General features: G+C 42.9%; 4 protein-coding genes across 8 annotated transcripts; 1 reads left to right on the forward strand and 3 right to left on the reverse strand.

Annotated features, from left to right (window-relative positions):
• Nucleotides 1–58,691: 58,691 nt before the first annotated feature.
• On the reverse strand, nt 58,692–59,936 carry LOC124012269 (loricrin-like). Its single transcript, XM_046325736.1, has one exon. The coding sequence runs from the start codon at nt 59,934–59,936 to the stop codon at nt 58,692–58,694; it is 1,245 nt and encodes a 414-aa protein (XP_046181692.1).
• Nucleotides 59,937–63,963: 4,027 nt separating this feature from the next.
• On the reverse strand, nt 63,964–85,634 carry LOC124013028 (TBC1 domain family member 20-like). 3 transcript variants are annotated; one of them, XM_046327136.1, is made up of 8 exons: nt 85,389–85,634; nt 84,513–84,698; nt 84,042–84,122; nt 82,372–82,558; nt 81,665–81,766; nt 75,240–75,381; nt 72,463–72,647; nt 63,964–65,037 (listed from the first exon to the last, which is right to left on the reverse strand). In XM_046327136.1, exons 1-8 carry the CDS (start codon nt 85,480–85,482, stop codon nt 64,761–64,763), a joined length of 1,254 nt encoding a protein of 417 aa, XP_046183092.1. In that variant the 5' UTR covers nt 85,483–85,634; the 3' UTR covers nt 63,964–64,760. The 3 variants fall into 3 exon arrangements, with proteins under 3 accessions (XP_046183092.1, XP_046183094.1, XP_046183093.1); XM_046327138.1 differs by lacking the exon at nt 63,964–65,037 and adding an exon at nt 65,698–67,932; XM_046327137.1 differs by lacking the exon at nt 63,964–65,037 and adding an exon at nt 67,940–68,552.
• A 329-nt stretch (nt 85,635–85,963) lies between these two features.
• LOC124012270 (diacylglycerol O-acyltransferase 1-like) lies at nt 85,964–108,663 on the forward strand (the record flags this gene model as incomplete). Its single annotated transcript, XM_046325737.1, has 17 exons — nt 85,964–86,430; nt 86,843–86,930; nt 98,168–98,208; nt 98,433–98,518; nt 98,788–98,840; nt 99,338–99,443; nt 99,608–99,736; nt 103,162–103,236; nt 103,399–103,502; nt 103,919–103,957; nt 104,142–104,183; nt 104,285–104,329; nt 105,514–105,626; nt 105,867–105,932; nt 106,143–106,230; nt 106,345–106,407; nt 106,540–108,663. Coding segments are annotated over 17 exons (1,752 nt in total), but the record flags the coding sequence as incomplete, so codon positions are not given.
• An 85-nt stretch (nt 108,664–108,748) lies between these two features.
• Nucleotides 108,749–112,565, reverse strand: LOC124012306 (cilia- and flagella-associated protein 20). 3 transcript variants are annotated; one of them, XM_046325785.1, is made up of 6 exons: nt 112,055–112,564; nt 111,512–111,591; nt 111,320–111,431; nt 110,824–111,012; nt 109,967–110,077; nt 108,749–108,890 (listed from the first exon to the last, which is right to left on the reverse strand). In XM_046325785.1, the coding sequence occupies exons 1-6, from the start codon at nt 112,136–112,138 to the stop codon at nt 108,888–108,890; spliced, it is 579 nt and encodes a 192-aa protein (XP_046181741.1). In that variant the 5' UTR covers nt 112,139–112,564; the 3' UTR covers nt 108,749–108,887. The 3 variants fall into 3 exon arrangements, with proteins under 3 accessions (XP_046181741.1, XP_046181740.1, XP_046181739.1); XM_046325784.1 differs by having other exon boundaries at nt 108,749–108,893; nt 112,055–112,563; XM_046325783.1 differs by having other exon boundaries at nt 108,749–110,077; nt 112,055–112,565.
• Between the last annotated feature and the right edge of the window lie 31,614 nt (nt 112,566–144,179).

Below are 144,179 nucleotides of genomic sequence, written 5' to 3' on the forward strand. Positions count from 1 at the left end.
AAAGCACAGTGTGTGATATGGTGTGGTGATACTGACACCAAAAGTGAGGCTTTTTCTTCACTATTGAACAACAAGCCAAATTCCCGGAATGATAATTAAAGTTTAAAGAAAATTACCATCAATATCTCATCTGTCTATCTCTCAGGAGATGAACAGGCAGCTTTGAAGCTGAGGAGCTTGTCAATAGTCAACAACAATAATTAATGGAGGGGCTTCAGAAAACTATCAAATAGGAGCAGAGGGATATTCTGGGGGAAAAGCGACCTTAAAGCGTTCTAACCTCATTCTTCCGAGCTTCGGTGTGCACGATGGTGTTGGTGGAAGTCCCAATCCTCCTTCCCTCCCTACCTACCCGTTCCTCCCCACTTCTATTCCTCCCCCCTCCTTCCCTCCCTCCCTATCTCCTCTCTCACCCCTCCCTTACTGCACCTGTGGCGGCACCGTCTCGTCTCACTGGCTCGATCTCTCACTAACTTCACTCCCCCATGGCGATGCACCAGACCACTGAGGCTGCTAGTGCTTATAAAGATGTTTGAAGGGTTTTATTGCATATTTACTGTACACCTTTTACAGAATAACTTTATCCTTCACATCTCTGGCTACAGCACTGAATGTCACTTCTACAGAACACTAAGTTCAAGACTTTTTCAGTCTCGCCCTCTTTCTCACCTCTCTCTCTATCTCTCTCTCTCTCTCTCTCTCTCTCTCTCTCTCTCTCTCTCTCTCTCTCTCTCTCTCTCTCTCTCTCTCTCTCTCTCTCTCTCTCTCTCTCTCTCTCTCTCTCTCTCTCTCTCTCTCTCTATACCTCTCCCTCTACCTCTCTCTCTCTCTCTCAAATTCAAATTCAAGCTGCTTTATTGGCATGAAAAACATTGTGTCAATATTGCCAAAGCAACAATGTATACAATATAGATTGTAACAAAATTATAAACGATAGCAAATAATAATATAAAATGGTAGTAAATAATAATACAAAATTAAATACAAAAATAATAACAATAAAATGGTAACAGTCAATAGTAGAAATGTAATAAATATAAAATCAAATCTCTCTGTCATGCCTTGGTCATTGTATTTTGTGTTTTTGTTATATGTTTGGGTAGGCCAGGGTGTGACTGGGGTTTGTAGTATTTGGGATCGCGGTTAATTAGGGGTGTTGTATAGGCTTGGCTGCCTGAGGCGATTCTCAATCAGAGTCAGGTGATCCTCGTTGTCTCTGATTGGGAACCGTATTTAGGGAGCCATAGTTTCGCTTTGTATTTCGTGGGTGTTTGTACCTGTCTCTGTGTTGTAGTCACCAGATAGGCTGTAATTAGTTTCACGTTCCGTTCTGTTGTTTTTGTATTTAGTTTCAGTTATTTCACGTACCGCGCTCTTTCATTAAAGTCATGAGTAACCAACACGCTGCATTTCGGTCCGACTCTCTTCTTTCAACAGACGAACGCCGTTACACTCTCTCTCTCTCTCTCTCTCTCTCTCTCTCTCTCTCTCTCTCTCTCTCTCTCTCTCTCTCTCTCTCTCTCTCTCTCTCTCTCTCTCTCTACCTCTCTCTCTCTCTCTCTCTCTCTCTCTCTCTCTCTCTCTCTCTCTCTCTCTACCTCTCTCTCTCTCTCTCTCTACTCTCTCTCTCTCTCTCTCTCTCTCTCTCTCTCTCTCTCTCCCCTTCTCTCTCTTGAGAATGGGGAGGAGGAGAAGAAGAGGAGGGGGAGATAGAGGGCGAGGAGGAGTGGAGTAGGAGGAAGAGTGGGGAGGAGGGGAGGAGCGTGAGGAGGGGGTTAAAGAGGGGGAGGTAGAGAGGATGAGGAATGGGAGAAAGAGAGGGAGGGGGAGGAGGAGGAGGTGGAGATAGAGGAGGTGGAGAAAGAGGGGAGGAGGAGGACGAGGAGGTGGAGAAAGAGGGGAGGAGGAGGACGAGGGGGAGATGGAGGAGGAGGAGGGGGAGGAGGAGGAATAGGGGGAGAAAGAGTGGGTGGAAGAGGAGGATGAAGAGTGTCTGTCCTATAGGACAGTCATCCCTCTAAGTCCTCATGCTTAGAATTGGGTTCCCCACTATCAGAGATATAGTCAGGAATAGGGAATAGGTCAGGGAAATCATTCATATACAGTGAACCCTCTCTATCTACACTGTCCAGTGAGAATATTTCACTGTGTTCACCTGATTGTTGTCCATCAATCTCAGATTCCTCATCTTCACCTACTTCATTTGCAAGCAAGGGCATAGTAAGAACAACATCAACCACTTTATTAAACGAATTTCTTCACACAAATGATAATTAGCAACAGAGCAATCAGTAATATTAGACCATAGATGAACCAGTGGAAAATGGTCGCAGCCCAAGCACCAAACACTGACTGAACCCATCCTAACGGATTCCAGTTGATGTCAGGCTGGTGTTCCCTTTAGAACACCCCTAAGCTCTTTCAAATGTTCCACTACAATAGTCAAACTGTCATCTCCCTGGGGTATAAATGTACAACAGTGATCTCCTATAATTTGACACACCCCTCCTTCACGTGCTAGCAACATGTCAAGTGCCACCCTATTTTGTGTTGCCATGAGTTGAGTGGCTTGTAATTCTGGTCTTATCATAGAAAACCCTGCAGTGGTCAAATTTACCAGGGATTCCAAATGATATCCTAGCCTATCCAACTCATGTACATTCTCCGATGCCCAATACCAGGGGATTAAACCACGCCAGAACTTTTCCAATTTCGAGGATCGTCGAGAGTCACTAGGTACATTATTGTATTGCGAGATGTCCCTCTTAATTAGTCTTAACCTGCTTGGAATAGAGGAATTAGTTTTATGCATTACCACAAGGGAGATGTTTAGTTTACCAAAAATACAGCACCCTGTCCAATTTGTGGGTAGGTAGAGATAAGCTTTATCACCACAAATCCAATAATGATCAGTAAATGTTGCCGAGCCAAATTGATGAGGAGAACGACTGTCAGTTTCAGCATCAATAATGGTGTGTCCCACCCTCAGTCTAATGGGGTATCCAGAGCTGCATGTTCCCTTCTTCCAGCTACATCCTATTGGAAAAACACTATAATTGACACATGTTGACATTCCCAGATAGGATTCATTCAATTGTGGAAATATTGCTTGGATTTGTGACAATGACAGGTCCTAAATGGAGTTCGCCGGGGTTGGACTTGAATAGGTTCTGGTACACGGGATCTAGGTTCTAAGATTATTCTACTACACCAATGTCAACAATCAAATCCCCCCCGTAAATCTTTTGTTGATGACAAATTACCATTAATGCATTTATCCCTCAGTGTTCTACCTAGTGAAGGTTGACCCCATGTGTTCCCATTGGACAAGAGCGCCTCTAGTGCACATATAGTGTCTTTAATGCTGACCTCTACTGAATACTGTAAGAATGGGGAGATCGCTGAATGTGGAAACAAGCTACATACATAACAATTTTAACATATGCCAGACCCTGTTGTTACCTCATTTCCCAGCGATAAGACCTTGCATTATGCCTGGAACAAAATACTTACATTTGCTTTAACTATTGGCTCAACTTACCCCATGGCCATTGGCTCAACTTACCCCATGGCCATTGGCTCAACTTACCCCATGGCCATTGGCTCAACTTACCCCATGGCCATTGGCTCAACTTACCCCATGGCCATTGGCTCAACTGGCCATTGGCTCAACTCACCCCATGGCCATAGGCTCAACCCCCATGGCCATTGGCTCAACTTACCCCATGGCCATTGGCTCAACTTACCCCATGGCCATTGGCTCAACATACCCCATGGCCATTGGCTCAACTTACCCCATGGCCATTGGCTCAACTTACCCCATGGCCATTGGCTCAACTTACCCCATGGCCATAGGCTCAACTTACCACATGGCCATTGGCTCAACATACCCCATGGCCATTGGCTCAACTTACCCCATGGCCACTGGCTCAACTTACCCCATGGCCAATGGCTCAACTTACCCCATGGCCATTGGCTCAACTTACCCCATGGCCATTGGCTCAACTTACCCCATGGCCACTGGCTCAACTTACCCCAAGGCAAACATTTTGACTATATTAGCCCACACAGCTGCAAGGATGAGTTTTCATGTTAGGTTTAGGACCTCATATTGAAGCTTAAAGAGACTGAAGTATAGAAAAATCTTAAAATGATCTATTTTGGTTTAGATACAAGCATCATGAAACCTTTAACACAATAAATTAATTAGACTTGATGAAAATCTTATTTTTTTTGCTTACTACTTTTTCCATGTGGTTTCTTCCTTCACAGAAAGGATGGACTCTTCCTAAATATTCGGTCAAGTTATAAATGTTATGTTTACTAAGGTACCTCAACCTACCCCACTCTCCCCTTCTGTGAATCATTTTACTGCAGTTGATGGCTGTAATTGAGTCGCAGACAGTCCAAGTCCGATGTTCTAGAGACACAACAAACCTGGCTGCCGCTATCCATCTTCCTAAAGGCCATATTTGTTGTTACAGATGGAGCCTTGGCCTTTAAGAGATGGAGGGATGTCTGGATGTTGGTGCACTAATATAGTACACGCACACACACACGCACACACACAAATGCATCTTTCTGACACAATATGTATCACAGCTAATTACATGGATAGGTGACTCCCATTAACATGGGTTGATCAATGTCAGCCAGGATGATTTGATTATTAAATCAATTTTAACAATCAGTACCACTTAATGAATGGCAGCAGCACTAAAATGTATCTTTGTGATCATCTAGGGATTGTTGATGTCCTTTCGTTGAATGGAGGTGAAGCTGGACGAGGATGTTGTACACATCTAGATTGTCACCCCCTTAAAAAACTGAGTTTAGCTGACCTCCTAGAGTGACATTGGAATATTAGAAGTGGGTTTCAGTATTAGTCTGTTTCTATTTGTCTAAAGGTTGCTTGTGTTTCAGTCAGAAAGAGCCCAGTAAGAAAAATTATGTTGAAAATATGTATTTAGAGGTCTTTTCCCAATATTAAAGTTAGGTTCCTTTTAGGTTCGAAGACGTCTAAAATGTGTATTTTCCATTTTTTCATTTTAGGTTCTGAATGAGAGGTGAAAAGATGTCTAAAATTAGAATTTTCCAGACGTTGAAAATATGTATTTTCAAGTTATTAAAATCAGGTTCATTCATGGTTCTAAATGAAAGTTGAAAATATGTTATTTACAGACGTTGAAATACTTGATTCTATGGCCACATTTCTCAATGAAGTAAGCATTATATCTCAATAATACTTATTTATCCATTTAATATATGGTAGAAATATATATTATTGCTCCATCTGTCACATATGCACTTATGTTAGCTTTTTCAAAAGCTTTCAAACTGCCAGCCATGACGTTCAAAGTTGTCCAACCTACAGAATAAACCAACAGACCACTTCAACTACAATAACATTCATACGTTTACAGAAGAAAATATTTTTCTAGCTATCACTGTGATATGAATTGTTTAACTGACTTAGTTACTGGCTGTAGTTTGGTCTTACAGCACAATGGTCCCGTGTTAGTGGAGACACATTCATTCACGGTAAAAGCTGCATATGTTGCCTCAATCGGAAATGACCTTGTGCATTCTGCTTCAGAGAGAAATCGCTCTTGAGTTCAATTCAGTAGAGTACAGTGCAGTTCAGTTTAGCACATTAGAGTAAGGTAGGGTACAATGCAGTACATTATACTGTACTAAACTCTACTGTGCTCTATTGTATTTTATCTGTACTGTACTTTATTGTATTGTATCTGTACTGTACTGTACTCTATTGTATTGTATCTGTACTGTACTGTACTGTACTCTACTGTTTTGTATCTGTACTGTACCCTACTGTAATTTTCAGTACCGTACTGTCAAAACTTGTAAATCATAGACCTTTATGTTTGGGCCAAATCAACACCGGTCCTTACCGGGCAAAATCCTGATATCGAAATAAATCATGAAACACAAATAAGAATCTTGTATGGCAGAAGAAGATTATTTGTACAAAAATCTAATAAGTGATCTTATTTTGTATGTGTTTCCTTATATGTCAGTAGTGTATTTGTATATGTGTTAAGTTACATGCCTTATATTCCTTACATAACATACATCATTGATTGCATGATTGTGTATCATTTCCTGCACAGATATGGTATGACAAGATATATGAATTCTATGAGTCATCTATAATATTATAAGAAAAGTGAATTTTCTGACAATTGAATCTCTACAAAATAAATGCTTTCCTTGTAGGTTTCACGTTAAACAAAATACAATATTTGTATTTTCAGGTATGAGTCTCCATGGTTAAGACTGGGCAGCACCTACTACCAGACAGTTGATTTATCTACAGCTATGCCTTTAGTCTCCTATCCAGGGTTTTAACCAAGCCCAACCCAGCTTAGTATTCATATTTTGTCACTGACTACTACCAATGTGCCAGCGTGGGAATGTTTATTGAGGGAGCTCCACTTTCCATAATGGCACCGGAGGGGATGGCTGCCGTCTTATCGGCTCTTAACCAACCATGCTATTTTGTTTGTATTTTCACCTTGTTCGTAACTTGTTTTGTACATAATGTTGCTGCCGTCTCTTATGACCGAAAAGAGATTCTGGACATCAGAACTGCAATTACCCACCTCAGATTAGACAAAGAGTTTTTCTTCAATGAGTCGGAGGGGAGGGATATACTACAGACACCCGACCAGGCCCAGATCTGCGTCATTCGCTGGAGAAAGAAACTGAGATTTTGCGGAAAAAGATTGGGGTGTCTTGTGAGGATCAGGCGACGAGTGGCTAATCTGCCTCTGTCTTCCATCCTGCTCTCATTTTCAATCACTGTTAAATAAATGGGACGAACTGAAAGCACGTATATCCTACCAATGGGACATTAAGAACTGCAATATCTTCTGTTTCACCGAGTCGTGGCTGAACGACGACATTAAGAACATACAGAGAGCGGGTTATGCACTCTATCGGCCGGATAGAACAGCAGCCTCTGGTAAGATACAGGGTGGGGGCCTGTGCATATACCTTTGTAAATATTTTTGTAAATAACAGATGGTGCACGATATATAAGGAAGTCTCGAGGCTTTGCTCACCTGAGGTAGAGTATCTCATGATAAGATGTAGACCACACTATCTACCTAGAGAGTTTTCAACTGTATTTTTCGTAGCTGTCTACAAATCACTACAGACTGATGCTGGCACTAAAAACGCCCTCAATGAGCTGTATGTGGCCATAAGCAAACAGGAGAATGTACATCCAGAAGCGGCGCTCCTAGTGGCTGGGACTTTAATGCAGGGAAACTTAAATCAGTTTTACCTCATTTCTATCAGCATGATAAATGTGCAACCATAGGGGAAACTATTCAAGAGCACCTTTACTACACACAGGGATGTGTACAAAGATCTCCCCTGCCCTCCATTTGGCAAATCTGAACACAATATATCCTCCTGATTCCTGCTTACAAGCGAAAATTTAAGCAGGAAGCACCAGTGACTCGGTCTATAAAAAAGTGGTCAGATGAAGCAGATGCTAAACTACAGGACTGCTTTGCTATCACAGACTGGAACATGTTCCGGGATTCTTCCGATGGCATTGAGGAGTACACCACATCAGTCACTGGCTTTATCAATAAGTGCATCGAGGATGTCGTCCCCACAGTGACTGTATATTAATATTCCTCAAACAGTCGACCTCCTCAACGTTAGTTTAAACCAACAAAAACCTTTCTACAATGTCTTTCTATCTTTCAAGGTAACGCAAATGTGCATACCTGAACCAGAAGCCATGGATTACAGACAACATTCGCACTGAGCTATAGGGTTGAGACCCCACTTTCAAGGTTTGGGACTCTAACCCGGAAGCTTATAAGAAATCCTGCTATGCCCTTCGACGAACCATCAAACAGGCAAAGTGTCAATAAAGGACTAAAACCGATGTGATGTGGCAGGGCTTGCAAACTATGACAGACTACAAAGAGAAGCACATCTGAGAGCTGCCCAGTGACATGAGCCTACCAGACGATCTACATAACTTCTATGCTCGCTTCGAGGCAAGTAACACTGAAACATGCATTCCGGCAGCCGATGTGAGTAAAACCTTTAAACAGGTCATCATTCCTAAGGTCACAGGGCCAGAAGGATTACCAGTATGTGTACTCAAAGCATGCGCTGACCAACTGGCAAGTGTTTTCACTGACATTTTCAACCTCTCCCTGTCTGAGTCTGTAATACCAAAATGTTTCAAGCAGACCACCAGAGCCCCTATGCCCAAGAACACTAAGGTAACCTGCCTAAATGACTTCCGACCCGTAGCACTCACATCTGTAGCCATGAAATGCTTTGAAAGGCTGGTCAAGGCTCACATCAACACCATTATCCCAGAAACCCTAGACCCACTCTAATTTGCATACCGTACCAACAGATCCACAGATGATGCAATCTCTATTGCACTCCACACTGCCCTTTTATGTGAGAATGCTATTCAATGACTACAGCTCAGCGTTCAACACCATAGTGCCCTCCAAGCTCATCACTAAGCTAATGACCCTGGGACTAAACACCTCCCTCTGCAACTGGATCCTGGACTTCCTAACTGAGTGCTTGGGACAGAGAAATGTAGCTTGTGTACTAGGCCTGCTAGCTAGCTAGCTGAGTGCTGGGGACAGAGAAATGTAGCTTGTGTACTAGGCCTGCTAGCTAGCTAGCTGAGTGCTGGGGACAGAGAAATGTAGCTTGTGTACTAGGCCTGCTAGCTAGCTAGCTGAGTGCTGGGGACAGAGAAGTGAGTAGTAGTGAGCACCTCAGTGGTGCTGCTGGAAGCTGATAGCCTCTCTCACATGCACGTACACACACACACTCTCCCTGCATCGCGTTTATATGCAAGCTGAAATGCAGAGGATAAACGAGGTTGCGCGGCAGAGCCAGGAAACCATGACTAAGCTCTGAAATGCTGATTAAAGAGTATTTTTGAAGAAGTACAACTTTTGGAGGAGAGGAAGGGGTCACGTGAACCACAGACTACCCACCGTACCTCACACACACACACTCCAACCCCCACTCCACTCACTCACACAACACCACCAGCACCCATCATTCAAACTCCAAACCCCCACCAGACAGCACCTGCATCCATCCATCTGGACAGTCCCCTCTGTTGGCCGGTACTTCAGGTAGCCAGGCAGGCAGCTAGAGGATGCAGTTATGATATTATGCAGTATGCAGAGTGTATATAGAACACAGATGAGCTATATCTGCATGTTTCCTTTGCCCTCCACAGAGAGGGGGCAGACGCGCCATTGCTAGGCGAGTTAAAGACACAGTTAATTAGTTTAGAATTGGTAGTGGTAACTTTAGTTTAGTTTTATTGGTGGTAACTTTAGTTTAGTTTTATTGGTGGTAACTTTAGTTTAGTTTTATTGGTGGTAACTTTAGTTTAGTTTTATTGGTGGAAACTTTAGTTTAGTTTTATTGGTGGAAACTTTAGTTTAGCTTTATTGGTGGAAACTTTAGTTTAGTTTTATTGGTGGTAACTTTAGTTTAGCTTTATTGGTGGTAACTTTAGTTTAGCTTTATTGGTGGAAACTTTAGTTTAGCTTTAGAAACTTCCACAGTCTTTTTCTCTCTCTCTCTCTCTCTCTCTCTCTCTCTCTCTCTCTCTCTCTCTCTCTCTCTCTCTCTTTCTCTCTCTCTTTCTCTCTCTCTCTCTCTCTCTCTCTCTCTCTCTCTCTCTCTCTCTCTCTCTCTCTCTCTCTCTCTCTCTTTCTCTCTCTCTCTCTCTCTCTCTCTCTCTCTCTCTCTCTCTCTCTCTCTCTCTCTCTCTCTCTCTCTCTCTCTCTCTCTCTCCCTCTTTCTCTCTCTCGCTCTCTCTCCCTCTCTCTCGCTCTCTTCGATCCTCAACCCCCAAAATGAGTTGAGGGAGGGTGTAAAGAGTATCAGTAGCGTTTTAAGGATTTGTTTAGTCAAACTGGCTAAAGTTTCCACCCCTTCATTCTCACGTCTTCTGCTCACCATCTTCTCTTATTTTTTCCCCTCTCATCTGCTTTCTTCTTCTCTCTCCTCCTCACACATCTCATATTATCCTACCAGAATGGAGCTGGAGGGAATAGTAGGCTGTTTTACAGACTCCTGACCAATTGTGCAATTTTTTTTATACATAATGTGAGCTTCTGGACATCAGAACATCTATCACTAACCTCGATTTGGACGAGGACTTGTACTTCAATGAGTCAGAGGCGAAATACATTGATTATTCTGTACCAGGGCCCAAATCCCTGACACTCGAAGAAGGAGGAGACAGTGCAATAGAGGCCGGCGTGTGGGATACCTGACGAGACTACGATGGAGAGTGGATAAACTGCCTCTACCCTCTGTTCTATTGGACAACGTGCAATCACTGGAGAATAAACTGGATGAGCTCCGTTCGATGCAATCCTATCAACGTAATCTGAAGAACTGAAATATCCTATGTTTCTCTGTGTTGTGGCTGAACAAGAACGTGATAAATATAAATCTAGCTGTTTTTTCTATAAATTGGCAGAACAAAACAGTGGCGCCGGGGAAGCTCAAGGGAGGGTGTGTGTGTTTCTTTGTTATAAACAGCTAGTGCACAATCTCTAATATTAAGGAAGTCTCGAGGTTCTGCTTGCCTGAGTTAGAATACCTCATGATAAACTGTAAACCATACTATTTACCAAGATTTTTCATCTATATTTTTCGTAGCTGTCTCTTTACCACAACAAAATGATGCTGGGACTAAAACCTCACTCAACAAACTGTATAGAGCCATAACTAAACAATAAAATGCTCTCACCCAGAGGTGCCGCTCCTAGTGGCCGGTGAATTTAATGCAGGAAAACTTACATCTGTTTTACCTCATTTCCACCATCATGTCACCTGTACAACTATCGGCAGAAAAACTCTAGATGACCTTTCCTCCACAGACAGAGACACATACAAAGCTCTCCCTCACCCTCCATTTGGCAAATCTGACCATAACTCTATCCTCCTGATTATTGTTTACAAGGAAAAACTCAAAGAGGAAGTACCAGTGGTCCAATGTGGTCCAATGAAGCAGATGCTAAGCTAGAGACTGTTCCGCTAGCACAGACTGGAATATGTTCAGGGACTCCTCCAATGGCATTGAGGAGTTTACCACATTGGTCACCAACATCACTAATAAGTACATCATCCCAACAGTGGCTGTATGTACATATCCCAACCAGAAACCATGGATTATAGGCAACATCTGCACCGAGCTAAAGGCTAGAGCTGCCGCATTCAACGAGTGGGACACTAATCTGGACACTTATAATAAGAAATCACGCTCGTCTTTCAACGAACCATCAAACAGGTGATACATTAAAAAGGTTATATTTTTTAGATGAATCTATACAAATGATATTCACGTCACCGAATAATTAATTAAAACACACTGTTTTGCAATTGAGGTATACAGTAGCCTCAACAGCACTCTCTAGGTTAGCACCATGGTGTAGCCGGACAACAACTAGTTTCCATCCTCCTCTGGGTACATTGACTTAAATACAAAACCTAGGAGGCTCATGGATCTCATTCCATAGACTTACACAGTAATTATTATAACTTCCAGAGGACGTCCTCCAACCTATCAAAGCTCTTGTAGCGTGAACTGAAATGTTGTCCACCCAATCAAATAACCAGAGAATGAATCTAGTACTGAAAGCATAAGCTACAGCTAGCTAGCACTTCAGCGCATAAAATGTGGTGATCAGTTGACTCAAAGAGAGAGAAAGACAATAGTTGAACCGTTTTTAACAAATTCATTATAGGACCAAGATCGAATCCTACAACACCAGCTCTGATGCTCGTCAGATGTGACAGGGCTTGCAAAATATCACATGTTTGTTTTCATGTTGATCTCTCATTGTTGTCATGTTGATCTCTCATTGTTGTCATGTTGATCTCTCATTGTTGTCATGTTGATCTCTCATTGTTGTCATGTTGATCTCTCATTGTTTTCATGTTGATCTCTCATTGTTGTCATGTTGATCTCTCATTGTTGTCATGTTGATCTCTCATTGTTGTTATGTTGATCTATCATTGTTTTCATGTTGATCTCTCATTGTTGTCATTCTGATCTCTTATTGTTGTCATGTTGATCTCTCATTGTTGTCATGCTGATCTATCATTGTTGTCATGCTGAGTGAAGTGAGCAGTCATCTGATAATGACATAAATAAGAGTATATGCAGCATTTCTGACATGTGAGTATTTGATCTCTATGGTGACACACAGAGCTGGGAGATTCTCATGAAGAGGGCCTGATTTCCCAGCGAGGAAAAGTGCTGTGTGTGTGTGTGTGTGTGTGTGTGTGTGTGTGTGTGTGTGTGTGTGTGTGTGTGTGTGTGTGTGTGTGTGTGTGTGTGTGTGTGTGTGTGTGTGTGTGTGTGTGTGTGTGTGTGTGTGTGTGTGTGTGTGTGTGTGTGTGTGTGTGTGTGTGTGTGTGTGTGTGTGTGCATATAGGATCAGGGAGGCGAAACACACTGCTAATTGCTATCTAGGCCACAGACTGGTAACAGCAGGATACGTCTGCACACTGTGACCGAGGGGATAAATACACAAACAGAGAGATTCACCCGAGGACCAGAGATACAAAAACAACAACCTGAGAGCAAAGAAGATTAATCAAACCTGTGTGTGGAGCTTTTGTGAATACTGAAGGTAGTATTCTTTGTGTGCGTGTGTGTTTGCTTTGGCTAAGCAGAATGAATGCTATGTTCTTTGCTATGTCAAATCATGTGTGTTCCCATCCATGATCACTCCATTAATGTTTGTACATTATACACAGTATTTATGACAATGTTTGGGGTGAGAGACAATAATGACCAGATTTTGATGACACCCAGTTTTTGCTCTGTGTACTGTATTGCTGGTTCTATAATTGCACAGTTGCTGTGGATGAGTAGTTGTAGGTCAAACAGATACCGCCTGACTGGACTCAGAAGATATTTACCTCATTGAGTCACCTTTAACAAGAGCATCTGCTAAAGCAAAATAATAATTTGCCAGAGTGCAGGCATTTTTCTCTCGTTCGCTCATTCTCTCTTTCTCTCACTCTCTCTCTCCCCCATCCCTCTCTCTCTCGCTCTCCTTCTCTCCCTCTGTTTCTCTCTCTATCCCCCATCCCCCTCCCTCCCTCCCTCCATCCCTCCCTCCCTCCCTCCCGCCCTCTGTTTCTCTCTCTCTCCCCCATCCCTCTCTCTCTCCTTCTCTCCCTCTGTTTCTCTCTCTCCCCCATCCCTCTCTCTCTCTCCTTCTCTCCCTCTGTTTCTCTCTCTTTCTGTATTGTACTGATTTGGCTGAACATGTCGGTATGCTACTATAGCTGAATCCGATCATGCTGAAAGCCGGGGTGCTTATTGTTCTAGCCTGGGTACTTATTGTTCTAGCCTGGGTACTCAGTCAGTCTTTGTAAGGGGAGCTCAACAGCTCCAAAACCTGGTGCCCCCCGCCTCCCCTAACTGAAAAGGCTGAGGATGCTGCTCCCACTACAGATACAAGGTGAAACCAGACTCTGGAGAGGCTGAGGACGCTGCCCCCACTACAGATACAAGGTGAAACCAGACTCTGGAGAGGCTGAGGTGAAACCAGACTGCTCCCACTACAGATACAAGGTGAAACCAGACTCTGGAGAGGCTGAGGACGCTGCCCCCACTACAGATACAAGGTGAAACCAGACTCTGGAGAGGCTGAGGACGCTGCTCCCACTACAGATACAAGGTGAAACCAGACTCTGGAGAGGCTGTGGACGCTGCTCCCACTACAGATACAAGGTGAAACCAGACTCTGGAGAGGCTGAGGATGCTGCTCCCACTACAGATACAGGGTGAAACCAGTCTCTGGAGAGGCTGAGGATGCTGCTCCCACTACAGATACAGGGTGAAACCAGACTCTGGAGAGGCTGAGGATGCTGCTCCCACTACAGATACAGGGTGAAACCAGACTCTGGAGAGGCTGAGGACGCTGCTCCCACTAAAGATACAAGGTGAAACCAGACTCTGGAGAGGCTGTGGACGCTGCTCCCACTACAGATACAAGGTGAAACCAGACTCTGGAGAGGCTGAGGACGCTGCTCCCACTACAGATACAAGGTGAAACCAGACTCTGGAGAGGCTGAGGACGCTGCTCCCACTAAAGATACAAGGTGAAACCAGACTCTGGAGAGGCTGAGGACGCTGCTCCCACTACAGATACAAGGTGAAACCAGACTCTGGAGAGGCTGAGGATGCTGCTCCCACTACAGATACAGGGTGAAACCAGACTCTGGAGAGGCTGAGGATGCTGCTCCCACTACAGATACAGGGTGAAACCAGACTCTGGAGAGGCTGAGGATGCTGCTCTCACTACAGATACAGGGTGAACCCAGACTCTGGAGAGGAGGAGGAGTGTGGAGAGATAAGGAAGCGAAGGGGGGAGAGAGGGTGAGAGGGAAGAGAGGGGAAGAGAGAGAGAGGGAGAGAACCATGAAAGATGCAGCAATTGTAATATATATTGTCATTCATTACATATATCCGAGAAGATCCGATCCAGCTATCAAACCTCTTCACCCCTATTGAGACGGACCTACCAGCCCCGGGAGTCAGCACGGCAGCCCAGTAGCACCCTTCCCCACGGCCACCATGCTTCAGCTGGTCACTTCCCTATCGGATTTCATCACAACCACCATCGTTGTGGGCAGCTCAATGGTAAGAGATGTTGGCTTGCCTACGATCTGTGGACTGATGAAGGTTCACTGTCTCCCAGGAGCCCGTGTCCATGACATCAACTCCCTGTTGCCCACGTTTCTGGCCAACTACTCCAATATTGACACCATCATCATTCATGTAGGTTTTAACGACCTTCGTTTTAGGCGATCTGAGGAACTGAGGGAGACCCTCGCTAGCACAGAGAAGAGAATAAATATCTCTGGCCCCCCTCCCGTTCTACTGAAGTGGTTCTGAATGTTTCAGCCGACTCTTTGCCCCAAATGAGTACTTGAAGAAACTTTGCAACGACAGGAATGTCTCTTTTTGTGACAACTTTGATTTGCTGTGGGAGCAACCAGCACTTTTTTAAAAGAGACGGGATTCACCCTAACCGCAGGGGTTCCAGGATTATTTCCAGCAACATCGCAAACTGTTTTAGAGACTGACAGACAGGGTCTGGTAGTGCTCCAGTTCTCCCTGTCAGAATAAGCAACAGAGGACTTGGAAAGCATATCAGCTCCTGTAGAAATGGCACTATAGTTATTGTGAGTAACCTAATTTATGTTCCTTTAACTCCGCCGTCTAGTGAGTTTATACAAACTGTCATCTCCTACCATTCTGATAGATTGGAGACTGTCAGAAAATGTGGTTTGTCACAATCATTTGATTGTTATTGCATTGGTTATCACGAGCGGCCCACACTCATTGAACATGGCTTTTAAATGTTAGTGCAATCAGTGGTGAAACCTCTCTCGTTAATGACCTCATTACTGAGTGCAGTTGATTGCATGTTCCTCAATGAAATATGGCTGTCTTCAGACTGTAGTGCCGCTCTTAGTCTTTCAAACGACTTTGGGAATTTTGAGCATCATGCTATATACTGTGTAAATGTCAGCCACCAGTGTTGGCTATAACCCTGTATAGAGCAGTAAAGCACTGCCTCACTTTCTTTACTGATTGATCTGAGCTATTGTCTATTGTCCTTGAGAACTATGATACAATCATTGTGTTGTGCAGTTTTAATATTCATGTTGACATCAAGGCAAAGGGTGGCTACTTTGAAGAATCTCAAATAAAAAATATATTTTGATTTGTAAAACTCTTTTTCTTTTGGTTACTACATGATTCCATGTGTGTTAGTTTTGATGTCTTCACTACTAGTTTTGATGTCTTCACTATTATTCTACAACATAGAAAATATATTTTTTAAATAAAGAAAAACCCTTGAATGAGTAAGTGTGTCCAAACGTTTAACTGGTACTGTGTAACAAGCCAGACGGGCTCATTTTTCTAACTTAATCACTAATAATCAGAATAAGTTGAGAGTGCTCATCTCGGCCATTGATGGCCATTGATGGCCTGATAAATCCTATCCCCGCAAAACCTATGAGAACGTTTGTGCACATCTAAATGTGATGAGTTTGCGGCATATTTCAAAGATAAGATAACAGGTTAACATCCCTAACACCCAGACAGATGTCAAGAAGTTGGGAACCTCCCAGCCACCAGGAACATGATCTTGTTCTTGGAGTTTATTCACAAGGTCAGATAGAAATAGAGCCACACATGTTATTCTATATCATGCAGAATCGTAGCTAAGCTTATAACTTGGGAAGCTCATTCATTAATACAGACATGGGTGATTTCTGTCCCAGGGGATTAATTAAAATCGTTCAAGTTTTTTGCTCAATGTAGAGCACAATTAGTTGAAACCTGTACACTCATTGTGTAAAGAAGCTATGGCTGTCATGACTTCAATTGACTAAATACAGATACCATTTTCTTTTGTTAATCTATGCAGGTTTGTCATGTGATTTCCAGGCACTTGGTGGAGATAAATACAACGATAATCCAAGGCAGGCATTCAGGTGGAGCCCTGCTTCCATAAAGGAACATAGAGCACTCCGTGTCAGTAAGTCATGCCTTTTTCACAAAAGTATGTATAGCTAATGCTCCACTCATATGAGGAGTGGAGAAGCCCTGTGCACCATAAACCTGTCTACTCCTGGAGTAACTCCCTGTCAGAGATACTGGGATTAGAGGGTTTTGCAGGAGGTCCTGGGCCAATTGGTGGTCAGGGGTGAAGATACAACTTGAACCTCAGAGTAAGGCTACCTCCAAACCAAAATGCATGAAATGGATGTCCACCAAGGCTGTTTGGTAGGGGGATAAACACTGTTTTACATGTTTTAATTGGTTGATGGATAGTCTTTGCAACGTTTCTGTCGGACAGCACAACACTGAAAACCATTCAGTTGCTGCGTCTATTACACATCCATTTGTCTAATTGGACCCTTATAGTCCTCCATCAACAATGTAAATGTTAACTCTTGCTTTCTCTTTCAAGATCATTTAGTACCTTTATCCGTCTCTCTACAGGTGCTACAGAGACATAATATTCAAATGTCCTCCAGAGCTCTCAGACAAACTACCTGAGATCTCTTCAGGGCACAGAGAAGTACACTATGTAAACCTCCTTCACTATGGCGGTCTGTGTGATGACATATAGCACATTATAAACTGGGTGGTTCGAGCACTGAACACCGATTGGCTGACACCCGTGGTATATCAGACCATATACCACGAGTATGACAAAACACTTATTTGTAGTGCTCTAATTATGTTGGTAACCAATTTATTATAGCAATACCGTGTTACGGTTTTCTTCCTGGGAAGGAGAGGCGTACCAAAATGCAGCGTGGTTATTTATAAACATCTTTAATGAAAGATGAAACCGTGAACACTATACAAAATAAGAAACCGTGGGCAACCCAAAACAGTCCTAACTGGTGCAAAACACAGAGACAGGAACACACCCACAAAATACCCAAAGAATATGGCTGCCTAAATATGGTTCCCAATCAGAGACAACGATAACCACCTGCCTCTGATTGAGAACCACTCCAGGCAACCATAGACTTACCTAGAATACTACACTGAACACAACCCCATCAATCTACAAAAACCCTAGACAAGACAAACACATAATCACCCATGTCACACCCTGGCCTAACCACAATAATAAAGAAAACACAGAATACTAAGGCCAGGGCATGACATACGGTACCTCGGGTTTGTGGTATACGGCCAATATACCACGGCTGAGGGCTGTTCTTACGCAAGACACCACACATAGTGCCTGGATATATACCACACCCCCTTGGGACTTATTGCTTAATTATCCAGGGCCACTGGTTGGATTGGATTTACTGTGCTCACTGACACTCAGGCACTCTCCTCCCTAAATCTCTCAGACTTTTATAAAAACGGACGTGTCCATCCTTCTATTCCCAGGTGAGTCTGCTGAGTCATGGAACTCTAGAGCAGCTCATCAAAACACCTGCCACCCTGTTGTCAGCTATCAGCAGACAGTTGACAACAGGGTGGATGGATGCAACTATCAAGGCTTTAAAATGGTGAAATGTGGGGGATGACCACCAAATGCAATAACGTTTGGTAGAACCTACTCATGTTCATTGTTTTGTAGGTTACAACACAAAACTTTATTAGTCTGTTCTTATTTCTTAGTTCTTATTTTTAATAACTACTCTGGTAACTTAAACATCTGACAACATGAAGACTTTTTCCATCATGACAACACTTGTGATTTTTTTTTGTAATTAATCAATGAAAGTATCATATCCAGGGTGAATACTGTACTTTTGTATTCAGGTATATAAGATATCACACAGCCAACTAAAATATATATCCCAGACAAGACTGAAGAATAGGACATATAGGTTGCATTTGGACAAGCAGCCCAAGTCTGATCTTTTTTTCCCCTAGTTGGTCTTTTGACCAATCAGATCAGCTCTGAAAAACCAATGTGATTGGTCTAAAATATCAGAATGTTGCTGCGAGTCTAAACATAGCCAGAGAAAAGTGAATATGAGTCAGGTGTTGTGTTCATAGCAGTTTCTATGAATGTGAGTTGTTACATGCACTACGTGTTAAATGGCTATGAGACAGAGATAAGGAGACTCTTGCTGTAATCAAAGGGAAGGTACCATTGAAGGCCCCAGTATTCAGGCAGGCAGCTTGAAGCAGATGTGTCACCATCCAGGCCCTTTTCACAGAACGCAGTGGCCTGATAGAGAGATGACACATTTATTATGTACCTTTCATCACTAAAGCCCTGTTAACATTTACAGCACACATTTCTGAACAATCCAACCATTTTGTTGGTATTATTGATCTAAAATGGGCAATTCAATATCCAATTCACAAGCATTGAGTAATACCTCTAGGGTCCTGTGGTGGTCTGGTAGCATGCTGGTAGCATGTGATCTTACTTCCTCTCCACCATAACAAAAACATGAATAACAATACGCCTAGTCAGTCAGTAACTAGGCTAATTAAACACAACAAATAAATGTGTACATGAACCAAGTTTTATTCCTGTTGCACTCCATGTCTGAAATGTGCTGTATAAATAAAGCTTGATTTGATAAAGATATACTGTATCATTCACATAAGATATGTGGAAATGGGTAAATGTAAATAGATATATCCTCTAATAAATTTAATCTCAAACAAGGAAATTGTCCCTCTGCCTAACAACATTGTCACCTACACTAAGCTCATTTAACATTATTTTCTCAGCTAGGCTATATAACATTCTACAGTAAAAAAAAAAAAAATACATTTTTATCCCAATAAACCACCCCCCCTACAAATGTGTGTCCAAAATAGCATCCTATTACCTATGTAATGGTTAAAAGTAGTGCACTACATAGGGAATAGGGTTCCATTTGGGATGCGAACAAAGAGAAAACGAAAGAGAACTCCCAGCCGTGCTCTGCTGTAGAGATGAGTAATGCCAGGATGTTGAGCATAGAAGGGACAATGGCATAGCCAAGCAACGCAATACCACCTGAATTACAGGGATTACTGGCTAAAATGCCTGTTTGTTTAGCAACTTATAATACGGACGACTGTATAGCAGCAGTTCAGCTGCTCTTCCCCTGAATCACGGTAAACTGTGTGGTACACTGAACAGTCTTTAACAACAGTACCATAAATAGACCAGAAGGGCTGTATTTATGATTTATTTATTTTATTTAACCTTTATTTAACCAGGAAAAGCCCAATGACACCCGGAGTCTCTTTTTCAAGGGAGACCTGGCCGAGAAGGCAGCAACAATCAATGCATTACATAATTAAAACATACAACACTACAATTCAATTCAACAACATGATCCAGCCTAAAAAAAAGCATTTACACTCCTCTGATCGGGTGCTAAATGTACTGTATTCTGTATTCTACTAAATCTTACTCCAGTACAGTTTACTCATCATACTTACACTGCAGAATCCTCTCAGTCATACACAATGCACTGAGTAGGTTTGTGTTAATGATGACCAGCGATTATGACACGGCCAGTATAGCATCCAAATGTTTAATAGCTAATAAAGACTTCTAACACAGATCTGCTAGTTTGACTCATCCAGGAATAAACAGTAGGAACAACACCGTGTATGGTGTCCATATTAAGACAGCCTCAATCTCGGCAGGACTTTGGCTCTTCTAATATGGACACCGTAACCATGAACTGAGCCCGTGTAAAATAGACAACAACAGTCAATAAATAAAAAAAGTACACATGTATTTTTTTCCGGTTTAAGCTAATTGATTTACATATGTAACATGTTTGTATTGTGTGTTAATGAAACAGACAGTATGCAGGCTCCCATCACATTCCTGAAGCTGCTTGGCATTTTGTAGAAGAGGAACTTAACAAAACACACCACATCACAGAGCAGAGGCCTACAGCCTGTCTAGCAATCTGTTGAAATGATTATTCAATTTATGTCCTTGGAGAATCATTTAGCTCATCCTCTCTTCGTACAGTGATATTTTGGGAGTCAAAGGCCCTCATTCTGACAACATGCTATTTGCCCAAAAGAACGAGTGAACTCTCACCATCCATTACCACCCATCCCTTTCTCCTCCCTCTCTCCTCCCTTCCACCCTGGCTACGTCTGAGATCATCACAGGGCTGTCATATCAGACAGCCCCAGTCAACAGATGCATATCGTACTGAATAGAACTCATTAACACTTACAACCACACCAGATGTCACACAAAACCTATTTTTATATAAATGCCAGCTAATTAATTCGCAAAACCCTGCTATTTCTTAAAGGGATGGAAAGAAAGAAAAATCACATCATGATTTGTACAAATTAAAACCACATCGCTTCTTAAAGACGAGCGGGAGCATTGATAATCTGGTTTGTTGGGTTTAGTAAATCTCCATCTCAATGAGGTGTTGGTGAGGACTTTTTTTCCAGAGACTTGTGAAATGTTAAAGAAAGAAGGGAGAATGGGGACGGGGAGCTTCGACTTGAAAGACAACAGACATAGAGGACGTATTTCATCTGATAATAAATAGTTTCTAACGATTGTTTTTGAGGCCGGTGGGTATGTTGTGTTAAGGCATAAGTGTAGATTCAGGTGCGTGTGGTGTAAGTGATATCACTAGCAGTGGGGGAGATCTCCATGGAAATGTGGGTGGGTGTGAGCTTCAGATTATCATTTTATTGCAGGGCAGTTGTAACTACAGTACGGTTACTGGTATGCAGGGGAATCATCCTGGGAACATGCAGAGACCGTGTTAAATCGGAGAAAATGCTGAATAGATTTACCAATATCAAATTAAATGCAATGCTCAACAACAATTAATTGACTTTTTCTTCACGTTCAGAGAAACAGAGTACAGGGGGAATATCAATCCAACCGTGCTTGTTCTGCTGAATGTATTATTGAAATACATGTTCAAATATTTTAGGTTTTTGTTTGCATTAAAGGACTCACTAGTTAGTTGACTCAGTAGTTGGAAAGGAAACAGCAGCATCCCTGTAGTCATTGGTTCTCAATCTTGGTCCTGGGGACCCAAAATCAAATCAAATCAAATGTTATTAGTCAGATGCGACAAATACAACAGGTGTAGACCTTATCGGGAAATATAACAGGTGTAGACCTTATCGGGAAATACAACAGGTGTAGACCTTATCGGGAAATACAACAGGTGTAGACCTTATCGGGAAATATAACAGGTGTAGACCTTATCGGGAAATGCTTACTTACGAGCCCTTTTATTTTTTTTTACATTTATTTATTTCACCTTTATGTAACCAGGTAGGCTAGTTGAGAACAAGTTCTCATTTGCAACTGCGACCTGACCAAGATAAAGCGTAGCAATTCGACACATACAACAACACAGAGTTACACATGGAATAAACAGAACATACAGTCAATAATACAATAGAAGAAAGAAAACAAAAAGTCTATATACAGTGAGTGCAAATGAGGTAAGTTAAGGAAATAAATAGGCCATGGTGGCGAAGTAATTACAATATAGCAATTAAACACTGGAATGGTAGATCGGCAGAAGATGAATATGCAGGTAGAGATACTGGGGTGCAAAGGAGCAAAATAAATAAATAAATACCAGTATGGGGATGAGGTACAGATGGGCTATGTACAGGTGCAGTGATATGTACTGTAAGCTGCTCTGACAGCTGGTGAGGGAGATGTGAGTCTCCAGCTTCAGAGATTTTTGCAATTTGTTCCAGTCATGGGCAGCAGAGAACTGGAAGGAAAGATGACCAAAGGAGGAATTGGCTTTGGGGGTGACCAGAGAGATATACCCGCTGGAGCGTGTGCTGCGAGTGGGTGCTGCTATGGTGACCAGTGAGCTGAGATAAGTCGGGGCTTTACCTAGCAGAGACTGGTAGATAACCTGTAGCCAGTGGCGACGAGTATGAAGCGAGGGCCAGCCAACGAGAGTGTACAGGTCGCAATGGTGGGTAGTGTATGGGGCTTTGGTGACAAAATGGATGGCACTATGATAGACTGCATCCAGTTTGTTGAGTAGAGTGTTGGAGGCTATTTTATAGATGACATCACCGAAGTCGAGGATCGGTAGGATGGTCAGTTTTACGAGGGTATGTTTGGTAGCATGAGTGAAGGATGCTTTGTTGCGATATAGGAAGCCGATTCTAAATTTAATTTTTGATTGGAGATGCTTAATGTGAGTCTGGAAGGAGAGTTTACAGTCTAACCAGACACCCAGGTATTCTAACTCAGAGCCGTCTAGAGTAGTGATGCTGGACGGGCGAGCAGGTGCGGGCAGTGATCGATTGAGTAGCATGCATTTAGTTTTACTTGCGTTTAAGAGCAGTTGGAGGACACGGAAGGAGAGTTGTATGCCATTGAAGCTCGTCTGGAGGTTAGTTAACTCAGTGTTCAATGAGGGGCCAGAAGTATACAGAATGGTGTCGTTATAATTGAAATTCTCAATTATAGTGGATTTATCGGTGGTGACAGTGTTTCCTAGCCTCAAAGCAGTGGGCAGCTGGGAGGAGGTGCTCTTATTCTCCATGGACTTTACAGTGTCCCGGGATTTTTTTGAGTTAGTACTACAGGATGCAAATTTCTGTTTGAAAAAGCTTGCCTTGGCTTATCTAACTGCCTGTGTATATTTGTTCCTAACTTCCCTGAAAAGTTGCATATCACGGGGGCTATTCGATGCTAATGCAGAACGCCACAGGATGTTTTTGTGCTGGTCAAGGGCAGTTAGGTCCGGAGTGAACCAAGGACTGTATCTATTCCTAATTCTAACTTTTTTGAGAGGGGCATGCTTATTTAAGATGGTGAGGAAGGCACTTTTAAAGAATAGCCAGGCATCATCTACTGATGAGATGAGGTCAATGGCATTCCAGGATACCCCGGCCAGGTCGAATAGAAAGGCCTGCTCGCAGAAGTGTTTCAGGGAGCGTTTGACAGTGATGAGGGGTGGTCGTTTGGTCACAGACCCATTACGGATGCAGGCAATGAGGCAGTGATCGCTGAGATCTTGATTGAAAACAGCAGAGGTGTATTTGGAGGGTGAGTTAGTTAGGATGACATCTATGAGGGTGCCCATGTTTACTGATTTGTGGTTGTACCTGGTAGGTTCATTGATAACTTGTGTGATATTGAGGGCATCAAGCTTAGATTGTAGGATGGCCGGGGTGTTAAGCATGTCCCAGTTTAGGTCACCTAGTAGCACGAGTTCAGAAGATAGATGGTGGGCAATCAATTCACTTATGGTTTTGAGGGGAAAAAACTATCTGTTGGGGGCACATAAAATGTCTGCTTTCTTCTCCGACGCCATCTTATAGAAAAAACTATGCACATTTTGGTTTTTGACTACACAGCTTCTTAAAATGATCAAGTCTTCATTCAGCTTTGATGATTGAAATAAAATAAAATCACATTTTATTGGTCACATACACATATTTATCAGATGTTATTGCGGGTGTAGCGAAATGTGTAAAAATGCTAAGATGTGTGGTGCTAAGGCAAAAACTAAAATGTGAACAACTTTGGCACTCATAGCCTACAGAAGACTAGCCTGACTACCCTTCCACAGCGCTCCGGCCAAACGCCACGCCCACTAGCATTTCTTCTCCACCATGTGTCTGGATTTGCTTTCGTCTAACGACCTCTTCTAGTATCCAAACACATTCTGACCGTTCTGATTAGTCCCAGAAAAACGATGGGTTGGGCCAGAGCCGGCCTACACAAATCATGAATCACATTATTGGCTTTGATACTCTGATTGGTTAGATACTATCCAATCGCTGATTAATTTGTTCTGTACAACGCCCCTTACCTTTACATCAGCACAAACTACTTCTAGGATGGCAGTTTCAGACTGAATGTATGGAGCGAACATAGAGCAGCGGGATTTTCAGGATAAGTCGTCAGGCAAACAGTAAACAGCTATAATGAATATTCAGCTTGTTGTCTGTCAAAATCATGTTTCAAATATTGATACGTAATCATTGATGACCTGAAGGAGTTACTCATATCTCTGTCGCTGAACCATGATGTCACAGAAACTGTATTTAACCCAGCATGAGCCACATATAACCCAGCATGAGCCACATATGACCCAGTATGAGTACATGACCCAGTATGAGCACATATGCTCAACCATCTTTGTTCTTGTTTGCAGTACACTAGATCTGTTTGTCTCAGCCTCAGTCCTGCTGAATCCCCAATACGCCAGTGCTAGAGGCAAAATGGGGGCGAATCGATTTAGAAAATAATGAACTACACACTGAGCAATATCAGGAGGCCTTGGCCTCAGTTATATCTGCTTATTTTTCAAATATTATCTGCAGCAGTATGGTGGACAGCCTGAAGAGAGAGAACCTGTTTCACACCTGCCCCTTCTCACCTCGGGGTGATGAAAACACATCATCACCTTTTATTTTCTAGAGCAGTCGATTAAAAACACAGCAATGTATGCATCTGATCACACAATATTGTCCAAAATGAAGAGAATAGACACCAACACAGAGGCTTCAGAGGTTTTTAAGGATGTATTGCACAAACACTCACAATGGTCTTTTCGCTTAAAACCAGGAGCCAAGTCCATTTCTATCCGATTAGATTCACAATGGGAAAGTAGCCATGGAAAACGTGTACACAATAACTAGAAATGCAGGTAACCTAGCTGTTAAGAGAGTTTGGCCAGTAACCGAGTGTGCTGGTTCAAATATCCAAGCTGAATATCTTCCTGGGTGAAACATCTGTTGATGTGTCCTTGGGCAAGGCTCTTAACCCTAGTTGCTTGGGACAAGAGCATCTGCTAAATGACAATATATATACTGTATATGACAGTAGTAATTCAATCTAGAAAATCTTTTTAAGGTCCACTGGAACTCCTAATAATTTTCCAACGAAAATGTAATGAGAAAAAATCAATGGCCATTGGTGCAGAGGTCATTTTTCTTTATGGTGAATGTAGTGGAAACAGCCATGAGGGTCTCCTGACCATTCGATCTCGTGTCATCTGACACAGCCTGGTTCCAAAGAGCCTTCGCCACATTTGTCATGGACTCTCCCAGAATTTATGTCGATGAACACACACACACACACACACACACACACACACACACACACACACACACACACACACACACACACACACACACACACACACACACACACACACACACACACACACACACACACACACACACACACACACACACACACACACACACACACACACACACACACACACACCTCCCTACTCAGCCAACCACAGAGTAGGATTAGACATTCATTTCCATGTTTTATGATTTCTCATTATGTTTCATGATGCCGTAAGCCACTAGATACTGTATGTTACAAGCACAAAGAAACCATAAATTATTAAAAGAAATGACAGTTTCACAAGTGGAGTTGTCAACAACGTTTCTGCTAGATTTTTTCATGTGGAGATGATCCAGCTTCGAACTACAATCCCATGTGTTATCCACATACCAGCCCCAAAATATGCCGTGTTTCTACATACGTACATGTATAGGGATATTCCCTCCCATATCCTATATTTTTATTTTATTGTAGAAATCATAGGTCAGATAAGGGTAATGATAAAAACACAGATATTTGTAGTTATCAAGGCGCAAGGAGAAACCCAGATGCAGACCCAGGAGGCAGATGGTTGGAGTCTTACAATGTTTATTAATTCATAGGGGCAAGAGAATGGTCGTGGACAGGCAAAAAGGTCAAAACCAGATCAGAGTCCAATAGGTACCGAAGGGCAGGCAGAGTCAAGGTCAGGGCAGGCAGGATGATCAGGCAGGCAGGGGTCAGAACCGGGAGGACTATCAAAAAGAGAATAGAAAAGGAGTACGGGGAAAAACACGCTGGTTGACTTGACTAAACATACAAGACGAATTGGCACAGAGAGACAGGAAACACAGGGATAAATACACTGGGGAAAATAAGCGACACCTGGAGGGGGTGGAGACAATCACAGGAACAGGAGAAACAGATCAGGGTGTGACAGTAGTAGAATGTCAATGTACATTATAAATTAAGAGCTCCATTGCAAAATGCAATATACTGTGCATTCGAAAAGTATTCAGACCACTTGACCTTTCCACATTTTGTTGCTTTTCCGGCCTTATTCTAAATTAAATTGTTTTTTTCCCCCTCATCAATCTACACATAATACTGGATAATGACAAAGCAAAAACTGTTTTTTAGAAACGGAAATATATCATTTATATAAATATTCAGACCCTTTACTCAGTACTTTGTTGAAGCACATTTGGCAGCGATTACAGCATCGAGTCTTCTTGGGTATGACGCTACAAACTTGGCACACATGTATTTGGAGAGTTTCTCCTATTCTTCTCTGCAGCTCCTCTCAAGCTCTATCAGGTTGTGTGGGGAGTGTCGCTGCACAGCTATTGTCAGGTCTCTCCAGAGATGTTTGATCGGGTTCAAGTCTGGGCTCTGGCTGGGCCACTCAAGGACATTTAGAGACTTGGCTGTGTGCTTAGGGTCATTGTCCTGTTGGAAGGTAAACCTTTGCCCCAGTCTGAGGTCATGAGCTCTGGAGCAGGATTTAGTCATGGGTCTCTCTGTACTTTGCTCCGTTCATATTTCCCTCGATCCTGACTAGTCTCCCAATCCCTACCGCTGAAAAACATCCCTAGAGCATGATGCTGCCACCACCATGCTTTACCATAGGGATGGTGCCAGGTTTCTTCCAGAAGTGGTGCTTGGCATTCATGCCAAAGAGTTCAACCCTGTTTTCATCAGGCCAGAGAACCTTTTCCTGAGGAGTGGCTTCCGTCTGGCCACTCTACCATTGAGGCCTTACTGGTGGAGTTCTGCAGAGATGGTTGTCCTTCAGGAAGGTTCTCCCATCTCCACAGATGAACTCTGGAGCTCTGTCAGAGTGACCATCAAGTTCTTGGTCACCTCCCTGACCAAGGCCCCTCGCCCCCGATTGCTCAGTTAGGCCGGGCAGCCAGCTCTAGGAAGAGTCTTGGTGGTTCCAAACTTCTTCCATTTAAGAATGATGGAGGCCACTTTGTGCTTGGGGACCTTCAGTGCTGGAGACATTTTTTAGTAACCTTCCCCAGATCTGTGCCTCGACACAATTCTGTCACTGAGCTCTACTGACAATTCTTTCACCCTCATAGCTTAGTTTTTGCTCTGACATGCACTGTCAACTGTGGGACCTTATATAGACAGGTGTGTGCCTTTTGATGAGCGAAGAAAAATAATTAATCAATTTTAGAATAAGGCTGTACCCTAACAAACTATGGAAAAAGTCAAGGGGTCTGAATACTTTCCAAATGCACTGTATCCATTTTCAGAAATGTTGGTAGATTAGCTTTTATTGTTGGGAAAGAGATTGTTTTGTTTTCACTAACTAATTATGGTATGGGGTTGTTCAATGAAAGACATGTATTTGTATAAAATCGATCATTTGATGGTTTCATTTCAGAGAAACAAAAAATCACGTTAAATATCTGCCACACTCTCAGAGAATTAAGTAGCACTGCTAAATTCTACACAGTCAAATATGAAAAATAACTACTTTTTTTAATGAAGAACTTTACAAATGATTTTACATTAATGACATCAATACTTTAAAAAAATGTTTAAACTTTTTTCAATACAGTAATATGAGATTGTTATGTAAAACACTTATATTTCACATTTTAGTCATTTATCAGATGCTCTTATCCAGAGTGACTTACAGTAAGTACCTTCATCTTAAGATCGCTAGGTGAGACACTCACAAATCACAGTCAAATATACAGGATATGAATATATCTTTCCAGTTAACAAAAGATATATAGCATTTAGCAAAAAAAACATTTTCATACACATGTAAAATCTATGAATTAAAACACACATATTTTACAGACACATGAACGTACCCATAAGGAATCATTTCTGATGAAAAAACACAATGTTGAAAAATGGGTGGATATAGCGTTTTGGAAATAAACTATTAAAATGGTCCATTACATTAGACCTTCCCACCACTCTCTCTCTCTCTCTCTCTCTCTCTCTCTCTCTCTCTCTCTGCAGGTAGAAAAATGCAGACGCACCTGCAACTCATAAAGGCTAAAGGCAAACAGAGAGGTTCACAAGGATTATATGAGCAGGCTCTCATACGGAGTACAGAGAGATATCTATCACTATCTATCGTTTCTCCAGATGCCATTAGCTCTCATAGCTGTAGGCAAACACAGTGTAGCACTGCTTAACACTCATTACCAATCTCACCAGGCAGATAGATACCTAGTGCTGTACTGTACTGCAGCCGGGACTGCCTGCAGCCTGGCTGGCTCTGGCTACACAACGCTGGAAAACACTGTGTGTGTGTGTACATGTTTGTGTGTGTGTCTCATTCTGTCTGGCTCACTAAACTTCCAATACCCCCATAGCATAGCGGCCAAGCCAGCATTTAACATCGACACCAACCTTAATGTGCTCTAAGAATGCCTTCCTGCCTCCCTTAGCTCCATCACTGCTGCCTTCCTGCCTTCCTTAGCTCCATCACTGCTGCCTTCCTGCCTTCCTTAGCTCCATCACTGCTGCCTTCCTGCCTTCCTTAGCTCCAACACTGCTGCCTTCCTTAGCTCCATCACTGCTGCCTTCCTTAGCTCCATCACTGCTGCCTTCCTTAGCTCCATCACTGCTGCCTTCCTTAGCTCCAACACTGCTGCCTTCCTTAGCTCCATCACTGCTGCCTTCCTGCCTTTCTTAGCTCCATCACTGCTGCCTTCCTGCCTTCTTTAGCTTTAACACTGCTACCTTCCTGTCTTCCATAGCTCCATCAATGCTGCCTTCCTTAGCTCCATCACTTCTCTTCCTGCCTTCCTTCGCTCCATCCCTGCTGCCTTCCTGCCTTCCTTAGGTCCATCACTGCTGCCTTCCTGCTTTCCTTAGCTCCATCACTGCTGCCATCTTTAGCTCCATTACTGCTGCCTTCCTTAACTCCATCACTGCTTCCTTCCTGCCTTCCTTAGCTCCATCACTGCTGCCTTCCTGCCTTCCTTAGCTCCATCACTGCTACCTTCCTGTCTTCCTTAGCTCCATCACTGCTGCCTTCCTTAGCGCCATCAATGCTGCCTTCCTGCCTTCCTTAGCTCCATCACTGCTGCCTTCCTTAGCTCCATCACTGCTGCCTTTCTGCCTTCCTTAGCTCCATCACTGCTGCCTTCCTGCCTTCCTTAGCTCCATCACTGCTGCCTTCCTGCCTTCCTTTGCTCCATCACTGCAACCTTCCTGCCTTCCTTTGCTCCATCACTGCCTTCTTACCTTCCTTAGCTCCATCACTGCTGCCTTCCTGCCTTCCTTAGCTACATCACTGCTACTTCCTGCCTTCCTTAGCTCCATCACTGCTGCCTTCCTGCCTTCCTTAGCTACATCACTGCTACTTCCTGCCTTCCTTAGCTCCATCACTGCTGCCTACTTGCCTTCCTTAGCTCCATCACTACAGCCTTCCTTAGCTTCATCACTGCTACCTTCCTGCCTTCCTTAGCTCCATCACTGCTACCTTCATGCCTTCCTTAGCTCCATCACTGCTACCTTCCAGTCTTCCTTAGCTCCATCACTACAGCCTTCCTTAGCTACATCACTACAGCCTTCCTGAGCTCCATCACTACAGCCTTCCTGAGCTCCATCACTACAGCCTTCCTGAGCTCCATCACTACAGCCTTCCTTAGCTACATCACTACAGCCTTCCTTAGCTACATCACTACAGCCTTCCTGAGCTCCATCACTGCTGCCTTCCTTAGCTCCATTACTGCTACCTTCCTGCCTTCCTTAGCTCCATCACTACAGCCTTCCTTAGCTCCATCACTGCTGCCTTCCTGCCTTTCTTAGCTCCATCACTACAGCCTTCGTTAGCTACATCACTACAGCCTTCCTGAGCTCCATCACTGCTGCCTTCCTTAGCTCCATTACTGCTACCTTTATGCCTTCCTTAGCTCCATCACTACAGCCTTCCTTAGCTCCATCACTTCTGTCTTCCTGCCTTCCTTAGCTCCATCACTGCTGTCTTCCTGCCTTCCTTAGCTCCATCATCGCTGTCTTCCTGCCTTCCTTAGCTCCATCACTGCTGTCTTCCTGCCTTCCTTAGCTCCATCATCGCTGTCTTCCTGCATTCCTTAGCTCCATCATCGCTGTCTTCCTGCCTTCCTTAGCTCCATCATCGCTGTCTTCCTGCATTCCTTAGCTCCATCATCGCTGTCTTCCTGCCTTCCTTAGCTCCATCATCGCTGTCTTCCTGCATTCCTTAGCTCCATCATCGCTGTCTTCCTGCATTCCTTAGCTCCATCATCGCTGTCTTCCTGCCTTCCTTAGCTCCATCATCGCTGTCTTCCTGCCTTCCTTAGCTCCATCATCGCTGTCTTCCTGCATTCCTTAGCTCCATCATCGCTGTCTTCCTGCCTTCCTTAGCTCCATCATCGCTGTCTTCCTGCCTTCCTTAGCTCCATCATCGCTGTCTTCCTGCCTTCCTTAGCTCCATCATCGCTGTCTTCCTGCCTTCCTTAGGTCCATCATCGCTGTCTTCCTGCATTCCTTAGCTCCATCACGGCTGCAGCAGCTAAAGTGAATGGAGATGGAGAAGAGGAATGGAAAAACACATTAAAACTCACCTCTGGCTAATTTGTGTAATTTCTAGCAAATGAGCTCCTTTGCCTCTGGAGCGTCTTTAAGGTGGGATGGATTGTGTTATTATTTAACGCCGCATCTCCCAGCCTCCGGCAGCACCTCGTGGTGTGAGGTAGAGGAAGAACTGTACAAAACAATAAGTTAGCAAGCTGGATCATTAGGCCCATATGGTTTATCTGTATCGGGGCCTAAAGAATGGCAGTGCCGTTAAAACCCAGGCTGGTTGAGTTAGTTAGTAAGCTGGATCAGTGTGGTTTCTGTATTAGGGCCCACAGTATGAATGAGTGGGCTGTCTATTGCTGTGCCTCTCGTCTCCGCTGTGCCATGGGGTAATGGTGCTGGACAGGTGGTGGTGGTGGTGGTGAGGCATCTCATACTGATGAAGTGAAACATTCTCCACCATGGATCTATCTTGCTCTCAGTCTCTCTACCCCCATCCCTCTCTCTCTCTACCACTCTCTCTGTTTCTCTCTCTCTTTCTCCCTCTCCCTCCCTATCTATCTCGCTCCCCCCCTCTTTCTCTCCCTTCCCTCTCTCTCTCTTGCTCCCTCTCTCCCACCCGCTCTCCTTCTCTCTCTCTATCTCCCTCCCCCCCGCTCCCTCTCACCCTCTTTCTTGCTCACTGTCTCTCTCTCCCTCTCTCCTTTGCCCTCTCTCTCTCTCTCTCTCGCTCCCTCTTTCTCTCTCTCCCTCTTTCATCTGTCACTCTTTGATCTTCTGGGCCCATCTGTGTCAGTAAGCCTGTATCTGTCAGTTAGACTGAGTACAGTACAGTCCTGTGCTACACCAGCAGCAGCTGGCTCTGACCTGGCCTGATAGTTGACCTGGCTCTGACCTGGCCTGATAGCTGATCTGGCTCTGACCTGGCCTGATAGTTGACCTGGCCTGATAGCTGTCCTGGCTCTGACCTGGCTTGATAGCTGACCTGGCTCTGACCTGGCCTGATAGCTGACCTGGCCTGATAGTTGACCTGGCTCTGATAGCAGACCTGGCCTGATAGTTGACCTGGCCTGATAGCTGTCCTGGCTCTGACCTGGCTTGATAGCTGACCTGGCTCTGACCTGGCCTGATAGCTGACCTGGCTTGATAGTTGACCTGGCTCTGATAGCGGACCTGGCCTGATAGTTGACCTGGCCTGATACTTGACCTGGCTCTGACCTGGCCTGATACTTGACCTGGCCTGATAGCTGACCTAGTTCTGACCTGGCCTGATAGTTGACCTGACCTGGCTCTGATAGCTGACCTGGCTCTGATAGCTGACCTGGCTCTGATAGCTGACCTGGCCTGATAGCTGACCTGGCCTGATAGCTGACCTGGCTCTGATAGCTGACCTGGCCCTGATAGCTGACCTGGTTCTGACCTGGCCTGATAGTTGACCTGGCCTGATAGCTGACCTGGTTCTGACCTGGCCTGATAGCTGACCTGGTTCTGACCTGGCCTGATAGCTGATCTGGCTCTGATAGCTGACCTAGTTCTGACCTGGCCTGATAGCAGACCTGGTTCTGACCTGGCTCTGATAGCTGACCTGGCCCTGATAGCTGACCTGGCCTGATAGTTGACCTGGCTGTGACCTGGCCTGATAGCTGACCTGGTTCTGACCTGGTCTGATAGCTGACCTGGTTCTGACCTGGCCTGATAGCTGACCTGGCCTGATAGTTAACCTGGCTCTGACCTGGCCTGTCATTGATAACCTGACATCCGTTTGTCAATGACAGTATTTTCTTAAATAAATAAAATACCTGGCCATACTATAATACCTCTACTACCATGGCTATGTCTCCCTTTCCACATGTTAGGATCCATATCGGTAGTCAGTCAAATGTAAAATAAGAACAATATCAGTTTTTACATCATTAATGATTATTTCTCTATTCATTGCATGGTACTGGCACATATGAAAAAAAACATAACCATGTCATAAATGGTCATAACCATGTCATAAATGGTCATAACCATGTCATAAATGGTCATAACCATGTCATAAATGGTCATAACCATGTCATAAATGGTCATAACCATGTCATAAATGGTCATAACCATGTCATAAATGGTCATAACCATGTCATAAATGGTCATAACCATGTCATAATATGTCATAACAGCACTATAACCTGCCATAATATGGCCATAACACTGGCATGACGCAATATATATTGCATTAATTTATGGCTGGTTATGATACATAAGAGTGTCAAAACATACCACACAAGGCAAAATATTCCATTACACCATAACCTACTTGTCAATAGTATTTGTATGTTATATAACGTTTTCTGAAATTGACCATATTAAATGATAATTGTAGTTGCGTACACATTGATGCCAGAGATGTACCTACCTCAATGCTCTGTTGCTGATGACTGGGATGAATACAGGAGCAGATTTCAGGAGCAGGACAAGACACCCTCTTTGTGACTGATGACTGATATAAGGGCATGTACATGATAGGTTTATCTGGCTGATATGATTAGGATGGTCATAATGATTCCTGACAAGTGCCATAAAGTGTATTTTCTTAGTTCAAGTAAAGTGACACAGGATGGTCATAATGCTTCATAAAGTGTCTTTTCTTAGTCCAAGTAAAGTGAGACAGGATGGTCATAATGCTTCATAAAGTGTATTTTCTTAGTCCAAGTAAAGTGACACAGGATGGTCATAATGCTTCATAAAGTGTCTTTTCTTAGTCCAAGTAAAGTGAGACAGGATGGTCATAATGCTTCATGACAGTGTCATGTGACGAAACAAAAGGAAACTTCTTTGAATGTGGGTTTTGACACTCTTGTGCAAGTGCCATAACAAGCCATAAAATAACACAATATGTGTCACGACAAGTTATGTCAGCTGTTGTTAAGACATACTATGAATCGGTTATGACCATGTTATAATGTGTTATGACGCTAGGTGTCAAGTAAAGTGTTACCAAAATGGTATGACGCACAGTCATATGCACAGTATACTCCATCTGTCTCTCTCTCTCTCTCTCTCTCTCTCTCTCTCTCTCTCTCTCTCTCTCTCTCTCTCTCTCTCTCTCTCTCTCTCTCTCTCTCTCTCTCTCTCTCTCTCTCTCTCTCTCTCTCTCTCTCTCTCTCTCTCTCTCTCTCTCTCTCTCTCTCTCTCTCTCTCTCTCTCTCTCTCTCTCTCTCTCGTCAAATGGCTATCACCTCCTATCTGGGTTCTGGGTGAAAAAACTTTAGAGATTTAACATGACACATGGTGCCACACTGTCTCTCTACATGACCTTATAAGGAGCTGAGGCAGCTCTACTCTGCCCAGTGGAGGTGGACACCCTCTAATAGATCTGACCCGTTCACTGTCATGTAGTGCGACAGATACACAAGAGTTGTGATGTGATATAGGCCATAAAGAGGATCCGGTGTCATTCCTGCTGTCTCTTTAAGCCACTAAGAGACATGTGATGTCCAGGCCTATTAAAGTCCTGAACCATGGACGATGTTATAGCTTTATACGTTAGCCTGGTTAGATGCCCTTAGGGAAGTGATTAATACAAATTACTGCATTGTCTCTATACCATTATTATGTATGATATTTATATTAAAAGGTTAAAATCCGATAAAACGTTGTAAGTATCGGGAAAATCAGTCCCAGGAAATGGATGTTGGATTAATTCCTGTCCGATGACATATGGTATCGTAATAAATGTTTTTTTTTAAAGATATGTAATTTAACGCTGCCCTGATAGGACATTCTCTATTACTGGCCCAGAGTGTGAGATTGAATGTGGCGCAATGTGACTTCATAGGCCTTGACGATCAAGGTGCTGATCCTTGATCAGGGTGCCAGAAATGGCACCCTATTCCCTATAGATAGTACACTACATTTACACCAAGATTCATAGCGGTCTGGTCAAAAGTAGTGCACTATATAGGGAATAGGGTGCCATTTCTGGGACGCGGCCTAATGTTGCCCCTCTAGTCATTTCCTAAGGCACAGTGGCTGTATAAGACATCCATTACCTCATTCACCTTCAGTCACACTACATTTACATTTGAGGGACTAACAGTTAGTTAGTTCATTCATCTTTAGATAGCTAGGAGGGACAACCACACATCACGGTCATAGTAAATATCAGTAAAGTCAGGAAAAGAGTCAAGTGCCATTGTTAGTTCACAAATGGCTCATTTGTTGTCCTAGCTTCAGGGGAAGCTGGTTCCATTACTGGAGTGTCAGGAAAGAGAAGAGCTTGGAATGGGCTGACTACTACTCGGTTTGGGGTGTAGGGTTTGAGCAGAGCCTGAAGGTAGAGAGGGGCAGTTCCTCTTGCTGCTCCGTTGGCAAGCATCATGATCTCGTAGTGGATGTGAGCTTCAACTGGAAGCCAGTGGAGTGTGTGGATGAGCGGTGTGATATGGGAGAATTTGGGAAAGTGAAACACCAGGCAGGATGCAGTGTTCTGGATAAGTAGCAGGGGTTTGATGGCAAAAGCGGGGAGCCCATCCAACAGAGAGTTGCAGTACTGCAGACAGAAGATAACAAGGGCCTGGATTAGGAGTTGTCAACCGTAATGGAGAGGTCTTGGAGCGGACAGGCCTTAGACAGAAAGAAGAGCAGCTCCGTTTTGTAGAGGTGGAGGTTGAGGTGGTGGGACGACATCCAAGGTAAAATATCTGCCAGACACGAAAAGATGCATGTCGCCACCTGGGTGTCAGAAGGGGGGAAGGAGAAAAGTAGTTGAGTGTCATCCACATAGCAATGTTAGGAGACACCATGCTAGGATATCATGGAGCCGAGTGACTGGGTGTATAGAGAGAAGAGGGCCTATAACTAAGCCCTGAGGGACACCATTAGTGAGGTCTGGTCAGAGTAGTGAGCATCTCTCTGCTACCTCACTCCCTTTATGCAAGAGCATAAACAAGTACGCACGTGCACACGTCATAACGACTGTTGATGATTAGCGACTGTGTTGATGTTTATCGACTGTGTTGATGTTGAACGGCTGTGTTGATGTTGAACGGCTGTATTGATGTTTATCGACTGTGTTGATGTTGAACGGCTGTGTTGATGTTGAACGGCTGTATTGATGTTTATCGACTGTATTGATGTTTATCCACTGGGTTGATGTTTAATGACTGTGTTGATGTTTAACGACTGTATTGATGTTTATCAACTGTGTTGACGTTGAACGAATGTGATGTTTATCGAATGTGTTGATGTTTAATGACTGTGTTGACGTTTAACGACTGTGTTGGTGTTGAATGACTGCATTGATGTTTACGAACTGTTCTGATTTTGCACGACTGTATTGATGTTTATCGAATGTGATGTTGAACGACTGTGTTGATGTTGAACGACTGTGTTGATGTTTGAACGGCTGTGTTGATGTTGAACGACTGCTGATGTTGAACGACTGTGTTGATGTTTATCAACTGTGTTGATGTTTATCGACTGTGTTGATGTTGAAAGGCTGTGTTGATGTTGAACGGCTGTGTTGACGTTGAACGACTGTGTTGATGTTGAACGACTATGTTGATGTTTATTGACTGTATTGATGTTTATCGACTGTATTGATGTTTAATGACTGTGTTGATCTTTATTGACTGTGTTGATGTTTAAGGACTGTGTTGACGTTTAACGACTGTGTTGATGTTTAACGACTGTGTTGACGTTTATCGACTGTGTTGATGTTTATCGAATGTGATGTTGAACGACTGTGTTGATGTTGAACGACTGTGTTGATGTTGAACGGCTGTGTTGATGTTGAACGACTGTGTTGATGTTGAACGACTGCTGATGTTTATCGACTGTATTGATGTTTAATGACTGTGTTGATGTTTATTGACTGTGTTGATGTTTAAGGACTGTGTTGATATTAAACGACTGTGTTGATGTTGAATGACTGTATTGATGTTTAATGACTGTGTTGATTTTTATTGACTGTGTTGATGTTTAAGGACTGTGTTGATGTTGAACGACTGTATGATGTTTAACGTCTGGATTTATATTTAACGACTTTATGGATGTCTATCGACTGTATTGATGTTTAGCGATGGTATTGATGTGTATCGACTGTATTGACATTTTACCATTCACAAAGATGTGTGATTCTTACTGTAGTTCCAAATGTCTGGAGAATAGAACAAACAGAGTGGGCTTCAGAAACACATCCAGTTGAATCTCTCTCTTCAGGAACATTCCATCATCTCAACACCACGTGCCCAGATTGTCAACACTTCCTTCAAACCTTATTGAGCTGTGATGGAATTTATAGTACTCTGCATTATAGCTAAGCTGTCATGATTAAAACATGCAATTCCAGTCCTCTCTACAGTCTACCACTTCCAAAACTTAAATTTTATACGAGAGTGGTGGTCTAAAGCTCTAAAGCTCTATGTTTGACTTATGAAGGGCATTAGTAGTAATGATCTTGGCTTGTTCCTCCACCCTCTTCCTAGAGAGAGCAGCAATGAGCTGTTTTATTGGATTGGTGGAATTCTATGTAGCCAGTGTTCTATCTAGAACCTAAAAGGGTTCTTCGGCTGTCCTCATAGAACCTTTCGAAGAATCCTTTTTGGTTCATGGTAGAATCCTTTTTGGTTCATGGTAGAACCCTTTTTGGTTCCAGGTGGAACCTGAATGTAAAACCCTTTCCCAGAAGGGTTGTACCTGGAACCAAAAAGGGTTCTTCAAAAGGTTCTATGGGGACAGCCGAATAACCCTTTTGGAACCCTTTTTTTAAGAGGGTATAGTGTTATAGCAGCTGCAGGTAGCCTAGTGGTCAGAGTGCTGGGCCAGTAACTGAAAGGTTGCTGGTTTGAATACTCAAGCTGACAAGGCTCATTTGATGTGCCCTTGAGCAAGGCACTTAACCCTAGTAGCTCGTGTAAATTTCTCTGGATAAGAGTGTCTGCTAAATGACGTGAAACATGTTTTGTTACAGTACGTGTTATGATCCCCATCCCTTTCACGAGTAACCAATCACAAATCTCCTTATTGCAGATATATCTGTATAATGTCCATATTAAGACAATGTCAGTCTCAAAAGGACATGTTTCAGTCTCTTATCAGTCAAAGCTTCATACATAAATGTAGGGGGATGTAATCTGAGTCAGATTGGATTGTACCCTGTCGAACCCTCCGGCATGCAGGGCAGGTTCAGAGGGTTGAGGTGATGGAGATGATCGCATGGTGGGGTTTGTTCTTACCGTCCTTTTGTTGCAGTGTCGCTTAGCTTATTGACTGGCCTCAGGCTGAACACACACTGGTTACCATGAAGGTGACTTCTCATGTGCCATATCATTATAATGTAATGAAACCTTTGGTACGCTGTCTAATGTAGCCATTATTGATTTTTGTTGAATGAGCAAGTAGGAGTGTCTGGTGAATATGTGTCGAAATTGTCATGTCTATTTTTACTGATGTTAAATTAAAAAGCATCCCATAATTACCTCTCATAAGAAACTCCACCAGTTCTGACAGATCAATCAAAAGTTAAATGAAATAAACAGTCAGCTACATGATCTATGTTATTGGTCGCGTACACATATTTTACAGATGTTGTCACAGGTGCAGGGAAATGCTTGTGTTTCTAGCTTCAACGGTGCAGTAATACCTAGCTAAATGCTTGTGTTTCTAGCTTCAACAGTGCAGTAATACCTAGCTAAATGCTTGTGTTTCTAGCTTCAACAGTGCAGTAATACCTAGCTAAATGCTTGTGTTTCTAGCTTCAACGGTGCAGTAATACCTAGCTAAATGCTTGTGTTTCTCCCTCCAACAGTGCAGTAATACCTAGCTAAATGCTTGTGTTTCTAGCTTCAACGGTGCAGTAATACCTAGCTAAATGCTTGTGTTTCTAGCTCAACGGTGCAGTAAACCTAGCTAAATGCTTGTGTTTCTAGCTTCAACAGTGCAGTAATACCTAGCTAAATGCTTGTGTTTCTAGCTTCCACAGTGCAGTAATACCTAGCTAAATGCTTGTGTTTCTAGCTTCAACAGTGCAGTAATACCTAGCTAAATGCTTGTGTTTCTAGCTTCAACGGTGCAGTAATACCTAGCTAAATGCTTGTGTTTCTAGCTTCCACAGTGCAGTAATACCTTGCTAAATGCTTGTGTTTCTAGCTTCAACGGTGCAGTAATACCTAACAATACACACAAATCTCCTCAGAACGAACCACATCAGAGTCCAGAATATAAATATATATGTATATGATGGTGTGTAGACAGTATTGGCAGTATATAAGAATAGAAAAGGTGTGTACAGCAGTAGTTATATAGGATGAGCCTTGACTAGAATACCGTATATACATATGAAGACGATAAAACTGTACATAAACATTATTAAAGTGACCCATGTTCAATGACTATGTACATAGGGCAACAGTCAGTAGGGTGCAGGATAGAGTGCTAGTAACAGTGACTGGACGGAGGTCGACTTTTGCGTCCATGCTTTCTTGATACCTCTACATCTGCATAGTTAGTCTGGAATGTCACACATGCTGTGAATTATTATTTGGATAATTCTGATATTTATTTTACCTTTATTTAACTAGGAAAGTCAGTTAAGAACAAATTCTTATTTTCAATGACGGCCTATGAACAGTGGGTTAACTGCCTTGTTCAGGGGCAGAACGACAGATTTGTACCTTGTCAGCTCAGGGATTTGAACTTGCAACCTTTTCGGTTATTAGCCCAACACTCTAACCACTAGGCTACCCTGCCGTCCCAAGTAACTACGCTACACCCCTTATTAAAAATCACTCAATGCTCCATATAGAGTGCACTACGTTTTACCAGATTCCTATGGACCCTAGTCAGAAGTAGTGCACTAGAGGATAGGGTGCCATTTCAGATGCAGCCCTACACAGTGATCTTCAGAAAACCGCTGTTATTTTAGTTCTGATCTGGGAACAGGGAAACCATCAGTATTCCTGCTGCAGACGGATTGTTCACCTCTGGGAGTTACTGACTTCAGATTGCCTGTTCCTCTGCCCCCCCAGCCCATTCCTCCCTCCATCCGTCTGTCACTATCAGTAAGTCTCTGAGAGTTCCGCTTGATCCTGGTCTCTCTGTCTCTGCTGCTGTCACTCCATGGACACACACACACACACACACACACACACACACACACACACAAATACCCACAGACTCATGCACGCACACACACACGTTGCGGTTGGCCACCGATTCCCCTGCTTTGGGCTCCTTGCTCCGCAGCTCTGCCTCTGACGCATATGGTAAGCTAGCTGTATGCATCACGATGTTGGAGCATCGTTCTTTCCACTGCTCTGACCTTTCTTTGCATGTCTCCTTTTTTGGGAATCCTGAGGAGAAGACTTCTGCAACAGTTGACATATAGGTTTGAATTCCATAATAGAACCTGACATACAGGTACATAATCAGAGATTATCTATTAATATATTAATATATAATAATATAATCATCTCACAAACACAACATCTAGTCAATGTTGAGAATAGAATGATCACGTGGACCAAACTGGTTGATATGATGTCAATATGATGTTATCTGAACTAGTTTTGCCTGCTAAGATAAATTAAGTGAAGTATTGTGTAAAAGGTCATCCTAGGTTTTGGTTAGAGGGCTTTGAGAAAATTATCTGAATTCAGGACCCCCATTATATATATATATATATATATATATATATATATATATATATATATATATATATATATATATATATATATATATATATATATATATATATATACATACACAGACGACACAGACACACTACATATACAAAAGTATCTGGACACCTCTTCAAACTAGTGGATTTGGCTATTGCAGCCACACACGTTGCTGACTGGTTTATAAAATCGAGCACACAGCCATGCAATCTCCATGGACAAACATTGGCAGTAGAATGGCCTTACTGAAGAGCTCAGTGACTTTCAACGTGGTACCGTTGTAGGATGCCACCTTCACAACAAGGCAGTTGGTCAAATTTCTGCCCTGTTAGAGCTGCCCCGTTCAACTGTAAGTGTTATTATTATGAAGTGGAAACATCTAAGAGCAACAAGGGCTCAGCCACAATTGGTAAGCCACACAAGCTCACAGAACGGGACCGCCGAGTGCTGAACCGCGTAGCACAAAAAAATGATCTGTCCTCGGTTGCAACACTCACTACCGAGTTCCATGACAATGCTCCCATGTACAAAGCGAGGTCCATACAGAAATGGTTTGTCAAGATCGGTGTGGAAGAACTTGACATGCCTGCACAGAGCCCTGACCTCAACCCCATTGAACACCTTTGGGATGAATGTTCAGTTTCTTGGTAAAATGAAATTTTTTGTTTTATTCTATAAACTAGTGACAACATTTCTCCCAAATTACACATTTATTTGCAGAAAATGACAACTGGTCAAAATAACAAAAAGATGCAGTGTTGTCAGACCTCAAATAATAATAAGAAAATAAGTTTTAAAATATTTTTTTAACTTAGGAAGAGTTCAGAAATCAATATTTGGTGCAATAACCCTGATTTTCAATCACAGCTTTCATGCATCTTGGCATGCTCTCCACCAGTCTTTCACATTGATGTTGGGTGACTTTATGCCTCTCCTGGTGCAAACATACAAGCAGCTATGCTTTGTTTGATGGCTTGTGACCATCCATCTTCCTCTTGATCACATTCCAGAGGTTTTCAATGGGGTTCAGGTCTGGAGATTGGGCTGGTCATGACAGGGGCTTGATCTGGAGATTTTCAATGGGGTTCAGGTCTGGAGATTGGGCTGGCTATGACAGGGTCTTGATCTGGTGGTCCTCCATCCACACCTTGATTGACCTGGCTGTGTGGCATGGAGCATTGTCCTGCTGGAAAAACCAATCCTCAGAGTTGGGGAATGTTGTCAGAGCAGAAGGAAGCAAGTTTTCTTTCTTTTCTTCCAGGACAACCTTGTACGTGGCTTGATTCATGTGTCCTTCACAAAGACAAATCTGCCCGATTCCAGACTTGCTGAAGCACCCCCAGATCATCAGCGATCCCTCTCCAAATTTCACAGCGGGTGCGCAACCTAGAGAGGCCTACAAGCCACAGTGTCTCGCACCCACTAGCTATACTAGAATAAAATCAACAATTTACATTTTACTCAAACACAGACCTATAAATAGTACAACCAGAGAAACTGATACCTTTGCAGTGGTCTCTTCATTTTTTCCAGAGCTGTATATATATGTATATGTGTATATATATGTATATGTATATATATATGTATATGTATATATATATGTATATATATATGTACGTGTCCATACCTGTGTGTGAAGCCGGAAGACATGGCGTTGTGCCAGAACCTGTGCTAAGCTGGTATCGTGGAAGGTTGCTGTGCTGGGTGAGTGAAATCAAAACATTGCTTTACCTCCAACCCCAGGAGATAAAGTATGTGTGTGTGTGTGGCTATGTCCAACAAGCTCTCACAGTCTCACTGCAAAATGTGATGTTTATCCACATTTCTCGAATGGTCAAATTTCAATGTTGTTCCAAACGACACATTTTAAGGTTCAGGTTTTGGATAGGGTTAAAAACATTATGTTTAGGGACTCATTCTGAATGGTTCAGGTTTTGGATAGGGTTAAAAACATTATGTTTAGGGACTCATTCTGAATGGTTCAGGTTTTGGATAAGGTTAAAAACATTATGTTTAGGGACTCGTTTTGGATAGGGTTAAAAACATTATGTTTAGGGACTCATTCTGAATGGTTCAGGTTTTGGATAGGGACTCATTCTGAATGGTTCAGGTTTTGGATAGGGACTCATTCTGAATGGTTCAGGTTTTGGATAGGGACTCATTCTGAATGGTTCAGGTTTTGGATAGGGACTCATTCTGAATGGTTCAGGTTTTGGATAGGGACTCATTCTGAATGGTTCAGGTTTTGGATAGGGTTAAAAACATTATGTTTAGGGACTCATTCTGAATGGTTCAGGTTTTGGATAGGGTTAAAAACATTATGTTTAGGGACTCATTCTGAATGGTTCAGGTTTTGGATAGGGACTCATTCTGAATGGTTCAGGTTTTGGATAAGGTTCAAACGTAAAAATAAAAACAAAATGTCCACCACTGGGATCAGACACACAACCTTATGATCCATTGTCATGGGATTACACCCCTCCACCACCTCTGGCCTCAACAAAACCCAAGACTACTTGATGGTAATAGCGCTCAAATCAAATCAAGTTTTATTTGTCACATACACATGGTTAGCAGATGTTAATACGAGTGTAGCGAAATGCTTGTGGTTCTAGTTCCGACAATGCAGTAATAACCAACGAGTAATCTAACCTAACAATTCCAAAACTACTACCTTATACACACAAGTGTGAAGGGATAAAGAATATGTATATAAAGATATATGAATGAGTGATGTTGCCCCTAGTGGCTTGTTTTTCAGGCATTTCCTGACATCCTCAGGACATGGATAGATGTCCAATTTCGAAATCACTCTTGAGAGATCTGCCTGGCTATGTCAGTGTGCAAGTTCTTATGTGCTGTATATGTGTGAGAGAAGAGCCTAACATCAGTAACAGGCAGACCTCTCCTCTCCTCTTAGGGGTTAGCCTACCCGTGGGTGTCATTAAGTGTCTGGTGGGAGAGCAGAGCTGCTCCATGTTTAAAACAGCAGCCAGGCAGGTGTCTGACTGAGCCAGTCTGTGGTATGTCATTACGGAAACAGCAGTACTCTGAAAGGGCCAGATTTATCAAAGGTCCCCCTCACAGGGGAGCACTTCCACTACAGTCACCCTGCTACGTTAGCCAGTTCCACTTTTTTTTGTATTTTACACACCGCTGTGTTTTCAGGGAGGAAGATATGCCACAGAGAGAAACCAGAAGGACACGCATACACGCAGGCACACAAACACAAACACACACACAGATGACATGTTATGGCTCGTTGTATACCAGTGTGGTCCTCGATCCTCATTGTTGCTGATCAGAAGGGTTTAATGCTATACTTTTGTAACTCCTAAGGAATTATTCCTTACATGCATGGCTAATAAGCTGGAATCGATGTTGATTAAAAAGTGGAAGATGGGATATTGATATTGGAAAGGAGTGGTATTACATTTCTATTTGTTGTGGTTTTCAATTGGTGTGAGAGTCGATGACCACGTCGGTGCTAAACTGTAGTGCTTATCTGGTCACAGGTCACAGGGTCGCATTTTCAATTTGTGTTCGTGTTTGATCCAGAAGTTTGTTTGATTTGTGAGTGACTTCTAACTCTTTGAAACAAAGTCTGTAAATGTTATTCGATACAATCTATTTGATCATTACAATTATTTTAGATGCCCGACATAAAATGTTTAACTATCATATCAGACCAATCTTTTATAGGCTACTTTCTTGAAAAACAAACCCCAGATCCTAAGATCTGCAGAAATGTGGCGGTGAGTAATTTGTTATATTCTGACATGGCTTGTATCCCAAATGGCACCCTATTCCCTATAAATATATACATAAGTATACATATAATAATAACAGGCCCAATGAGCCTTCTTAATGATATCTGTTTAAGTTACTCTGTGAAGGGAGCCTGAAATCTGAGGGTGGGGGGGGGGGACAACATACAGAGTAAAAAATAAAATGCCTTAAAATGAACACCCTACAAGTACCTTTGGAGATCATAGACTCTATATATAAACACACACAAGTATGTGGACACCCCTTCAAATGAGTGGATTTGGCTATTTCAGCCACAACGTTGCTGACAAGTGTATAAAATCCGAGCACACGGCCATGCAATCTCCATAGACAAACATTCACAGTAGAATGGCCTTACTGAAGAGCTCTGCGACTTTTGAACATCATATTTTAGCCCTTGATGTACAGTACCAGTCAAAAGTTTGGACACACCTACTCAGTCAAGGGTTTTTCTTTATTTTTACTATTTTCTACATTGTATAATAATAGTGAAGATATCAAAACAATGAAATAACACATATGGAATCATGTAGTAACCAAAAAAGTGTTATAAATATCAAAATATATTTTATATTCTTCAAAGTAGCCACCTTGATAACAGCTTTGCACATTCTTGGCTTTCTTTCAACCAGCTTCATGAGACAGTCACCTGGAATGCATTTCAATTAACTGGTGTGCCTTGTTAGAAGTTATTTTGTGGAATTTATTTCCTTCTTAATGCATTTGAGCCAATCAGTTGTGCTGTGACAAGGTAGGGGGTTATACAGAAGATAGCCTATTTGGTAAAAGACCAAGTCCATATTATGGCAACACCAGATCAAATAAGCAAAGAAAAACGACAGTCCATCATTACTTTAAGACATGAAGGTCAGTCAATCTGGAAAATTCCCAGAATTTTGAAAGTTTCTTTAAGTGCAGGTCGCAAAAACCATCAAGCGCTACGATGAAACTGGCTGTAATGAGGACTGCCACAGGAAAGGAAGACCCAGAGTTACCTCTGCTACAGAGGATAAGTTCATTAGAGTTACCAGCCTCAGAAATTGCAGCCCAAATAAATGCTTCACAGAGTTCAAGTAAAAGACAACTGTTCAGATATGACATGAATCGGGCCTTTATGGTCGAATTGATGCAAAGAAACCACAACGAAAGGACACCAATAAGAAGAAGAAACTTGTGTGGGCTAAGAAACACGAGCAATAGACATTAGACCGATGGAAATCTGTCCTTAGGTCTGATGAGTCGATATTTGAGATTTTTGGTTTCACCCGCCGTGTCTTTGTGAGACACAGAGCAGTATGATCGCCGCATGAGTGGTTCCCACCGTGAAGCATGGAGGAGGAGGTGTGATGGTGCTTTGATGGTGACACTGTATGTCATTTATTTAGAATTCAAAGCACACTTAACCAGCATGGCTACAACAACATTCTGCAGCGATATGCCATCCCATCTGGTTCACGCTTAGTGGCACTATCATTTGTTTTTCAACAGGACAATGACCAAACACACCTCCAGGCTGTGTAAGGGCTATTTGACTAATAAGGAGTGCTGTATCAGATGACCTGGCTTTTTTTTGCTTTGTTGTTTTCTTTTTTCTTATGAGTTCATTTGCTAGGTTGTTGGTGCATGGGGGGGGGCTTGGGGGTGGGGAATGGTAGGGTCTCAGATGGTTGAGGGACAGCTATGTTGGTAGGGTCTCAGATGGTTGAGGGACAGCTATGGGGAACTGTGGGGAGGATCTTGGAGGGTTTGCGTCGCTGTTTTTTTGGGAGATCCGTCGACGTGCCCTTGAGCGGGGCGTTGACCCTTCGATGCTTCTGTGTGTCGCTCTGAATGGGAGTCTGTTGGATGACCGGTGTGGTGTAGTTGTTGAGCAGCATCACTGCAAGTATATTGTATGATTGGGATATAACAAAAATATATATAATAATACAAAATAAAAGACTGTTGGAAAAGCATTTCAGGTGAAGCTGGTTGAGAGAATGCCAAGAGTGTGCAAAGCTGTCATCAAGGCAAAGGATGGCTACTTTGAAGAATATAAAACATATTTTGATATTTATAACACTTTTGTGGTTACTACATGATTCCGTGTGTTATTTCGCAGGTTTGATGTCTTCACTATTACTCTACAATGTAGAAAATAGTAAAAATAAAGAAAATCCTTGAATGAGTAGGCGTCCAAACTTTTGACTGGTCCTGTACAGTATATAATGTAATGTAATCAATGGAGAAAGTCATAACATCATAACTTGATACAAAACCTGCTTGGCTCACAACATGTTTCTCTCTGTACTGTTTCCAAGCCTGCTTCCCTGGAGCCTGCTTCCCCATGCCAAGAATACTTGGCTCATCCTAGCACTAGCTGCCTTCCCAGCAGCCGAGGCCAAGGCTCCACTCAGGAGGTCCGCCCAGAGGAAAGGTGTGATGAATGGACTACAGCTGGACCTGGCCAGGCTGGCCTACATGAAAAAGCAGAGGTCCACATGTGTGTATGTGTGTGTGAGTGATGCATAACACATTGTAAACTCACCAGAACGGACCTATTAGAGGTGAATCTAATGGAACTGTGCTGATTAACAATCTCAGGGAGCAGCTCGACCATATGCCAATCTCCTCTCATACCCGCCACAGAGAGAACACACCAGGAAGAGAGGCTAGGGCATCCTGGCATCGCGCCCACAGACCGGGAACAAGTATAATCACTACGTCAAATGGACAGATGACTCGCTTAGGCAAATACTTATTTTCCACCATAATTTGGAAATAAATTCATTAAAAATCCTACAATGTGATTTTCTGGATTTTTTTCCTCATTTTGTCTGTCAGTTTAAATGTACCTATGATGAAAATTACAGGCCTCTCAGAGAACTTGCACAATTGGTGGCTGACTAAATACTTTTTTTGTCCCACTGTAGGACTCGTTTTACTGTGGATATAGTTACTTTTGTATCTGTTTCTTCCAGCATCTTCACAGGGTCCTTTCCTGTTGTTCTGGGATTGATTTGCACTTTTTGCACCAAAGTACGTTCATCGGTATGACGGCTGCATGGTCCCATGGTGTTTATACTTGCATACTATTGTTTGTACAGATAAACGTGGTACCTTCTGGTGTTAAGAAATTAAACCAGACTCATGGAGGTCTACAATTTGTTTTCTGAGGTCTTGGCTGATTTCTTTTGATTTTCCCATGTCAAGCAAAGAGGAAGTTTGAAGGTAGGCCTTAAAATACATCCACAGGTACACCTCAAAGTGAAACAATCTGTCCGTAAACAATTGTTGTAAAAATGACTTGTGTCATGCACAAAGTAGATGTCTGAACCGACTTGCCAAAACTATAGTTTGTTAACAAGAAATTTGTGGAGTGGTTGAAAAACAAGTTTTAATGACTCCAGCCTAAATGTATGTAAACTTCCGACTTAAATTGTACTAAAGGTGCACGTAAAGTCTTACAGTATAACCCTTCTGGAAAACATGCATTTCACCTGATCACATGTGAAGTGTTCCACAAAACACGTGTTTTTATGTGAAGTTAATGTGATAACATGTGACATGTAAAGCAACATGTGTAAAGCAACATGGGATCGGCCGGTGTAGGCCATCGATGTAAATAAAAGAAACATTCTTAACTGACTTGCCAAGTTAAATAAAAGGTTAAAATAACAAAACCACACGTGTGAATATGTGATCACATGAAGTGTTCCAAAAACACATGTTTTCTACATGTAAAATCATGCAGATACATATTGTAAGGGAATGTACATACATGTTGAATGTTTCTGAAACATGAAAAGAGTCCTATCCACTTTGGCTACAACAGTAAAGTGAAGTGGAATCCTTGCTGGATTGACTCTATCATACTTAATTATGCACGCATGCTTACACTCACACACCATCAAACGCACACGCCATCAAACACACAGCTCACCTAGCCTGAAGTACCCAAGAACCCCCACCCCCTCCACCCAGAGAACCCCTGATCCTCCAATCAGACATGGGCCAGATGGTCACACATGTTGGGCCTCACCCCTATCACCCCCACGGTCATGTTGCTGGATCGACCCTGGTTAGAGCAGCACTGGCCTGGCAAAGACACTCTGCTACTGAGCCTGCTGGCTGGCTTCTGTGGCCTGCCTGTCTGGCCTGCCTACGGTCGGCCTTAGGCCCACCCAGGCCTGGCCTGAATGCCAATGAACTGGAAGTAGTGTCGCTGCTGGGCTGAGTGTTCGTGTGGTCTCTCTCCTCTGTATGGAGTAGCTGGAGGAGTGTGTGTGGTCTCTCTCTCCTCTGTATGGAGTAGCTGGAGGAGTGTGTGTGGTCTCTCTCTCTCTCTTTCCTCTGTGTGGAGTAGCTGGAGGAGTGTGTGGTCTCTCTCTGTATGGAGTAGCTGGAGGAGTGTGTGGTCTCTCTCTGTATGGAGTAGCTGGAGGAGTGTGTGTGGTCTCTCTCGCTCTCCTCTGTATGGAGTAGTTGGAGGAGTGTGTGGTCTCTCCTCTGTATGGAGTAGTTGGAGGAGTGTGTGTGGTCTCTCTCTCTCCTCTGTATGGAGTAGCTGGAGGAGTGTGTGTGGTCTCTCTCTCTCTCCTCTGTATGGAGTAGCTGGAGGAGTGTGTGTGGTCTCTCTCTCTCTCCTCTGTATGGAGTAGCTGGAGGAGTGTGTGTGGTCTCTCTCTCTCTCCTCTGTATGGAGTAGCTGGAGGAGTGTGTGTGGTCTCTCTCTCTCTCCGCTGTATGGAGTAGCTGGAGGAGTGTGTGTGGTCTCTCTCTCTTTCCTCTGTATGGAGTAGTTGGAGGGTGTGTGTGGTCTCTCTCTCTCTCCTCTGTATGGAGTAGCTGGAGGAGTGTGTGGTCTCTTCTCTGTACGGAGTAGCTGGAGGAGTGTGTGGTCTTTCTCTCCTCTGTACGCAGTAGCTGGAGGAGTAGTGAAGGGGAAATATTTTGCTAGGAGCAATAACGATGAGGACTGATTATTAATCAATTAGGGCCACTTTGCCCGGGGCTTGGCGTTGGAGAAGTGGGGAAGAGTAATTCTATTATCAGTGATGTCTCGATAATGGATTTGATGTGTGTGTGTGCATATTATCAGTTTTCTTCCCCCTCTCTCTCTCCCTCTGGTTCCTACGACTCTCTCTCTCTCTGGTTATTGAAAGCTGGGAATATCATCTTGTTAGTGGAATTCTAAATTCCTATATGTTTTGTAGCCAAAACCAAATTCGCACTCTTTCTATTTCATTAATGAGTTGTAAGTTTATTAATTATGCATGAAGAAGATCAAGACCAGTCTTAAAAGCCAGGTAACAGCGTTTAATTCAAGAGAGTACTAACACATACACATTTTTCTACAGGTTCTAAACTGAAAATGAGGTCAGCGTTTTCTTAACGTTCTCTCTTCATAGAGGCCCTATAGTTTCTCCAGCCTGAAGTCAAGGTCAGTCAGTATAAATCATCATTCTAGACAGTCTGGAGATAGTCTGTTCCTGCCACCTGGAGATTGTACAAATGAATGAACTAAGGAACAGACCTTCATTGTTACTAAACTCCTGACTACATTATATACAATATATATACAATATACATTATATAGAAGGAGGGATGGAGAGGGGGAGAAGAATGCATGGAGGGGGAGGGATGGAGAGGGGGAGGTGGAGAGATGGAGAGGGGGAGGGATGGAGAGGGGGGAGGAGGGATGGAGAGGGGGAGGAGGAGGGATGGAGAGGGGGAGAAGAATGCATGGAGGGGGAGGGATGGAGAGGGGGGAGGAGGGATGGAGAGGGGGAGGAGGGAGGGAACATGGAATCAGCCTAAATTCTGCAGTGGTCAGTCTCGCTCTTTCTCACACTTCAAGCAGAACATGCAAAATGACTGTGCATGTTCTGTGTTCCAGGGAGAGATCATGTCAGGGAGAGATCATGTTCTGTGTTCCATGTCAGGGAGAGAGCATGTTCTGTGTCCCATGTCAGGGAGAGAGCATGTTCTGTGTTCCATGTCAGAGAGAGAGCATGTTCTGTGTTCCATGTCAGGGAGAGAGCATGTTCTGTGTCCCATGTCAGGGAGAGAGCATGTTCTGTGTTCCATGTCAGGGAGAGAGCATGTTCTGTGTCCCATGTCAGGGAGAGAGTCAGGGAGAGAGCATGTTCTGTGTCCCATGTCAGGGAGAGAGCATGTTCTGTGTCCCATGTCAGGGAGAGAGCATGTTCTGTGTCCCATGTCAGGGAGAGAGCATGTTCTGTGTCCCATGTCAGGGAGAGAGCATGTTCTGTGTCCCATGTCAGGGAGAGAGCATGTTCTGTGTTCCATGTCAGGGAGAGAGCATGTTCTGTGTCCCATGTCAGGGAGAGAGCATGTTCTGTGTCCCATGTCAGGGAGAGAGCATGTTCTGTGTTCCATGTCAGGGAGAGAGCATGTTCTGTGTTCCATGTCAGGGAGAGAGCATGTTCTGTGTCCCATGTCAGGGAGAGAGCATGTTCTGTGTCCCATGTCAGGGAGAGAGCATGTTCTGTGTCCCATGTCAGGGAGAGAGCATGTTCTGTGTCCCATGTCAGGGAGAGAGCATGTTCTGTGTCCCATGTCAGGGAGAGAGCATCTTCTGTGTTCCATGTCAGGGAGAGAGCATGTTCTGTGTTCCATGTCAGGGAGAGAGCATGTTCTGTGTTCCATGTCAGGGAGAGAGCATGTTCTGTGTGTAGTGGTTTATGACCTTCTGTTTCATTTCCACTCATACATAAATGCATGCAGCGAGATATGGGACACGTGTAAAATGGCACGAGGTGTCTAAGGTTTTTGATTAGATTCATTAGGATCCCCATGACGACAACTCGTCTTCATAACGTCCCACTATTACCTATGCAGTGTGTTACTTTTGCCCAGGGACTCATAGTTATGCACTATATATAGGGAACAGGGTGCCATTTGGGAGTGTGTGGTTGGTTGCACTTTTAAAGAAATTTATAATGACGTTAAACATGTGCCTAACGCATGCATGTCTCTCTCCCTCTCTCTCTCTCTCTCTCTCTCTCTCTCTCTCTCTCTCTCTCTCTCTCTCTCTCTCATCACAATGCATCATTCCCTGTGCTCTCTCTCTCAACACTGACAACACAATGCATCATTCCCTCCACATCTACTGACAACACAATGCATCATTCCCTGTGCCGTGCCACATCTACCCAACACTGACAACACAATGCATCATTCCCTGTGCCGTGCCACATCTACCCAACACTGACAACACAATGCATCATTCCCTGTGATGTGCCACATCTACCCAACACTGACAACACAATGCATCATTCCCTGTGCTGTGCCACATCTACCCAACACTGACAACACAATGCATCATTCCTTGTGCTGTGCCACATCTAACCAACACTGACAACACTGCATCATTCCCTGTGCTGTGCCACATCTACCCAACACTGACAACACAATGCATCATTCCCTGTGCTGTGCCACATCTACCCAACACTGACAACACAATGCATCATTCCCTGTGCTGTGCCACATCTGACAACACAATGCATCATTCCCTGTGCTGTGCCCAACACTGACAACACAATGCATCATTCCCTGTGCTGTGCCACATCTACCCAACACTGACAACACAATGCATCATTCCCTGTGCTGTGCCACATCTACCCAACACTGACAACACAATGCATCATTCCCTGTGCTGTGCCACATCTACCCAACACTGACAACACAATGCATCATTCCCTGTGCTGTGCCACATCTACCCAACACTGACAACACAATGCATCATTCCCTGTGCTGTGCCACATCTACCCAACACTGACAACACAATGCATCATTCCCTGTGCTGTGCCACATCTACCCAACACTGACAACACAATGCATCATTCCCTGTGCTGTGCCACATCTACCCAACACTGACAACACAATGCATCATTCCCTGTGCTGTGCCACATCTACCCAACACTGACAACACAATGCATCATTCCCTGTGCTGTGCCACATCTACCCAACACTGACAACACAATGCATCATTCCCTGTGCTGTGCCACATCTACCCAACACTGACAACACAATGCATCATTCCCTGTGCTGTGCCACATCTACCCAACACTGACAACACAATGCATCATTCCCTGTGCTGTGCCACATCTACCCAACACTGACAACACAATGCATCATTCCCTGTGCTGTGCCACATCTACCCAACACTGACAACCCAATGCATCATTCCCTGTGCTGTGCCACATCTACCCAACACTGACAACACAATGCATCATTCCCTGTGCTGTGCCACATCTACCCAACACTGACAACCCAATGCATCATTCCCTGTGCTGTGCCACATCTACCCAACACTGACAACCCAATGCATCATTCCCTGTGCTGTGCCACATCTACCCAACACTGACAACCCAATGCACCATTCCCTGTGCTGTGCCACATCTACCCAACACTGACAACCCAATGCATCATTCCCTGTGCTGTGCCACATCTACCCAACACTGACAACACAATGCATCATTCCCTGTGCTGTGCCACATCTACCCAACACTGACAACCCAATGCATCATTCCCTGTGCTGTGCCACATCTACCCAACACTGACAACCCAATGCATCATTCCCTGTGCTGTGCCACATCTACCCAACACTGACAACCCAATGCATCATTCCCTGTGCTGTGCCACATCTACCCAACACTGGCAACACAATGCATCATTCCCTGTGCTGTGCCACATCTACCCAACACTGGCAACACAATGCATCATTCCCTGTGCTGTGCCACATCTACCCAACACTGGCAACACAATGCATCATTCCCTGTGCTGTGCCACATCTACCCAACACTGACAACACAATGCATCATTCCCTGTGCTGTGCCACATCTACCCAACACTGACAACACAATGCATCATTCCCTGTGCTGTGCCACATCTACCCAACACTGACAACACAATGCATCATTCCCTGTGCTGTGCCACATCTACCCAACACTGACAACACAATGCATCATTCCCTGTGCTGTGCCACATCTACCCAACACTGACAACACAATGCATGGCATGTCGCATTGATCATGTTGCTCACATTAAAAATAGACCTGTTCTCACAATATAAGAACAAGTGTTACCACAACTTGAAGGGTTCCGTACTACATAAAGACTCTATAACACATTCATAACACATACATACTGCCTTCCTAAACCATACATAACACATACATACTGCCTTCCTAAAGCATACTTAACACAATCATAACACATACAAACTGCCTTCCTAAACCATACATAACACATACAAACTGCCTTCCTAAACCATACATAACACATACAAATTGCCTTCCTAAACCATACATAACAACATACATATTCCCTGTGCTTCCTAAAGCATACTTAACACAATCATAACACATACAAACTGCCTTCCTAAACCATACATAACACATACAAACTGCCTTCCTAAACCATACATAACACATACAAACTGCCTTCCTAAACCATACATAACACATACAAACTGCCTTCCTAAACCATACATAACACATACAAACTGCCTTCCTAAACCATACATAACACATACATACTGCCTTCCTAAACCATACATAACACATACAAACTGCCTTCCTAAACCATACATAACACATACAAACTGCCTTCCTAAACCATACATAACACATACATACTGCCTTCCTAAACCATACATAACACATACAAACTGCCTTCCTAAACCATACATAACACATACAAACTGCCTTCCTAAACCATACATAACACATACATACTGCCTTCCTAAACCATACATAACACATACATACTGCCTTCCTAAACCATGCATAACACATTCACACTGCCTTCCTAAACCATACATAACACATACATACTGCCTTCCTAAACCATACATAACATATTCACACTGCCTTCCTAAAGCATACTTAACACAATCATAACACATACATACTGCCTTCCTAAACCATAAATAACACATACATACTGTCTTCCTAAACCATACATAACACATACATACTGTCTTCCTAAACCATACATAACACATACATACTGCCTTCCTAAACCATACATAACACATACAAACTGCCTTCCTAAACCATACATAACACATACAAACTGCCTTCCTAAACCATACATAACACATACAAACTGCCTTCCTAAACCATACATAACACATACAAACTGCCTTCCTAAACCATACATAATGCCTCCCTAAACCATACATAATACATTCACAACACATCCATACTGCCTTCCTAAACCATACATAACACATACATACTGCCTTCCTAAACCATACATAATGCCTCCCTAAACCATACATAATACATTCACAACACATTCATACTGCCTTCCTAAACCATACATAACACATTCATTCTGCCTTCCTAAACCATACATACTGCCTTCCTAAACCATACATAACACATTCATACTGCCTTCCTAAACCATTCATACTGCCTTCCTAAACCATACATAACACATTCATACTGCCTTCCTAAACCATGCATAACACATACAAACTGCCTTCCTAAACCATACATAACATATACAAACTGCCTTCCTAAACCATTCATACTGCCTTCCTAAACCATACATACTGCCTTCCTAAACCATACATAACACATTCATACTGCCTTCCTAAACCATTCATACTGCCTTCCTAAACCATACATACTGCCTTCCTAAACCATACATAACACATTCATACTGCCTTCCTAAACCATTCATACTGCCTTCCTAAACCATACATAACACATTCATACTGCCTTCCTAAACCATACATACTGCCTTCCTAAACCATACATAACACATTCATACTGCCTTCCTAAACCATACATAACACATTCATACTGCCTTCCTAAACCATTCATACTGCCTTCCTAAACCATACATAACACATTCATACTGCCTTCCTAAACCATACATAACACATTCATACTGCCTTCCTAAACCATTCATACTGCCTTCCTAAACCATACATAACACATTCATACTGCCTTCCTAAACCATACATAACACATTCATACTGCCTTCCTAAACCATACATAACACATTCATACTGCCTTCCTAAACCATTCATACTGCCTTCCTAAACCATACATAACACATTCATACTGCCTTCCTAAACCATACATAACACATTCATACTGCCTTCCTAAACCATACATAACACATTCATACTGCCTTCCTAAACCATTCATACTGCCTTCCTAAACCATACATAACACATTCATACTGCCTTCCTAAACCACACATAACACATTCATACTGCCTTCCTAAACCATACATAACACATTCATACTGCCTTCCTAAACCATACATAACACATTCATAAACAGTACATAAGCATTTCAGTGCAGTGTTTTTAACCTCAAAATCAAAATCAAACGGATTACTTGTTTTCAGTCGGGTTTTTCACCGGTTCATTTTCCCAGTTATCATCATTACCATTACTGAGAAACTGTGGTCCATGGTCCACTCTGGTGGTGTAGTGAGGGACTGTCTCTGGCCCTGTGTCATCCATCCATGGTCCACTCTGGTGGTGTAGTGAGGGACTGTCTCTGGCCCTGTGTCATCCATCCATGGTCCACTCTGGTGGTGTAGTGAGGGACTGTCTCTGGCCCTGTGTCATCCATCCATGGTCCACTCTGGTGGTGTAGTGAGGGACTGTCTCTGGCCCTGTGTCATCCATCCATGGTCCACTCTGGTGGTGTAGTGAGGGACTGTCTCTGGCCCTGTGTCATCCATCCATGGTCCACTCTGGTGGTGTAGTGAGGGACTGTCTCTGGCCCTGTGTCATCCATCCATGGTCCACTCTGGTGGTGTAGTGAGGGACTGTCTCTGGCCCTGTGTCATCCATCCATGGTCCACTCTGGTGGTGTAGTGAGGGACTGTCTCTGGCCCTGTGTCATCCATCCATGGTCCACTCTGGTGGTGTAGTGAGGGACCATCCATGGTCCACTCTGGCCCTGTGTCATCCATCCATGGTCCACTCTGGTGGTGTAGTGAGGGACTGTCTCTGGCCCTGTGTCATCCATCCATGGTCCACTCTGGTGGTGTAGTGAGGGACTATCTCTGGCCCTGTGTCATCCATCCATGGTCCACTCTGGTGGTGTAGTGAGGGACTGTCTCTGGCCCTGTGTCATCCATCCATGGTCCACTCTGGTGGTGTAGTGAGGGACTGTCTCTGGCCCTGTGTCATCCATCCATGGTCCACTCTGGTGGTGTAGTGAGGGACTGTCTCTGGCCCTGTGTCATCCATCCATGGTCCACTCTGGTGGTGTAGTGAGGGACTGGCTCTGGCCCTGTGACAGTCAGCCAGTCAGCACACACAGAGAAGACCGGGAAGAGAAGAAGCTCATTACACAGGTTAAAGATCTCTGGGGCCTAATTAAGAGCAGCTCATTTCCTACCTGCACAAGGAAACACTGGCCCAGTCATTTTTCCTTATTAATACTTTAAACACTGGCTGACCGACAGCCAGCCTTGACGGAGGGATTCTCAGGCCCATCAATTAACCCCCGTCCTGGGTTGCTGCCGTGGCAAGATGGTCCACCGGGGGGAGGCTATGGGGGAGGGGTGGGGTGTAGCTCGGACATATGAATATTAATCTCTTTGCCTTTATCATTTTGTGACTGGGGGGGAGGGAGGGGGGGGGGCTGAGAAGGGAATGAAGGGGGAAACGGGACAGAAGGGCCGGTGGCTCTAAGGACAAGCGATGCCCTCTCTTCGTGAGTGACCTTTACCATCTCTCTGTGTGTCTCACACTCACTCAACTTCTCTCTCCACATCTCCTTTGGAACCCTGGGAGGAATATGAGGATCTCTGGGATTTTAAACTGTGTTTAGGTCCTTAGGATCTGTGTGTAGTGGAATCATCCATCAAGTCTGTCTTGGAGTGGTTACAGTGTAATGGTTGAACTGGCAAACAGATGAGGAGAGAGCAAGGAGAAAGGTGTAATTGTGAGCTATATCCTTTATCTGCTTTAATATCATCCAATTCTTAAACTGTACTGGGGCCATGCCCGTATCAAGCCTTTTAGAGTAGAAGTGCTGATTTAGGATGAGTTTTTCCTTTTAAATCACAATGAATAAGATTACATGAACAGGAGGGACTGATCCTAGATCAGTACTTCTACTCTGAGACACTTTATACATAAGCTGCAGCTCTGAACATTCTAAGATATAGATATAGATATATATATATATCCTATAGCCTAAGTTCACCATGCGCAATGCCAAGCGTCAACTGGAGTGGTGCAAAGCTCGCCGCCATTGGCCTCTGGAACAGTGGAAACGTGTTCTCTGGCGTGATGAATCACGCTTCACCATCTGGCAGTCCGACGGATGAATCTGGGTTTGGTGGATGCCAGGAGAATGCTACCTGCCTGAATGAGTAATGCCAACTGTACATTTTGTTGGAGCATGACAATGCCCCCTTGCACAAAGCGAGGTCCATACAGAAATGGAGATCGGTGTGGAAGAACTTCACATTCCTGCACAGAGCCCTGACCAACCCCAGCGAACACCTTTGGGATGAATTGAAACGCCGACTGCAAGCCAGGACTATGATCGTGGCTGAATGGAAGCAAGTCCCCGTAGCAGTGTTCTAACATCTAGTGGAAAACCTTCCCAGAAGAGTGGACGGAGGCTGTTATAGCAGCAAAGAGGGGACTACCTCCATATTAATGCCCATGATTTTGGAATTAGACGTTTGACAGTTGTGTCCACATTCACTACGTGACAAAAAGTAACATTGCATTCTGGACATGGAGATATTGATTAATACAGCAGAGTTTCTCATCTAAAAACCGATTTGAGGGAACACAAAAAGCACACTTTAAATCATGGCACTATGCATAAAACATGACATCAACAGAAAGTATGGAATATTTTTCCTCCATGACTGCTCCTCCTCCTGTAGTTTCCATTTCCTCCTGTCCCTGGGAGTCAGGATGCAGCAACAGAGACTCCGGCTAATCCCAAATGGCTCCCTATTCCCTCTATAGTGCACTACTTTTGACCATGGCCCTGGTCAAGAATGAACTGTAAAGGGAATAGGGTGCCATTTGGGATGCAAAAACAGTGGTCGGGCTACCGCTCTCCCTGACTCGCCCCCCCTACCGCTCTCCCTGACTCGCCCCCACCACCGCTCTCCCTGACTCGCCCCCACCACCGCTCTCCCTGACTCGCCCCCACCACCGCTCTCCCTGACTCGCCCCCACCACCGCTCTCCCTGACTCGCCCCCACCACCGCTCTCCCTGACTCGCCCCCACCACCGCTCTCCCTGACTCGCCCCCACCACCGCTCTCCCTGACTCGCCCCCTACCGCTCTCCCTGACTCGCCCCCCACCACCGCTCTCCCTGACTCGCCCCCACCACCGCTCTCCCTGACTCGCCCCCACCACCGCTCTCCCTGACTCGCCCCCACCACCGCTCTCCCTGACTCGCCCCCCACCGCTCTCCCTGACTCGCCCCCACCACCGCTCTCCCTGACTACCGCCCCCCCCACCACCGCTCTCCCTGACTCGCCCCCACCACCGCTCTCCTGACTGCCCCCACCACCGCTCTCCCTGACTCGCCCCCTACCGCTCTCCCTGACTCGCCCCCACCACCGCTCTCCCTGACTCGCCCCCACCACCGCTCTCCCTGACTCGCCCCCACCACCGCTCTCCCTGACTCGCCCCCACCACCGCTCTCCCTGACTCGCCCCCACCACCGCTCTCCCTGACTCGCCCCCTACCGCTCTCCCTGACTCGCCCCCACCACCGCTCTCCCTGACTCGCCCCCACCACCGCTCTCCCTGACTCGCCCCCACCACCGCTCCCCTGACTCGCCCCCACCACCGCTCTCCCTGACTCGCCCCCACCACCGCTCTCCCTGACTCGCCCCCACCACCGCTCTCCCTGACTCGCCCCCACCACCGCTCTCCCTGACTCGCCCCCACCACCGCTCTCCCTGACTCGCCCCCACCACCGCTCTCCTGACTCGCCCCCACCACCGCTCTCCCTGACTCGCCCCCACCACCGCTCTCCTGACTCGCCCCCACCACCGCTCTCCCTGACTCGCCCCCACCACCGCTCTCCCTGACTCCCACCACCGCTCTCCCTGACTCGCCCCCTACCGCTCTCCCTGACTCGCCCCCACCACCGCTCTCCCTGACTCGCCCACACCACCGCTCTCCCTGACTCGCCCCCACCACCGCTCTCCCTGACTCGCCCCCCCTACCGCTTCCACTGAATGATTCCACTAGTGCCCAATGGGTCCAGTATCTCTGTAATGTATATGAAATAAAACATGGGCAACCATGTTGTGATCTGCACCCGCTGAGGCACCTGCGGTCCAACAGTGACCAGTGTACCATGGCGCCGGAGCAGAGGGCAGACGTTTTACGTGCAACCAAGCGATTGTTTTTTTGTTTGTGTGTTTATCTGCGTTGTTTGGAACTTATTTTTGAACTCTTTTTGAAGATAATGTTGCCGCTACCATATCTTATGACCAAATATAACTTCTAGACATCAGAACTGCCATTACTCACCACGGACTAGCAGAATCCTTTTTCTTCTTTCACGACTCTAACGAGCCCGAGGCAGAGGATATATGGCTCCCTCGGGAACAGGCCCCAAGCCCCATGATCTGCGTGAAGAGGAGGCGGAGAAAGAGGGGCCGGAGAGCGGGCTTCCTGCTGAGAAGTCGGAGGCAATCGAATAAACCCCCACTTCTCTCAATTCTGCTAGCAAACATGCAATCTTTGGACAATAAATGGGCGAGTTATTGGGAAGACTAAACTGCCAACAGGACATTAAAAACTGGAACATCTTATGCATCACGGAGTCGTGGCTGAACAACGACAATACCAACATACAGCTGGCAGGTTATACGATGTAGCGGCAGGATAGAACAGTGGTGTCTGGTAAGACAAGGGGCGGAGGTCTATGTATTTTTGTAAACAACAGCTGGTGCACAATATCTAAGAAAGTCTCGAGCTATTGCTTGCCTGAGGTAGAGTTTCTCATGATAAGCTGCAGACCACATTACCTACTGAGAGAGTTTTCATCTATATTCGTTGTAGCTGTTTACTACATACCACCACAGTCAGAGAGCGGCACTAAGATAGCATTGAATGAGCTGTATTCTGCCATAAGCAAACAAGAAAAACGCTTTTAGTGCTGTATCTCATATAACATATACATTATAAAAACATTGTTATTTCCTTGGCGCTCTGTCTGGTACCAAGGTTGGTGATGTCTGTGTCCTCTGGGCTACCAAGGTAGATGGACTGGTGATGTCTGTGTCCTCCGGGTCTCTGTGGACTCACGATCCTCCTGGTCTCTGTGGACTCACGATCCTCCTGGTCTCTGTGGACTCACGATCCTCCTGGTCTCTGTGGACTCACGGTCCTCCTGAACTCTGTGGACTCACGGTAGTGTAGATTGTGTGGTTCATTCCAGATAGCGATCTAGACCACCCCCATGAGTCAAAGCTACAGAAAAAATATATATAGGACAAAACACCACATCACGACAATAGAGACACCACAACACTACTTTAAGAGAGACCTAAGACAACACAGCATGGCAGCAACACATGACAACACAGCATGGCAGCAACACATGACAACAGAGCATGGTAGCAACACATGACAACACAGCATGGTAGCAACACATGACAACACAGCATGGTAGCAACACATGACAACACAGCATGGTAGAAACACATGACAACACAGCATGGTAGAAACACATGACAACACAGCATGGCAGCAACACATGACAACACAGCATGGCAGCAACACATGACAACACAGCATGGCAGCAACACATGACAACACAGCATGGTAGCAACACATGACAACACAGCATGGTAGCAAAACAACATGGCTGCAGCACAAAATATGGTACAAACATTATTGGGCACAGACAACAGCACAAAGGGCAAGAAGGTAGAGACAACAATACACGAGACAAAGCAATGAAAACTAGAATGTTTTTTCCCCCATGTCTTTATTGATGTGGTTTTCCCTACCGAAAGACAAACATTGTTCTCTAACCAAGAATATAATAACAGACAGAATAACAGAATATAATAACAGACAGAATAACAGAATATAATAACACCAGACCTGAATGAAAGAACACGATCAATATTGCCATAGTCATAACAGCATGTGCAAAGACTCTGTAATATGTAGAAATGTCACCTTTAAACTGCATCCTACTATACCGCTAATGAATGTAAACCATTTCACGCGTGTGCACTGTGCATCAAATTCAAACCAAAGAAAAGATCATACATTGGGGTAATCTATTTCAACATAACACTTTTGTGTGAGCACACAGTGTACCGGCACATGAACGGACCGACACTGTTCTTGCTTACAAGCAATAAAAAGCCTTACACCTTTCGATTGGTGGCAAGACTTGAACACTCGCCTCTGTGAGCGTTTCCCAACCGGCACCCTTATTATTCCCTAGATAGTACACTACTTTTGAGTAGGAATAGGGCACCGTTTGAGAAGCATACCTGTACCATGGCTACTGCCAGATACCCATTCAGAATGGGCTTTCTCTGTGAAGTATAGTCTAGTGTACCAAGTTTGGAAAAGTTAATCAGACAATTGCCCCACAGTCTCTGGGGGTAAACATGAGTTCAGTGGAAAACTCCAGGATCAAGACAGACAGGGTAAACCAAAAGACCAGTATTCACGCTAACCTGTTTCAACTGGACAGGATTTAGAAGAGCGGCGCCAACTAGACCGCCGTTAGACACACACACGCACACACACACACAGAGAGACCGAGAGAGAGCGGGAGAGAGACTGAGCCAATAAACTAACTGTCTAGTGTCTCCCATCAAACTAGATAATCTTCCAGAAAGGCCAGTAACCGGAATCAGAGGTTTTGTTGAACTTCTATCTGTGCCAAGTTCATTTTAAGTAAATATTTATAATGTTACATTCCTTGTAAAGGATGCAAAAAACAAATCTTAAAATCTAGCAAAAGAATCATTAACAAATCAATGAATAAATCATAAGAAATGACTTGATAATCATTTCAAAACTATACTATACAAAACTAAGGATACTTCCAAGATTTTTCAAGATCTACTTCCTCAGCATCAGATGACCTGGTGGACACCATGTTCTATGTCTCTGTGTCTAGTATGACTCTGGTTAAATAGATAAAAGGGCCTCATTGCCAAAGTCCAGAAACATCCCTCTAAAAACAACCTATGACAATTTAAAATATACAAGTGTCATACATGTCAAACATGTTGTCAAATTTGAGCAATTTAAAAAATGAGGCCGGACTTTGCTTTGTTAGTTTCATTAGTTGAATGGATTCCAGTGATACACCAGTGATTGGGCCAAAGCCAAAAGCCAGGGGCTGAAATTAAACTCACATTAAATACAAAATACGGCCTGTGTATTTCTAGCTTGTCTTGGCACACAAACATACGTTTTTACAGAACCAAACATGTTAACTTCCTGGCAGTCATTAATGTCGTAATGATTGAAAAGCAACAGCTGTCCATTGGTTGCCACATCCATGGTACACAGATCACCAAAGACAAATTAAAACAATTCAGGGGGTGCACACAGACAGCATCCTATTCAGGGGAGCACACAGACAGCATTCAATTCAGGGGGTGCACACAGACAGCATCCTATTCAGGGGGTGCACACAGACAGCATCCTATTCAGGGGGTACACACAGACAGCATCCTATTCAGGGGGTGCACACAGACAGCATCCTATTCAGGGGGTGCACACAGACAGCATCCTATTCAGGGGGTGCACACAGACAGCATTCAATTCAGGGGGTGCACACAGACAGCATTCACTTCAGGGGGTGCACACAGACAGCATCCTATTCACACACACACATATATATATACATACACACACACACATATATATATATAAATATACATATATATATATATATATATCACACACACACATATATATGTATGTATGTGTATATATATATGTATGTGTATATATATACATATAGATATACACACATAGATATATATATACATACACACACACACACACGCACGCGCACACATATATTATATATATATATATATATATATATATATATATATATATACTCACACACACACACACACACACACACACACACACACACACACACACACACACACACACACACACACACACACACACACACACACACACACACACACACACACACACACACACACACACACACACAAATATATGTGTACATACATACATACATACATACATACATACATACATACATACATACATACATACATACATACATACATACATACATACATACATACATACATACATACATACATACATACATACATACATACATACATACATACATACATACATACATACATACATACATACATACAACTACGTTTTACCAGAGCCCAGCCCTGGTCAAAAGTAGTGCACTAGAAAAGGGAATAGGGAGCCATTTGGGATGCAGCCTCCCTTTTAAAGTGCAGTATCCAACTCCGGGTAGGGTTTGAGTGTTATATGTACTGCATACATCCTCATTCACCATGGACTAAGTGAACCCAGTTACTTTAAAGTGGCATTTTAAAGCTGAAATGTAGTTCTCTGTCTCTCTCTCTGTAGAGTCAACCTCTCTAAATAACCCCCTAATGAACTGCTCCCGTCGCTCACAACCCAAGGCATTCAGCAGGGGGAAAAAAACGTATTTTTAATAATTTGTGTGCCTGCTGCTGTGAATTAGCTACCGGTGCGTTTTCCTCTCCAGACATACTTGCTGACGGCACACAGGCTGGCACTCAAAAATGCTTATCATTACAAAAACTCATCTACTGGCTACCTTTCATTCCCCAATATTAGCACAAGTAAAATACATAAATAAAAACACTACTGAATAAATAAATGCTTTTTTTCTCCCCTTTGTTTGAAATGGAACTCATTTTGGCACACAAGGTTTTTTGAGGTGCCAACCCCCCCTCCGCCCCCCTCGCCCGCTCTCCTCAGCTGGTGGTCTACATATGTGTGAGTGACACAACCTGTTCGGCACTAGCTCCTCCCTCCCTCCTTTCCCTAGCTTAACATTCCCCCTACTCATTAAGCGGAGGAGTTTAGAGTTTCCCCGTTCTCCCCCCTGCTCCTTAACAGCAGGCTGCAGGACATCCATCAGAAGAGCTGCATGAAGAAGTCAGGAGCCCAGTCCAGGGCGGTCTGGGCCACAGCCAGAGCAGCCGCCCCCAAGGTGGCCGAGATGCCCCACACGGCCATCTTGACGAGCTGGTTGGCAGCCTGGTTGGGCTGCGTGTCCCTGGACAGGACCAGCTGGGAGTCTGGGCCTCCGAGGCCTCGGGCCCGGCCTTGGAGGAGCTGCCGACGTAGGACCGAGTCTGGCCGCTGCTGCTGAGTGGCCGCCTGGAAAGCCTTGAAACAGTTGATGGTGATGCTGGAAACAGACAGAAGTAGATACTGTCTGAAACACTTTCTCATAACAGTTATTCATCTCTGCCGAGTTAGTTATGGCTTACGAGTTAGTTATGGCTTACGAGTTAGTTATGGCTTACGAGTTAGTTATGGCTTACGAGTTAGTTATGGCTTACGAGTTAGTTATGGCTTACAAGAATGCTGAAACGGTAGACAAATATATACGTCAATAAGAAAGACCAAAGGGAAAGACACAGATGAAAAAAAGTAAACACCATATGGGAGGGAGGGAGAGAGGGAGGGAGGGAGGGAGGGAGGGAGAGAGGGAGGGAGGGAGAGAGGGAGGGAAGAGGGGGGGAGGGAGGGAGGGAGGGAAGAGGGGAGGGAGGGAGGGAGGGAAGAGGGGAGGGAGGGGGAAAAGAAGGGAGGGAGGGAGGGAGGGAAAGAAGGGAGGGAGGGAGGGAGGGAGGGAGGGAGGGAGGGAGGGGAGGGAGGGAGGGAGGGAGGGAGGGAGGGAAGAGGGGAGGGAGGGAGGGAGGAAAGAAGGGAGGGAGGGAGGGGGAAAAGAAGGGAGGAAGGGAGGGAGGGAGGGAGGGAGGGAGGGAGGGAGGGAGGGAGGGAGGGAGGAAGGGAGGGAGGGAGGGAGGGAGGGAGGGAGGGAGGGAGGGAGGGAGGGAGGGAGGGAAAAGAAGGAGGAAGGGAAGGGGGGGGGGGGAACAGTGCCCTATGGCCTTAACAAAGACACTTCATATGGCTACAGCTTTTTCTCAATTACATTAGCAACACAACACCAGAAGCACCAGCTAGTGCTGATGGGTAAGACCACAGCAACACACATTTTCCTCAACAGTTCGGAGAAAAACATCATTAAAAAATCATAAAATATTCACTTCCATTTCATTATCATCCCTCTGGAAGTAATAGTAAACATGGCACTGCAATACCAAATGCAAATGCCTTTTTTCCTGATTATGAACCTGGCAAAAAAACACACAAAAAACAGGGCGGTTAATGGCAGAAAAGCGCCTTTGGGAAAATGGTACCCTGAGCGTTCATGCCTGGGCTGAGGGGCTCAATGTCTAAGTCTTTCACTCTCCTCTTTTAAAGAGGGCTTTTAGAGTGTCCCTTTCTCCAATCTCTCTCTCTCTCTCATTAGTATAATTTGCTACTGCTCCCAGGATGAAAATAGCTGACAGGTAACAGCAGAGCAATTAACTTTTAAACTTTCACTTTAAACAGCTTAACACCCCAGAGGGCCAGGTTGTTCTGATGAACCTCCTGTAGTGTACATACTGTAGTGGTACACCAGTGACTCATATCACTTACTCCTCTCCTACGGCGTTCCAAATGACACCCTATTCCCTATATAGTGCACCACTATTGACCAGAGCTCTATGTGCCCTGGTCAAAAGTAGTGCACTAAATAGGGAATAGGGTGTCATTTGGAATACACTCTCTGTATGACAGTGACAGTGACGGTGTACTGTGCAGTCAGTGGCTGGCTTAGCCCATGTTCTCTCCTCTCATTTCTCCTCCTGTTGAAAGGGACTAGGACCTCGTCAATGACCGTGACACTGAGTCTTTGAATACAGCTGACAGGATAGTGAGCTGATGACTGTGATCAAAGCAGCTCATTCTAAACCTTGAGGGAGTTGGGGGAAATATTTTGTCAGGTAGAGGTGGCTTTGCTGGTGTCTTAACTTAGAAATGAAGTATGTTGTCATTTCAGGGATAGAGGGCCATTTCAAAATGAATTTGGCTATTGGCCTTGTGAGCCTTCCATCCTGTGCCCATCTGTCATTCTCTGTGACCGTGGCACACTGTAGCCAGTGTTCCTGTGCCGCAATAGTTGTGTATTCATGTTTTAATTCATGTTTAGCATTACTACACCAGCGATGCGTCCCAAATGGCACCCTATTCCCTAGGCCGAAGTAAAGTAGGGACACAAGAGAGGTCAGACGGGTGAGTCGGCATGCAGCTGTCCTCGTGACCCAGAAGAAGCAGAGGATGTTCAGTGTGGTTGAGTCGTCACCGACAGGCCCTGTTCTGTTTGTCGTGGTGCCACCGGGAGCTGCTCTCTCAGCCGTGCAGTGTGACGCAACACAACCCCCCTGCTCGCGCTCTCCCTCTTTACTTTTGAGTCCCTCTCTACCGCTTTCCTTTGCCCTCCCCCCTATACACAGAATAAGTGGGTCACTAGTTCTAACACTTGACCTCACACGTCATGTCATTCACCACTCTACTACTGAGCAAGGGGAGGGGACACGAGGTCATATGTTACTCTACATTGGGTCAAAGTTAAACAAACACAGACATGACCTTCCTTAACAGAGCTAATGCCAAGTCTCGAATAGGAGACCCACACAGCCCACTCTCAGTCTTCCGAGCTCTGCTAGGTCAAATTCATTAGACACTAAAACGGAAGGAAACGGACTGAAACAGGGAGAATTCTACCTGAAATGTCCAATAAGTAATGCTCATTTTCCTTTGCAAAACATTGTTTGAATTAATGATTGTGACCCTGTCTTCCAGATGTCGCCTCCTCTCTCTACCCGATGTTACCTGTTGCCTGCTGACTGACTGACTGCCTGACCTTACTACAGGAAGGAAGCAACCAGAAACCAGCCATCCAGAGAGCGTGGCACTGGCAGTGTCACTACATTGCCTGTCAGGCAGACATTTGTATCCGGCTGTCACTCAAGGCCTCTTGTCAGCAATGTCATTTACACCCGGAGAGGAATGACTGTAGCGCTGGTGGAAGGATACGGACCGAGGCATGACTGTAGCGCTGGTGGAAGGATACGGACCGAGGGATGACTGCAGCGCTGGTGGAAGGATACGGACCGAGGGATGACTGCAGCGCTGGTGGAAGGATACGGACCGAGGGATGACTGCAGCGCTGGTGGAAGGATACGGACTACGGAGAGGGAAAGTGAAGGAGGGAGGTAGGGGGTATGTAGATGTCACGGTCACCTGTGAATTGGTATGGTAAACACTCATAACCAAACACACAAAAAAAATCAGCATCATATCACACAACGTCATGACCTTCAAGATGTTAACACACAGACTTGTTTACAATCATACGTTGCCTTTGCGTATGAAACCCACATTTTTAGACTGAGTATGAGAGAGAGGAAGGAAAAATGAATGCAGCGGTAATTGTTCGCTTTTCGTTGGAGGGAGCTCTGTCAGAGGTGATTGTGCACAAGGTCTAACTGGCTAATCCGTTTCCAACGCCTCTGTGCTTCCCAGCATGCTCGCTGTCGCTGCGCAGGAACCACTGCCGTGCCAGCCCCCACTCCATCCCCTCCTCAACCCCCCACCGCCTGGCTCAGAGATGTGCCGGAGGTGATATCACTGTCCCCCAGTGCAGCCTCAGTGGAGGCCAAGCCGGCTACATCACAGTCCTGCTGGGCCAGCCGCTTCTCACAGTAAATCCAGAAGGCCGTGAGGGGAGGCCCCTCAACCAAACAGCCAACCAACCAACTGCTGCTGGAGGAGCTGATGCACTGGGTGGGGTACAGCTGGCAGCTTCTGCAGGAAAGAAGTGGTAGGCTAAATTCTGTTGATTTGATTGTGATAAATCACAATGTTTCTTAATCATCAGAAAATTGTCACTGAAGAGGCCTGAAAAAAGCTATTGAGGAAGAACTCTACATCACCACATCCTCCCCATTGCAGCCCATTCTAACCACATCCTCCCCATAGCAGCCCAATCTAATCACATCCTCCCCATCGCAGCCCATTCTAACCACATCATCCCCATAGCAGCCCAATCTAATCACATCCTCCCCATCGCAGCCCATTCTAACCACATCCTCCCCATCGCAGCCCATTCTAACCACATCCTCCCCATCGCAGCCTATTCTAACCACATCCTCCCCATTGCAGCCCATTCTAACCACATCCTCCCCATAGCAGCCCAATCTAATCACATCCTCCCCATCGCAGCCTATTCTAACCACATCCTCCCCATTGCAGCCCATTCTAACCACATCCTCCCAATTTCATCACATTCTAACCACATCCTCCCCCCTTGCAGACCATTCTAACCACATCCTCCCCCCTTGCAGACCATTCTAACCACATCCTCCCCATCGCAGCCCATTCTAACATCATCCTCCCCATTGTAGCCCATTCTAAATATATCCTCCCCATTGCAGCCCATTCTAACCACATCCTCCCCATCGCAGCCCATTCTAACCACATCATCCCCCTTGCAACCACATCCTCCCCATTGCAGCCCATTCTAACCACATCCTCCCCATTGCAGCCCATTCTAACCACATCCTCCCCATTGCAGCCCATTGCAACCACATCCTCCCCATCGCAGACCATTCTAACCACATCCTCCCCATTGCAGCCCATTCTAACCACATCCTCCCCATTGCAGCCCATTCTAACCACATCCTCCCAATTTCATCACATTCTAACCACATCCTCCCCCCTTGCAGACCATTCTAACCACATCCTCCCCCCTTGCAGACCATTCTAACCACATCCTCCCCATCGCAGCCCATTCTAACCTCATCCTCCCCATTGTAGCCCATTCTAAATATATCCTCCCCATTGCAGCCCATTCTAACCACATCCTCCCCATAGCAGCCCAATCTAATCACATCCTCCCCATCGCAGCCCATTCTAACCACATCATCCCCCTTGCAACCACATCCTCCCCATTGCAGCCCATTGCAACCACATCCTCCCCCCTTGCAGACCATTCTAACCACATCCTCCCCATTCTAACCACATCCTCCCCATTGCAGCCTATTCTAACCACATCCTCCCCATTCTAACCATATCCACCCCATTGCAGCCTATTCTAACCACATCCTCCCCATTCTAACCATATCCACCCCATTGCAGCCTATTCTAACCACATCCTCCCCATTGCAGCCCATTCTAACCACATCCTCCCAATTGCAGCCTATTCTAACCACATCCTCCCATTGCAGCCTATTCTAACCACATCCTCCCCATTGTAGCCCATTCTAACCACATCCTCCCCATTCTAACCACATCCTCCCATTGCAGCCTATTCTAACCACATCCTCCCCATCGCAGACCATTCTAACCACATCCTCCCCATTCTAACCACATCCTCCCCATTGCAGCCCATTGCAACCACATCCTCCCCATTCTAACCACATCCTCCCCATTGCAGCCCATTCTAACCACATCCTCCCCATTGTAGACCATTGCAACCACATCCTCCCCATCGCAGCCCATTCTAACCACATCCTCCCCATTCTAACCACATCCTCCCCATTGCAGCCCATTCTAACCACATCCTCCCCATTGAAACCACATCCTCCCCATTGCAGCCCATTCTAACCACATCCTCCCATTGCAGCCTATTCTAACCACATCCTCCCCATTGTAGCCCATTCTAACCACATCCTCCCCATTGAAACCACATCCTCCCCATTGCAGCCCATTCTAACCACATCCTCCCCATTGAAACCACATCCTCCCCATTGCAGCCCATTCTAACCACATCCACCCCATTGCAGCCCATTCTAACCACATCCACCCCATTGCAACCTATTCTAACCACATCCTCCCCATTGTAGCCTATTCTATTGCAGCCTATTCTAACCACATCCACCCCATTGCAGCCCATTCTAACCACATCCTCCCATTGCAGCCCATTCTAACCACATCCTCACCATTGAAACCACATCCTCCCCATTGCAGCCTATTCTAACCACATCCTCCCCGTTGCAGCCCATTCTAACCACATCCACCCCATTCTAACCACATCCACCCCATTCTAACCACATCCTCCCCATTGCAACCACAGCCTCCCCATTGCAACCACAGCCTCCCCATTGCAACCACAGCCTCCCCATTGCAGCCACATCCTCCCCATTGCGGCCCATTGTAAAGTCAGTCAGACAAATAGAGCCAGAAACCAGGGGTTGGAGTGCGGTGAAAGCTACTAATTTAATCTCCGCCCCAAGAACAATATTGGGGCATGTACCACACAACGCAGCCTTCCCAAATTACCCACTCCCCCACTCCCCCCCCCCCCTGATGGAGATGGGGGTTTTCATGCTAAATAAGACAGCCCCATAATTACCTAGGGACTAGGCTTATTTATTGGATAGCTGGCATCTGCACAAGCCCCCCACACCCCCCCACCCACCCACCCTTCTCTCTCTGTGGTGTGACGAGTGCGACGTTGAAAAAAGAAGAGAATACATCCCAAACCCAGACAACTAACCCTCCCATCCTTCTCCACAACCTTTTCTGACAAGAGGCAGGTTTTCTCTCTCGCTGCCTGTCAGATCTAAAGTCAACCACATTGCTGTCACTGGATCCAAAACACTGTTTAGAAGACATTTCTGTCCACCAGGGACACATGAATAGAGGGAGAACAACATTGCTCTTGCGGGCATGCTAAAGGTATTCATTAGCTCCCGCTGGTGTTGATACCATCATAAAAGTGAGACTAGCAACCTACCTGTGGGGGGAAAAGGAGAAACGTGCAGGGATCTACAGGCTCAATCTCACAGACTGACACATAACGTTAGCATACAAAGGACTGGGATGCAGACAGGCCTGAACATCAGTCACATCACAAAAGACACTAAGGAGGAAGAGGATCAGCTCCAGCATCATGAGGAGAATAGTCTGTGGTGTGGGCTGGGGGACTTTGTGCTCAACAACACCACCTGCTGGACATGTGGAAAAACCACAGAGAGCTCTACTCTACTCGCAGTCAGTTAGATCTACTGCGAATACTACACAGGGGATCTCCCCGCACGTTCCCCATGTTTCAGGCCAGTTCAGACTAAAACATGATTGTTGGATATGTAAATATTGTAAGTCTAGAGTGTGGTACGTTCAGCCCAACACACTATTGGGAGCACACTGCCTGCCCTCCAGGCCACCTACAACACCAAGTGTCAAAGGAAGGCCAAGAAGATCATCAAGGACCTCAGCCACGGCCTGTTCTCCCATCCCTCAGACGCGGAAGTATAGGAGCATCATGGCTAAAACTGACAGACTGGCCAATAGCTTCTACCCCCAGACAACGGAACAGCCACCACTAGTCAGCTTTGAGGTCCAGACCTGAATTTGAGGGGTCTAGAGGATCCACACCAGGCCTGAACAGTAAAACCCCATCGGTTGCAGCAGACAGACATCCACAAGTCTGCAGGTTGGATGGAATCCCCTGCTGGGTCTACACTGCAGTTCATTTTCCACCGTCTACAAGCTCAATCTGACTGCTACATTTGGTTCCAAGTAATGTCTCCTCCGTTACCAAGTGACTGGCAGGATCCACATCTCCATTAATTCCTAAGCCGGATGTAGCCTCTGCTCTGTTCTTTAGATCATAGATCCTGACAACAGTAGTCATAACACTGGACTACTAGTTGGTAGAAGCAGTCTCCTCCCCTGTACTGTAAGTTATAGAGAGAGACCCTGACACACCCACCTATTGCGGGACTGCAGAGCAGCACGCTTGGCCAGCAGGGAGGGCGGGTAGCGGGTAAAGAGGCAGTGGGCCTGGGTGATGAGCTCCTCGTAGGGCAGGTCCTGGGGGATCTTAGACAGGAGTTGGTGCACCATGGCCATGTCACACTCGGTTTGCTTCACCTCCTTCTCCCTGTGCAGGACGATCTACAAAGGAGACAGAATATTAGCATGCTCTGTCCGATTCAACCAATCAGTAGAGAGTGGTGACAATTCGTCTAGCTACATTCTGTTAAAACCCAATTAATACGTTTCAAATCAACATTAATAGTAGATCAACGTCTACCATGTACATCAGACTTATACACCAGACTGTGTTCTGATCCGGGAGATGTGCGGTGAGTAATGATTTTGGGTTTTGGCCGGGCACAAAGTCAAAGGGTTAAGCCCCCCCCCCCCGTACCTAGTAACCTGAGGAGGCAGGACGAACTACTGTGCCTAGTAACATGAGGAGGCAGGACGAACTACTGTGCCTAGTAACCTGAGGAGGCAGGACAAACTACTGTGCCTAGTAACCTGAGGAGGCAGGACGAACTACTGTGCCTAGTAACCTGAGGAGGCAGGACAAACTACCGTGCCTAGTAACATGAGGAGGCAGGACGAACTACTGTGCCTAGTAACATGAGGAGGCAGGACAAACTACTGTGCCTAGTAACCTCAGGAGGTAGGACAAACTACCGTGCCTAGTAACATGAGGAGTCAGGACAAACTACTGTGCCTAGTAACCTGAGGAGGTAGGACAAACTACCGTGCCTAGTAACATGAGGAGGCAGGACGAACTACCGTGCCTAGTAACATGAGGAGGCAGGACGAACTACTGTGCCTAGTAACCTGAGGAGTCAGGACGAACTACTGTGCCTAGTAACCTGAGGAGGCAGGACAAACTACTGTGCCTAGTAACATGAGGAGGCAGGACGAACTACTGTGCCTAGTAACCTGAGGAGGCAGGACAAACTACTGTGCCTAGTAACATGAGGAGGCAGGACGAACTACTGTGCCTAGTAACATGAGGAGGCAGGACGAACTACTGTGCCTAGTAACCTGAGGAGGCAGGACGAACTACCGTGCCTAGTAACCTGAGGAGGCAGGACGAACTACCGTGCCTAGTAACCTGAGGAGTCAGGACGAACTACTGTGCCTAGTAACATGAGGAGGTAGGACGAACTACTGTGCCTAGTAACCTGAGGAGTCAGGACGAACTACTGTGCCTAGTAACCTGAGGAGTCAGGACGAACTACTGTGCCTAGTAACATGAGGAGGCAGGACGAACAACATTTCCTGACTGCTTTGTATCCCGACTTCAAAAGGCCTCAGGCCCCTTTGGTTTGCATGCAGCTCCAATATCTAGCAGGGGATAGGCTTATGGAAGGAGAAGAAAGGGGCCATTTAAAGCAATCTGGCACAAACACAACTAGTCCTCCACACCAAACCTCTGGTGAGTTCATTACAGTTGTTTAATTAACTGGTCTAGCTACAACAAAGTGCCCTGGATTCCTGTGCTTGCTTGTGTGTGTGTGTGTGTGTGTGTGTGTGTGTGTGTGTGTGTGTGTGTGTGTGTGTGTGTGTGTGTGTGTGTGTGTGTGTGTGTGTGTGTGTGTGTGTGTGTGTGTGTGTGTGTGTGTGTGTGTGTGTGTGTGTGTGTGTGTGTGTGTGAGTGTGTGTGTGTGAGTGTGTGTGAGTGAGTGTGTGTGTGTGAGTGTGTGAGAGTGTGTGAGAGTGTGTGTGAGTGTGTGAGAGTGTGTGTGAGTGTGTGAGTGAGTGAGTGAGTGAGTGAGTGAGTGAGTGAGTGAGTGAGTGAGTGAGTGAGTGTGAGTGTGTATGAGTGAGTGTGTGTGTAAAAAGATAAATCCTTGCCTTTTCTTTTTGAAAAACGTGTTTGCTTTTGCTGCTGACATGTAGCCATAAAACAACTCCATTTACAAAGCGCAGAGCGAGAAAGACACATTTGAAGTTTGGCGAGATATCACTTCCTCAATACCATATAATGAGAGCGTGTGTGGACTATTTTTATTTTATTTTTTATCCATTAGTGACCACTGTCCTATACACTGACAGGACAAAACATTAAGAACACCTGCTCTTTCCATGACAGACTCACCAGGTGTATCCATGTGAAAGAGATTATCCCTTACAGATGTCACTTGTTAAATCCACTTCAAATCAGTATAGATGAAGGGGATGAGACAGGTTAAAGAAGGATTTTTAAGCATTGAGGGTGAATGGGCAAGACAAATTACGTGCCTTTGAACAGGGTATGGTAGTAGGTGCCAGGCACACCGGTTGGAGTGTGTCAAGAACTGCAAAGCTGTTGGGTTTTTCACACACAACAGTTTCCCATGTGTATCAAAAATGATCCACCATCCAAACAACATCTAGCCAACTTGACACAACATGGGCCAGCATCCCTGTGAAACGCTTTGTAGAGTCCATGCCCTGACGAATTGAGGCTGTTCAGAGGACAAAGGGGGGTGCAACTCAATGTTTTGTATACTCAGTGTAAATAAGAGTGCATCTTCGAATTCACCTCAGATAGTATTTTGTGCATGGTATAGTCACTTACAGAAAATACACACGGCCCCAAAAATATGTTCAGCAGACAACTTGGAAGCACACAGGTGCAGGTACAGAGTAAGGTAGAAGAAACATGTCCATTCCTCACAAAAATGCACAACAACATATCCATTCTATAGTATTCTATTACTATAAAACAAAGGTCACAGTTAAAATGGTGGTTCTTACCACGGCAGCGAAGTAGATGGCCATCAGGGGGTGTGAAGCCAGGAAGAAGTCATAGAGCCTGAGAACGTGACGGAACTCAGACAGGACGTGGCCGTACCATGTGATGAGCCAGCTCAGAGCAAAGATGGTGCCCACCTCGGCCCTGCAGCAAAACACATGAGGCAGTTATACAGTTATACATTTTTTGATAATGTGACAGGCCAGAGGTACGCTATACATACACACAAACATACGTGGACACCCCTTCAAATTAGTGGATTTGGCTATTTCAGCCGCACCCATTGCTGACTGGTGTATAAAATCGAGCACCCAGTCATGCAATCTCCATAGACAAACATTGGCAGTAGAATGGCCTTACTGAAGAACTTTCAACGTGGCACCGTCATAGGGTGCCACCTTTCCAACAAGTCAGTTCGTCAAATTTCTGCCCTGCTAGAGCTACCCCAGTCAATTGTAAGGGCTGTCATTGTAAAGTGGAACCGTCTAACCCAGTGCTGAAGCGTGTAGCACGTAAAAAACGTCTGTCCTTGGTTGCAACACTCACTACCAAGTTCCAAACTACCTCTGGAAGCAACGTCAGCACAAGAACTGTTCGTCGGGAGCTTCCTGAAATGGGTTTCCATGGCCGAGCAGCCGCACACAAGCCTAAGATCACCATGCGCAATGCCAAGCGTCGGCTGGAGTGATGTAAAGCTCGCTGCCATTGGACTCTGGAGCGGAAACACATTCTCTGGAGTGATGCATCATACTTCACCATCTGGCAGTCCGACGGACAAATCTGTGTTTGGCGGATGCCAGGAGAACACTATCTGCCCCAATGCATAGTGCCGACTGTAAAGTTTGGTGGAGGAGGATTAATGGTCTGGGGCTGTTTTTCATGGTTTGAGCCTCTTAGTTCTACAGCATACAATGACATTCTAGATGATTATGTGCTTCCAACATTGTGCCAACAGTTTGGGGAAGGCCCTTTCCTGTTTCAGCATGACATTGCCCTGTTAACAAAGCGAGGTCCATACACAGAAATGGCTTGTCGAGATCAGTGTGGAAGAACTTCACTGGGCTGCAGAGCCCTGACCTCAACCCCATCCCTGCAGCAATGTTCCAACATCTAGTGGAAAGCCTTCCCAGAAGAGTGGAGGCTGTTATAGCAGCAAAAGGAGGGTCCAACTCCATATTAATGCCCATGACTTTGGAATTAGATGTTTGAGGAGCAGGTGTCCACATACTTTTTTGGTCATGTAGTGTGGTCATGTAGTGTAGTCAAAGGTAGAGGAAAGATGGAGGAGAGAGTGTGCTGAAATAGCAGTGGGCTGAATTCCAACCCATGCTGCAGTGATATTTCCCGGAGGCAGCAGCTTCGAATGCCAGACCAGCCTAGGCCATGTGAACAAGTCAAGCGAATTCAAAAGTGCATCGTCACAGAGTCTCAATACACTTTACAAGAGTGAATAAACATCAACAACATCGCTCAACCTCTCATTATGAAAAGCAACATCGACAGCTAATTTGTACACTGGCTAATTAAAAAACACCAGTTGGAAGTCTCACTAGCTGATGTCACAGGAGGTTGGGGATGATGGGTTCGTGGTTAATGGCTGGAGTGGAATTACTGGAATGGTATTGATTACTTTCCATGTGTTTGATGCCATCACATATGTTCTGTTCCAGCCATTATTATGAGTTGTCCTCCCCTCAGCAGCCTCCACTGGTTGATGCACAGAAAAATCCAATCTCCTCCTCCTGCTGGGGAGTGGGGGGGGCAGCCCAGCACTTATCCTGTATTTGCCTCCAAAGTGGGGATGGATGACTTAGTGAAATGTGTAAATGAAACAAAGGCTCTGGTCAAAAGTAGCACTATATAGGAAATGGTTTCCATGGAAATAGGGTGCCATTTGAGACGCACCGATGCCAGCTTCTGTGAGGGAACGGTCACACACTGATGATGTAATTATAGACTACAGAGAGCCCAGTCCTAAAGGCAAGGCATTAGGCATGGTTCACTACAGAAGCCCTTTGGACTGCACTTCTTAATGCAGCTCTATTTTAGGAGCCAAAAATGGCTCTGGGGTGATTGCACGCCAGCGGGAGATGAAAAATATTTTGGTATCTCAGATTGTTCTGGCAATTCGCACATAGGAACTTCATGCTTTTTACGTTTTAATGTCTTAAAATGAACGAATTCACACACAAAAAGGTTAGATATATTTGTAATGTTGAATAAATGTGTGATATGTTTTATTTCAGAATCTAGACATACTCCATATTGTATGGCACACTATAAGGAGGATAATGACAGCAAGATGTACGGTTCATCATGTACGGTTCACAGATCATAGGGTCTTACATAACACATCTAAAAAAAGGCTTAAAATGTCTGCTTTCATCAGATTTCTCTCAGAAATGGTTGGTGATACAAAATGTAAAAAGCATTTCAAAACATCCTTCCCTCTCAATGAAGTTTATTATGTGAAAATTGCCAGAACAAATCGGAGATACCCCCCAAAAACATTCTGCTGGCGTGGAACGATCCTTTTCCAAATGGTTATTTCTGGGCTTGGCAGGAGAACTCATTGTTGAGTGCGGCTCATTTAAATCCCCTGTGTCTAACATCCATAAGCAGCCTTATAGCCAACTTAACATTTAGGATGGAAACCACAACAGCAACAATCATGACGTTGTCAAATGTCTTGCCTCTATAAACCTTTCATTTAGTTCAAATTAAGTAATGCCTACTTATAAAAACTAGGCTAAAGAACTGTTCTAGCATCAAATACTTCTTTGGGTAGCCTAAAAGCAGTGGCAGCAGGGCCAGACAGAGCACACCAAACCTGTGGGCTTCTGTCTCAAATAGTAACTTATTTTCTAGGTAGGGCACTAGCCTACCGTACTTTTGACCAGGACCCATAGAGCTCTGGTCAAAAGTAGTACACTATATAGGGAGATAGGGTGCAATCTAGGGTGCAATGTGGGATGCAGCCTTCTGCTCGTGGCCCTACGCTACGCTAGGCTACAGTGACCAGAACAGAGACAGTAGGCTAGAAACCTCCCTCCCGCCAGCCCGTGTCCCAAGATGCACTCATATTCAATATTTATCACCAGATCCTCCTATTCTCTACATTTTACAAGGGGCCACTATCAAAAATAACTTTATTTTCTATCAGGGCCTGGGGAAGCTCTGCACGCAACAGAGAAAGAGGGAGTGGGGAGTGAGTGAGTGAGTGAGTGAGTGAGTGAGTGAGTGAGTGAGTGAGTGAGTGAGTGAGTGAGTGAGTGAAAAACTCAACACTAGAGGTTTATGTGATACAGGTTACCCCATAAAAATCCAACACAACACCCAGGACACAAATAAGATGAGGACAATATCAAGTACTGTGGTAGTGTGTGTTAGTACACCACACACTGGGGTTTTAAGAGGGTTACAGGCACACTTTGACTAGCATTAAAAAAAAAAAACACAGCTTCAGGTTTTGAGTCAAAACATTGATCCTTGTCTGGCGCCTTTACATTTCCTCTGAGCTGGATGAAAAACATGTCTAGCGTGCGAAAACAGAAGTCCTCAACCACAGCTCATTGCGACTTGCCAGCACAACAATCATATTGACGCTGAAAAAACCTTAAGATGGTTGACAATCAAAGACGTGACATTGACAGAACACAGTGACAGCACAGGGGAAGGCGGTGGAATCCTTTGACTGGCTGACAGCTAGCTGTGGAGACAGGAAACCAGGGCCCGTTCTTAACTCAGTCTTCCCAATTAAATCCCACTGTGCTACACGTGCTTGTCAGACCATCAATTATACAAACACATCAAATAAATAAGAAATCCAGTCTTTTCTCATTCTCTAGCCCTCTGTTCTGATGTCTCATAATAACTACACACACTGATGGCAAGGCAGGTAGAGACGGATTGATTTTACTCTATCCTATTGATTACTTCTATCTCTCTCAGTTTGACTCGATTGTAATTAATATCCTGGCTGCGACAACCTGCCTTTCCAAGACAAAATGTGCACTCTACTGCCCCCTTCAGGATAGAAGAGTGGGAAGCATGGCCGGTATTATCTTAAAGCATCTCAGAGTATGAATGCTGATCTAGGATAGGTTTTGCTTTTTGGATAATAATGAATACAATTACATGAACATGGGAGAACTGATCCTAGATCAGTATTCTACTTTGAGAGCCTTCATGAATATGGGCGCCGATCATTAGGTCGCAACTGCAAATATAAAAACAAATTTTGCTGACAGAAAATATATTTTCACAAGGCAATAAGGTAAAACATCTGACAGATTGTTCTTTAACACATAATAAAACAAAATACATTCCACTGGTAGCAACTGAAAAAAACGTCAAAACTTTAGCTCATGAATCCAAGTTTGAAGTTGGGGAAAACTGGTAGAATTACTTCAAAGTGAAGGCGTATTCCTTGCAGCCTTGCCTAGCTTGTCATATACCATTCAAACCTGCTATCTGATCTTTTCTCAAAAAATCTGGAAAACTGGATTTACAATTTCCCTAAAGGACACAAGTAAACACATACACACATTTTTTAAATAAATAAATAAAAATATATATACAGTCAAAAGTTTTAGAACACCTATTCATTCAAGGGTTTTTCTTCATTTTTACTATTTTCTACATTGTAGAATAATAGTGAAGACATCAAAACTATGAAATATCACATTTGGAATCCTGTAGTAACCAAAAAAAGTGTTAAACAAATCAAAATATATTTTATATTTGAGATTCTTAAATAGCCACACTTTGCCTTGATGACAGCTTTTCACACTCTTGGCATTCTTTCAACCAGCTTCACCTGGAATGCTTTTCCAACAGTCTTGAAGGAGTTCCCATATATGCTGAGCACTTGTTGGCTGCTCTTCCTTCACTCTGCGGTCCGACTCATTCCAAACCATCTCAATGTAGTATAGGTAAGGGGGGTCGTGGAGGCCAGGTCATTTGCTAGAGCACTCCATCACTTTCCTTCTTGGTAAAATAGTCCTTACACAGCCTGGAGGTGTGTTGGGTCATTGTTCTGTTGAAAAATAAATGATAGTCCCACTAAGCACAAACCAGATGGGATGACGTATCGCTGCAGAATGCTGTGGTAGCCATGCTGGTTAAGTGTGCCTTGAATTCTAAATAAATCACAGACAGTGTCACCAGCAAAGCACCATCACATTATAACACCTCCTCCTCCATGCTTCACGGTGGGAAATACACATGTGGAGATTATCCGTTCACCCACACAGCGTCTCAGAAAAGACATGGAAAAAATCTCCAATTTGGACTCATCAGAGCAAAGGACAAATTTCCACCAGTCTAATGTCCAATGCAAAGGTTTCTTGGCCCAAACAAGTCTTTTCTTCTAATTGGTGTCCTTTAGTAGTGGTTTCTTTGCAGCAATTCAACCATGAAGGCCTGATTCACGCCAAGATCAGTGACAGGCAGCTGAGTGTGCAAAGTTTTGCCAACGCCAAGATCAGTGACAGGCAGCTGAGTGTGCAAAGCTTTGCCAACGGCAAGATCAGTGACAGGCAGCTGAGTGTGCAAAGCTTTGCCAACGGCAAGATCAGTGACAGGCAGCTGAGTGTGCAAAGCTTTGCCAACGCCAAGATCAGTGACAGGCAGCTGAGTGTGCAAAGCTTTGCCAACGCCAAGATCAGTGACAGGCAGCTGAGTGTGCAAAGCTTTGCCAACACCAAGATCAGTGACAGGCAGCTGAGTGTGCAAAGCTTTGCCAACACCAAGATCAGTGACAGGCAGCTGAGTGTGCAAAGCTGTCATCCAGGCAAAGGGTGGTTACTTTGAAGAATCTCAAATATAAAATATATTTTGATATGTTTAACACTTTTTTGGTTACTACATGATTCCATACGTGTTATTTCATAGTTTTGACATCTTCACTATTATTCTACAATGTAGAAAATAGTAAAAATAAAGAAAAACCCTTGAAAGAGTAGGTGTTGTAAAACTTGTGACCGGTATATATATATATATTTTACTGTCACATACACCAGATAGGTTTCACCCAACCTCTGATGTGTGGATATTTATGTATTTGTATTGATTTATTTAACCTTTATTTAACTAGGCAAGTCAGTTATGAACAAATTCTTATTAACAATGACGGCCTACCAAAAGGCAAAAGGCCTTCTGCAGGGACGGGAGGTGGGATTAAAAATACAATTAAAAAATAAATTAAATATAAATACAGGACAAAACACACATCACGACAAGAGAGACAACACTACATAAAGAGATACCTAAGACAACAACAAAGCAAGGCAGTAACTCATGACCTGAACCACCTACTGAGATGTGCCTTTTGTTTAGTAAATCAGATGATACTATGAGGTGCTAGGGAGGCTGGATTGGGTCTTTAACTCTGTAACAAATCCACACAAAAAAAACTAAGAATTACCTCAGCATGAATTCATGTAGCTGTGGATCAACTTGCTCCAGTATTGGCATTAGGTAGTTCAGTATGTGCTTGGTGCTGTCCATGGTAGGATCCATGAAATCCCTGCAGGAGCATGTGGCCATGATGGACACAGAGAAGGGAAGCCATCTTTGTTGTGTTAAAATGTTAAAACAAGGGGTATAATACGAGAACAGGGTCGCAATATTATTTTGAAATCTTTCCAATACTTGTCAAATAAAAATAAAATAATGTTTCATGCGTCTGATTGAGCTTGCCTGGCGCAATGAAACCAATGGAATAGTCAGAAAATTGCCACGCCCACCCATCTGGCAATGCAGTCAGGCTCAAGCAAAATCTCACAGTAGTTGAAAGATTTCAAATACTATTTCAACTCAGGCCTGGGCTGTTATTTATTTATAAAGAGTCTCATAGTAAGTGTCCTAATATAGGATCAGATTTACCTTTAATAATGAATAACATTATACTGTATATGGGCAGGGGGGGGACCTGATCCTAGATCAGTAACAACAGCAATAACCCTCATAATGAATAACAGTATACTGTATTATTGTCAGGGGGGGCCAGATCCGATCCTAGATCAGTAACAGCCATAACCCTCATAATGTATAAGATTATATACAGTATGGGCAGGTGGGGACCAGATCTGATCCTAGATCAGTAACAACAGCAATAACCCTCATATCTACCTGAGGTGGTGATTGGAAAGAGTCTCCACCATGGCAATGGCCATGCGCTCTCCAACCACCAGTAGGAAGGTGACCACGATGTCATGGTAACCCTGGTAGTAGTGTAACGCAGGGTTCTTCTGTAGGACAACCAGGATGATGTCGATCAGCTGTTCCTGTAGTACCTGCCTCTCGTCCACACGCATGCCTGGGGAGAGAAAAATAAAACATGGCTGTATCTCAATACTGACTGGGGAGAGGAAAAGAAAACATGGCTGTATCTCAATACTGACTGGGGAGAGGAAAAGAAAACATGGCTGTATCTCAATACTGACTGGGGAGAGGAAAAGAAAACATGGCTGTATCTCAATACTGACTGGGGAGAGGAAAAGAAAACATGGCTGTATCTCAATACTGACTGGGGAGAGGAAAAGAAAACATGGCTGTATCTCAATACCGACTGGGGAGAGGCGAATAAAACATGGCTGTATCTCAATACTTCAGAAAAAAAGGGGTAGGCGCAAACTCTATCGCTTTGATTCAATCCAGATATTAACAACCAACGTCTAGGCAGCAAACTGCAATCACTAGAGCTTCAGATACTTGTCTCAACCTCAGTGTCTCCATGCCTGTCAACAGTTTGCTTTCATCATTTAATTAACTTCAAGAACACTAGACACTGATACAAGCAGCCCATCTCTGGTATACACAAGGACTGGATTGAAATCTGTTTCCATCATATTGGTTTTAGTTTTATTAATCAAGTCTCCTTCAATCAGTGGTCATGATGAAGAAAAGGAAATAAGGAAATGCTTAAGGAAGCCACTGAACAACAGTATTGAGTTGCGCCCCAGTAAGGCACTGAGTTAACTAACATTGGTCTGGAGGAGACCATGAAGTATCAGCTGACCCCTGATCAGATCAAATGCACATACAGTGAGTGAGTAACTTCCATTCTATTTTATTCAATGGCAGCGAGTGAGTTGCCTCTAACCTAATATAATGTATTATATTCTATTGTATTCTATGACAGGCACAGTGAGTGAGTTACCTCTAACCTAATATAATGTATTATATTCTATTGTATTCTATGACAGGCACAGTGAGTGAGTTACCTCTAACCTAATATAATGTATTATATTCTATTGTATTCTATGACAGGCACAGTGAGTAAGTTGCCTCTAACCTAATATAATGTATTATATTCTATTGTATTCTATGACAGGCACAGTGAGTAAGTTGCCTCTAACCTAATATAATGTATTATATTCTATTGTATTATATGACAGGCACAGTGAGTGAGTTACCTCTAACCTAATATAATGTATTATATTCTATTGTATTCTATGACAGGCACAGTGTGTGAGTTACCTCTAACCTAATATAATGTATTATATTCTATTGTATTCTATGACAGGCACAGTGAGTGAGTTACCTCTAATCTAATATAATGTATTATATTCTATTGTATTCTATGACAGGCACAGTGAGTGAGTTGCCTCTAATCTAATATAATGTATTATATTCTATTGTATTCTATGACAGGCACAGTGAGTGAGTTACCTCTAATCTAATATAATGTATTATATTCTATTGTATTCTATGACAGGCACAGTGAGTGAGTTACCTCTAACCTAATATAATGTATTATATTCTATTGTATTCTATGACAGGCACAGTGAGTGAGTTACCTCTTGGGAAACGTTTCATGGACCTCCTGACATCAAGGAGCACCTGATTGAAGTCCTTGTGGTTCTCTCGGATATCCTTGGCTGGAATCAAAACACATCTGCTTGGTGTCCACCCCCCTCCCAACCATTGGTTTCAGTTGAACATACAATATTCGTCAGTGCTACTGCCAAAGGCCTTGAATGTTGCCTGTGGGGTATTTACATTGCACAGTTTTGAGGACGAAGGAGGAGTCAATGTTGATAGAAGCCACCTGAAGTTAATGAAGTTAATAGTAGGCTATATTCATTTAACATACATCAACAGACTATAGACAGCTAGATGCATGCTGACACAATGCAATGTCCAACTTGGCTCACATGGCGGTAGATTACTAAGGCGTCATAGGGATAGTTTCTACAGCCATGTCTCAGGGCAATGGCCAACTGCAATAATGGGCATCCATATTCCTCACATGTAAATATCTCACTCACTTGGTTTAGCAGGCAAGTTGTACACATTGACGCTGAGCAGCTTGGGCCAGACTTTCCTCCTGATCTCATCTGTAAGAAGGCCTCCCTCGCTGACGGCCGCCCTCCGCAGGGTCTCAATGTCCACAGGGTCACAGTTCAGGGCCTGGTGGATCTGCACCAGCTTCAGCTTTTTCCATGACTCATGCTCTGTTTGACAACAGAAAATATGAATTGAGATCATACATGTCATGCAATACGGTCTTGACTGTGGTCACGGTTTTCTTGGATGCCATCCCCAGTATTTCTGGAGTACCACTGCTAGCAACGGCTCTTTGTCAATGCTAGTATGTTGAAATCACTTTTTGTTAGTCAACTCCTTCAACATAACGCTATTTAATTTCAATATGGAAGTTAAAAGTGCTTGCTTTTCACACTTATTACTGTTACTAATGTAAAATGTAGTGCATATAGTTAGCAATAGTATCCCACCAATCTATTGCAATCTTGCCTTGCTTCAACTGCAACTTTACTGACAGTAACTACTTTGATAGTAACTACTCAGTAACTACTTACTTTTTGCAGGTTGACATGTTTTGATAAAGAATGAGTGATTATGAATTCTAGAATGTGCATTTTGTATTGCCATTAAGAATGATGGTTCATATGGATCAATCCCATCCAGGCTCTGCTCTGGGTCAATCCACGGTCACGTTTCTTTGTTGTTCCACGTAGCATGTCTGGCAGCTGGCCAGCCCGAGGGAGGACTCATACAGAGCTAGTTACATGAGAAGCTATGCATCTATTCAATTAACAACTGTACAACTATTCTCACCATGTACTATATGGGTAGATTATCTGCAATTTGGTAATGATTTAGTACTGATTGATTAAGTTTACCTCCATGTTGCTGTGCATTTCCATTCCCATTCACCCGGGCTCCTTGCTGGTGTTTCCTTCCCTTTTTCATATCCTGTTCAAATGAATAGAGCATCAACAGTATATATGTTGTGCTATCGGTACTTGCAGAAATAAATCCAGCTTTAAAATAGTTTATCTAACGACAGAAAAATAGCAATTAAAACGAATTCAGAGCATGAGCTGTCATTTGTCAAACAGCTGTTCCTGTCCATCGGCACTTGTCCCAGGAAATCAACCGAAGTATTATTTTGAGGCGGGATTTATATTTTTATGTTATCTGATTGGCGAAAAGGGATCTCGTTCTAAAAATCTACGCATCTTAATGGCTCATTCACTGTCAATTGTAAATATATTAAGGCGGGCTCAATGCATTAACATTTGTAGTTTTATGTTCTCACCGATTTCATCGTCTGTTAAACAAATTCGTGTCTATGAGTGGACTTTGAGCAAAAAAACATGTTTATTAATAATATTTCACATATTTTATAGGGCTTTTTTATAATGACTTAATCCAAAAGTATTAAAACGGTGCGCCACTTAGCAGTACATAAATAACTTCAACTCCCGAAGTCCTCGTCGGTTCACTTCAGGACGACAGAGCGAGCCGCCGTAGAATCTCATACAAACTATCGCTTCTCCTGAATCAACCGAATGTTGACGTTTACAACAGGGACTGCAGACCGCTCCGCTACAGCTTGCTGACAACACGGGCTGGACTTTCCAGCCGAGACTTGAGGGAGAAACGTCTAGTGCAATTCCTGCAAGATAAGGTTGAATGTAATCAAATTTCGGAAATGGTCGACAGAGTCCCCATGATGACAGGCAGGACAAGGAGATCAACCATCGGCCCCACGCCGGCGGGGGGCAATTCGAAACAAGCCAATGGCAGCAAGCAGAGCAGCGCAGGGGAAAAAACGCCAAGCCATCCGAGCCACAGCAACGGGAAGGTGAAGAAGGAAAACGAGGTGCACGAGCCGGTCAGGACACCACTGGAGAGGAGTACAATCTGCGAAAGACTAAGGTAAAGCATGACACAGAAGCGTAACACACGGTAGAGCACAACACACGGCTTTTTGAGCTCACAGACACGTCTTCAATCCCTGATGTCTTCAATTCTAGCTGCCTGTCACTGATCTTTTGTCACTCAATGTTATGCATTGAAGGCCTTTGGTATTAACTATAGGTTCCTCATAATGAGGCCAAAGACTAATCAGCCAGGTTCACTTAATCAGTATGTTCTCTTTGCTTAGCTACGTGTTTGAGAGAAATCTAGGCCACATGTCTATAGGCTACATTTGCAGATCATGTAGCTATTATGCAGTGAATTTAAACGTGCTGTACACCATTCAGTGATCCTCAATCTTGGTCCTGGCTGGATGATTCACAGCAGTGTGTTGGTTCAACTAATCAGCTCCTTATTACTGGCTCCCCAGCTGCCATGTCCTCCAGGAGTCCCTGCTCAGCTCAGCCAGTGGATACAGTAACTATAGAGGCATCCTCAACTGGTGTGTGGTCATGCTGGTAAGTGCTAGTCTGCCTTCTGTGCATAGGAAATTGCACATTAAATTGTCATCCACCTCTATGATTAAGGAAATATGGACATGTACACACAATAGAAATTGAATGATTAATAATTATATTTATATAGTACACTCAAAAAATAATATATATATATATATATTTTAAATGGGGGGGTCTGATGTGATTAATAAGGAGCATGCTGCACTTGATGCACTCTTTTTCTTCCAATTATTGATAAGCATGTGCCTATTAAGAAACTGACTGCAAGAACTGTTAAGGCCCTGTATATTGATGAGGAATTGAAAAGCTGTATGGTTAGGTGGGACGACGCAAAAGGAGTTCATATCTGATTGGCAAACTTACTGTAAAATTGAGAAATGATGTGACTAAACTGAACAAAAAGAAATTGTCTTATGAAACCAAAATAATTGACAAAGTATGATGGGAAAAAAAGTGTTGGAATACTTTAAATTAAATGAAGGGCAGAAAGCCATTCAACTCCACCATTCATTGAATCACATGGCTTATTCATAACAAAACCTTCTGATGTTTCCAATTACTTTAATGACTTTCTCTGGCAAACTTAGGCATGAAATGACAACATATTCATGCATAAAAAAAACTAATGAAAGAAAAGCATTGTAATTTTGAATTCTATAAAGTTAGTGGAAAAGTTGTCCATCAATAATGAGAAACCACTTGGTATAGACAACTTAGATGAAAAGCTACTGAGAATAGTAGTGAAATATATTGCCTCTCATATATAAATTTTTATTTAATTTATTATTAACCATGTTTGTCCTCAGACCTGGAGGGAAGCCAAAGTCATTCCACTACCTAAGAATGGTAAAGTCCACTTTATTGGCATTAAGCAAAGCCAGTGTGTCTACTAGGGTTTCCGTTAGCAGGTAAAAGCTGGCTTTTGTCTATTTAAAAAAAATATATATATTTATTAAGGAAAGCTGATAAATAAAATTCCCACCGGCAAGTTGTCCGGGAGAAGTACAAATCCCATTGCTTTTGAACCTTTTCATTGATGGAAATGGATTTGACTGGTCATGTTTATTGGTCTGTAGGTTAATTTGCATAATTTAGTGGAATTAAATTGGCATGTGTGTACAGTATATTTGTTATGCATCTTATTTCCCGGGACCACCCATACATAGAATGTATGCACACATGACTGTAAGTCGCTTTGGATAAAAGCGTCTGCTAAATGGCATATTATTTTATATTATTTATTTATCACGTGTACAGATACAGAACCTTTGAGTGCAAAATCTGTCAGACCGCATGAGAGCTGCTGCTACAGCATCTTGTGGTGCGTTCAAGACAACTGGGAACTCTGAAAAAATACGAGGTTAAATCATGACTTCAGTGATCTTCAGGTCGGAAAGTCGGGGCCCTAGAAAGAGGCCAGAGTTCCCGAGTTGGATGAAAAATGCATCAGACTTATTGCTTTTTAATGTTGAAAAAAATGTTTCCTAGGCCTACTGGCTGTATGAATTTGGAATCTAGTCTCACAACTGTCCCAGAGTCTGTTTGGAATAGGCTATTTCTTTCTCAACAGGCTGACCAATAGAATAGGTATCATAAACTTTTCTATGATAGTAGATTGACATAGGCTAGTGATTTTACTGTTCGTTACTCAGCTTGTTGGCTGAGGAAAAGTACATGTGGACAGTTATTCTGTTCAAAGTACATCAGAATTCTTTAAGAAGGACCGCACATCATTACATCCTCGACTTGCGTGTTCTGTTCATATGAGTTACCGTATTCTAAATGTGATTTGTGTCATTCTGAGCACCGTGGGTGGACGTTCTAATCATGTTAAGCACCCAATGCATATGGGTCTGGTAAATGAAAACGTTGCCGGTGAAATGTCCGGTGCCACATTTTCCGTAACGGAAATCCTGGTGTCTCTTTATTTATGATTCAACCATGTATGTGTCAGCAACCACTGCAGCCATAAACAAAGAGTTGCAGTCAGTTTTAGAATGGGTGGCCAGTAATGAACTGAACATTTCTAAAACGAAGCATTGCATATGGTACAAATAATTCCCTAAGTTCTAGACCTCAGCTGAATCTGGTAATGAATGGTGTGTCTGTTGTGCAAATTGAGGAGACTAAATTACTTGGTGTTAACTAGGATTGTAAATGTTCATGGTCAAACCCTATTGATTCAATGGTTGTAAAGATGGGGAGGGATCTGTCTGTGATAAAGAGATGCACTTCGACCCTCTTCACTGTAATTGGAGTGATCATATCAATACTATGCATGTCAGACTCTCCTGGCTAAAAGTAAAGGAAAGACTGACTCCATCACTTATTTGCATAAGCAACATTAATGTGTTAAATTCAAAATTGTTGACAGTCAACTTATACACACCAGTGGTCTTTTCACAGTTCCCAAATCCAGGACCCCAAATTCAGGACAAATTCTAGAAAACATGCAGTATTATATAGTCATGATTGCATGGAACTCACTTCCAGCTCAGATTTTGCAGATAAACAACAAACCTGATTTTTTTCCTTTTTTTTTTCCCCCATGATTTCAAGCAAAGAGGCACTGAGTTTTAAAAAACGGATAAAAACAACACCTCGTGGCTCAACGCCTCTCCTCTATTTGACATAGATATTTTTTGTGTATGTACTGATATGTAGGCTGTGTGGCATTGTTTTTAAATGTATGGGGTTTTGTCCTTGACCTGCTTTTGTCTATTAATGTTCATTATTATGACATGTTCTGTGTGGACCCCAGGAAGAGTAGCGCCTGCTTTCCCAGCAGCCAATGGGATCCAAATAAACTACCAAATCTAGGCCTGGGATTGTGCCCCTGTTTTGCCACTGAAATCGTCTAGACCTATTTATGCTTAACGCTTAGGTCAGGTGATTATTCTGTGAAAAAGGTGTTTTGAAGACAGACATTCAGAAGTAGGCCACTGCTACATTTTCATAAAGCAGGCTGTGCAGAAGGCTCTGGTTACTCTGTGAACCACCATCACTCCGTTAGTCTGGTCTTTGATCTATTTCAGCTGGAAGCCAGTTGCGGTAGGAGAGAATATAGTGATGCTGCTGGTAACAGAGCAGCTGTATTGGGGCTATTCAAATCAATCTGCATGGACCCATATTGTCTTTTTTAGACTCTGGAACGTGTTGAATATTCTTCTGTCAATCAGGGCATTCATTGGATCTGCATACTGAACTCTGATCAACTTTGAGGATTAATGGTTGATTATCTTTCTCAGTAGGCCTACATTTCTTCTTTCCTGCCAATATCTGCAGTTTTGATACCTAGCTGAGATAGGCAGACCATCTCAGCTTCTCTTGTGCTGTTGTCTACACAGTGAGAATCATGCATACAGTAGTTAACCGTTGTAACTCAACAGTGTGGTCATTTCTTTTCAGTGCTGTCTCTCAATAGCAATAGTAAACATGATTTTTATCCATGCTACGCCTGTGCACGGCAAACATTAAATGATTATCTGTTTTGATAAGAGAATAAGGAATTCGTCCCTTCCCGCCTCACATTTTATTATGAGAGAGAAGTGTTATGTGAGCTATGAAGGGACTTCTTGGCCATGTGTTATACAGCTTGCCTCATTCAACTCTCTCGCACTCACCCACTCACGCACTTCTTCCTCACTTTCGTGCCCTTATATCAACAAACTAAAACTTTACTTTACATTGTAGCAGTGACATAAAAGACAGTCACCACCCCTCTCTTGACACTTTGGCAGACACTCTGTGGTGGGTATTTAATACCTTGTCCTCCTGTTTCTCAGTGAGAGGAGTCTGACAGGAGTTCTTACTCTAATCTCTCTACAATGAGTCACTTCACAAATTTTGACTCCTTGTACGACTCCACCTGCCTCATGTAGCCTACTGGCAGACATGGGTCGAACAACACAGCCAAGCAAGTTTTCTGGCATAGGTCCATTAGACAAACCGGAGGTCCATTTTAGCTAGGTTTAATGCGGTCTCTGTTTTGATCAGTCAAGTTTGCATTGTTTAGATAAGCAAGGTGCAACCTATTTACACAGTACAAACAAGGTCTGCCTGGTATGCTAGGCTGCTGGCATTGTTACAGTAATGGAATGGGCAATGGGCTGTCAGTTGACTTTGCTGGGGAGGCCAAAGCACTCATGACTCCCATCAAGTGTTTGATTTGTCAGATGTGTTCCAGTTAATTCTGTCCCCAAGGCTAAGGTCAGACACAGTCTGAGGTGAGAATTTATTTCTTCCTTTGAGGATAACCATTTTCCTGTTCTCCTTCAAAAGCGTGACTGGAAGTTCAAGGCTATTTTATCGTTTTTCTGGCAGAACATGGCATTTCTAACTTGCACGGACAGAGGGGAGGAATTCTTAAATGATAATTACTGAAATGAATGCGGACAGAATCCCATGTCTTCTAGCTAAAAATAAACACTCATTTATTGCTGTTGGAAGAGAGACTGCTGGAAAAGCTTCCCGTCTTCAAAGCATCTGAGCGAGAAGTCTAATTTCCAAAGCCGGTATTAATCTGTCTTTGAAACATGATCGCTATGCCATTCCCCAGAAATCATCCCTATATTCTTTGTACCCGGTAATGAATAATTATGAAATTCAAGTGGAAAATTTCTGGCAAGAGGGGATATGTGGGCTAGAAAACAGATCTAACAGCGAGGAATGTCCATAGAAATATAATTAATTTGAATGTATTTCTATGGGCATGACGTCCACTGTCCTTTTTGCAACAATCCTTTACAGATGGCTTACCACATCGTCTTACGTCAGATTCCGCCTGACAAACGTTGTGTAGGAGTGATGCCATCTGACGTAAGAAAATATTATTCTGTCACAATGATGCCCAGCTTGTTAGAAAGGGCTTGTTCCTTTGCATGTGCTGCTTAATGTAGGCCTACCCAGGTTTCTCTTTCTATTAAAGGACTCCTGGCCTAGGCTCCATCTATCCACTGTATGTAGGCTGTGTCAATAAACCATCAATATTGCAGTTTCCATATCTAATGAGTCATGTACACTATATATACAAAAATATGTGGACACTCCTTTTGTATATATAGTGTACATGACTCATTAGATATGGAAACTGCAATATGAGTGGATTTGGCTATTTCAGCCACACCCACTGTTGACAGATGTATAAAACTTAAATTGAGCACACAGCTATGCAATCTTCGTAGACAAACATTGGCAGGAGATTGGCCTTACTGAAGTGCTCTAACTTTCAACGTGGCACCGTCATAGGATGCCACCTTTCCAACAAGTTCCAACAGTTCTTCACATTTCTGTCCTGCTAAAGCTGCCCTGGTCAATTCGGAAGTGCTGTTATGGTGAAGTGGAAACGTCTAGGGGCATCAATGGCTCTGCCACGAAGTGGGAGGCCACACAAAGCACGCGGAACGGGACCGCAGAATGCTGAAGTGTGTAGCTCATAAAAGTTGTCTGTCACTCACTACCGAGTTCAAACATGCCTCTGGAAGCAACATCTAAAACCTCTTACCTTTGGAATATTGAAGTCTCATGTTAAAATGAACCACCAACTTTCATATGTTCTCATGTTCTGAGCAAGGAACTCAAACGTTAGCTTTTTTTTTACATGGCACATGTTGCACTTTTACTTCTCCAACACTTTTTTTTTGCATTATTTAAAACAAATTGAATATGTATTATTTATCTGAGACTAAATTGATTTTTATTTATATATTAACTTAGTGTTAATTCAGTATTGTTGTAATTGTCATTATTACAAAAATCAGCCTTATTATTTTTTGTTTTTATTTTTTTTATTTTTTTATCGGTATTGGCTTGTTTTGGTCCTCCAATAGTCTGTATTGGAGTGGAAAAATCATAATCGGTCGACCTCTAGTGGAAAGCCTTCCCAGAAGAGTGGAGGCTGTTATAGTAGCAAAGGGGGGACCAACCCATGAGATGTTCGACAAGCAGTTGTCCACATACATTTGGTAATGTTGGGTAGCCAAAGGCCACATGCATACTTGATGCTTAGCTACACTACATGACCAAATGTATGTGGGCACCTGCTCGTCGAACATTTCATTCCAAAATCATGAGCATTAATATGGAACATTGCTGCGGGGACTTGCTTCCAGAGTATGTGAGCGGCGTTGAGTGTTCGGAAATCCCGCTCATCGCTCATGGAGCGGTCCGCACTCACAGGAAGAAAAAAACTGCCACTTCAAATTGGCTCCATTCATTAAAATCACAATTTAACCAACACCCATCTATTGTTGTGGCTACCTGGACTTACCATTTCGTATTGAAACCAAACCATATGATTTGAATGAAAGGTGTTTGAAAAAAACATGAAACGGTGAATGTAAGAAGCTCACCTTTTTAAATAGGCTACATGTCCTATTAAACAGCATATAAACACTCTAAATAGGTCAGGAGCCTACAAATAAACACATTGTGAGTGTGACACACTAGGCTGGTAGGGAGTTGGGGACATTAGGTCCTCAGCATTTAAACAACATTTCTTTGTATTAAATAATTTTATAGCCTTGAAATAAATTTGTCTGTGGCTTCAGGCTCATGCGACGGTGCCTGGAGAGCAGGCCTGCAGTGGAGAATATCCTCTCCGTACTTGCAGAGCCGCTGGGGATGCTAAACACCCTTTTGGCCAGAGATTGTTTTACTTATATATTTAATTAATTTGAAATTTTTCTACTCTCTGAACGGGTCTCCTGGTCTTTTTTTTTCACGGGCCTTTTCGGAACGGGTCTTACTATCCTCGAGTCCATTCGGAACGGGTCTTACTATCCTCGAGTCCATTCGGAAACGTGTCTCCTAAGTTATGCATATCGGGTTGTGTGGGGAAGCGGGGTCCACTTGGGAATGGGTCAAATATATTAGACCTTTGAAGACCTATAGCTCAAACATACAGGTAGTATTGAGTTTTTTTTGGGGGGGGGGGGGCTGAGAGCAAATTAGCAGTTCAATTATATCAGATGACAGAACAGGTACATTGTGAGAAATGAGGAAAGTTGGCCTTATACATATTTATTTCACCCTTGTTGATCCCACATCTCCTGTTTTTTTTTGGAGAGATACAGTATGGCTTGTTTTTCCTCCTGTATCAAGTTCCTCTGCCTCGTGTGGGTTGGTCCCCAGGGTAATCTTTTGCCAGAATAGATTGTTATCAGCCTTCATAGAAGGGAGATGATTAAGTATGGCTCATATCAATATGGGGCAGTTGACTTTGACCTGTCAAAATCAAGATGAGATCCCATCTCTGGTCCAGACTGGTATGCATTCCTCTAACTACTAAACTAACACCCTGGAACAGAAATTACTACTGATCATTGTCTTTTCCTTCATATGATTTTGTTTGTATGAATTTTGTCAATACAATAGAGGAGTTAGACATGCTCCGGAACTTTTTTTAAACCTCCCACTTTGGGCTGGATGTGTCAACGTATAGTTCATACATGTATAATCAATGAGCAGAATTACTGTCTTCAATTAACCATGAAATCTCTAGTAGAAAGCAACTGTTTTTCTGGAAGCTGTGCTGCACCCCATGTGGGCCAGCACCCTAGAAATTCGAGTTCAACCAATGAGCTTCAGCCCCAAGCCATGAGTCACAGAAGGAGAGCAACGACGTGGTGCACAAATCTGCACATAATGTGATGTAGTATGCCATTTTTAGGGGTGACTTTTGGCTCATGAGTGCTACTTTCATAACTACTGGCTAAAAAGTATAAAAAAAGTACTGGAGAATCCCTTTAAGAATGGCATAGCCTAAGTTTACTATCACAGTGTACCTTTTGATGTGAACACTCCCATATGATTTCCAATAGATAAAGCACATTAGCGCTATCTCCAACAACAATATTGGTCGACCAAGAGTCGTCTCTTCTTTCAATCAATTGGTCAAAGTTTATCAACACGTGCATTTTTATATAGACACATTCTATGTTTGAATAAAATCAACTATATGTAGGCTACTGTGCTTGTCTGATGCTTTAAGCACAGCGATCAAATAAAAATTTAAGACACACAAATTTCTAAAGAAGAGCCTAAATCCTGACCCTCCTCCACCTGCTGCTGGCCTTTTGCAGATTCAACCTTTTTTAAGCTCCTGATGTTGCCGGGTAATAGACTACACCAATGTAATGTACAGGGTCATAGGCTACACCAATGTAATGTACAGGGTCATAGGCTACACCAATGTAATGTACAGGGTAACCTTTTCCATTTGGCGTGCCAAGTTATCGTACCATTTGTACATTTTCGTGGAACAGTTTAATTTCTAATAAGGTCATCATACAGTGGTCCTTCCTTTAAAAGTTACGAGCTTATGCTGTAACCGTTTGTGGTAGATGGTAGCATTCTGTCATTGCACCACACCATCTCAAAATCAATGTCATGGGTTTAATCAAAACTCTATGTAAATGAAAATTATACAAATCTAAAACTAACTTTTACATTGCCAATATGTAAAAATAGCTTCCATAAAGCCACCAAATACAAACATTGTAGCCCACAGGTAGAAAGTATCGGGGCGGCAGGGTAGCCTAGTGGTTAGAGCGTTGGACTAGTAATCAGAAGGTTGCAAGTTCAAACCCCCAATCTGACAAGGTTCTGCCCCTGAACAGGCAGTTAACCCACTGTTCCTAGGCCGTCATTGAAAATAAGAATTTGTTCTTAACTGACTTGCCTAGTTAAATAAAGGTAAAATTAAATTTAAAAAATAAATTACAATTAAATCTTATAAACCACATTGGCTACACATGACCTATCTGCAGGGAACATGAAACATTGTATCAACTATTAACTTGGTCTGCACAAAGCTTATGCTATCAACATTGGAGAGGGCTGGAAAGATGTTAAATAATGTTTACGTTGGGAACTATTGTCATTCGCAATTAATGTAAAAACAAACTTTGTTTACTTGCTGTTTTGAGGCAAAGGAAAAAATAACTCTGAGAAGCTCCACGATGATGGTGAGTTAAGACAATTGGAAATAGTATCAGATCCCCAAATGGGAACATTTATAGGCCTATATTTGTGCGTAGGCCAGGTATGTGGCAGGGTCTGCAAACAATCACAGATTACAAAGGGAAAACCAGCCACGTCGCAGAGACCGTCATGCTCCCATGGCCGACATGAGTAAGACATTTAACAGTGTTAACCATCGCAAGGCTGTCGGCTCAGACGGCATCCCTAGCCGCGTCCTCAGAGCATGCGCAGACCAGCTGGCTGGAGTGTTTACGGGCATATTCAATCTCTCACTATCCCAGTCTGCTGTCCCCACTTGCTTCAAGATCTCCACCATTGTTCCTGTCCCAAAGAAAGCAAAGGTCACTGAAATAAATTACTATCGCCCAGTAGCACTCACTTCCGTCATCATGAAGTGCTTTGAGAGGCTAGTTAAGGATCATGTCACCTCCTTACCCGACACCCTAGACCCATTTCCTTACCACTCCAATAGATCCACAGATGGTGTATATGACATAACACTGCCCTATCCCATCTGGACGAGGAATACCTACATCAGAATACTGTTCATTGACTATAGCTCAGCATTCAACACCATAGTACCCTCCAAGCTTATCATTAAGCTTGAGGCCCTGAGTCTGAACCCCGTCCTGTGCAACTGGGTACTGGACTTCCTGACGGGCCGACCCCCAGGTGGCGAAGGTAGGAAACAACCTCTCCACTTCGCTGATCCTCAAGGGTGCGTTCTCAACCCCCTCCTGTTCACCCAAGACTGCGTGGCCATGCACACCTCCAACTCAATCATCAAGTTTGCAGATGACACAACAGTACTAGGCCTGATTACCAACAATGAGACAGCCTACAGGGAGGAGGTGTGGTGCCAGGAAAATAACCTCTCCCTCAACGTCAACAAAACGAAGGAGCTGATCGTGGACTTCAGGAAACAGCAGAGGGAGTAGCCCCTATCCACATCGACATGACCACAGTGGAGAAGGTGGACATTTTCAAGTTCTCCTGCGTACACATCACTGACAATCTGAAATGGTCCACCAACACAGACTGTGTGGTGAAGGAGGCTGAAGAAATTTGGCTTGGCCCCTAAGACCCTCTCAATTTTACAGATGCACAATTGAGAGCACCCGATGTCACAGGAAGGCCAAAAAGATCATCAAGGACAGCAACCACCCAAGCCACGGCCTGTTCACCCCACTATCATCCAGAAGGCGAGGTCAGTACAGGTGCATCAAAGCTGGGACCAAGAGACTGACAAACAGCTTCTCTCAAGACCATCGGACTGTTAAATAGCCATCACTAGCCGGCTACCACCCGGTTACATAACCCTGCACCTTAGAGGCTGCTGCCCCATACACTGTACATAGACATGGAATCACTGGTCACTTTAATAATGGAACACTCATCACTTTTAATAATGTTTACATACTGTTTTACTCATTTCATATGTATATACTGTGTTCTACTGTATTTAGTCAATGCCACTCAGACCTTGCTCATCCTAATATTTATATATTCCATTCTTTTACTTTTAGATTTGTATATTTTTGTGAATTGTTAGATATTACTGCACAGTTGGAGCTAGGAACACAAGCATATCAAATACACCCGCAATAACATCTGATAAATATATGTATGTGACCAATAACATCTGCTAAGTAAGTGTATGTGAAAACATGTGATTTGATTTTGAGGTAGGCCTAGTCTATACGTAATCAACTGTTTGTCCTTTCTCAAGATTGACAGGAGTGATCCAAACAAAAGACAATTAAGTGACAACTTTTTCTTACTAATGTAGCCTAGGTTATGCGTTCTGCAAACATGTCCACACCTCAATGACAACGGTAAGAGAATAATAATAATATATTGAATGCATTAAAAAAAAAATCCATAACCAAACAAACATTGTAGATTAGAAATGATGGTAAATATACTACTGGTGTGTCATCCCCGCAGACTGAAATGGATTAGTCCACTCTGACTGGTGCCAAATATATATATTTGCCATTGATCGACAAAAAAAAATGTTGGTCTACCAACAGCCTATTAACTAAACAATCGACCAGTCGACTAAATGGGGTCAACCATAAAGCACATTTAACAGTTATATTTGAATCTTTAACAAACGCTCTTATCCAGACAGACTTACAGGAACAATTAGGGTTAAGTGCCTTGCTCAAGGGCACATTTTGATTACTGGCCCAATGCTCTTAAGCGCTAGGCTACCTGCCACACACTGATTTACAAAATCTCTTCAATTGCAGGTCTTGAGCAATGCACGCCTTTTCCTGGAGAATCTCCTAAAGTAAGTATGTGCAGCTATAGGCACCCCAAATAACTATTAGTCTATGTTAAACTTTTATATCATCATTTGTTTATCACTGAGATCCTAACTATCTCCCATCACGACTGCAGATCTATTCATTTTGACCGCAGCTTCTGTAGGAAGCCTCTCATAACTATCTCCTCCTTGTGAACAAAAATATCCATCCATGTGACTATTTTCTTCTCTTTCCTCCTCTCTGATAGATATGGGATATTGGTGGACCCTATCCAAGTTGTTTCACTGTTCTTAAAAGACCCATATAGCTGGCCTGCACCATGCCTGGTCATTGGTATAAAGCTTAAATCTGTTTCCTCTTTGGCATGCTAACTGTATTATTGTGGTGCTTGTACATCTTCCAAAATCTATTTATTTGAATAGCTCATTGTCTGGCTTTTGTTGCTTAGCAACCTGAGTTTATACCCATTTTAAAATACCATCAAGTGTTTTTCCACCAAGTGTGGGCAAATGTACTCATTTTGGAACAACATTGTAGTAATATTATACGGCTGTCTTTTGTTGAGTACCAGAGTCTGTGTTTTTATTTTTCCTCCCCTGCAGTCTCCAACGTGTTCATAATGGCAGCTTTGTACACGGAGCGGAGGCTATCTGTGGTGAGTGTCGTGCCATAATGTCTGGGACTAATGTGAATGATGCACTGTGAAATCTTACTAATCTCTCTGTTGCTCGTGAACACAAGCATTTCAGACATCTGTTAGCTGGAAATGGAGGGGGGTAGCATTTTCCTCTCATCAAAACCAATGTGGCTCCTCTAGTTGACATGGGCTGTTCTTTGTGTCTTTCGAAGGTCACTTGTTGTTTTTGGTTAGATAAGGATTATATTGTCTTTCACCCTCCTAATATTTATTAGATAGGTCAGTGAAAGACTGACAGGAAAGGTGGGAGGAGAGGGGAAAGGATGTGCTAGAAAGCGTGGGCTGGATCCGAACCCACAGCCTCACTGGTACCCACACCCTTACTGGTACATGTATTCTGGAGGCAGCCGTTTTAGTCCACCCCAGTCCCACAGAGATCCCAAATAGTTTTAATTGTAATCCTGTGCTCAGGCCACTGTGTTAACAATTGTTTTAATTCCTGTTGCTATATGCAGGGCACCATCTCCGAGACGACTGGATCATTCCTTTACTTGGTCAATCTGACTACCCTCCTCTGTTTCCCATCAGCCACTGTGCTCTTGCTGACCTCCATGACCCCAGGTGAGATGGCCTGATCGTGATGCTTACACTGCATGGTCATATACATAGATCTAATGTGTCTAGGCTTCAAATATTTCTTGATCAAAAGGACTAAAGGCTTTTCTCAGAGTGGAAGAGACACAAATAGTTTTGTAAAGCTTGATGATGATATTTTTCTTGTCCAGCTGGTGGAGTCTTTGCCCTGGGTGTATACACCATCCTCTTCATGAAGCTGTACTCCTATAAAGACGTTAACATGTGGTGCAGAGAGATTAGACATACCCAAGCCCGCACCCTGACCCGCTCCCATTCATGTGAGTACTACTGACCACTAATGACCAGTAGTACCACTGTGTCTAACATTACATTTTAGTCATTTAACAGACGCTCTTATCCAAAGCGACTTACAATTAGTGCATTCATCTTAACATAGCTTGGTGAGACAACTCATCATATCGTGTACATTTTCCCTCAACAAAGTATCTATCAGCACAGTCAGTGTTAGTAGGAAAAGACAAGTGACCTTTTTTGGGGAGGGGTGTGTCGGGGGCACTCCTGCAGTTATTTAAGATACTCTTCAAAGACGTAGGGTTTCGGACATTTCGGGGGGGGGTAGGAAGGTTGAACACACATTCTGGATAAGTTGCAGGGGTTTGATTGCACAAGTGGGGAGCCCAACCAACAGCGAGTTGTAGTAGTTTAGGCGGGAGATGACAAGGGCCTGAATTAGGACCTGTGTCACTTCCTGCGTGAGGAAAGGTTGTGCTCTACGGATATTGCAGAGCATGAACCTGCAGGAGCGAGTCACTGATGTTTGCAGAGAACGACCGGGTGTTGTCCAGGATCACGCCAAGGTTCTTTGCACTCTGGGAGGGGGACGCCGTGGAGTTGTCAACCATGATGGAAAGATCTTGGCACGGGCAGGTCTTCCCAAGAGGAAGAGCAGTTCCGTTTTGTTCAGCTTGTGGCGGGCTGACATCCAAGCTGAGGTGTCACCACCCAGGTGTCAGATAAGGGGAAGGAGAAGCGTAGTTAAGTGTCATCCGTATAGCAATGATAGGAGAGACCATGTGAGGATATGACTGAGCCGAGTGACTTGGTGTAAAGAGGAGAACACTTGGGGGACACCAGTAGTGAGAGCACGTGGTGCAGACATTGATCCCCTCCACGCCAACTGGTAGAGCGACCTGCCAGGTAGGATGTAATCCAGGAGTGTTCAGAGCCTGAGATGCCCAAACCTGGGAGGGTGGAGAGGAGGATCTGATAGCGCCTGAGATGCCCAAACCTGGGAGGGTGGAGAGGAGGATCGGATAGAGCCTGAGATGCCCAAACCTGGGAGGGTGGAGAGGAGGATCGGATAGAGCCTGAGATGCCCAAACCTGGGAGGGTGGAGAGGAGGATCGGATAGAGCCTGAGATGCCCAAACCTGGGAGGGTGGAGAGGAGGATCGGATAGAGCCTGAGATGCCCAAACCTGGGAGGGTGGAGAGGAGGATCTGATAGAGCCTGAGATGCCCAAACCTGGGAGGGTGGAGAGGAGGATCGGATAGAGCCTGAGATGCCCAAACCTGGGAGGGTGGAGAGGAGGATCGGATAGAGCCTGAGATGCCCAAACCTGGGAGGGTGGAGAGGAGGATCTGATAGCGCCTGAGATGCCCAAACCTGGGAGGGTGGGGAGGAGGATCTGATAGAGCCTGAGATGCCCAAACCTGGGAGGGTGGAGAGGAGGATCTGATGGTTCAAGTTGTCAAAGGCAGCGGATAGATCTAGGAGGATGAGGAGAGAGCGTTGGCAGTGGAGAGGCTCTGTGATACAGAAGAGAACTGTCTCGGTTGAGTGAACCGTCTTGAAGCCTGGCTAGTTAGGGTCAAGAAGATCATTCTGAGAGAGCTAACGAGAGAGTTGGTCAGAGACGCTCACGTGTTTTTGAAAGAAAATAAATTGGGGATACCGCCCTGTCGTTTTTGACGTGAAAGGGGATCAAGTGTTGGTTTCTTGAGAAGGGAGGGGACTCTGGCCATATTTAAGTTAGAGGGTACGCAGCCAGTGGTCAAGGATGACTTGATAAGGGAAGTGCGCAATGGGAGGAGGGGAATGGGGTCAAGTGGGGTAGTTCTGTGTGTGGGATCAGTGAATGAGTAGCGGACTTCGTCCACTGAGGGAGAGGGAGGATTCCGGAGGATGGAGAAGAGTTTCCCAGGGTTGGCGACAGAATATTTAAATTTAGAATGATAGTGGCTTTACCAGCGGATACTGAGGAAGAGAAGGTAGAGAGGTGGGACTGGAAGGATGATGGGTCCTCCGGTAGTTTTCCTCCATTTCCGCTCAGCTGCCCTCAGTCCAGTTCTGTTAGCACGCAGTGAAGGACTTGGCAAGCGGGAGGGGAAGGTCGAGCCGGCCGGGAGGAAAGGGGACAGTGAGTCACAAGATGCGGTAAGGGAGGAGAGTAGGGTCGAAGAGTCAGGAAACTGGAAGGACGAGGATTTAGCAGAAGGGAGAGAGGATGGAAGAGGATAAAGTAGTGGAAGAGAGTGAAGATTGCAGCGACACATGACCATCTGGGTAGGGGCTGAGTAGGAAGGGTTGATGGAGAGGAAAGGAAACAAAGTCTTTTCCAGAGACATTAAGGTGAGGTGAAGCATATTGCCTACTTTGTGATTGGGGAAAGGGTGAGGTCAAAAGAGGAAAGGAGTGGAAGTTAAAGTTGCCCAGTACGATTAGTGGTGAGCCATCGTTGGGAAATTAGCTGATCAAGGTGTCAATGTCATTGTGGGCTATAGATGACAATAATGTTAAGCTTGAGAGGAGTGACCGAAACTGCATGGAGTTCAAATTAGCGTGACAGTTGACAGAGGGGGGGGGAGAGAAAATCTCTATTTAAGAGAAATGAATAGCCCTGTGCCACCACCGCGACGACCAGATGCTCTCGGACTATGAGAAACACAGTCAGATGACGAGAGCAGCTGGAGTAGCAGTGTTCTCTGGGGAAATCCATATCTCCGTCATGGCCAACACGTGAAGGCAATATAGGCTGAGATGAACTCCGCATACAGGTTTACCTTCATACTACCTACCTTACTTGCTGTGTGTGTGTGTGCGTGTGTGTAATTAGGACTTAAATTAATTTAAGTAAAAGCACAAATAGCCAAAAATGTTATAGAGGTGCTTCAAATTCTATGGCTGCCATCTTTCTACAGGACAACCTCCAGAGGATAATACTCTACCTGGTTGATATTATTGGTATTTGTGATCTTTACTCCAGTGCCGCCAGTGTAATTAAGTCAACTGGATAGCATCGCCAAATTAGAATGTTGACATACTCACTCTCACACTTACACACAGCGCTGGGTCTTCTCTCAATTTGCACCCTCGATAACATGGATGCTGGCTGAGATCTGATTGGCTATCCCAGGATAATTACGCTGACCTCTCCAAAATGCATGTGATGTGAGGAGAAATAGACTGGTATTTAATTAGCTGTATGAGTAACTTCTGTGACCTGTTTCTTTGGCTGGGCTGTTGTTTACTGCGAAAAGCTTTCAGAGTTTGTTTAAATATGTATATTTTGCCCCCTGAATAAATACGAACACACACACAGATGATTAGATGCACCCTCATGTATGCAGCAATGTCACACTTTCTGAAAAGTTACTGTTCTGCCATCGCCATCTATTGGTTGTATAGAAGTACTGCTGTCAGAAATATTTTTTTGTCCATCCACACTTTCTATGCCCCCATAGGTCCATCTGTGGCCCAGTCAAATGGATCAGCTGTACATTCTCATGTGTCCTACCCTGGGAATCTCACACACAGAGGTCAGAACAGAAAGAGATGCAGAACATAATGACTAGTAGCTAGTTGCAATGTACAGTTGGGAAGAATAAAAAAATCAATCCAAATAAACCATTTTTTACATACAAAATACAATGTGTAAGATGAATGAATTTATTGTGTGTTTCGCTATCCTCCCTCCACAGATATATATTACTTTGTGTTTGCCCCAACACTCTGCTATGAGCTGAACTTCCCCCGGTCACCACGGATACGCAAGAGCTTCCTGTTGAGGAGACTCTTTGAGATGGTGAGGTCAAAGATCATATCAGGAAAACAGAGCAGTGCTATTTACATACATACACCCTAAATAATACACAGTGCGATCATGAAAACATATTTTAAAGGGCCAATTCGCAGTTAGTGTTTTTCCCCACAACTGTTTCAGTAAAAAGCTGAGAGATGGGACTGGAGATATGTAATCACTCTCAAATTCATAGATGCAAGAACGTCCCATCCATGCAGTGGCTATGCAGTGTTTGTTTTGCATTCACTTTGTTTACAAACATTGGACTAAAACAAACTAATCTCATGAGGCATTTATTAAGTTACAACCTTCAAGAATCAATGGGTACATATCATAAATCTAACAAATTGATGTCGCAACTGCTGCTTGCCCCTTTTAATACATTTTAAAGATGCTGTGTCATCTCAAATCTTTTCCAGCTTTTCTTCATACAGTTACTGATTGGATTGGTACAACAGGTACGTTCATGATGTGTTATCCATACTGACATTACCTTTGTTACTATTTGGTGTATTTTCTCTCATCAAACCAGATTAAAATTATTTTGATTAATGGGTGACTTTATTATCCCAAATCACAAGATACACTTTTATGTTAACCATGTCTCACAGATGCACTAATCTAGATGCTATTCTTCTTCAGTGGGTAGTGCCGACGATTCAGAATTCCATGAAACCATTCCAGGTAAATATTAACATCTGTTGTCTGTTGGACTCCTGTCTACTCAACTGCTCCATTCCTTTGTACTTGGGGGGTGACTTAGTTTCATGTACCCTCTATGGCAGGATATGGACTTTTCCAGAATGATGGAGCGCATGTTGAAACTGGCTGTGAGTACAAATACAGACCACATAACCTAAACCCATGTCTCCATTAGGGCTGTCCCTGCCCCCCCCCAAAAAAAAAATCTTAAATTGACAAAGTAGATTCCCCCCCCATAAATAGACTGTGTTTTAATAAAATCAACTACACTGAACAAAAATATAAACGCAAAATGTAAAGTGTTGGTCTCATGTTTCATGAGCTGAAATAAAAAATCTCAGAAATGTTCTATATGCACAAAAAGCATATTTCTGTCAAATTGTGTACAAATCTGTTAACACCCTTGTTAGTGAGCATTTCTCCTTTGCCAAGATATTCCGTCCATCTGACAGGTGTGGCATATCAAGAAGCTGATTAAACAGCATGATCACAGGTGCACCTTGTGCTGGGAACAATAAGGCCACTTTAACATGTGCAGTTTTTTCACATAATGCCACAGCTGTCTCAAGTTGAGGGAGTGTGCAATTGGCATGCTGACTGGAGGAATGTCCACCAGATAAATTATGAGTATTTCTGTCTGTAATAATAAAGCCTTTTTGTGGGGGGAAACTCATTCTGATTGGCTGGGTCTGGCTGCCAAGTGGGTGGTCCTATGCACCCCTGCCCAGTCATGTGAAATACATAGATTAGGGCCTAATTTGTTTATTTCAATTGACACAATTTCTTATATAAACTGTAACTCAGTAAAATCTTTGAAAATGTTGTGTTGTGTATATTTTTGTTCAGTATATATGTACTGAGTTTGACTAATGCTTTAAGGACACTGTTTGATGAAATAACATACACAAATGTGTTATTTCATAGTTTCTTTCATCAAATATATATATATATAACACATACATACAGTACCATTCAAAAGTTTGGACACCTACTCATTCAAGGGTTTTTATTTTCACTTTTCTACATTGTTGAATAAAAGTGAATACATCAAAACTATGGAATCATGTAGTTAAATGCCAAGTGTGCAAAGCTGTCAAAGGAAAAGGGTGGCTACTCTGAAGAATCTCAAAATATTTGGTTACTATGTAATTCCATAGCTTTGATTTCTCTATTCTACAATATAGTAAAAATAAAGAAACCCTTGAATGAGTAGGTGTCCAGACTTCTGACTGGTACTCTATGTACATAATCCTTCATGTCCAGACTGTCTAATGGCACAAGGCTTCCTCTCCTCTCCCCTCTACCCCAACAGGTTCCCAATCATTTAATCTGGCTCATCTTTTTCTATTGGTTTTTCCACTCTTCCATGAACTTCGTAGCTGAGCTGATGCAGTTTGGAGACAGGGAGTTTTACCGGGACTGGTGGTAAGTGGATGTTGATTTCCAGTTAGCTTTGTATTCGTTTTTAGTTTGTTATTGGTGCAGTGATACCATGTGAATTGTACCATGTGTTTGGGTTACATGTAGTGATAGATGTAATACTAAAATAGCTTAGTCAAAAAAAAAAGTTTTACTTCGAGCGAGACTGCCCTGCACATCCTTTCCCTCCATGTCATATACAGTTGCAACTTTGTCTCTCTGAGCCAGTCACATGTTGTTTTGTAGGAACTCTGAGACTGTCACTTACTTCTGGTCTAACTGGAACATTCCTGTGCACAAGTGGTGCCTCCGGTGAGTAGAAGTTGAAGAAATAACATTGATTGGAACAATACCACCACCTACAGCACTGACTTTATGGCAGTGTGTGTGTGTGTTCACTAAGTGCCGTAACCTTCTGTGACATTATAACGGATGGTTTTAAGATCTACTGTAAAGTACACTCTTGGTTACTGTCTACAGTTACAAACTAATACATTTATTTTCATCATCCGTTCTCCACAGCCACTTTTACAAGCCCATCATGAGGAGGGGAGTGAATAAGTGGGTCGCCCAGACGGCCGTCTTCCTGGTCTCCGCCTTCTTTCACGAGGTTCGTGTGGGTGGCTGTCATCGAACACTGACTCATGGTTTCACACTTGACTTACCTGATTTTACATTTCAGTGTTAAAGGCTGCACTGTGTAATAGTCCTCCCTCTCTTTCAGTACTTGGTGAGCGTTCCTCTGAAAATGTTCAGACTGTGGGCGTTTATGGGCATGATGTCTCAGGTCAGACAACCTTTTCATTATCAAACGGTGGCTTGGGTGACATGGTCCTTTTGTTAATGGTTACACACAGGTTTTTAAAGGACCTGGCTTTAGAGTTCAAGGACGGTTTCCCCCTAAAACTGACCTTTTCAGATCCCACTCGCCTGGTTTGTCGGCCGCTTCCTGAGAGGTAACCATGGCAACGCTGCGGTCTGGATCTCGCTCATCATTGGCCAGCCCGTCGCCGTGCTGATGTACGTCCATGACTACTATGTAATACATTACATGTCACAATCATGAACAGTTGGTCGCAAGCAGAGGAGCAATACATTATACTAAAGGACAAATTGAATGTCAAATGTTTACTTTGAAAGGGAAATATATTATATGAAGCTTGACTGAATTGGTAAGAATTTTACACTAAGTAAATAGTTTGGCCTCCAGAAACAATTTCTCTAATGCACTTATACATCAGAGACTTGGCGCCGTCCTATCATTGCTGTGAAACACTGCCCTGACAAAACTAGAGAACATTTGTAGGCCTTTTCTCGGTTTCTTAGTCTACAATTATGAAGATCAACAGACATTCCTATAGATAAACCTTACTATCGAAGTGCTGCTTTTTCTCATGCGTTTGACACGTCTTTTTTGCCTTTGATTAAATGACCTGAGTATTTGAAGTTGTGTGAACTCATGTGGCTGCAGTAATAACCAGTCACATGTATTGTGCATAAGTCAAGCCAAATCTGTTATTACACTTGTGAAACTGTAATGTGTTTGCACTACACTGCATGCTGTTTGCTAATAAATATTATTTTTTTTTGCTATAATCTTTGTAAATTATATAAATGGAACTGGTGTTGTACATGCAGCTAAGAAAAATATGGAAATGTCTGTTCTACTCCATTACAACCAACTAATTGCAGCAATACCACAAATGGAAGAGGCAAGTAGAAGGGGGAGAAAGTAAGGAACTTGTCTGTCAGCACTGTGTTAAAGACTAATTGTGGTAAATAGAAAGTACACCAGTTTCATTTTAAGGACCTAGAAATGTACAGCCTGTGCCATATTGCAAAATAGCTAGGAAGAGATTTAATGTACCGATTCCATGGCACATGTTTATGAACTGATACACAAAACAACGCCGGATTCACAACTGTTTTTCAATTAAAATGATTTATACAAAATTCTTGCAACCCAATAGAATGTTATAGGGGATACAACCATCCCAGCTCTGCATAATGTGCTGCGAAGAGACAATCATTATCATTTGTTTTGGTACTGTCCATATGTAGCTTGTTTTTGGTCACAGGTTCAGGAATGGCTGAGTTTACTCCCCCAGGTAAATGCTGTGATTTTAAAGTCAGTCATATCGATCAATAATAACACTCTTGGCAACAACTTTAATCTGTAAACTGAGAAGAGAAAAGGTTCAGAACTTTGAAACCGCACAGTTAAAATATGGAAAATAAATCAACTGGATGGTGAGATAGCTGGGAGGGGTTGAGTGTTACCTAAAGTCACAATCTGCAAAAACTGATCTACCCCCTCCCTCCCCAAAATGCACGAAATAGACGAGTGCTCTTAAGATATATTCAAAGAGCATCCGAGCTTAAGTACAATGTATTGTAAAATAAGTTGATGTTTTATGCCAATATTGCCATCCTATTAAAAAGATGCTGGTGATCCAAACAGTAACAACCATTGATTGTTGTACCAAACATACAGTATGCATTTATCCCTTTACACCATTCCAGACCTGCACTGCAGCGATTCTGTGTTGTCACTAGTATACTGGAACTGGTCTAGTTAGCCCTCAACCCTTCATGTTCAATAGGACAGTCCTATACATGCCTTTTCTTCAAAGGGCCTACTCATTCATGCCCATGTGCCTGACATCTCTACATGAGCCAAACCAAATCCAGCCTGTATTCTCACTTTAGAAACTAAAGTGCTTAGTTTCTATTGTCATGTATTGTAGAAAATAAGTATTGGTTAAGTTCAGTTTTAATTTTCTTTACACTTCATTCAGGAAGGTTGCTCATTTACAATTTCAAGATTAGTGTATTTGATGGGCAGGTAAGAGGTATTTTCAGAATGTGATGTTTGTTTATACTGTAACTCAACTAAATATCTATTTTAAGCCCCCAATCTAGTGGGTGAAATGTTTCTAGAACCTTGAATACCAGTGTGAAGTCAGGATTGCATATGTAGGATTGCATATGTAGGTGAGTAGATTGTTTTCTATGAAATAAAACCCTGCCTGTGGATCTGTAACCTGACTATTTGCTTTCTTGTACATGTAATAACCATGAGTTTACTTTGTACATTGTTGCACAATAATTGAGGGTTCCACTTTGAATTTGCTGATTTTATGCTAAATGTTTATTGTGCAGAGAAACAAGAATTTAGGAAACAATCACATGGTTCCAAAATATGAAAAACAAACATTAAATTCAGACAATCTGCAGATATGGAGGAGGAGAATGGATTCAGCTGCCCTACTGCTATAAAAATACAGAAGACAAAAATGTCAATTAGCTACAAGAACTGCAATCCATATTGTACTTAAACAGATCATTCTTTGAGCTGCATATGGACCCTGGTCAAAAGTAGTGCACTATAAAGGGAATTTGGTGCTATTTGGGGTGCAGACTGTGGTCAATGTTCCCTCCACATGCAGTCCAGAAGAAATAACCAGCCCGCGAAGACACGCGAGATTGAACTGAACGTCACTGTCAACGTTTCACTCTGTGTTTGAGTCAACATAATATTAGCCCCCTTTCAATGCAACATACGGAAACAAAATGAACTATGCACGACTCAGTCAGATTTAGTTTTAGGCAGAGCGCATCGTCGGATGGATTGCAATTGACAGGCACGAGCGGTCATGAATAGATGTGCTTGTTTTGGGATCAAAGCAAGATATTTTTCCCCAGTTATAGCTAGTCAGCAATGGAGGAGTGATGGCTTCCAACAAAAGCACAATGTGTACATTTCTAGCCATCTTTGAAAAGCAAGTCAGGTAAAAGCTTTCTTATGTCTTGAAGGGGCAGTGCTGTATAAATAAGAACCAATAAGCATCACACTGCTACTGTAGGTAACCAATAAGCATCACACTGCTACTGTAGGTAACCAATAAGCATCACACTGCTACTGTAGGTAACCAATAAGCATCACACTGCTACTGTAGGTAACCAATAAGCATCACACTGCTACTGTAGGTAACCAATAAGCATCACACTGCTACTGTAGGCTGTATCATGGAACTATTATTCACTATTTCAATAGTTCCATGTTAAAATGTTATGGGATGCATTTTCTCCATTGCTTTTGATGATAGGCCACTCTGGTAGTCCCACATTATAATAAAATAGCCACAGTAGCAAACTAACTTAAGCAGGCCTCAGTGTTCACAGTAAACGCGCGCCACAGGTGACACAGAATTTTCGCTCAAGTTGGTGCTCAGCAGACCTAAAATTAGCTCAGTGACGGAATTTATTTTAGGAAACATTGGCTGTAGGCCTACATTATGACAAAATGTAAAATGTATCTTGAAATTGACATTATTTGTGCTCACCTTTGCTTTGTTCTGTACGGGTAAATACAGTTTGAACTCTGCAGGGAGCTCATCTTCGGAGTACAGTCGGTCAGAGAAGTACACTCTCCGGATGCGGCAGTTTGCATGGATCTGAAACAAAGCATGTTTAATATGAGTCTGGAAGGAGAGTTTACAGTCTAGCCAGACACCTAGGTATTTGTAGTTGTCCGCATATTCTAAGTCAGAACCGTCCAGAGGAGTGTTGCTAGTCGGACGGGCAGCGAACGGTTGAAAAGCATGTATTTGGTTTTGGATTTGGATGATAGAGAAGCTGGGGAGGCTTGGGCAAGTAGCTGCAGGGGGTGCAGAGCTGTTGGCAGGGGTTTGGGTAGCCAGGAGGAAAGCATGGCCAACCGTAGAGGAATGCTTCTTGAAATTCTCAATTATCGTGGATTTATTGGTGGTGACAGTGTTACCTAGCCTCAGTGCAGTGGGCAGCTGGGAGGAGGTGCTCTTATTCTCCATGGACTTCACAGTGTCCCAAAACTGGAGTTAGAGCTACAGGATACAAATTTCTGTTTGAAAAAGCTAGCCTTTGCTTTGCTGACTGACTGTGTGTATATACTGCGTGTAAAATACAGGAAAGGTAATGCAATGTGCCATTTAATCTTATTCCAAACCTAGCCTAACTGATAATTCAAAGTTTGACATAAGAGATAGCCTGGTCCCAGGTCTGCCTGTACCGTCTTGCCAACCCCTATCGTCACCAAACTTGGCATGCCAATGACCACAGGAGTTGGCAAGGCAGCACAAACAGACCTGTGACCTGGCTAGGTAAGATATCTGTATAGTGTATCTTGGACCATGACCCTGGTCCATGAGCCTTTCTGACTGACCTGCACACGGAGTGTCTCGATGTAGTTGGTGCCGTAGGCCCGCCGTGTGAAGTCAGACAGGTTGAACTGGATCTGGTTCCAGCCATCGTCCAGCCTCATGGGCATGGTACAGATGAAGGGTTTTACCCGCGTGGTGCTCTGGTAGTTACTGGCCCGGAACCGCCTCCTCACATTCTTGTCATCCAACACCTGTGATTGGAAAGGGAGAGCTAAGCTCAGTCAAACTGATCACTTGTACCCTTTTCACACCACTGAGCCAAACCGAAGCGAGCTGTACTGGACTGGCCTTGTTACGTATCCACCATTGTAGCTGGGACCACACTGTAAAGAAGAATATGAATAGAATTTAAACGAGCCAGTGCAGTACGGGTCAGCCCTTATGGTGTCAATCAGGTATTGTTGTATAAGGAATTGCTTTACATGTTTTACAATATTGTACAGCTTTCTTTGTATACATATGCAATGGATCGGATTGTTGACTTGGATGATAACCTACCTGGACTTCAAAGGTGAAATACTTCTTCAAGTTCTTGATGATCATAACCAAGAAAGGTAGTTTGATGCCAAGTGTCTTCTTTGGGTCTGCAGGACATGTGATGTAAGTTGTGCTGTTGAATTTGAAGAGAAACGGTTAGATGTGGTTGTCCGAGTAAGAGAAAACAGGCTAGTGAACATAGAACAAGCTTACCTGACATTTGTTCCCTCCACTTCAAGCACCAGCGACTGGATGTCATTGTCTGTAATCCGTTTTATGTGGCCGTTCCTGACCTATTGCACAAGCAACATTTTGAAATGGGTAAGCTAGCGTGTACTATTACTTTTAAGAAATGTGTTTTATTGAATGTGAACTCAGGAAGATTAGGCCAACTGATTATCTAATGGGTATCTAACCTAGCTAATAAACTGACGTTAGCTAGCTAACTAAAGGCCTGATTGTGACAGTGGCATGATGAGTACAATGACAACACAGTAGCCTTCAAATCGGAGTTAAAACAAAGCTTACAGCATGGCATGTCCTAATGCTAGCTAGACACTGGGCAGTTTCACTTTAGTAACCTTAGTTAACTTCTAGATTTATACTGCATTGTCATGCGCAAACTGGTTATCTAGCTAGTTATATGTCTAAAGTTGCTCTCTGGAGCTCACCACCATACCATGCCCTGCAATAAAGCCAGCCTTGTCAAATTAGCAAGCAAATTCATGCGTAAGCTTGTGTAAAATCGTTGCTTACCTTTTTATCCCATATCTGAAGAGGTTTGCTCCCAATGCTATACAATATAGATAGGAATCCACTTTGAAATGTGTTTTTAAACATTTTCTGTGCGTTTATAACGCCGTCTCATGTGCATGTGTTGTTACTTGTTGCTAACGTTACTTTAGTTCAGCTAATTAATTTAGCTTACGCTTCAACTCCCAAGTTCCGTGTGGCACACAATAATGCTGCTTCCTTCTGCCTCGCAAAACGCACCAAAAACATACGCGTCTTCTATGAAAAGTACCTTCAGAAATGTTACTAAAGTTTTTGCCGTCCGGCACCACCATCTGTACCGGCAATATAAACCATGCACTTGCTCGCCTTTTCCCCTTTTGTGTTGTTGAGTTGCTATAAAATGTCAGGCGGCGCCCTTATTCACAGCGGACATCATGGTTGACTCGTATCAGCTACCATGGAAACACAACGCTTTAGCCGGACCAGAGACACTTTCGAGGAGATGGGAAACTCCATAGAGCCAGCTCGTAGTTAGGTGGGGCCTTATACACCCCTTTCTGTGTTTGTAAAGATTGCCACATGAGGGCGATGCTCGCAAATTGGTGGCAGAATATGGGGGAATTCTTAGAAAGCAAGCAACAAAAAAGCCTCTATTTACATGTTGTTTATGAGTGCATTTCACACTACATCTGGATTATACTTGTACTTTCAGGCTTGTATGAATGTCCTGCTTAATATAATGTTTGTGTCATGGCAAATCAGCTGCATTATACTTCAAAAACCTTTCAATCAGTACAATAGTTCTTTGGCTAGTTTTTGTTACAGCCTATGTCAATGGGCTTTAGCATTCTATGCCAACAATTCCTGCATCCAAAATAGTTATTTTGCAAAGATAACAACTAAATATAATCTTTGTGACTGTTCAAGCAATAATCAAAACATCATTGTAAAAGCGTATGAGAACCCAAAAATATATATTTTGTTTAGAATTCATAAAAACGTAAATCTTGGGTATGTTGAATGGGCGCAGATGGCGATGGCTTTATTTCTGCAGCCAAGAGTCGCGCGCATCTGTACCTTATGTCAATGTGTCGTGTCCTGGAAAGGGGTCTATAAATTCCTCCATCAATTGCACAATATCATTTTTATCTCCTCCTTTCTGTAATATCTCTGGGCATGGCTGTCTGTCATGAGGGATCTGCAACATGTAACGCAATGGGACTGTCTAAAAACATAACTGCAACAGTGTAGCATCGTTTAACTCCCACAATATTTTTTTGCAACATCTGAATTACCTCTTCCGTTTCATCAAAGAGCTTATTGTGTTTTTGATTAGACATAAAATAAAACTAATTATTTATGCCAATCCCAGATAAAGGTTAAAATTGTTCTAATAACACAAAACAAGATGAGGAGATTGAGCCATATCAGGGCTCCATAATCATCATGTTTAGCCAACAGAGCTCGTGATTTGGCGGGGAAAGTTTTGTTTTTGTTTTTTGGCAAACTGACAGAATCCAAGGTAACAAGAGCACAAGGGCAGGGTTAGAAAAGTTGAACTAGTGGTGCGGATTGTGGCGGTGGATATGCATCTTATTCTACCTTCTACAAAGACTGGTAAACTTGAAGCACAAATTATACAATCAGAATACTACTTTCGGAATTACAGAGTTTATAGCCACGCGCAAATAATAAATCAATGATTTACAGTACCAGTCAAAAGTTTGGACACACCTACTCATTCAAGGGTTTTTCTTTATTTGACTATTTTCTACATTGTAGAATAATAGTGAAGACATCACAACTATGAAATAACACATATAGAATAATTTAATAACCAAAAAAGTGTTAAACAAAAAAGTGTTAAACAAATCCAAATATATATTTTTGATTTTTAGATTCTTGAAAGTAGTCACCCTTTGCCTTGATGACAGTTTTGTGACGCTTCTCGGCATCTCTCCTGGGTTCTATTCCATTGTTTTTTATCACACAGCTGGGAACAGCGACTTTACTCTCAATCCAGAATCAAAACAACACCATGATGATAATGACGGAAGAAACACAACACAATGATGAGAATGATGGAAGAAAAACTAAATGATGAGATTGAGGAAACAAACATTTGACATATATCCGATGCTAAACCTTTGGATACATTTTTACATATTTTATTCTTGTTGTGGAACAGGGACAGTACTAGGAACCTCCAAAATGTGTGATATAATCACTGAAACCTCCCTTATTAAATGGATAACACACTGCCATAAAGTGGTGATAACTAGACAGACTAATCATTTCACTAGGTCTTTTTCTCCCCACATTCACTATAAAAGGAATTGTCATGTGTACAGCTGTTGTGTTCCAGGCAGTTCAAATCTATGAAATCTTGAGCATTGAAGTAGATTGAGCACAAAGTATCCTACCTTTAAAGTACATCTCCGTGGGAGATTCTGAATTGGTCAAATTAAGTTTACAGGGATGGAATCCCCAGATAAGTGTGTAAAGTAGTAAAAAGGTCAACTAACCTAGTCAATCAACATCTACAGGTGTTTTATTGTGTCCTCTTCATACAGAATAAGGCTTTCAATTGTTGGCCATTCATTGTGTTTAGGCTGAGGCCAGACTTAAGGGTTACTCATGTGCTATACCAGGCTTCCAATGGCAGTAGTGATGACTCTTACCAGCCATAAGATATGATCAAAAGGGCCTTTTACAGACCTTTGCTACTCAGATGGTTGATTAAGCAAGAAATAATTAGCTGTAGCTTTCCATATGCAACAATAGTGAATTCTGAATCATTATTGAGCTATAGTGTATGTATCATGGTCTCCATTGTAAGATCCCGGTCATGTTTCTATTTAGTATGAGCCCAAGTGTTGTCTTTTCTGATACATTTTCTCCCAGGATCAGTTAATTACATATTTTCATTGGATGTGTTATAGTTTATAATTGTGGGCTATTGTTTCCACTTCAGCTCAAACCTACAATCCATGCAAACCCTTACTGACTTATGACATATGGAAGAACCTAATGGTGTGTAATTGCTCCTCTCCATCTATAAAATCCCCCAGGAGTTTGGATGTAAGCCTGTAGCAATTTATTTGTTTTCAGTGTATCCACATAAATGATTTATCTTTGGTAGATATATTCTGCTATTGGAATGCAGTAAATACTATCATTCTCATTTTGCATGTAGGCCTAGTGCTCAGCGCAGCAACGCTGGGCCAAAACATATATCATATTTCCTTTAGGACTGCAGGATGGCTTTTATGCAACTTACTTTCGTTCATTTTTCCCTTTTAGAAATACGTATCTTGGCATAATATCTTTGGCAATGTGGCCCCAAAAAGTTGATTGTCCAATATTTGGAAATTTGACACATCATTTACATTTACATTTACATTTAAGTCATTTAGCAGACGCTCTTATCCAGAGCGACTTACAAATTGGTGCATTCACCTTATGACATCCAGTGGAACAACCACTTTACAATAGTGCATCTAAATATTTTAAGGGGGGTGAGAAGGATTACTTTATCCTATCCTAGGTATTCCTTAAAGAGGTGGGGTTTCAGGTGTCTCCGGAAGGTGGTGATTGACTCCGCTGTCCTGGCGTCGTGAGGGAGTTTGTTCCACCATTGGGGAGCCAGAGCAGCGAACAGTTTTGACTGGGCTGAGCGGGAACTGTACTTCCTCAGTGGTAGGGAGGCGAGCAGGCCAGAGGTGGATGAACGCAGTGCCCTTATTTGGGTGTAGGGCCTGATCAGAGCCTGGAGGTACTGAGGTGCCGTTCCCCTCACAGCTCCGTAGGCAAGCACCATGGTCTTGTAGCGGATGCGAGCTTCAACTGGAAGCCAGTGGAGAGAGCGGAGGAGCGGGGTGACGTGAGAGAACTTGGGAAGGTTGAACACTAGACGGGCTGCGGCGTTCTGGATGAGTTGTAGGGGTTTAATGGCACAGGCAGGGAGCCCAGCCAACAGCGAGTTGCAGTAATCCAGACGGGAGATGACAAGTGCCTGGATTAGGCACTTACCCATCTAGACATTTTGGTTACGTACAAAATGGCACCCTATGCCCTATATAGTGCACTAATTAGGAAATAAGTTACTATACATTATTGAGAAAAAAGTAGTTTCTATGCCTGCGATATGTGGCTGTCCCACCTTGCTATCTTAAGATGAATGCACTAACTAAGTCGCTCTGGATAAGAGCATCTGCTAAATGAGTGAAATGTCAATGTCAAGATGTTGAGTTTTAGATAAATAAATAACGAATCAAGTGGACAAATGTTTTGGTCAGACGTATCTCGGACATGGACTTATTGGCTACATCACAAAACCCATTCGTGACCTAACCGTATCCCCCGTTCGGCCCTTTTCTCTTCGGTATAATAGCCCAAGTACCAGATGAATCTCCACATTGCTGCCTCCTGAGCCACCGCATCCTTCGGTACCATCCACACACTGCTTAAATTATCCAGCAAAGAGGCTCGTACCAAGCAAGGTAGGGTATCTGCCACATGATACCGCAGCGGGACGCACTCTTCTTCTCCCTGTCATCCATCACTTCTCACTTCATCTCATTTGTTAATCAAATGTATTGCTGTGTGGTCTTGAATGACTGGAATAACAGACTGTGCTGTATATGCAATGCACAGGCTATGTAACCATCAATCAATCAATCAAATTTATTTAGTTTGGTGGAGGATGAATAATGGTCTGGGGATGTTTTTCATGGTTTGAGCTAGGGCCCTTAGGTCTAGTGAAGGGAAATCTTAACACTACAGCATACAACACTACAGCATACAACGCTGTAGTGTTGTATACAACAGCATACAACACTACAGCTTCTAACATTGTGGCAACAGTTTGGGGAAGGCCCTTTCCTGTTTCAGCATGACATTGCCCCTGTGCACAAAGCGAGGATCATACAGAAATGGCTTGTCGAGATCAGTGTGGAAGAACTTCACTGGCCTGCAGAGCCCTGACCTCAACCCCATCCCTGCAGCAATGTTCCAACATCTAGTGGAAAGCCTTCCCAGACGAGTGGAGGCTGTTATAGCAGCAAAAGGATTGTCCAATTCCATATTAATGCCCATGACTTTGGAATTAGATGTTTGAGGAGCAGGTGTCCACATACTTTTTTGGTCATGTAGTGTGGTCATGTAGTGTAGTCAAAGGTAGAGGAAAGATGGAGGAGAGAGTGTGCTGAAATAGCAGTGGGCCGTATTCCAACCCATGCTGCAGTGTTATTTCCCGGAGGCAGCAGCTTCGAACACCAGACCAGCCTAGGCCATGTGAACAAGTCAAGCGAATTCAAAAGTACATCGTCACAGAGTCTCAATACACTTTACAAGAGTGAATAAACATCAACAACATCGCTCAGCGTCTCATTATGAAAAGCAACAGCAACATCAACAGCTAATTTGTACACTGGCTAATTAAAAAACACCAGTTTTCCCTCCCTTCACGTTCTGACCTTAGTTTTTTTTGTTATGTCTTTGTTTTAGTATGGTCAGGGCGTGAGTTGGGTGGGTTGTCTATGTTAGTTTTTCTATGATTTGCTATTTCTGTGTTTGGCCTGGTATGGTTCTCAATCAGAGGCAGCTGGCAATCATTGTCCCTGATTGAGAACCATATTTAGGTAGCCTGTTTTCTATTGTGTTTGGTGGGTGATTATTTTCTGTTTTCTGTTGTGTGTCTGCACCAGCCAGAACTGTTGTCGGTCGTTTCTCTTTGGTATTTTTGTTATTTCTGTGTTCATTCTAATAAATATGGACACATACCACGCTGCACCGTGGTCCTCTTCTCCTTCATACGACGACCGTTACAAGTTGACGTCTCACAAGCTGATGTCACAGGAGGTTGGGGATGATGGGTTCGTGGTTAATGGCTGGAGTGGAACTACTGGAATGGTATCGAATACTTTCCATGTGTTTGATGCCATCACATATGTTCTGTTCCAGCCATTATTATGAGTTGTCCTCCCCTCAGCAGCCTCCACTGGTTGATGCACAGAAAAATCCAATCTCCTCCTCCTGCTGGGGGGGGGGGTATTTAATGTATTTATAAAGCCCTTCTTACATCGGCTGATCTCAAAGTGCTGTACAGAAACCCAGCCTAAAACCCCAAACAGCAAGCAATGCAGGTGTGGCTAGGAACAACTCCCTAGAAAGGCCAGAACCTAGGAAGAAACCTAGAGAGGAACCAGGCTATGAGGGGTGGCCGTGCCGGGTGGTGATTATAACAGAACATGGCCAAGATGTTCAAATGTTCATAGATGACCAGCAATAACAAATGGCACCCTATTCCCTATAAAGTGCACTACCTTTGACCAGAGCCCTATGGTGCCATTTGGGACAGACACACTGACTTTCACAGTATATTATCTTTACCCTGAAGAGATTCTCTGGCTCTTGGCTGCGCTAGGTTGCAGATCACAGTCATTGTTTCCATCTCTTTGTGTCTGTGTCCAGGATGGCTGCAATCCACTGCTCCTAGCTGTCGAAGCCAGGCATGTTGGAATCGTAGGAGCTCCTTAGAACTCTAGCCGAGCCTCAGCTTCGGGCTCAGAAAACAGGAAGAGCCAACAAAGGTGTCCGGGTTGCATGGGCCTAGCAAATGTTTGATTTATGAATAACAGCTATACTGTAGCATTATTAATAATAATAATATGTTATTGATACATAATAAAGTATGAGTTAGGGTTTTAAAATAACTTAGTAGCTCTGGATAGGAAATCTGTGTAGTTACTAGTCAATTAATGGACAGTTATGTAAATCAAAAATGGTTGACAATTAATTTGATATCAAAGATGCACTCCAGGAACTTAACACAACATTAGTAACATATATATTCATAACATATCATACAAATTGTACATTTCCCAAAAAATAAAAACATAGGACGTAACATATCATACGAAATGGATAATGTAGTAGACAATTTCATGACATACTACACAAAAAAACAGAGACCACTTACGGCTCCACTTTCAAAACGACTGACTGAAATTATACAGTCAACTTATAGGTGTATGGTGGGTACACCCAATCAACTATAGTACTATGTCACATAACACCAGTCTAGTATGTACTCTGTAACATTATGTCACATTACACCATTACACTGTATAACATTGTCATTTACACCAGTCTAGTATGTATAACATTATGTCACATAACACCAGTCTAGTATGTATAACATTATGTCACATAACACCAGTCTCGTATGTACTGTATAACATTATGTCACATAACACCAGTCTCGTATGTACTGTATAACATTATGTCACATAACACCAGTCTAGTGTGTATAACATGCCACATAACACCAGTCTCGTATGTACTGTATAACATTATGTCACATAACACCAGTCTAGTGTGTATAACATTATGTCACATAACACCAGTCTAGTATGTATTGTATAACATTATGTCACATAACACCAGTCTAGTATGTACTGTATAACATTATGTCACATAACACCAGTCTAGTGTGTATAACATTATGTCACATAACACCAGTCTAGTGTGTATAACATGTCACATAACACCAGTCTAGTATGTACTGTATAACATTATGTCACATAACACCAGTCTAGTATGTACTGTATAACATTATGTCACATAACACCAGTCTAGTATGTACTGTATAACATTATGTCACATAACACCAGTCTAGTGTGTATAACATGTCACATAACACCAGTCTAGTATGTAGTGTATAACATGTCACATAACACCAGTATAGTATGTACTGTATAACATTATGTCACATAACACCAGTCTAGTGTGTATAACATGTCACATAACACCAGTCTAGTGTGTATAACATGTCACATAACACCAGTCTAGTGTGTATAACATATCACATAACACCAGTCTAGTGTGTATAACATGTCACATAACACCAGTCTAGTATGTATAACATGTCACATAACACCAGTCTAGTATGTACTGTATAACATTATGTCACATAACACCAGTCTAGTGTGTACTGTATAACATTATGTCACATAACACCAGTCTAGTGTGTATAACATGTCACATAACACCAGTCTAGTGTGTACTGTATAACATTATGTCACATAACACCAGTCTAGTGTGTATAACATGTCACATAACACCAGTCTAGTGTGTATAACATTATGTCACATAACACCAGTCTAGTGTGTATAACATGTCACATAACACCAGTCTAGTATGTATAACATGTCACATAACACCAGTCTAGTGTGTATAACATTATGTCACATAACACCAGTCTAGTGTGTATAACATGTCACATAACACCAGTCTAGTATGTATAACATGTCACATAACACCAGTCTAGTGTGTATAACATGTCACATAACACCAGTCTAGTATGTACTGTATAACATTATGTCACATAACACCAGTCTAGTATGTACTGTATAACATTATGTCATATAACACCAGTCTAGTATGTATAACATGTCACATAACACCAGTCTAGTATGTACTGTATAACATTATGTCATATAACACCAGTCTAGTGTGTATAACATGTCACATAACACCAGTCTAGTATGTAATGTATAACATTATGTCACATAACACCAGTCTAGTGTGTATAACATGTCACATAACACCAGTCTAGTATGTACTGTATAACATGTCACATAACACCAGTCTAGTATGTACTGTATAACATTATGTCACATAACACCAGTCTAGTGTGTATAACATTATGTCACATAACACCAGTCTAGTGTGTATAACATGCCACATAACACCAGTCTAGTGTGTATAACATTATGTCACATAACACCAGTCTAGTGTGTATAACATGTCACATAACACCAGTCTAGTGTGTATAACATGTCACATAACACCAGTCTAGTGTGTATAACATGTCACATAACACCAGTCTAGTATGTACTGTATAACATTATGTCACATAACACCAGTCTAGTATGTATTGTATAACATTATGTCACATAACACCAGTCTAGTGTGTATAACATGTCACATAACACCAGTCTAGTGTGTATAACATGTCACATAACACCAGTCTAGTGTGTATAACATGTCACATAACACCAGTCTAGTGTGTATAACATTATGTCACATAACACCAGTCTAGTATGTATTGTATAACATTATGTCACATAACACCAGTCTAGTGTGTATAACATGTCACATAACACCAGTCTAGTATGTACTGTATAACATTATGTCACATAACACCAGTCTAGTATGTATTGTATAACATTATGTCACATAACACCTGTCTAGTATGTACTGTATAACATTATGTCACATAACACCAGTCTAGTATGTACTGTATAACATTATGTCACATAACACCAGTCTAGTATGTACTGTATAACATTATGTCACATAACACCAGTCTAGTATGTACTGTATAACATTATGTCACATAACACCAGTCTAGTATGTACTGTATAACATTATGTCACATAACACCAGTCTAGTATGTACTGTATAACATTATGTCACATAACACCAGTCTAGTATGTAGTGTATAACATGTCACATAACACCAGTCTAGTATGTAGTGTATAACATGTCACATTTACATTTACATAACACCAGTCTAGTATGTAGTGTATAACATGTCACATAACACCAGTCTAGTATGTAGTGTATAACATGTCACATAACACCAGTCTAGTATGTACTGTATAACATTATGTCACATAACACCAGTCTAGTATGTAGTGTATAACATTATGTCACATAAGGTCATCTGATCCCTTACAGAAAAACTGCCCCATTTTAAAGGAACATCTGTCTATCTCCCCAAACCATTTGTATTTTTAAGGTTTTTACACCTGCATTGCTTGCTGTTTGGGGTTTTAGGCTGGGTTTCTGTACAGCACTTTGAGATATCAGCTGATGTACGAAGGGCTATATAAATACATTTGATTTGATTTAATATCTTTTTAGTGTTTTTCAGGTTTTTAAATCAAATCTCGGTGCATGCTCAATCTCAAATCCTAAATGCATGCTCAATGGAGATTCTTCATTGAAAGGGGTTCGTAGTCCAAGATCAGGCGTAATACATTTTGTCTGGGAAACCGGTCCAATGTATTGTATTCCATCTGTGTGTCTTAATTGCTTGTGCCAGCTGGCACTTTCCCATTATCTGACCTCTAAGTCCCCTCTGCACATCGCTGCAGAGCGAGGGCACGCCAACGTGGTGGAGGTCCTCACAGAGAAGTTCAAGTCCAACGTGCTGGCCAGAACTAAGGTAGGCTACCACCACAACCCTGCTACACCTAGCCAGAACTAAGGTATACTACCACCACTACTGCCACATCTAGCCAGAACTACCTGGACAACTACCACCTGGACAAGAGGAATACCTATGTGAGAATGCTGTTCATCGACTACAGCTCGGCATTCAACACCATAGTACCCTCCAAGCTCGTCATCAAGCTCGAGACCCTGGGTCTCGACCCCGCCCTGTGCAACTGGGTACTGGACTTCCTGACGGGCCGCCCCCAGGTGGTGAGGGTAGGCAACAACATCTCCTCCCCGCTGATCCTCAACACGGGGGCCCAACAAGGGTGCGTTCTGAGCCCTCTCCTGTACTCCCTGTTCACCCACGACTGCGTGGCCACGCACGCCTCCAACTCAATCATCAAGTTTGCGGACGACACAACAGTGGTAGGCTTGATTACCAACAACGACGAGACGGCCTACAGGGAAGAGGTGAGGGCCCTTGGAGTGTGGTGTCAGGAAAATAACCTCACACTCAACGTCAACAAAACTAAGGAGATGATTGTGGACTTCAGGAAACAGCAGAGGGAACACCCCCTATCCACATCGATGGAACAGTAGTGGAGAGGGTAGCTAGTTTAAGTTCCTCGGCATACACATCACAGACAAACTGAATTGGTCCACTCACACTGACAGCGTCGTGAAGAAGGCGCAGCAGCGCCTATTCAACCTCAGGAGGCTGAAGAAATTCGGCTTGTCACCAAAAGCACTCACAAACTTCTACAGATGCACAATCGAGAGCATCCTGGCGGGCTGTATCACCGCCTGGTACGGCAACTGCTCCGCCCTCAACCGTAAGGCTCTCCAGAGGGTAGTGAGGACTGCACAACGCATCACCGGGGCAAACTACCTGCCCTCCAGGACACCTACACCACCCGTTGTTACAGGAAGGCCATAAAGATCATCAAGGACATCAACCACCCGAACCACTGCCTGTTCACCCCGCTATCATCCAGAAGGCGAGGTCAGTACAGGTGCATCAAAGCTGGGACCGAGAGACTGAAAAACAGCTTCTATCTCAAGGCCATCAGACTGTTAAACAGCCACCACTAACATTGAGTGGCTGCTGCCAACACACTGTCATTGACACTGACCCAACTCCAGCCATTTTAATAATGGAAATTGATGGGAAATGATGTAAATATATCACTAGCCACTTTAAACAATGCTACCTTATATAATGTTACTTACCCTACATTATTCATCTCATATGCATATGTATATACTGTACTCTACAACATCGACTGCATCCTTATGTAACACGTATCACTAGCCACTTTAACTATGCCACTTTGTTTACTTTGTCTACACACTCATCTCATATGTATATACTGTACTCGATACCATCTACTGTATGCTGCTCTGTACCATCACTCATTCATATATCCTTATGTACATGTTCCTTATCCCCTTACACTGTGTATAAGACAGTAGTTTTGGAATTGTTAGTTAGATTACTTGTTGGTTATCACTGCATTGTCGGAACTAGAAGCACAAGCATTTCGCTACACTCGCATTAACATCTGCTAACCATGTGTATGTGACAAATAAAATTTGATTTGATTTGATTTGAACTAAGGTAGGCTACCACCACCACTACACCAAGCCAGAACTAAGGTAGGCTACCACCACCACTACACCAAGCCAGAACTAAGGTAGACCACCACCACCACTACACCAAGCCAGAACTAAGGTAGACAACCACCACCACTACACCTAGCCAGAACTAAGGTAGGCTACCACCACCACTACACCTAGCCAGAACTAAGGTAGACAACCACCACCACTACACCTAGCCAGAACTAAGGTAGACAACCACCACCACTACACCTAGCCAGAACTAAGGTAGGCCAGGTTGTACATTTGAATCTCATTACAAACAACTTTAGCACTTTAGCTAATTATCAACTTTAACTACTTACTACTTTTTAGCTACTTTGCAACTACTTAACATGTTAGCGAACTCTTCCCCGAACCCTAAACCCTAGCCTAGCTAACGTTAGCCACCTAGACAGAACACATCATACGTTTCGAAAATTGAGTGATCGACATCCACAAATGAATACATACCATATGTAACATATCATACCAAAAGTAGTTTACGTACAGAATAATACGAAATGCCCTGAAACCAGGTTGAGCCAGAATTAAGGTAGGCTACCACCACTACACCTTTTCAAGCCATATGTGCATTTATAGGACAATGATCTCACAAGGAGTCATGATTAGGATAATACAGAGTCCCACGGTGGTTGTTATACTGTACCTTAAATCTGTGGCTGGTTGGTATGGTACAGCAGAATATAGTTACTGTGATGGTGTCTGGAAACAGAAGCTGTAGGAGTCATTAGCAGTGGTGGAAAAAGTACTCAATTGTCATACTTGAGTAAAAGTAAAGATACCTTAATAGAAAATGACTCAAGTAAAAGTCACCCAGTAAAATACTGCTCGAGTAAAAGTCTAAAAGTATTTGGTTTTTACATATATTTAAGTATCAAAAGTAAATGGAATTGCTAAAATGTACTTACATATCAAAAGTAAATGTAAAAGTATAAATAATTAAAAGTTCCTTATATTAAGCAAGCCCGACTGCACAATTTTACTTGTATTTTTTATTGACGGATAGTTAGGGGCACACTCCAACACTCAGACATAACTTACAAACAAAGCATTTGTGTTTAGTGTTTAGTGAGTCCGCCAGATCAGATGCCGTAGGGATGACCAGGGATGTTCTCTTGATAAATGTGTGAATTGGACCCTTATCCTGTCAAAATGTATCGAGTACTTTTGGGTGTCAGGGAAAATGTATGGAGTAAAAAGTACATTGTTTTCTTTAGGAAGGTAGTGAAGTAAATGTTGCTAAAAAATATAATTAGTTAAGTACAGAAAAAACAGCAGCTACTTTTCCTGGGGTCCAGCAACATTAAGGCAGTTATATACAATTACAAATATTACATTTCATAGCACTTTTCACAACACATTAAGTGTGTGCCCACAGACCACTACTCTACTATCACATATCTACAATACAAAATCCATGTGTACATGTGTGTAGCGTGCATGTGTCATCATGTGTATGCATGTGTCATCATGTGTATGCATGTGTCATCATGTGTATGCATGTGTCATCATGTGTATGCATGTGTCATCATGTGTATGCATGTGTCATCATGTGTATGCATGTGTCATCATGTGTATGCATTTGTCATCATGTGTATGCATGTGTCATCATGTGTATGCATGTGTCATCATGTGTATGCATGTGTCCCCACTGTTCCATAAGGTGTATTGTTATCCGTTTTTCAATCTGATTCTACTACTTGCATCAGTTACCTGATGTGGAATTAGAGTTCCATGTAGCCATGGCTCTATGTAGTACTGTGCGCCTCCCATAGTCTGTTCTGGACTTCTGTATCGTAGATGCAGGGAGTCAGAATACAAGTGCAGTGTGAGTTTAATGATAAAGGACATGGAACGAATACAAAACAAGAGAAGCGTCTGACAAGAAAACATAAACAATACTACCCGATGACTGACAGAACAGAGTGCTAGATAAATGGTAAGTAATCAAGGTAGTAATTACAGTCCAGGTGTAACTGATGATGTGGTGCAGGTGTGCGTAATGTAGGACCTGTCTTGTTGATAGTGTTGTTAAGAAGGTAGAAACTACGGCCTGTAGGACCTGTCTTGTTGATAGTGTTATTAAGAAGGTAGAAACTAGGGCCTGTAGGACCTGTCTTGTTGATAGTGTTATTAAGAAGGTAGAAACTACGGCCTGTAGGACCTGTCTTGTTGATAGTGTTATTAAGAAGGTAGAAACTAGGGCCTGTAGGACCTGTCTTGTTGATAGTGTTGTTAAGAAGGTAGAAACTACGGCCTGTAGGACCTGTCTTGTTGATAGTGTTATTAAGAAGGTAGAAACTAGGGCCTGTAGGACCTGTCTTGTTGATAGTGTTATTAAGAAGGTAGAAACTAGGACCTGTAGGACCTGTCTTTTTGATAGTGTTATTAACAAGGTAGAAACTAGGGCCTGTAGGACCTGTCTTGTTGATAGTGTTATTAAGAAGGCAGAGTAGCGCTTTATTATGGACAGACCTCCCCATTTTAGGTACTGTTGCATCAACATGTTTTTACCATGACAGTTTAACTTGCTCAATTTCCATATTATTAATTTCAAGATTTAATTGAGGTTTAGGGTTTTGTGTATGATTTGTCCCAAATACAATGGTTTTATTTTTTAAATTTTTATATTTAAATTTGCCATTTTTATATTTATATTTGCCACCCGATCTGAAACTGACTGCAGCTCTTTAAGTGTGCATTAATTTCACTCGCTGCAGTAGCTGACGTGTATAGTGTTGAGTCATCTGCATACATAGACACAATGGCATGTCATTAGTAAAGATTTTTAAAAGTAAGGGGCCTAGACAGCTGCTTATGTTGGAGAGGCTTCCATTAATGAACCCCCTCTGTGTTCTGTTAGACAGGTAACTCTTTATCCACAATGTAGCAGGGGGTGTAAAGCCATAACACACACATTTTTCCAGCAACAGACTATGATAGATAATGTCCAAAGCAGCACTGAAGTCTAACAAAATAGCCTCCACTATCTTTTTATCATCAATTTCTCAAAGCAAATCATCACTTATTTGTGTAAATGCATGTTGAATGTTCTTCCTTTTAAGCAGGCTGAGAGTCTGTTTGTTTACTGTAAAATAGCATTGTATCTGGTCAATCACCATTTTTTACCAAAAGTCTAAGGGTTGGTAACAGGCTGATTGGTCAGCTTTTTGAGCCAGTAAAGGGTGTTTTACTATTCTTGGTAGAGGAATGACTTTAGCTTCCCTCCAGGCCTGAGGGCACACACTTTCTAGTAGGCTTAGATTGAAGACATGGCAAATATCACCACTTTACAATCCACTGTATTGTACTGAAAAAAATGAGTATACTCCTTAGATGTGTGCATATGATCCTTACTTTTGATTGAATGTATCCCCACCTATGATTGTTGTGTATATGGAGTCAAGGTGTTGTGTCATATGGAGGCAAGGTGAGACATGATGGTATAGTGGTATATTTGACATTATGGTAAGTAACATACCTTTTGTAACACAGCAATTAATGTAGGCCCAGGAGAATCCGCTGCACATTGCTGCCAGGGGGAAGGAGGGGGAAAGGTGGCTGCTGAAGAGAGGGGCTGATGTCAACGCAGAGCACGAGGTTGGAGCTCTCCTTTCACTGTGGCCAAAGATGAGTGGGCATATCAGAATGCAAGGCTGTTTGATTGTGTTCCACATTAACTTTCAGCTTCTCCGTCTGTCTTTCTGCCTCTCTTTCTCTCTCTTCTCTCTCTCTTTCTCTCTCTCTCTTTCTGTCAGATTGGGGAGACAGAGATGGATGTTGCGGCTCACCATGGAGGACTGCAGATGATAAGAGCCCTGATAGAGGAGGGAAGTGACCTCACCAGGAGATATTAGGTAGAGTAGAACACTGCTTTTCTGTGTCATACCAGTGTAATATTGACATATAATACCCTCATTGTGTCACTGTGCGACACTGTCACGCCCATGTGGTGGAGGAGATCCTCACCTATGTGTCCGAATGAGAGAAGCGGTGAGGAGGCCCAGTGCTGTGTGAGCCAGGACAACAAGGTGAGAACATAAAGATGGACAGAAATCTCATCTTTGTGTCTGTGCCATTAGGTTGTCTGTGACAGCACAGGCAGCACCATTGAGGCTATCTCCATTTTAAAGTAGTAATTAAGTGTTTTCTTATTTTGTATGTGAAAAAACATGAAGCTAATATTTGTGATTTACCACCACCTGCAGTGCTGGAGTCCTGAACCAAATATTGTGGTATTCATGTATTGTGACCACTAGATGGCGGCTATATACCCTAAAGCTATTTGCAACCATAGGCAACCCAATTGGAAGAAGAACGCAATGCTCTGATGTATTGGCTGATCACTCCCAACCCATAGGAATCCCCACTTAGTTGACTACTTTAAAATGGTGGAAGCCCACAATGGCAATGGCCATGCTAAAACGTGTTATATCCATCTAGAGATCTCTATCTATCTCTATGGATGACAATGACAGACATATGATGATGATAATAATAATAATTTACGCCATTTCGCAGAGTCTCTTATCCAAGCGACTCACAGTCATGCGTGCCTACATTTTTATATTGGTGGTCCCGGCGGGAATCAAACCTACAAATCTGGCGTTGCAAGCGTCGTGCTGACTGAGCCACACTGGACCAGGGGATGGGATAGCGTTTCTATTATAGAAATAGTACTCTGATTGTTGTTCTATTATAGAAATGTTTTACCTACAAGGATTCCCTACCAACTATTTTGTCATAGATCTTATGCCCCCATAGGATCATTTTGTGACACTCTACCTATCCTTTCCCTATTATAGAAATGCCAGCATAAACTCATAAATAAAAAATATTAGTGTATTTCACATTCTATTTCCAGTTTGCATTTTACCTTTCTGTTTTCACATGCATGTCGCTTTATTTCTTGGTTTTGGAGTATGATGTCATCAAGACTGATCGAGTATGACGCAGAAATCACTGCAGTGACCAGAGTGGTACAGTACAAGGAACAGTCTGATATCTTGCGGGGGACAATGCTCATGATTTGTGTCTTTGTATTTGTGCGTCAACAATACGTTTTAATTAAAGGGATACCTCGTTCAAAAATGATATTATACGATGAACTTTGTTAGTCCAATGTTAATAAGATGCGTGTCAGCAGTCTAATTTTCAAGATAGAGCACTTTAAGTACAGAGAAAAAACTGTTCTGGGGTATGTTATTGGCCTGTCCAAGTACATGTATGTTATTGGCCTGTCCAAGTACATGTATGTTATTGGGCTGTCCAAGTACATGTATGTTATTGGCATGTCCAAGTACATGTATGTTATTGGCCTGTCCAAGTACATGTATGTTATTGGCCTGTCCAAGTACATGTATGTTATTGGCCTGTCCAAGTACATGTATGTTATTGGCCTGTACAAGTACATGTATGTTAGTGGCCTGTCCAAGTACATGTATGTTATTGGCCTGTCCAAGTACATGTATATTATCGGGCTGGGGTCACTTAGAAATGTCCTTGTTTTTGAAAGAAAAGCAATTTTTTTGTCCGTTAAAATAACACCAAATTGATCAGAAATATAGTGTAGACACTGTTAATGTTGTAAATGACTGAAATCAGTGGACAGCTGGACGTGTGCAGCAGCCTGCTCCACCTCAGAACATACCTCACAGTGAGTCTGTTTCTCTGGCTGACTCTCTGGCTGTGCTAAATAAACAAATGAAAATTGAGATCTTTCCTGAAGGGAATGTGATGGAGAACTCCGGATCTTTCCTCTATAGTTGTAACTTCAACAATCTCATTTGCATACCAAGTCCTCTGTAAGCTCTTTGTTGTTTTACCTGTGCCTTTCCTATCAGCATGGCCAGATGGCCCTTCACCTGATTGCATCAAACGATCATTCATGTATTAATGTATTCATTAATTCATCCATCCATCTATTCATTGATTCATTGCCATTCATCAATTCATCAATTCATCCACCCATCCTTCCATTCATCCATCCATCCTTCCGTTCATCCATCCATTCATCCATCCATCCATCCATCCATCCATTCACAAAGAGAAGCTGAGACTAGCCTGGAGATGGGAACGTTATGAGAAGAGGGGATGTTAATGAGGCGGCAGGTAGCCTGACGGGTAGGAGCTTTGGGCTAGTAACCGAAAGGTCCCCAAGCTGACCATGTAAAAATCTGTCTGTCTGCCCCTGAGCAAGGCAGTTAACCCAGTGTTCCCCAGGCGCCAAAGGCGTGGATGTCGATTAAGGCAGCCTCCCGCACCTCTCTGATTCAGAAGGGTTGGTTTAAATGTGGAAAACACATTTCGGTTGAATGCATGGGAGAGTTTGGGAATGTCATGGGGAGAGTTTGGGAGAGTTTGGGAATGTCATGGGAGAGTTTGGAATGTCATGGGGAGAGTTTGGGGATGTCATGGGAGAGTTTGGAATGTCATGGGGAGAGTTAGGGGATGTCATGGGGAGAGTATGGGAATGTAATGGGAATGTTATGGGGACAATAGAGAGAATACAGTATTCGGCACAGGTCAAAAAGTGATTGATGATGGAATTTGATGGGTCACGTGGTTATGCCCATATATGTACATCCTGTCCGAAAGTTCTCACGCTATCGAGTGAGTGTTTATGTAACCTGATCGTGGATCTGTTTATGTTAAAGCCTGTGTTTACATTAAAGCTGTCAAGGTGATTGATGTGTAGTGACATCGTTGAACTGTGGAATGGGTTTGAACATTTGAAAGAGTATGGCCAGTGTTGTAGTGAACTTATGGCCTGGCTGTTGTATATGAAACAGGGTATTGGTCAGTATAAGTAAAGAGGTGTGAACACTACGAGCGACAAGAAACCTTGAGAGATAAACCCCAGAAAACTAAAGAAGAAAGAAATAAAACATGGCTCCGATACCAATTGTGGGTATATTGTTTCCTTCCTGTCAAGAACACAATGACAAAACCATCGAAGCCATTCTTTGTGACGGCCCTGATTGTTTTAATGGAGTGCTGGATATGAGTAATGGCCATATGGGTTACATTTTTCAACCGGACGATTCAACTGTGAAGATTTTCACGAACAGCTGCCTCAGCACCCTTTATCAACCAGAAACAGGGAGTTTTTCTCTTGCGTTGCGAACGAGAGAATGGCTTAAGATACGCCTTGCTCTATGTCAGATCGAACAGGCCCTGAGTGGGACAACCCTCCTGGGGTACGCATTGGAAGAGGAAGTCTGCGGGCGAGATGATTTGAAAGCCATAAGAATCTCTTCAGTGGCATATAGTCCAGAATCCAAAGTGACAATTTTAGGTTGTGCCGAATTCAATAGTTCAAATCCAACCAAATCAGTCAGTTCGTATGTATTTTCAAAAGCCTGCACGGAGGTCAACTATTTTGTGCCTCTTTAGCTTCTTTAGCTTCAGGTGGGGAGATTATCATAAAGTCGACATGATGAAACAACTGAAAAATATTTTCCAACATCGTGAACATTTATGTCGATGGGCCATTCTATCCTTAAGACCGAACCTGGGCCTAAAGGCAAGAAGGTTGATCTATCCAGGAAAAGAAAACAGACCGAACCTGGGCCTAAAGGCAAGAAGGTTGATCTATCCAGGAAAAGAAAACAGACCGAACCTGGGCCTAAAGGCAAGAAGGTTGATCTATCCAGGAAAAGAAAACAGACCGAACCTGGGCCTAAAGGCAAGAAGGTTGATCTATCCAGGAAAAGAAAACAGACCGAACCTGGATGGAGCGGGATATCGTGCGGGGAAGAGACAATGTCTGAATCGGTCACATCTTGAAGATGGTGATTTAGAGACCGATGGGAGTGTTGTTTGACCATAGAGCCCCCCCCCCCCCGGCCTTTTTCTCTAAAAAAGGAATAGTTCGATAAAAACGTGTTACAGGTATGCATTTCGGTACTAAAGATTTTTAAAATGTAATTTACATTGATATAAATATCCAATCAATGGATGTTGTGATTGACTGTCACATTCAATCACAACATCCTAACAAAGAAGATGCCTATCCACCCCAGACCTAAAAGTTAATTCCATACAATATCTCAGTCAGGACACAGAGGCTGCTCTGAAAAGACATAGAAGGTAAAGAGACTCCTGCAATCCTTTACACATGGAGAATTCTGAAGGTGCGTTGCGATTACAATCTAAAGAATGCTTTTTAAATATCTAACTATGCATGTTAATGTGTATATATTTGGAATGTTTTTTAATAAGGTATTATATAAAAACATATACACCGTTTATATATTGAATGAGAGGAGGGGTTATTGTTAAATGCTTTAAAAAAATGTATTTACATTTACGAGAATGGTCTAGGGACCTATCTAATAACCCCAAAATGTTGTGCATAAAATCATATATATTATATTAGATTTTGTGTGTGTTATGTAGTTTGTGGGGAATTGTTAGATATTACATGTTAGATATTACATGTTAGATATTCCTGCGCTGGAACTCTCTCTCTCTCTCAATGTATAACATTTCACACAAATATTTAACAACGTTTCAATGTTTTGTATTGCAACAGGTATGAAAGACAATGACATCCAATTTTTAGAGAATTATTAATATAATGTGTTACATAGTGTGCATCTGTGATAACTTTATGTAATAGAGCCTCTCTCTCTCTCTCTCTCACTCACTCACTCTCTCTCTCTCTCTCTCTCGCTCACTCTCTCTCTCTCTCTCTCTCTCTCTCTCTCTCTCTCTCTCTCTCTCTCTCTCTCTCTCTCTCTCTCTCTCTCTCTCTCTCTCTCTCTCTCGCTCACTCTCTCACTCTCTCTCTCTCTGGCTATGAAAAAAGACAAAAAACATGACATTGACTCCTGAGTATTAAACTTTGCCCCTTCTACAGCCACCCTGGTTATTATATGACCCTGATTGTCATCTACGATCGTTGGAACATCTTGATTAACGATAAGAGGCACATATACTCTTAAATATCCACTCAGCACAACCCTTGGAGCATGGTTCCTCTCTAGTTTTAATCCTAGGTGTGTGACTTCTAGGGAGTATTTCCTAGATGCTGTGCTTCGGGATATGCATTGATGGGTCTTAGATTCTTAGAGTATCTGTAAAACACGTTGTAACAACTGCTGATATAAAAAGGGCTTTTAAGAAATACATTTGGTTAATTTACAGATTTGTATTATTATAAAAATAATATAACAATATTATTATTATTATCATAATCTTTATTATTATTATGTTACAGGTGAGACTTCCCCAGAAATGTCAACGTCTTGTCAAGTGCTCAAATCTGTACAGCAGCCCCAGACAATCACGTACAGCAGCTCCAACTTACAAGAATGGGTTTACAAGGCAGTGATGAAAACAGTTTATATGAGCGCGAATTCAAACACACTGTTGTTACAAAATCACTTCTCATTGTGTTCATTTCAAGCTTTCACAAACATAAAACAACTATGTAGTTAATGTTTCTCGGACTAACACACTGTTGAGTTTCCTGTTTACTAAAGAACAGTCATTAAGACAAAACACAAAGAGTTGGAATATAATCTGTATACATGTCATTCTATACTGAAAACAGGTACATTCTGAAACATATACATGTCATTCTATACTGAAAACAGGTACATTCTGAAACATTTACATGTCATTCTATACTGAAAACAGGTACATTCTGAAACATATACATGTCATTCTATACTGAAAACAGGTACATTCTGAAACATATACATGTCATTCTATACTGAAAACAGGTACATTCTGAAACATATACATGTCATTCTATACTGAAAACAGGTACATTCTGAAACATATACATGTCATTCTATACTGAAAACAGGTACATTCTGAAACATATACATGTCATTCTATACTGAAAACAGGTACATTCTGAAACATATACATGTCATTCTATACTGAAAACAGGTACATTCTGAAACATATACATGTCATTCTATACTGAAAACAGGTACATTCTGAAACATTTTGATGATGTTGATGTGATAACTCATTTTTTATTCATCTCTCAATTTAGGATAATACCGTTTATTTTTACTGTACTTAAATTATATTATTAATGTAGTCTCATACCATGCTAATCCACTACCAAGCAATGTAAACAGATGTGGAATTAACCCCATAACAGGTTTGTGTCTTTTTGGATCAAGAATTGATCAAGAATACTAATAGGCTTGATCAGATCCTCTTTCATATGTAGGCATCATATAATGCACAGCCACATGCAAATCCATAAACCCCACCAATAGAACATTGAAAACCTTAACATGACTACTTGCAATGTCATTATTTTTGTCACCATCCATTAATGGTTGAATTGTGTTATTGTTCTTTGCACGGAGCTTCCAATGGCTGGAGCCAATCAACGTGGTAAATTTAAAAGACCCCAATAAAACATATGTGAAAAGATGTGGTCAAACTATTAAACTTTGCTGTTTTGTTTTTTGTTTTTGTTACAACAACCAGGTCTTCCTAACATTTGCCATAACTAGTAAGCTTTACATCCTGAATGTATATGGGCTCCCAAATTTGCACCTGGGAACACATGGGAGGGGTGGGACCACATTGAACCAAGAACATAATGTCTATATTGTAATTAAAATAATTGACCCATAAGAGAACATATGACCAAAACAAAGCATGACCCATATAGTATTTAAAAAACATTATTCTCAATGAGAAATATAATCTAATAAACACATGTTTGCATAATGAAAGATATGGAAACTGTCTCCAACAATGTATTTAGCTATGTATACAACTTTGATATTGGCAGTAAGGTCATTGGGACTAACAATATACAATAGTTATTGTGGGAGGTTTAGGGATAAATATAGTGAAGGATCATGAATGTTAAAGATGTGTTCACAGTAGGGATTCTGAAAGAGAGGGATTAGAACCCCAAAGTAACAGGATTCTGAAAGAGAGGGATTAGAACCCCAAAGTAACAGGATTTTGAAAGAGAGGGATTAGAACCCCAAAGTAACAGGATTCTGAAAGAGAGGGATTAGAACCCCAAAGTAACAGGATTCTGAAAGAGAGGGATTAGAACCCCAAAGTAACAGGATTCTGAAAGAGGGGGATTAGAACCCCAAAGTAACAGGATTCTGAAAGAGATGGATTAGAACCCCAAAGTAACAGGATTCTGAAAGAGGGGGATTAGAATCCCAAAGTAACAGGATTCTGAAAGAGAGGGATTAGAACCCCAAAGTAACAGGATTCTGAAAGAGGGGATTAGAATCCCAAAGTAACAGGATTCTGAAAGAGAGGGATTAGAACCCCAAAGTAACAGGATTCTGAAAGAGGGGATTAGAACCCCAAAGTAACAGGATTCTGAAAGAGGGGGATTAGAACCCCAAAGTAACAGGATTCTGAAAGAGAGGGATTAGAACCCCAAAGTAACAGGATTCTGAAAGAGAGGGATTAGAACCCCAAAGTAACAGGATTTTGAAAGAGAGGGATTAGAACTCCAAAGTAACAGGATTTTGAAAGAGAGGGATTAGAACTCCAAAGTAACAGGATTCTGAAAGAGATGGATTAGAACCCCAAAGTAACAGGATTCTGAAAGAGATGGATTAGAACCCCAAAGTAACAGGATTCTGAAAGAGGGGGATTAGAATCCCAAAGTAACAGGATTTTGAAAGAGAGGGATTAGAACTCCAAAGTAACAGGATTTTGAAAGAGAGGGATTAGAACTCCAAAGTAACAGGATTCTGAAAGAGATGGATTAGAACCCCAAAGTAACAGGATTCTGAAAGAGGGGGATTAGAACCCCAAAGTAACAGGATTTTGAAAGAGGGGGATTAGAACCCCAAAGTAAAGGATTTTGAAAGAGAGGGATTAGAACTCCAAAGTAACAGGATTCTGAAAGAGGGGGATTAGAACCCCAAAGTAACAGGATTCTGAAAGAGAGGGATTAGAACCCCAAAGTAACAGGATTCTGAAAGAGAGGGATTAGAACCCCAAAGTAACAGGATTTTGAAAGAGAGGGATTAGAACCCCAAAGTAACAGGATTCTGAAAGAGAGGGATTAGAACCCCAAAGTAACAGGATTCTGAAAGAGAGGGATTAGAACCCCAAAGTAACAGGATTCTGAAAGAGGGGATTAGAACCCCAAAGTAACAGGATTCTGAAAGAGATGGATTAGAACCCCAAAGTAACAGGATTCTGAAAGAGGGGGATTAGAATCCCAAAGTAACAGGATTCTGAAAGAGAGGGATTAGAACCCCAAAGTAACAGGATTCTGAAAGAGGGGGATTAGAATCCCAAAGTAACAGGATTCTGAAAGAGAGGGATTAGAACCCCAAAGTAACAGGATTCTGAAAGAGGGGGATTAGAACCCCAAAGTAACAGGATTCTGAAAGAGGGGGATTAGAACCCCAAAGTAACAGGATTCTGAAAGAGAGGGATTAGAACCCCAAAGTAACAGGATTTTGAAAGAGGGGGATTAGAACCCCAAAGTAACAGGATTTTGAAAGAGAGGGATTAGAACTCCAAAGTAACAGGATTTTGAAAGAGAGGGATTAGAACTCCAAAGTAACAGGATTCTGAAAGAGGGGGATTAGAACCCCAAAGTAACAGGATTCTGAAAGAGATGGATTAGAACCCCAAAGTAACAGGATTCTGAAAGAGGGGGATTAGAATCCCAAAGTAACAGGATTTTGAAAGAGAGGGATTAGAACTCCAAAGTAACAGGATTTTGAAAGAGAGGGATTAGAACTCCAAAGTAACAGGATTCTGAAAGAGATGGATTAGAACCCCAAAGTAACAGGATTCTGAAAGAGGGGGATTAGAACCCCAAAGTAACAGGATTTTGAAAGAGGGGGATTAGAACCCCAAAGTAAAGGATTTTGAAAGAGAGGGATTAGAACTCCAAAGTAACAGGATTCTGAAAGAGGGGGATTAGAACCCCAAAGTAACAGGATTCTGAAAGAGATGGATTAGAACCCCAAAGTAACAGGATTCTGAAAGAGGGGGATTAGAATCCCAAAGTAACAGGATTTTGAAAGAGAGGGATTAGAACTCCAAAGTAACAGGATTTTGAAAGAGAGGGATTAGAACTCCAAAGTAACAGGATTCTGAAAGAGAGGGATTAGAACCCCAAAGTAACAGGATTCTGAAAGAGAGGGATTAGAACCCCAAAGTAACAGGATTCTGAAAGAGGGGGATTAGAACCCCAAAGTAACAGGATTCTGAAAGAGATGGATTAGAACCCCAAAGTAACAGGATTCTGAAAGAGGGGGATTAGAATCCCAAAGTAACAGGATTCTGAAAGAGAGGGATTAGAACCCCAAAGTAACAGGATTCTGAAAGAGGGGGATTAGAATCCCAAAGTAACAGGATTCTGAAAGAGAGGGATTAGAACCCCAAAGTAACAGGATTCTGAAAGAGAGGGATTAGAACCCCAAAGTAACAGGATTTTGAAAGAGGGGGATTAGAACCCCAAAGTAACAGGATTTTGAAAGAGAGGGATTAGAACTCCAAAGTAACAGGATTTTGAAAGAGAGGGATTAGAACTCCAAAGTAACAGGATTCTGAAAGAGGGGGATTAGAACCCCAAAGTAACAGGATTCTGAAAGAGATGGATTAGAACCCCAAAGTAACAGGATTCTGAAAGAGGGGGATTAGAATCCCAAAGTAACAGGATTTTGAAAGAGAGGGATTAGAACTCCAAAGTAACAGGATTTTGAAAGAGAGGGATTAGAACTCCAAAGTAACAGGATTCTGAAAGAGGGGGATTAGAACCCCAAAGTAACAGGATTCTGAAAGAGAGGGATTAGAACCCCAAAGTAACAGGATTTTGAAAGAGGGGGATTAGAACCCCAAAGTAACAGGATTTTGAAAGAGAGGGATTAGAACCCCAAAGTAACAGGATTCTGAAAGAGAGGGATTAGAACCCCAAAGTAACAGGATTCTGAAAGAGGGGGATTAGAACCCCAAAGTAACAGGATTTTGAAAGAGAGGGATTAGAACCCCAAAGTAACAGGATTTTGAAAGAGGGGGATTAGAACCCCAAAGTAACAGGATTCTGAAAGAGGGGGATTAGAATCCCAAAGTAACAGGATTTTGAAAGAGAGGGATTAGAACCCCAAAGTAACAGGATTCTGAAAGAGGGGGATTAGAATCCCAAAGTAACAGGATTTTGAAAGAGAGGGATTAGAACCCCAAAGTAACAGGATTCTGAAAGAGAGGGATTAGAACCCCAAAGTAACAGGATTCTGAAAGAGGGGGATTAGAATCCCAAAGTAACAGGATTTTGAAAGAGAGGGATTAGAACCCCAAAGTAACAGGATTCTGAAAGAGGGGGATTAGAACCTCAAAGTAACAGGATTCTGAAAGAGAGGGATTAGAACCCCAAAGTAACAGGATTCTGAAAGAGGGGGATTAGAACCCCAAAGTAACAGGATTCTGAAAGAGGGGGATTAGAACCCCAAAGTAACAGGATTCTGAAAGAGGGGGATTAGAACCCCAAAGTAACAGGATTCTGAAAGAGAGGGATTAGAACCCCAAAGTAACAGGATTCTGAAAGAGGGGGATTAGAATCCCAAAGTAACAGGATTTTGAAAGAGAGGGATTAGAACCCCAAAGTAACAGGATTCTGAAAGAGGGGGATTAGAACCTCAAAGTAACAGGATTCTGAAAGAGAGGGATTAGAACCCCAAAGTAACAGGATTCTGAAAGAGGGGGATTAGAACCCCAAAGTAACAGGATTCTGAAAGAGGGGGATTAGAACCCCAAAGTAACAGGATTCTGAAAGAGGGGGATTAGAACCCCAAAGTAACAGGATTCTGAAAGAGAGGGATTAGAACCCCAAAGTAACAGGATTCTGAAAGAGGGGGATTAGAACCCCAAAGTAACAGGATTCTGAAAGAGGGGGATTAGAACCCCAAAGTAACAGGATTCTGAAAGAGGGGGATTAGAATCCCAAAGTAAAGGATTTTGAAAGAGAGGGATTAGAACCCCAAAGTAACAGGATTCTGAAAGAGAGGGATTAGAACCCCAAAGTAACAGGATTCTGAAAGAGAGGGATTAGAATCCCAAAGTAACAGGATTTTGAAAGAGAGGGATTAGAACCCCAAAGTAACAGGATTCTGAAAGAGGGGGATTAGAACCCCAAAGTAACAGGATTCTGAAAGAGGGGGATTAGAACCCCAGAGTAACAGGATTCTGAAAGAGGGGGATTAGAATCCTAAAGTAACAGGATTCTGAAAGAGGGGGATTAGAATCCCAAAGTAACAGGATTCTGAAAGAGGGGGATTAGAACCCCAAAGTAACAGGATTCTGAAAGATGGGGATTAGAACCCCAAAGTAACAGGATTCTGAAAGAGGGAGATTAGAACCCCAAAGTAACAGGATTCTGAAAGAGGGGGATTAGAACCCCAAAGTAACAGGATTCTGAAAGAGGGGGATTAGAACCCCAAAGTAACAGGATTCTGAAAGAGAGGGATTAGAACCCCAAAGTAACAGGATTCTGAAAGAGAGGGATTAAAATCCCAAAGTAACGGGATTCTGAAAGAGGGGGATTAGAACCCCAAAGTAACAGGATTCTGAAAGAGGGGGATTAGAACCCCAAAGTAACAGGATTCTGAAAGAGAGGGATTAGAACCCCAAAGTAACAGGATTCTGAAAGAGGGGGATTAGAACCCCAAAGTAACAGGATTCTGAAAGAGGGGATTAGAACCCCAAAGTAACAGGATTCTGAAAGAGGGGGATTAGAACCCCAAAGTAACAGGATTCTGAAAGAGGGGGATTAGAACCCCAAAGTAACAGGATTCTGAAAGAGGGGGATTAGAATCCCAAAGTAACAGGATTCTGAAAGAGGGGGATTAGAACTCCAAAGTAACAGGATTCTGAAAGAGGGGGATTAGAATCCCAAAGTAACAGGATTCTGAAAGAGGGGGATTAGAATCCCAAAATAACAGGATTCTGAAAGAGGGGGATTAGAATCCCAAAGTAACAGGATTCTGAAAGAGGGGGATTATAATCCCAAAATAACAGGATTCTGAAAGAGGGGGATTAGAACTCCAAAGTAACAGGATTCTGAAAGAGGGGGATTAGAATCCCAAAGTAACAGGATTCTGAAAGAGGGGGATTAGAATCCCAAAGTAACAGGATTCTGAAAGAGGGGGAATAGAACCCCAAAGTAACAGGATTCTGAAAGAGGGGGATTAGAACCCCAAAGTAACAGGATTCTGAAAGAGGGGGATTAGAACTCCAAAGTAACAGGATTCTGAAAGAGGGGGAATAGAACCCCAAAGTAACAGGATTCTGAAAGAGGGGGATTAGAACCCCAAAGTAACAGGATTCTGAAAGAGGGGGATTAGAACTCCAAAGTAACAGGATTCTGAAAGAGGGGGATTAGAACTCCAAAGTAACAGGATTCTGAAAGAGGGGGATTAGAACCCCAAAGTAACAGGATTCTGAAAGAGGGGGATTAGAACCCCAAAGTAACAGGATTCTGAAAGAGGGGGATTAGAACTCCAAAGTAACAGGATTTTGAAAGAGGGGGATTAGAACCCCAAAGTAACAGTGGTAAGAACAATCATAAAGGTAATTTCAGATTCAGGTTTAGGGGGGTAATGACTTTATGGAAACCACTATTCACACTATGTGGATTATAAACATGTCCAGACATAGAGAACCATCACATCAAGGTGTAACAGGGATGAATGGCTATTCAATGTACAAAAGTTGTCTTCTATAACAAGCAATACGCATTAAATATGTTTACATACATCCATGACTGAATGGTTTCACAAACTCCTTTAAAGGTTTTGTAAGTAAGTTGTAACAGGCCTCATTCAGCAGTCTCAATTATCCTAGAGACACCAAAAACATCTATGTTTAGAGAAGCTTGGAGATTATTCCACCAGTAAGGGGCAAAGAGCTGATTTACCTAACTATGTACAGACCAAAGGAATTTACAGAGTTAGCAATCCCTGAGACTGTGTATGATAACGGCAACTCTTACCTCTAACGGTTATTGTAGATGTTAGCTACAGAGGGAGTTTACAGTATGTAAAAGAGCTGTATAAAGGCAAAGAGAGCAACAAATTGACCTACTTGACATCAAAGAGGGCCTGCCTACTTTATAATAGAGAATGCAGGGATGTGTACTGAACCTGTACCCATAATAAAACAAAGTGCTCTATGGTCAAATGCATCTAAAGGCTTTAATGAAGTGGCAGCTGCATTCATATAGATGATTTCACAATAGTCTAGGACCAGTAAGAGCATAGATTGAATTATCTGCTTTGTACTATTAAGCGAGAGGCCTGACCTATTTCTATAGAAGAAGCCCCTTTTTATATTCAACATCTTAATTAACTAACTCATCAATATGTTTTTTTTAAAGACAACTTAACGTATATACTGATACACCGTACTAGGTACATACACTTCAATCATTAGAATAATTTTTGTGTACTCTAGAAAACAACATATACTTAGTTTTCCATGTATTCAATAATAATTTAAGGTCAATAAAGATTTTCTGCAAAATACTGTGGTTCAGATAGATCATGATCAGCAGGGCGGGCGATAGAGTACACAACTGTATCGTCTGCGTACAGGTGCAGGTAATACTTTGTTATCATTATATTTATATATTTCTGACAAAACAATATATTAATGTATAAAATATAGTTGTTCATTAGACATTCTAACATATAACACAATATCTAGATACTAAAAAATGTATCTGCAACATTTGAACAACAATTTCAACCCACCTCGGGTTATGATGTATATATGATGTATATAACATGATATATATAATATAACATTGGCTATTTTAGTATTCCTGTTTTATTTTTTATTTGCATGTTTATAATCCGAAAGTATATTTTTAGAGAGGAGGGAAATATTGTTTATGTTAAACTGTAAAGAACAAGAACCTTTGGTGAATCAGAGTCACTGATGTTTTATATATAGTACCACACATATACAGAAGGCTCGTTCTGACAATAAACAAGAAGCTTTGGTGAATCAGAGTCACTGATGTTTTATATATAGTACCACACATATACAGAAGGCTCGTTCTGACAATAAACAAGAAGCTTTCAAACGAGGATGTCAAGACAGATCCGTACTGTAGTACTACACTATTACACTGTTATGTACTACTAATGTACTATAGGGGGGAACATGTACATGATATAACACATTCCCCACAGCATCTAACGCTGTATACACTGACACTGACATTGTATTATGTTATGTGACAATAGCATAAGTATGTGTAAACTATACAAATACACAATGTTTACCCTAAACAGATGCATCAAATGTTCAAACCCATTCCACAGTTCAACAACGTCACTACACATCAATCACCTTGACAGCTTTAATGTAAACACAGGCTTTACCCTAAACAGATGCACTATCGGGTTACATAAACACTCACTCGATAGCGTGAGAACTTTCGGACAGGATGTATTTAAATGGGCATAACCACGTGACCCATAAAATACCTCATCAATCACTTTTTGACCCGTGACGAATACTGTATTCTCTCTGACAATAATAAAAACTATGCCAGATCACACACTAATTACACTGACACACGACAAACCTAACGCCCCAATTCCATTGTGGCTGGACCCCAGCCCATTATGCTGGCAAAGCAGGCTGTCTGGGCATGGTGTAACGGTGGGTGAGTGATGGGTGTGGAGTCAGACGCAGAGAGCAAAAGTAAACGGGAAAAACGCTTTAATGTCCTCTACAAAGTAACAGGTCCAAACATGGGTGAAGCCCTAAACACAGGTGCAAACAAACCCAAAACCTTAGTTACAAAACCTGGACAGCGAAAACCCAAAAGACAACGATACACCACAAACGTAACAATAACAACAAGCCCCCACAAACACCAGCAGGTTTAACAAACTTAATTAACACCCATCCCAAAACCCCAACAAGGAACATGTGAAAACAATTAGACAAAAACAAACGAAAAGGAAAAAGGGATCGGTGGCAGCTAGTAGACCGGTGACGACGACCGCCGAGCGCCACCCGAACAGGAAGGGGAGCCACGTGACACATGGTGCGATTCCTGGTGGAGTGGGGCCAGTGTAGAGTGCCGGGGGACGGGGACGCCTCTCAGATTTGTGAAATGTAGGGTGAGGGAGAGCTTAGTATGCTTCTCTGTGTGTGGAGTAAAGGTGGTGTAGAGTTTTTTCCCCCTATGGTTGCACGTGACATGCTGGTAGAAATGAGTTAAAACAGATTAAAATTTGCCTGCATTAAAGCCACTAGGAGCGCCGCTTCTTGATGAGCATTTTGTTGTTTGCTTATGGCCTTATACAGCTCATCGGTCTTAATGCCAGCATCGGTTTGTGGTTGTAAATAGACGGCTACGAATAATATAGATGAGAACCCTCTTGGGAGATAATGTGGTCTACAGCTTATCATGAGGTACTCTACCTCAGGCGAGCAATACCTCGTGACTTCTTTAATATTAGACATTGTGCACCAGCTGTTATTGACAAATAGACAAACACACCCACCCCTCGTCTTACCAGGCACAGCTGTTCTGTCCTGCCGATGCACAGAAACCCCAGCCAACTCTATATTATCTATGTCGTCGTTCAGCCATGACTCGGTGAAACATAAGATATTACAGTTTTTTATGTCCTGTTGATAGAATAGAACGGAGATGATTCAGTTTATTTCTAGTGATTGCACGTTGGCCAATAGAACGGATGCTAGAGGCGGGTTACCCTCTCGTCGACGAATTCTCACAAGGCACCCCGATCTCCGCACCCTGTATTTCCATCTTCATGCGAGTGACGGGGTTTGGGGATGCAGTATATCCTTCTCGTCGGATAAATTCAAGAGAAATTCGGAGTAATCGCTGTTCTGATATCCAGAAGCTCTTTTCAGTCATAAGAGACGGTAGCAGCAACATTATGTACAAAATAAATGTGGGATAAAAATGACAAAATAGAACAGTTGGTTAGGAACCGGTAAAACAACAGCCATCCCCTCCGGCGCCATTATCCAATGGGTTGCGAATGAAACAACCTGGTTCAATTTGGGTCCCGAGGCAAAATCAGTTGAGAACTAGTGTATAAACCAGTTGAGAACCACTCTACTCGTGTTTAAACCAGTTGAGATTTCATGATGGCGCCAGAGGTGATGGCTGCCATCTTATCGGCTCTTAACCAACCAAGCTATTTAAAAAAAAATGTTTTGCCTTGTTCGTAACTTGTTTTGTACATAATGTTGCTGCTACCGTCTCTTATGACCGAAAAGAGCTTCCTGA

This window comes from Oncorhynchus gorbuscha, linkage group LG24 (assembly GCF_021184085.1).
Source record: "Oncorhynchus gorbuscha isolate QuinsamMale2020 ecotype Even-year linkage group LG24, OgorEven_v1.0, whole genome shotgun sequence".
Classification (NCBI taxonomy): Eukaryota; Metazoa; Chordata; class Actinopteri; order Salmoniformes; family Salmonidae; genus Oncorhynchus; species Oncorhynchus gorbuscha.

Excerpts from the sequence above, each read along its gene's own strand:
- LOC124012269 (XM_046325736.1), bottom strand. The coding sequence starts at position 59,936 with ATGGTACACTGGTCACTGTTGGACCGCAGGTGCCTCAGCGGGTGCAGA.
- LOC124013028 (XM_046327136.1), bottom strand. The coding sequence starts at position 85,482 with ATGCTCTATTCATTTGAACAGGATATGAAAAAGGGAAGGAAACACCAG. Across the intron at positions 82,559-84,041 it reads CATGAAACGTTTCCCAAGAG|GCATGCGTGTGGACGAGAGG; the intron begins GTAACTCACTCA and ends TTCTCTCCCCAG. Across the intron at positions 75,382-81,664 it reads CTACATGAATTCATGCTGAG|GGCCGAGGTGGGCACCATCT; the intron begins GTAATTCTTAGT and ends GTTTTGCTGCAG.
- LOC124012306 (XM_046325783.1), bottom strand. The coding sequence starts at position 112,138 with ATGTTTAAAAACACATTTCAAAGTGGATTCCTATCTATATTGTATAGC. Across the intron at positions 111,592-112,054 it reads TTCAGATATGGGATAAAAAG|GTCAGGAACGGCCACATAAA; the intron begins GTAAGCAACGAT and ends CTTGTGCAATAG. Across the intron at positions 111,013-111,319 it reads ATTTCACCTTTGAAGTCCAG|GTGTTGGATGACAAGAATGT; the intron begins GTAGGTTATCAT and ends TTCCAATCACAG.